Source organism: Haemorhous mexicanus, chromosome 14, assembly GCF_027477595.1.
Source record: "Haemorhous mexicanus isolate bHaeMex1 chromosome 14, bHaeMex1.pri, whole genome shotgun sequence".
Taxonomy (NCBI): domain Eukaryota; kingdom Metazoa; phylum Chordata; class Aves; order Passeriformes; family Fringillidae; genus Haemorhous; species Haemorhous mexicanus.
The window spans coordinates 5,128,709-5,232,052 of NC_082354.1; the positions used below are offsets into that span (position 1 = coordinate 5,128,709).

Here is a 103,344-nt window from a genome sequence, read left to right on the forward strand (position 1 = left end):
CCATCCCAGGAACCTGCTTTCAGCTTTGGGGGCTCCAAACTGGCAGTTTTGCCCCTTTTGATGGGAATCTTGCAGCTACTTTCCCCAGCCCCGTGACCCTGGAGGGCAGTGGCATTCTGGTGGGGACACCCGGGGGTCCCCATGGCCTCAGGGCTGTGGCAGGTGCAGCCTGGTCCCTTGGGTGCCCCACACCCCGCGGGTGCCACGGTTCCCATGGGTGGCCCTGGTCCCCTGCAGCTGTGGAGGCAGCAGAGGGCCGAGGGAGCCTGCAGAGGGCAACCGGCCCCTTCCCGGCAGGCACAGGGGACAAAGCCCTGCTGTGTCCCTCAATGCCCCTCTGTGTGCCAGGGCCTGCCTGTCCCTGGGCTCGGGGACACTGCTGGGCTGCGGCAGGCTAGGACCAGGGCGGGCCACGGGCCACCCGCCGGGGACCCTGCCCCTTCCCCACCAAGCCAAAAATGCCCCTCTTGGCTTGCCCACAGGTGGGCTGGGAGGGAAGCACCACTTGGGCATCCGTGCCAGGGTGTTGTGGTGGCCAAGTGCACCCCAGAGCAGTGGGGCACAGCTCCTGGTCCCACAGCACCCCTCCCTGCCTCAGTTTCCCACTGCAGAGGGGCTGCCTGCTGTTCTCAGGCAGATGTGGAATGGGAGGGGACAACAGAGCAGGGGGAGCCTCTGCTACCACTGTGGCAACTCCCTCAGCTCCTAAGGTGGCACCCAGGTGGCCTGGCAGTGATGTCACCTGGCCATGATGGCCTTGAAATGGCCACGGGAAGGTGACAGACTTGCAACACCCCTTTGGAAATAGCCAGAACCCCTCCAGCACTGCAAACCAGCAGAGCCCTGCCTGCATCCCAGGGAGGCCCAGAGGCACCCCCAACCACCAGGAGGAAAAAGTATTGCATCAAAAGTCCTCCATAAATAAAACATATAAAATGCAGCATAACAGGAAAATAAAATACGACATGGGGCAAAAACATACCAGCCCCTCTTTTTGTTTCCACAGAAATTCCAGGCTTGCTGGCTTTGCCATTTCTGAACACTCTGGAGGGAAGTGGGAATTTTACCTCACTGGGCACAAGGTGAGCAGCTAAGAGGGACTGTGGTTCCTGCAGAAAGTGACGTAAAATTCTTGGCTATTGGGCACTTTTAGTCAGCAGGTGGATGACAAGGTGTGATGGAAACCCCATGGCCCTGTCATTAGTGGCAGTGGGACCAGCCCACCACCTCCTGGCAGTGCTCCACGGATGCTCCAGAGCAGGACTGCAGGACAGGGAAAGGGGAGAAATCCCCCCCTTGGATTTCTAAAGCTTGAGGGAGAAGAAAATGTGCAGGAAAGTGTTTGGAGTTGCCTTTCCCGTGGCAGGATGGAGGTTACCCTGCCCCACGAGCTGTGTGGGCACCCCCAGCCCACCCCAGGCACTGCCCCATGCCTGCCCTTCAGGGGCAGAGCCCCGGGGGCACCTGTGGCCACGGGGATGTTGGAAAGCCCTTTCTGCATCCCTGTCCCTTTGCACTTCAGCTAGAAAGCTTGGGACAGCCTCTGCTGCAAACCCAGCCGTGCACTTCTGCATGCCCTCAGCAACCCTGCAGCTCAGCCCCTCCTGGATGAGCCCCCAGGGGAGCTGCAGGGAGCCTGCCAGCCCTCATCAAAGCTCTCCTGTTGGCTCATCCCTGCCAGAGAAATCACTGCTGCTTCCCAGGTGGGGAACACGCCAGGCTGGTAAAAATAAACATGCTTATAAATCAATATGGATCACCTTGCAATTTGTTCTGGCCCTTGGGCAGTGACCAATTGCATCCAAAGCCCCGGGAAATGAAGGGCTTGGCCAGGAGCCCGCCCTAACAGAGCCTGGGGCTGCCACACTGCCCCTTGTGAGGTGTGCTGGGGGCTGGCAGGGCAGGGCTTGGAGGGGGTTTTCCTTCCCCAGCACCCCCAATCTTCACTGAGATGCTGCAAAGGGCTGCAACAAAGCAAAGGCTTTGGATGGGCACACACCCATCCCTAAATACACTCTCCATACAATTCCAGGAAAGGACTCCCTGGAATTTTTGTGGGTTTTTCTCTTGACAGCTGCAGCTCAGACTCAGAGTTCCCCTGGGCCCTGGGGCAGGGGGGACAAGCAGGGGACATCAATGGCAAAGGGACAGTCACACAGGCACCGCTGGTTCATGCCACTCCATTCCTTTAGGGCAAAGCAGTGGGATGGAAAAGCAAGCAGGAGCATGTGGGGCAAGGGACCAGAGCATCCTCCCTGTCCCTGTCTGAGTGCAGCCACAATCACCACAGGCTGTCACTGTGGTGATTGTCACTGTCACTGTCACTGTCCCATCACTCTGGTGGCACAGGACAGCCTCCTGCCTGTCCTCCCCTCCCCCAGCACACGCTGGGCAGGCAGGCAGCCCTCCCTGGGGTGAGGCCAGCTGGGAGAAGGGGGTTTCCTGCAGTTCCAGGGAGGATTTGATTTGTATTCCCTGCTAATTAATTTCTTTGCTCACAGCCCCACCGGGGCTGCACTCCCTGCACTCCTCATTTCTGCACTCCCCTGGGCATGGGGCTGGGCTTTCAAAGATGCTCAGCGGCCAAAATCAGCGTGTGCTGACCCTGCAAAGCCCAGGCAGCCCCTCCAGTGTGCTCCCCAAGATGCAGGCACAGCCCTGGGTACACCCAAGAGGCGGCAGCAGCAGCAGCAGCACGTGCAGTGCCCTTATCCATTATACATCTGCCAGCAGGAGAAGCCCCAGCCCGTCCTGTCACAGCTGAGAACCTTGCTGCTATTTTTAGCCACTCGCTTCCCTGCTCAGGATGAATTTCTTGTCATCTGCTGCTGATTTTAACTCTGCTCTTCTGCCACCTCCCTGCCCCGCCTCGCCCATTGTGGTGGTGTTCGCAGGGGTCCCAGGATGAGGGAAGAGATGAGAATCTTGACTCTGTGTTTCAGAAGGCTGATTTGTTATTTTATGATATATATTATATTAAAAGAAAATTATATACTAAAACTATGCTAAAGAATAGAAGAAAGGATTTCATCAGAAGGCTTGAAAGGAATAGAAAAGAATGATAATAAAATCTTGTGACTGACCAGAGAGTCCAAGACAGCCGGACTGTGATTGGCCATTAATTAAAAACAACCACATGAGACCAATCCAGGATGCACCTGTTGCATTCCACAGCAGCAGATAATTATTGTTCACATTTCATTTCTGAGGCCTCTCAGCTTCTCAGGAGAAAAAATCCTAGCAAAAGGATTTTTCACAAAATGTGTCCATGACAGCCCACCAGCAGGGTGAAACCCCCGGCCGGGAGCCTGAGCAGGGGAATCTTCCTGCCCTGCAAACCCTCCTGATTCCCCAGGTGCTGTAGGAATGTGCCCCTTGTTGGCAGAGTGACCAAATTATCTTTTGTCTCTTTGCAAAGGAAAAAAGCCCAGAAGTTTCTCTCTTCAATTAGATAAAAATACACTTTATAGGACCTTAGGGACTTCATCTCAAACTTAAGGATAGCCAATTGGACAGAAGCCAAAAATCCCGTAAGCAATTCACCAGAAAAAGAAGAGAACAAAGGAAGTAATCACTTTTGTGAGGTGTTTTACCAGGAGCAAAAACCTAGCTCAGTTTTTCTCTGTTAAGACTTTATTATTTTGCCTTTTTGTTGAATCTTTTCTGTTTCCAACACTACCACAGAAGCTATCCTGCTGATTTTAAGCCATTTGAGGTGCCTGAGTTATCTCAAGTGTGATATATGTGAAAAACGCCAATCACTTGGTTTTAAAATTTTAAAAGTTTAATAGTAATAAAATGGTTATTAAAATAGCAATATAATTAGAGTAACAAAAATTTTGGACAATTGGGATTAGGACAATATGAGACAACAGAAACAAAGTGTTACAGACAGTCTGGGTACCTCTTTCTGGGCAAAATAAGCCTGAAAAAGGACCCACGTTAACAGAGGATTAACCCTTAAAAGCAACAGCCTGTTGTATATTCATACACCTCATACATGGTGCATCAATTCCATTCAAACACAGGATTCTGTCTGGTCAGTGTCAGCTCCTTCCTCTGAATCCTGACGGCTCTTCTGGGCTGAGCGAGGCAGGAAGAAGTTCGTTTCTGCTGATAATGGGGCAGTAAATTCTCTTTCTCTGAAAGATTTAGGTGTCCTGTGGCTGCTTTCTGGTGTGAGTACCTCATTCCTCTCTTTAAAGAAATATCCCACACACATAGTTCCTATTTTAGTTACAAAACTACAATTACCATATTGTTAAAATGTTAATACAGCACTACTAATCAATACAGCAAACCACACATAGTAAATATCTGTGTAGAGCCACATAATATGCACTTTTCACCTATAGGGCTCCAGGACCTTGCTCAAGGAGATCATTATATCAGGGTGTTCCCGACGGAACCAGGAGGTGACACTGCCCGTGGGCAGGCTGTGCTGTGCCGGCTGCAGCACCGTCTGTCCGTCTGTCCATCCCTCCCTCGGAGCCAGCCCCGCTCCCGCTGCCCGCCCTGGCTGTCCTCACCGTCCTGTCGGCATTCCCGGCTCGCTGCGAGGCTGCGAAATGTGCTAATAAAAATTACATTAAAAAAGGAAGGAGCTGGTAGAGGCTGTCAGAGGACAGGGGAGGCGTGCTGAAGGACAGACAGACAGGTCAGTGCTGCAGGATGAGGAGAGGAGAGGAGAGGAGAGGAGAGGAGAGGAGAGGAGAGGAGAGGAGAGGAGAGGAGAGGAGAGGAGAGGAGAGGAGAGGAGAGGAGAGGAGAGGAGAGGAGAGGAGAGGAGAGGAGAGGAGAGGAGAGGAGAGGAGAGGAGAGGAGAGGAGAGGAGAGGAGAGGAGAGGAGAGGAGAGGAGAGGAGAGGAGAGGAGAGGAGAGGAGAGGAGAGGAGAGGAGAGGAGAGGAGAGGAGAGGAGAGGAGAGGAGAGGAGAGGAGAGGAGAGGAGAGGAGAGGAGAGGAGAGGAGAGGAGAGGAGAGGAGAGGAGAGGAGAGGAGAGGAGAGGAGAGGAGAGGAGAGGAGAGGAGAGGAGAGGAGAGGAGAGGAGAGGAGAGGAGAGGAGAGGAGAGGAGAGGAGAGGAGAGGAGAGGAGAGGAGAGGAGAGGAGAGGAGAGGAGAGGAGAGGAGAGGAGAGGAGAGGAGAGGAGAGGAGAGGAGAGGAGAGGAGAGGAGAGGAGAGGAGAGGAGAGGAGAGGAGAGGAGAGGAGAGGAGAGGAGAGGAGAGGAGAGGAGAGGAGAGGAGAGGAGAGGAGAGGAGAGGAGAGGAGAGGAGAGGAGAGGAGAGGAGAGGAGAGGAGAGGAGAGGAGAGGAGAGGAGAGGAGAGGAGAGGAGAGGAGAGGAGAGGAGAGGAGAGGAGAGGAGAGGAGAGGAGAGGAGAGGAGAGGAGAGGAGAGGAGAGGAGAGGAGAGGAGAGGAGAGGAGAGGAGAGGAGAGGAGAGGAGAGGAGAGGAGAGGAGAGGAGAGGAGAGGAGAGGAGAGGAGAGGAGAGGAGAGGAGAGGAGAGGAGAGGAGAGGAGAGGAGAGGAGAGGAGAGGAGAGGAGAGGAGAGGAGAGGAGAGGAGAGGAGAGGAGAGGAGAGGAGAGGAGAGGAGAGGAGAGGAGAGGAGAGGAGAGGAGAGGAGAGGAGAGGAGAGGAGAGGAGAGGAGAGGAGAGGAGAGGAGAGGAGAGGAGAGGAGAGGAGAGGAGAGGAGAGGAGAGGAGAGGAGAGGAGAGGAGAGGAGAGGAGAGGAGAGGAGAGGAGAGGAGAGGAGAGGAGAGGAGAGGAGAGGAGAGGAGAGGAGAGGAGAGGAGAGGAGAGGAGAGGAGAGGAGAGGAGAGGAGAGGGAGAGGAGAGGCCAAATCCCTTGTGAGGCTCAGCAAGGGCTGGGCACAGGGTGGGACCCTGCACCCTGAGCCCCCCAGGGATGCTCTGGAGCTCTCAGGACCCTCCCCATCAAGCAGGGTTGCAGGCAGTGCAAGAAAGCCCTGCTGGATAACCCGGGGACAGAGCCCTCCCAGCTGGCACCAGCACCCCCTCCTGCCTGTCCAGGCTTTACTGGGACCACAGGAGCACCAGGAGGTGCTGCCAGCAGGGATGGCACTGGGATGAGCTCACCTCCCATGCAGTCACCCTTCAGAGAAACTGAGCAGGTGTCTGCCCTTTGGTTTTGGCGTCTCTGGCTGATGCTCCCCTCTGCAGGAGCCTGACTTTTTAAACCTACCCAGTTTTTAAGTTTGGAAGAGCTTGTCCAGCCTGTGACCAGCAGCTCCCAGCCATGCTCAGGGCAGGGTGCCTGCCACCCCAGAGGTGACACCTGCAGGAGCCTCCCTGCTGTCCCCACAGCTCTCACAGGCTGTGTCACCCAGGTGAGTGCCAGTGTTGAGGCTGTGTTTGTGCCTGGGGGATCAGCTGCTGGCAGCAGAAGCCAGGGTACACCCAGGAGGTGCCAGCAGTGGCAGGTGCAGTGCCCAGGGCCCAGCTGATGGCAGGACAGCCCAGGCACTGGAAAGCTTCCTGGCTGCTCACTGCTCCTTTTATCCACCAGAGAGCCCTGCTATTTACTGCAGAAACTGGGGGTAATACAGTGGTACAAGCAACTTCCTTAGTCTGGTTTCTAATTTCAAAAGAAACTCCCACAAAGCTTCTCACTCGGTGCATGAGTCCCTCAGATTAATTTCAGGTTGGTGGAGAAGGTGATTTCTTTTCCCCTGGCTCCTTTTCCAGCAGATTTGCCTTTCACATCCACTGCCTTTCTCCTTGATTTTCTCCCTACTGGAGGGTAAACAGATGCCTCACTCTGATGTTTTCCAGGCTGTTCATTACTCTCTCACTCTGCCATTCGTGGGGTCATATTCTTGAACTGTTCTCATTTACTTTTCAGAAAATCCTGGAAGGGAAAGACAAATGTCATCCTGCCTCCTTGGAGGGGGTGGGAGATGAGAACAGCAAACACAGCCCAGGATTGCTCTGTCCCTGTGAGGCTGCAGTGGGCTCTGCAGAGGGAGGGTGCAGGCAATGCCAGCGCCAGCCTCAGGTCTGGGGTGTCCCCATTTATTTCTTGCTGCCCAGGGGACCCATTTGAAAAGGCTCAGGTGATTTCATGTGCTCCCAAACAGCCAAGGAGGTGTTGCTTTGTCCCACAAGGGCCCCCAGGAGGCCCACTGGTGCTAAGGGAGTGCTGGGTCCATCAGAACAGCCCTTGAGCAGTGGGGGTGTGCCTGCAGTGTTCACTCTTGGATTCCTGCACACAGAGATCCTGTCCCTGCCCTTGCCCCAGAGCCCAGGAAGAGGTTTCTCATGTCCCCACACCTGCCAGGGCGGTGTCCCTCTCAGGGACCAGGGGACAGGTCTGGCCCAGCCACTCTGAGCCCCCTCCTCGGGCTGGCAGGATGCCCAGCAGGTGCCAGCTGCAGCAGGGCTCTCCTGAGGGATGAGCAAGGGGGCACTGGGAGGTGATGGCTGGGCTGGACAGCAGAAGGACAGCAGTGACAGCCCCCAGGGTGGCATTGCTGTCACAGCTCCGTGGGCCTGAGCCAGAGAGCACAGCCAAGGGTAGGACCAGGAGGTGGCTCTGGGAGGTGCAGACATTCCCCAGCTGGCACCACTGCCTGTGCCCAGGGCTGCATGCACAGGCAGCTCTCAGGGAGTGGGCTGGGGACAGCAGCCACAAACCCTCCTGTGCCCACCCCAGCTGGGAACAACCCCTGGACACCACACAGGTTCTTGGGGGCTCATCTGTGGCTCCAGGCATTACCACTCCTGAGGTGATTCCCTGTGCAGCCCTCCCGTGCCAGCAGCTGCACAGGGATCCCCTGGGCATGGCGAGCTGGTGACATGGGGACACAGGAGGGGCTCTGCCAAGATGCCACTTGCAGCAGGGACCCCAGGACAGACAGCCCAGAGCCCATGGCAGAGGGAGGCAGAGGGACAGGGTGGGGATGGCAGGAGGCTCCTCATGGCACCATCCTCTGCAGCCACACGACCAACACCCAGCAGGCTGTCCCCTCCCAGCCATGGCTTCCCTGGCACAGTGACATCACCCAGCTCTGTGGGATGCAGGTGCCACCGTGGCAGCCCTGCACACTGACTCCCACAGTCCATATTCCCCCTGGGAGCAGCTGCCTGACCTGCTGCTGTTTTATCTTTCAGCAGTGGGAGGATTTGTATCTGAATAAATCCTCAATCTCCACCACAGAGGTCATGCTGGGGGTGGAGGGGAGCACCAGAGGCACAAGGCACAGGGCCTGGTTATTCTTTCTTATTCTTCCTTATTCTTCCTTATTCTTCCTTATTCTTCCTTATTCTTCCTTATTCTTCCTTATTCTTCCTTATTCTTTCTTATTCTCTCTTATTCTTCCTTATTCTTTCTTATTCTTCCTTATTCTTTCTTATTCTTCCTTCCCTGCACTTGCCACCTGATGTGTAATATTCCATTTTCCAAACTTGTCCCTCCTGGGGGTCTCTAGTTGAAGGCAAACCCAAAAGCAGTCCCATCCAGTGAGGTGGGGCAGGCAGCCTGCAGGGAATGGCACCCAGCACAAGCCCGTGCTCTGCTCCTGGTGATCTCCTCCTGCTCTCCTGCTTGGAGACTGCTGGGGCTGAGGGCAGGGGAGCTGTGGAAGGCAGAACAGTGAACAGAGCTCATCAAACCCCAGCGCTCCTGCTGCAGGGAGAGATGTGCATCACCATGGCAACCGTGGCCAAGCATGCACAGAGCTGGGCACCCCAAATGGGGAGGGGGCTGGGGGCCACGCTGGCCCTGTCCCCACTGCCCCAGTGCCACCCTCAGCCCAGCCTTGCTGAGGCACTGGTCTGGCACAGCAGCTCCTCCTTCCCCTGCTCGGGCAGGGCAGAGCTGCAGTGCCTGAGGGGAAGGCAGAGGTCAGGGCTGAGGGTCCTGCAGTGTCAGAGTCCCATGGATTTTCTCCAGAGACATTGGAAGTGCTGGAGGCAGCCAGAGCAGGGTCAGGCCAGCACCCTGGGGAAGCGAGGTGTCCTCTGGGGGTTTTGGGATCTCTGCCAGGCTTCACTGCTGTCCCAAAGAGTCTTGCTTGACACTTATCTAAATTAAATCTCCCTGTTCATCCTGCTGGCTTGCCAAGGTCACAGGATCAGGCAGTGCCATTGCTCCAGCCTCCCCTCTGCCTGCAGCTCCCTCCTCTCTTGCTCTGTCTGCAAACACAACCCACAGGGTCCCCCCAGAGCAGCTGGAGCTGGGTCCAGTGTCTCAGTTCACCTTGCAATCCTCTCTGGGTCACCCTGCCCTGCTTGGTGAGGCACTGGGCCCTGCTGGCACTGCCACATAAACACCAAGCCCCCACTGGGGTCCCCAGGGCCACCTGTCCCCTCCTCCTACACCACGGTGCCACCTTCCTTTAGGAGCAGCCCCAAACATCCCTGCAGCCTGTGACCTCCCAGGCCACAGCAGCACCAGGGCCAGAGACACGAGGTCTGCAGCCCATGGATGGGCAAAGGAAAGTCTGCACCATCCAGTCCATGTCCTCAGGCCAGCGTGGCACTCACTTGGCTGGATGTGATGGGTGGGATGTACACAAAATAATTCCTTGAGAACCTGCCACAAAATACCAGAAATATGTCAGATGAGGATAAGCACCTGTTGATGAGGGGATGGTTTTGAAGAACAAGCACTGGACTCTCCTTTCTTTGATGGCTTTCAGAACAGCTGAAAGGCCTCCAGCCTGCAGGGAAGGGGCTCAGGGTTCCAGGGTGCTCTGAGTGATCTGCCTGGAAGGGCACAGAGGGGCAGGACTGAGCTGCTCCCCATGGCCAGGGGGGCACTGGGTGGGATGGGGCTGGCCCAGCTGGATCCTGCCACGCTGGGATTGCATCCAAGCTTCACAGAGGCTCCTCAGCCCTGCCCCCTCCAGCCACCCAGCCTGGTGTCCCAAACCCAGCAGCTCGGACACTCAGGGACAGGGAAGTGCCCTCTCAGCCCAGTGATGTCCCCCCACAGCTGTATGGAGGGTCTGAGGACACGTTTCCTTAGCCCATGCAGCAGCCCCACAACCACAGTGATGGGCTGAGTCCTCAGGCCTCACCTCACTGCACCTCGTTGGGAAAATGAGCCCAGTTACAGCATCCCACCCCTGAGGAGCCCCCAGAGGAGCCCAAGGGACCCTCTGGGATCAGCAGAGAAGCCAGTGCTGGCCTGAAGCACAGCTCAGAGCGCTCACTGAGGATGCTCTGTCCCCACACAGCATTTTGGGGACTGATGGATGAGCAGCTGCATCTGGCACAGCTCTGGAGAGAGGTGCCAGGTCACTTGGAGCGAGAGGAGAGGTGACCTCTGTGCCTGGCTGCTCACAGAGCTGGAGGGGCAGCCCTGGGACTGCTGGCAGGGCCAGCCCAGCTGGATGGTGCAGCTGCCCTTGGCCAGTCCCCCAGCACAGAGCATCCCTTCCCAGGCTGCACGCACTGCCCACCCCAGCACCAGCAGCAGGGGTATTTTTAGCCTGGAAAAGTGCCACAAAATCATAGAGCAACATTTGCTGGAGTTGGGACCAGTGTCTCAGTTCACCTTGCAATCCTCTCTGGGTCACCCTGCCCTGCTTGGTGAGGCACTGGGCCCTGCTGGCACTGCCACATAAACACCAAGCCCCCACTGGGGTCCCCAGGGCCACCTGTCCCCTCCTCCTACACCACGGTGCCACCTTCCTTTAGGAGCAGCCCCAAACATCCCCACTACCTGTGACCTTCCAGGCCACAGAGAGGGACATCCTGCCCTGTCCCTCTGCTGGCTACACCTGAACCCAGAGCCTGTTTGTGCTGCTAAGGAACAGGGGCATGTTTGGGCTCTGGTGCCCGTGGGGCCCAGTCCCTCCACCAAAACACCACTACAGCTGCTCATCCCTTCACTGGTTGTTGCAACGAGATGATTTTTGCTCCTGCTGGGAAAGGAAAGCACCCACAGCCTATTACACAGCTTCTGCAGGGAAAGGCAGGGAGCACACTGGAAAAGCAGTGACATTACATGAGAGCACAGTGTCCAAGCTGGGCTCACACCAGGCAGCCGTGGGGAGCTGCAGGCTGGCAGCACTGCACAGCCACCCACCAGGATGTGTTTTCTCCAGCATTAATTTCACACCCCATTAAATGCCTCAAAATGTTTGCTTTGGGGGAGTGTGCCTGAGTGTCCCCCCAGGGTGGAGGGGATGTTCTCTCCCCCGGTGCAGGCACGTGGGGTTTTCCTGTTTGTTTTGCTGCTTTCCTCAGAAACAGTGATGAGACTGTGCCTGCTGTCCCTACTTTCACTTGTCAGAGGATTAAAAAAGGGAAAGGAGAGCTGACATGGCCCTAAACTGAAGGCAACAGAGAACCTGAATCTTTCACAAGGACTGCTTTGCTCCCTAGGGCTCATTAAGCATTTAAGCAGTTGGTCCAGAGAATGCACAGCAGCCCTGGCACGCTGGCAGAGCCCTCTGCACGCAGCAGCTCTTATTTCACACCTTGCTTTCTGCAAAAGAAAACCCCAGTCCTGGGAAAAAAGTGACAGGGAGATGTCCAGAGGTGGCTGGGCTGGCTGGGAGCCTTGGGAGAGGGGGAGGAAATTGGGAGAGAATGAGGAGACAGGATGGAGGTGCCTGTGATGTGGTGCGTTCTAATTACAGCAAGCACAGCCTCCCAGAGCATCAGACTCTGTGCCTGATGAATTGCAGGGCTCCTACCCTGTCCAGCCCTTCACTGGGGCTGGGGCTGAAGGGTGCAGAGCAAGCAATGCCCCCAAACCAGGAGCTGCCTCTAAGCTGCTCCCAAGCCCTGCCCAGAGCGACTGACCCTCCAAGCCTGCTGGAGGTCTGCTGGAGCAGGGTCCTCAAAGCCCACCACAAACCTGTGCCCACCTGAAGCTTCTGTCCCTCCTGATGCTTCAGATCTTCCCGGCTCCAGGGCAAAGGCAAATCTGTGCTCACTCCAAAGGAGGGACCAAGGATGAGTGGGAAGCAGCAGGATGACTTTGTAGTCCTACATGAAGAGCAAAGTGCCCTCCTTTGCCTGCTGTCCTTCCTCTCCCCTCAGCCCCCAACACAAATAGCACAGAGCTGGTCTTGATCCTGAGACTGAGCTTAAGCACCTGAACCTTTTTTCTCTGGAAAAAAGCCCAAACCTGTTTTCAAGGGGTTGAATGACTCACCCCCACCTTGTAATGGTGTTGTCTGCAAATACACCTCAGGGTTTCATTTATCAGACAGGATTCAATCTATAGATGTGGCAATGCAGGGCTGAGCAGCAGAGAGGGGCTGGGGCAGTGTGGATTGGCACAGCCCTTCTCCAGGCTCTGGAGCCAGGCAGATTTGAGGCAGGGAAGGGCCTCAAAGAAGCAGTTTGATGTGAACTCTGAGACAGTGGAGGGAAAGGATAAAAAGATACCCCACTTTTCTGCCCACCTGAGCAAGCCCAGTCTCTGCTGCCCGCCTGTCTCCTGTCAGCAGAGCCTGGCACAGTGACAGGGACAGCTTTGGGGCAGGGACAGGGGATCCCCCTGGGGGCTGCACCAGCCTGGCAGCCACTGGATCACAGTGGGGTCTTTGCCCCCTGCCAGCCTTGCTGCCTCTGGGGAGAGCAGCCCCAGGGCAGCCTGGTGGTGGATGCCTGGAGCCCAACGCTGACAGCTCCCTGCTGGCTGGAGTCCTGACTGTTTGCAGAAAAACCACCTCATGCTTTGATTCGAGGGACATGGGGCATAAGCCTATCCTTGTCACTCCCAAAAATGCCCTGCTCAGGATGAGGCACCATCCTGGGATCCCCTGGGCACTCTCTGTTTGTGCAGCTCCCGCTCCATCCCCCGACCCAGGCAGCAGCGAATCAGCACTGCCTGCGCCCTCCTGATGGGATGCTCGCTGCCTTCATTTGCTCAGAGCTTGTTTTCAGCACTCCTCGCGGTGCTGGCTGTCTGCAGAGCTGCAAGGCGGGCAGGAGGGCTGTGGCTGCAGCGTCCCCCACCGTGCTGCCCACCAGGGAGCCACGTTGGCCTCACCAGCCTCTCCAAGAGCCTTGTTAGCGCGGCCCTAGCGCCCTGCTGACCACAGCATGTGCACCCATGGCTTGGAGCTGCTTACCTTGAGCTCCCATGCTCGTGGCATCCTGACACGCTGGCCCCACAGCCGCTCTGACCATCCTCAGCTGCTGCAGGGACACCGTGCCTGTGCCTCAGTTTCCCCAGAGAGCAGAGAGGGCGCACTGGCTGCCCTCCTCCCGACTGTGTCAGGTCTGTTTAGCTGGACGGTGCCTGGAGAGGAGCTGTCACACAGTGTGTGTTTGCTCTGCTCCCTGGGGCTCCCCGCTGCGCCCTGCCCCTCCCGGCACCGCGGCACCGCAAACATTAATGGCAACGGTAATCAGAGGAGACTTCTCGCAGCTCCTGGTGCTGCTCAGTGGGGATGAGGACCCCTGCACACCACCTCGGGCCAAGTGCCCACTGGCCACCAGCCCCCTGTGCCCTGTGCTGGACCAGCACCCCGGGCCAGCTTCACACAGCTCTCACCCACACTGCCCTCCCTCAGCAAAGCCTTTGGAGCTCTCCAGGTCCTGGGCAGCCCCTCGCTTGCCCTGGGGAGAGCAGGCACAGGGGGCACCGTGCTCTCCTTCCCCGCTGAGATCCTCCTCTGTGGACCCCTGCAGCAATGGCTTTGAACAGCAGCTCCCAGCCATTACCAGGCTGCAATTAATACAAATAAATGAGATGAGCCAGCCACAGCAGAGTGAACAGAAACCTGACTGACATATCTGCCAGGAATCATTTATTCTGCGCTTTTATCTTTTTTAAATACTATTTACTTCCTTGCAAATTAATCACAGATTGCCTCGGACCAGAGGCGACTCTGCGGCTTGGCCGGGTGGCCTCAGGGGACAGGGCAAAGGCAGCCGAGCAGCCCGAGTCCCAGCCCAGGCTCTGGTTAACAGGCTGATCCCCTCCCTCTGCCTTGGTTTCCCTCTCCCTGGCAGGCGCTGCAGCTCCCGCATCACGCAGACATGACTGTCGGTCTTGTGTTCTCCAAGGAGCTCACCCAGGACAGTCCCGTCCATCCGCGGAGCCTCTGGGAAAGGCAAGCGCAGGCTCCCAGCAGGAGGGACCCGAGCTGCGGCCCCAAGGCCAGGCAGAAGGGTTTAGGAGCCCGGCGTTCCCCAGGCGCTCCCCCCCATCCGACGGGCCGTTCCTCCGGGACATCCCTCAGCCCCTGCACAGCCCTCGGTCCCCGCACATCCCTCAGCCCCGCACGTCCTCTGATCCCGGGACGGTTCTCGTCCTCCGAGCGTCCCTCGCGCATCCATCGGCGCTGCCACATTCCTCAACCCCGGCGCATCCCGAGACCCAGCCAGCACCGACCCCGGTGCCCCCCGAGACCCCCCCAGACCCCGCAGGGGCCGCTCCCTCCCCGCGCCCAGGAGCCCCTACGGGGGACGCGGGCTCCGGGCCGGCCCGGGCCGGGGCAGAAGGCCCCGAGGGGACGGGGAGGAGGCGGGCACGGGGACGGAGCCCCCCACCGCCGCGCCCGCCTCCTCCCCGCCGCGGCGGGCGAAGCTCCGCCCGGCTCCCGGGGCCCGCAGCCGGCCGGCGCCCACCCCGCAGCGGGCGCCCGGACTATGAGGAGCGGGACTGGGCGGGGGGCGGCGGCAGCGGCGGCGGCAGCGGCCCCGGTGCGGCGGGAGCGGGAGCGGGGACGCCGCCGCCGCCGGCCGGGTCATGCCCGTGCGCCCGGGGCGGCGGGGCTGCGGGCTGCGGCGGGATGGGCGCGCTCCGGGCCGGTGCCCTCGCCTTCCTTCTCCTCCTCCTCCTCGGCTGCCTCCTGCCCCGGCGCGGCCCGCTCAGGTGAGCGCACGGCGCGGGTGCTCGGTGCTGCGCGGGGCTGCGGGACCGCTGCTCTCCGAACTGCTCCCCTGGCCACCGGACCCCATCCCCCGGGAGCCGCGATTCCCCTCCGGCACCCGGGCATCACCCCCTCTCGGAGACAGATCTCTTCTGCGGGACCTGGGCATCCCCCTTCAGACCCAGACGAGTCCCGGATCCTTATCCCGACCCCCAATCCGGACCTGTCTCCGCGGCCTGATGCCCCGGACAGAACGCTCCCAGCTCCTTTCTGGACCTCCCGCAAATCTGGCCTCGCTCCCCATTCCCCAGGACCCTGACCCAGCACCCCGGGGACCCAGCAGCCTTCCCCCTCCTGTCCCCCACTGCACACAGCCAGACCCTGCCTGTCCCCAGCAGCCCCCCAGGGTTCCCCGGGCCAGCAGGAGAATCTTGCCACCATGAGAGAAAGGGCGATAGCCCAGGCAGCTCCTTCCCTGGTGCTGCAAAGCCCCTGACATGTCCAGATCCTCTCCTGGCTCATGGTGTCGGGGGAAGGAGATCTCAGGACGGACCCTGACGCAGACCCTGGGTCGCTCGGGACAGTGGGTGGGTGCCCCAGGTCCTGTGGGTGCGGGAACAACTCTTGGCCCACTTGCGTGGAAGATCTAAAGCCCCCAGGTCCCTTTTTCCATCTCTGTCCACCTTGGGTGTTATCTGGGACAAGGTGGGATGCAGGGGAGAGGGGATCAGGAAGGGAGGGGTGGGGGGCTGCAGGACTCCAGTCCCCCTCCCAGCACTCTGCCAGTATGGCTGGAGCGGCATGGAGGGATTTGCAACATTTATGGCAGGGAGGGGTAAACCAGAATTGCTTCACGTGCAGAAACTGCTTGTCTCAGGGCAGCGTTTTTAGGCAGACATCAGCGTTTTCAGCCCTGCCATCCACTGGCTCCACAGAGGTGCTGAGCTCCAGGGCCCTGCGGTGCCCAGCCCGGGGTCGGGGCAGAGCCCCCAGGGCAGACAGTGCTCACGGCAGGGGCTGTGCCCGAGGGCTACATTCCCCTGCCAGGGCTGCCGTGGGAAGTGGCTGCACTCTGGGCATTTTGGCATCCCCCACGCAGGTCTGAGCATCCCCGGGGCTGCAGATCTGCTGTGGCTCTGTTATCTGAGCCTCTTCAAGGAGCAACCGGCCAAGGGAACCCGGGAGCCTCCCTCCCACGTGCTCCATGGGAGAACCCTCACTGTCCTCTCCTGCTGAGGAGGACACGGTTCGGAGCTGTGTGGTAGGCAGAAGCTTTACTTAACTCCTTGTTAGCCTGGCCTCTTGCAGCCCTCCTCCCAAAGGCACCACACCTTGCTCGTGCAGCTCCTGGTGGGGAATTTCTCCCAGCCTTTTGCTCTTGATCAGGACGAATCTCAGGTACTCTCTGCTGCCCTTCTCGAATTAAAAGAAAACCTGCCCCACTGGAACATTTTGGTTCTGGCCATTTCTAGCTGGTAAGGTGCACATAAACCCCTCTAGGATGAATCTCACCCCTTTGAAAAGAGGTAGGAAGAAGGACCTCAGGGTTCCCAGCATCATTCTCTCCTTGTAGTGCTTGGGCTGTAGCTCCAAGCAGGAGTGAGATCCACCTGGGCACAGACCTGGTGGAGTTATAAGGCATCACACAGCAGCACCAGCATCATGCTCAAAGCTCCCTTTGTGTCCAGAGATCTCTGGCTAATTCCTCTCCATCACAGCCACATGCCTGGCAATGTGGTGAGTGAACATCTCTCGCATTGTTCCTTGAAATTATCATTATAGACTGACGGGAGAAGAGAAGCTGGCAGGCTAAGATGCATTCACAAAAATATCCCCTCCAGAGTCAGTTTAAATAAATCTCCATCGTCATTCAGAGCGCTGTGTGGGAGAGCACATCACCATGGCTGGTGTGGAGGTGGGCTTTGCTGCTCCTCTCCTGCCACATCTCCCTGGCCCCTGGCAGGCTGTCAGAACCCAGCTGGACAGTCCTCACTCAGGCAGGGCCATTGTGTCCCCAGCCCCCACAGGCCGTGAGTCCCTGACAGGCACTGGGTGATTGTTTGCTCAGCAACTCAAGCTGGAGCTGTAGGTGGAACCTGAGAAGGAGCTTCCCTGCTTTCCCCTCCAGCACTGGTTGTGCCCTGTCCCCACCACAGCCCTAGAGCCAGGAGACACTGGCCCCAACCCCATGCCAAGGCACGTGGTGGAGCAGGGACAGGCAAAATGTGGGCATGTGGCACTCAGGCTGTTTCAGGTGAGGGGAAAAGCCACCAGGGTCCCAGCAGAAGGAAGGGATCCCCCCACCATGCTGACCAGGCACTGGAGTGGATGCAGCACAGGCACAGCCGCCTGCCCTGGCAGCTGAGTGTCCCCAGGGGAGGCTAAAATGTGCCTGCAGACCCCTGGTGCCAGCAGGCGGCAGCTTTAACCTCCTCCCCTGCCCCACAGGCTGGTCTCAGGGCGGGAGGAGATTAAAGCTGGTTCCCGAAACCCACCCCAGCCCATGTCACCCTCTGATTTCCTGGACAAGCTCATGGGACGAACCTCAGGGTATGACGCCCGCATTCGGCCCAACTTCAAAGGTAAGAGGGAAGAAGTGAGGGCTCCAAACCTGGCAGATCCATGCTTAGGGCTGCCCAGACCCAGGGGCTTTGGGGCAGGAGCCTGACCCACATCCCTGTCCCAACACCCTGCCCAGAGTCCCGGCTGCTCCTGCCAGCCCTGTGTGCTCGATTTGCCTGGCAGCACGGGCGTGCTGGGGTCACCCCCAACCCCGGGGGTGGCCCCAGCAGGAGGGGACGCCTGTATGCCTTCAGGCATGCAGCCAGAGCCGGTGTCCCCGCGTGTGCCCGCACGTGTCTCAGCAGCCGGCGGCAAGAGGAGGCTCACGCTGTTTTCCAGGTCCGCCTGTCAACGTGACGTGCAACATCTTCATCAACAGCTTTGGCTCTGTCACCGAGACCACCATGGTGAGGGTTTGGCCAGCCTCTCCCAGTGCCTCGGGGCTGGCAGTGGCTGTGCTGGGGAGCGTGTGGGTCCCAGTGCCCATGGCTGTGCTTACAGGGGCTCCTGCGACTCCTTCTCTGGAGCCATCCCTGGCAGTGCAGTGGGGACAGGCAAAGCCATAGCACATGGCTGTGGCTTTGCTGGGGTCAGCTAACACAAGCTTGGCTATGTGGGTCACATTCCCTGTGCCTGAGCTGGAAGAAAGAGCCCCCAAGAGGGTCACAGTGGGGCAGATGGATGTTAGCCCCTGCCATCCTGAACCTCCTTGGGTGCCTGAGGAACACCTCAGAGGAAGTCCCAGGGCAAAAAAAATTCCAATTTGTGCTTCTGCAAAAGCTTTAATACTATCAACAGGCCTGCAGAGCCATGTGCAGAATGCTGCAGGCAGCAGTCACTGGTCTTCTACCTCCTCCTCCTTCTCTCAGCTGCTGTGGCCTTGGCTTTTTAATTTCCCCTGGCTCCCAACAGCATGGGAAGGCTCCGGAGCTGCCCCTGCTCCCTGCTTTATTAGCGGCAGGCACGCAGCAACAGCAGGGTTGAGCCTCAATGGAAGCAGCCCCTTCTACCTCCTCCCCCCTCCTCCGCCTCCTCCTCCTCCCTGGGCACCACGGGGTGCTCTCACTGACGAGGTGCTCCCTGTCCCAGGACTACCGGGTGAACGTGTTCCTGCGGCAGCAGTGGAACGACCCCCGCCTGGCTTACCGGGAGTACCCTGATGACTCCCTCGACCTCGACCCCTCCATGCTCGACTCCATCTGGAAACCAGACCTGTTCTTTGCCAACGAGAAAGGGGCCAATTTCCACGAGGTCACCACCGACAACAAGCTCCTGCGCATCTTCAAGAATGGCAACGTGCTCTACAGCATTAGGTAGAACCTTCCCCTCTGGTGCAGTGCCTGCATGGGGAGGGAAAGCTTTCCTCTTGCCTTCTGTGTGGCAACTTTTCCCCACTGACTGCCCCAGCTCCAACAACTCCCTCCTTTCCTCTGCCTCCTCAGGCTGACGCTGATCCTGTCCTGCCCCATGGACCTCAAGAACTTCCCCATGGACATCCAGACATGCACCATGCAGCTGGAGAGTTGTGAGTACCTCGGGTAGTTCAAGCTGTGCTTCATTTCCTTCTTCCCATCCCATCCCCTCCCATTCCATGCCATCCCAAAAGCTGGCAGCTCACTTTTTCTGAGGGACATGAGCAGGAAAAAGCAGTTGTTCAGGGTGGGGTTGAACAGGGTACATGTCCCCATCCCATGGCTCCCTACATCCCCTCCAGTTGGATACACCATGAACGACCTCATCTTCGAGTGGCTGGAGGAGCAGGAGGCCGTGCAGGTGGCAGAGGGCTTGACACTCCCACAGTTCATCCTCAGGGATGAGAAGGACCTGGGCTACTGCACCAAGTACTACAACACAGGTGAGCACCCCAGGGACCTGCTGCCACCCCCTCCCATGGCCCAGGGGTCCCTCTCGCCCACTGGGGCCCTCTTTCCCTGCAGGCAAGTTCACCTGCATCGAGGTGAAGTTCCACCTGGAGAGGCAGATGGGTTACTACCTGATCCAGATGTACATCCCCAGCCTACTCATTGTCATCCTCTCCTGGGTCTCCTTCTGGATCAACATGGATGCGGCACCGGCCCGGGTGGGCTTGGGCATCACCACGGTGCTCACCATGACCACGCAGAGCGCCGGCTCCCGCGCCTCCCTGCCCAAGGTCAGTGCTGCCTGCCTGCTGGGCAGCACCCCAGGGGCAGGGGCAGCCTTTCCCTGGGCATGCCTTGGCTTTGGAGCCTCATCAGCTGGGGCACCACACGTGCTGAGGGGAAACGCTGGCTGCTCTAGCCCGTGTGCCCAAGCTGAGAGGGCTCCCAGCTTCCTGGCAGCGGGATGAAGCTGGCAGTGGGGGGGACGAGCCAGGTGGGGGGCAGTGGGTCCCTGAGCCCCCTGTCACCCTGGCAGGTGTCCTATGTGAAGGCCATTGACATCTGGATGGCCGTGTGCCTGCTCTTCGTCTTCGCCGCCTTGCTGGAGTACGCAGCCGTCAACTTTGTCTCGCGCCAGCACAAGGAGTTCATGCGCCTGCGCCGCCGCCAGCGACGGCAGAGGATGGTGAGTCCCCCCCTCTCGTGACATCTGCTCGTCCTCAGCCCCTGAGGGGACACCCCAGGGCTGCAGGGACAGTCTCTCAGCAGCCCCCAGGGCAGGGCAGTGTTCCATAGCCGCAGATGGCTCCTCTGGCACCCCAGGGACCCACGGGCACTGCAGAACACTGCTCAGCACCCATGGGTGCTTCAGGCCCTGCTTAGGGTGCTGTCCTTCTCCTGCTGGGACATCCTCAGGCTCTGCTTCCTCTAAAAATGCAGAAAAATAAACAGTGAGGATGGGGGAAACCAGCCTTTCCCCTTGCTTGCAGCCCCAAAGCTGGGCTCCTTAGCTGTGACAGGGACTCACTGCTGTGTCAGGGAGGGACCTGGTGGCACCCAGGGACAGGTCTGGGCTGCAGATGGGAGCACAGAAGGATCTGGAGAGGCAGAATCTCTCACTCATGGATATAATCCTCCCCTCTGTCAGCCCAGCAACACAGGCATCAGGCCTGCAAGAAGCTTGGGGTCAGCATGTGGCTGCCCCACTCTCATTTTAAAGAGTCTGTGAGGCACCAGATCTCCATGGAAGACACGAGTACACACACACACACACACACAAACACACACACACCACACAGGCTCACAGCATCCCATACAACCAAATCCCTTCGGCATGTGCTGAAGACAGTTCCCAGTGCCAGGGCACACTGGGGGGGCTCGTTCCCCCACCACACAGAGCCCCGATCTCCCCCCACCCCCATCCTGGCACCCAGAGCCGCTGCCCCGGGTCACCCGCTGTCCTGTTTCTGTTTGGTGCGCACTGCTGGATGCCACAAGGGCCTGAGCAGCAGCACGGCCAGCCTGGAGTCCCCGCGGCAGCCGAGCAGCCGGCACAGCAGCGAGCACACCTACGCGACGCTCTCGCAGCTCTCCAGCTCCCGGGTAAAGCACGACCCTGCGGCAGCCCCCCGTGCTTCCCCAGCCAGCCTCACCCTCCCCTCCCCAAAGGAGCCCTCAGGAGCAGCCCTGGGGGGCAGCAAGGGCCTGTGGAAGAAGCAGGCTAGTGATTTGCACAGAGTGTGTGCCCGTAGGGTGTGGCTGCCGATGCCTGGGCTCAGAAGTGTTGAGAGAGGGATGGGAATGGAGCAGATTTCCCTGTGGACACCCCCACTCCATGCCTTGGGTTCCCCTTTAGTACAGCAGCACCGGCACAGTCCCCTTTGCTGAGGCTGAGTGATGCTGAGGCTGACTGATGGCTGCTCCTGGGCTCCCCAGCCATGCCCACACCTCTGGCAGGGTGAGGGCTCTGCCTCCCTGCAGGCAGGTTCGAGGCACTCCCAGCCGCCTGCAGTCACTCCTGCACAGGCAGCTGCTCAGGGCACACGAGCACCTTGCAGCTTGAGGCATAGGGAGAAGTGTGGGGCAGGGCAAGTTCCCAGAATGTTGGGGAGATGCAGGGAATCAACCACAGCTCCAGGGAGGAGATCAGGCCTGGTCACCCCCACCTCCTCTACACCATCATCAGCCCTTGGATGCCAGGAGAGGCATCTTTGCGCCCTGCCTTTCATAGATGACTCCTGGAGAGCAACACCCACCTAGGGCAGGGAGGGAGAGGCTCTGTCCAACCCAAGGACCAAAGTGCCGCTGCCCTGAGGTGGAGGCTGCAGAGCACCCCGGGGTGCTGCTGGCACAGCACTGGATGCAGCCAGGAGCACCCCGGGGTGCTGCTCAGTCAGAGATGGGAGCAGAGCCCTGCTACACACAGCTCCTGTGCCTGAGAAAGCAAAGCCCGGGTTTCACAGCCTGAGGGCAAATCCCTCCCACAGACCACCCAAATCCAGGCTCAGGAACCCTGGGCTGGGGGAGCAACTGCTGGTCCCCAGAGCACACAAAGCACCCAGGTCCCCCCATCCAGAGGGGCTGCAGGCACTCAGCCTGAGGCAGGGAAATAAAACTGTACTGCAAATGAGAACTAACCTCAGCAATCTGAGCCACTGCTGCTCTTCCCACTGTAAAATCTTGCTTAGCCTGTGGATTGCTGAGTTAAATAAAGATGCCAGGGTACAAACTCTCTGCATGAGAGCCCCCGTGCCAGCCGAGTGCCTGCAGGGGCTGACCTCAGCAACCAGCCCCTGTGTCCTGGAGGGCAGTGCCAGCCAGAGATGGTGTCCCAGACACCAAGTGAGGCACTGACCTGCAGCAGGCTTTGGAAGAAAGGACCCACCACAGCCAGATACAACACCAACAAAGGCAGAGGGGAACTGAGCTGAGCCACAGAGACCAAATGAGTCCAGGGGCTCAGCAAAAAGCCAGATGTGCAGCCTGTGCTTGCACATGCCCGTCCCTCATCACATCTCTGCACACATAACCCTCTCCAAGGCTAAAACAAGGCAAGTGGCTCACAGTGCACAGCTGTCGATGGGGAGGAGGACAGGCACTGCTGGCCAGCCCCTGAGGCACCCAATCAGTGCCCTGAACAATGGCACTGGGCTGCGGCCAGCCACTCTCACGGCAGTTTTGCAGCCTTGATCATGAACATGCAACTCCGTGGGCACGTCGCCCCCTCTGCAGCCCTCTGCCAGCAAGAGGAGAGAGAGGGTGAACAAGGGCAGAGAGACCAGCAAGGAGTCCAGCTCTCTCAGCCTCCCTCCTGTGCTGCCCCAGGCAATCTCTGCCAAGCAGCCATGGGGAGAAATGAGAGCTTGGGTTCTTGGAGGGACCGGGGTGCCCTGCAAGTCCTGGTGGTAGCCAGGTTCCTGCATCCCTGCCCTGCTCTGCCCCAGCAAGCTGCCTGTCCCCTCCTATTCACCATCACAGTCACACTTCCACCCCACAGCAAGCACAGCACACTCACAGCAGTGCCTGCACACCTCAGCTCCCTGCACCAAATGCACCCTGCACCCCTACGTGCCCCCTTCCACCAGTTCACCTCCCATCCCTCTGGCTGCCGGAGCTGGGAGGAAGCTGGGGGGATGTGTCGGGCTGCCAGGGTCGGGCTGCCTTTGGATGCACCCTGAACACATGCTGGACGAGAAGGCAGGGGCTCGCTGCTCAGCCCTACGCTGTGCACAGACAGCACTGCCAGCTCTGCCTGCATGGCTGTGCTGTGTGACAGAGCGCCCAGCCTGGCACGGGCACCCAGCACCCAGCACCCAGCACCCAGCACCCAGCACCAGGGGCGTGCAGGACGCGCAGCTTCACCCCGCAGCACCAGCACCGCCGTGCCCTGTCTGACGGCCTTTCCCTCGGCAGGAGGAAGAGCTCAGCCGCGAGAGCCGCTTCTACCTGCGAGGCTACGGGCTGGGCCCCTGCCTGCAGCCCAGGGAGGCGGCTGGGGAGGGCCCCGGAGCGTTCAGCCCCCCGGGAGCCGCGGCCGTGCTGCGGGAGGGAGAGAGCCTCCGCAGGCGCTACATCGACCGCGCCAAGCGCATCGACACCGTCTCCCGAGCCGTCTTCCCCTTCACCTTCCTGCTCTTCAATATCTTCTACTGGGTGGTTTACAAAGTGCTGCGCTCAGAGGACATCCACCTGGTGCCCTGAGGCTGGAAAAGTACGACTGCCTCTTGGTGTCACCCCCACACAGCGTGCCCAGGTGCCACAAGCTCAGCCAGAACTACATTTCCCTCTGTCCCGGAGCGGTGGCACAGCTGGGCCTCAGAGCCTGGACATGTGGCAGCCCCGTGCCGCACTGGATCCCGTGGCACAAAGGGGGGATCAACAATCACAGGTCCCCATGGTCAGCTGGAGAGAGGGACCCCTCCTGCCTCCTGCATGGTGTCACCCCAGGTACCCCAGGGATGCTGTGCTGTCAGGGCACAGGGAAACAACTACTCCCCAGGAATGCTGTGCTGCTGGGGGAAGCCCTGGGTATCCAGGGGCACAGGAGAGCCTCGGGTACTTTGGCACAGCCAGTGGCCAGAAAACAAGACCTTCCAGAAAAATACCCTCTCCCTTCTCCACACCTACCATTGTTAGGCTGCTGCTTCTCCAGCCTGCATCACTGAGCTGTGGGCCCCGAGCAGCCAGGGATCAGGCTGCAGTTCTCTCCTCTGGCCTGGAGCTTGCAGGAAAGAGCAGGCAGCACCCCTGCCTGCACCTGGACTGTACAGGATGCTGGCTATGGCCCCGTAGTGCCTTGTCCAGCAATGGACAGGGCCCCTGCAGCCCCAGCCAGCTCCAATGCACAGCAAAGCACAGGCTGGGGATGCTGCCCTCCCTGCAGAGCTCAGAATTGCCTGTGGTGCCCAGGGCTGCAGGCAGGATTGAGGCAGGGACAGTGGGCAGGAGGCTCTGTTTGCTCCAAGGAAAGGCCAGCCCTGAGGCAGGCAGCAGGCAAGCTCAGTCCTGCTGAAGGGGGCCAGATGGCCACTGCAGTTGCAGATGGGAGTCACTTGGCACTGGGGAGGTGGCACTGCATTATCAGCAGGGTAGGGCCCACAGCCCGTCCTCCAAGGGAGATCTTTCGGGATGAAAGCAGTGGGGAAAGCTTGCCCAGTCCTTTTGGAGGAGCAGAGTGAGTGGTGGCATACCTAGACTGCTGAATTCCCACGGTGCAGAAGAGAGATGGAAGTGAAAATTGCCCCATTCCTCAGCCAGGCATCCAGGTGCAGCATCCCCTGGGCAAGTTCATCCCTAATGCTCCTCCACTGGAGAGGAGAGCAACTGGAACCCCAACCTCAGCAAGGCTTCCAGCCCTCCAGACCTGGATACCCTCCATGCTTTGCAGGAAATAAAAGCAGCAGGTGATGCTGAAGTCCTCCAGAGAGGAGTGTGGTGATGCTCGCCTTTCCCTCTGCCCTCAGTCAGCCTGGTTGCAGCCCAGCAGGCCCCACAGCCATGGGTGCAGGAGAGGGCCCAGAGTCTTCCAGGCTGGGCAAGATGGAAATAGGATTCATCCCTTTCCTTCAGGGCTGTGGTGGCCCCACGACACTGTGAGTGCTCTAGTGACCCATCTGCCATGGCAGAATGGACCCTGCAGGGCAGGGGGACACGGGCAGGAGGCCAGCACTGCCTTCTGAAACCAGACCCAGGCAGACCCCCCTACCATGATCCCTGGCCTGGCTCCTCAGGCACCACTCATCCCCCTCTTCCTCGCAGGACTGACTGGCAGCATTATCCTCTGAGCTCCCTGAGCCCCACAGAGTGCTCAGCCACATGCACCCATTCCATAGATGGGGCAAGCAGAGAACTGGCCCCAGGCCACCCCATGAGGGGACTGAGGGACCCACAAGGACAGGCTGAGCCAGCTCCATCCCACTGCCAGCCCTGTGCATGCCTCCCCTGCCATGGGGCTCCCCGTGGGGCCCCACCATGTGTCCAGGCCAGACTTGCTTTTGGGGAGGCCCCATTTGGAGGCACCCTCAGCTCCCCCAGCACCCGAGGCAGTGCCAAACAGGGAGGTACCAGTGTCTGAGCAGCACCCACAGGCACTGGGTGGCCACGCCAACCTCCTGCAGTGGTGGGTTTTTAAACAGCAGCGATCTTCCTACGCAAATAAAGCTTTCTGGGATTTTGGGCGCTGTGTGCTGGGGATTTGTCACTGCCAAGAACACTGCAGCCAGCTCCCACTCACAGCGTGGGGAGGGGACAAGGGCATGATGCCCTGTGGGGACAGGAGCCCTGACCCACCATTATACCCATATAGATGTCATTACCTCTCCACGGGTGATTTTTCTGCCATAACTGATGGCTGTCACATTTAACTCCCACGTGGGAGATGCCAGGAGGGCTGGGCAGGAGCCCCCTGCAAGCTCTCAGCCCCAAACCTCAGCACTTTCTGTCCCCACTCAGCTCTGTGGGGTGCTCCCCACAGTCACCCCGGCCCTTTTCACTCACCCAGGCTTGGCCAGGGGACAGCACCCAAGATGAGGCAGAGCTGGGGGGGTTCCAGCTCTGCAGTGGAGCTCAGACACCTGAGCATGTGCAGCATCCCCAGGGCAAACCTCCCTGCGTGGCCCCTCAGCCCCTTCACTCTGGCTGGCTGGGCAGGAGCCAAGCTTACAGAGCTGCCAGCTGTCCTGGGGGGCTTACGCCAGCCCTGCAGTGCCAGCCGGGGCCGGGGCTTTTGTCCCCAGCTGGTGCAGGGGTGGGCAGAGCCCGCAGCTGAGGGCTGAGCGCCCGAGCAAACATCAATCTCCCTCTGTGCTCCCGGCCAAGTTTCACAGAGCAGCTCTGTTGGTACCTCGCAGCCCCATCGCCCGCCCAGCCCCACCGAGGGCCTTCTGGGGCAGGGAGGAGAGAAAGCAAGCTGCACCCACGCTGCTTGGGGCTGGGGTTGTTCTTTAGGTGGGACAAATGAAGCTTCCCCAGGGTCTTGTTGCTGTCCCCACCCCAAACTGAGAGGATGCAGCCAAGGGGAGAGCTGTGAGGTATTTCATACCAGTACAGTGTCCCCAGTTCCTTCACTCCCTGCTCTGGAGTCAGGACATCACGTCTGGGCACTCAGTGTCTGTTTGGAGACAAACACTGCAGTCAGCCCTGAGCCATTCAGCTTCAGGAACCAGCACATCACAAAAGAAAAGAAAAATGTAAAAACCCAACATATCCCTCCCAAGCCAAAGCCCCCAGGTCCCAGGCACCGCTCGAGCAAGGGGAGCTCATTTCTGGCATCACACTTGGAAAGGCATAAGGGTAGCACCACCCCATGGCTCGGCAGGGATTTGTGGTTCAGTGTCCCTGGGGGCAGTTTCAGAGTTGGGAGCAGCACTCAGGCCCTGCTCTTGGTACTCCCAGCAGCCCAGTTTGAACTGGGATTCACTGGGACACCCTCACAGCTGCAGGGCTGCCACTGCCCAGTGGGTCCTTCACATCTTGGGGATAGGGGTGCTAAGCTCCATGTCCTGTCACAGCATGGTCAGGGACCAGCTCAGGTGGCTCAGCCCCTCAGCAAGCCCACAGTCTTTGGACAGAATCAGTTTATTATTTCCTGTTCAAGGCTGTGCATTGGTGGGTGCATCCCAGCCACCACAGACAGCAGCTGTGGGCACAGGACCAACAGCCACGGCCAAGTTAATTGCTGGTTTTAAAGGAAGTTAATGAAGTTAACACCAGGTTAATGGAACTCCCAGACAGCAAAATGAGCATCACCAGCACTGGCAGCTTCCCAGCTCCTGCTTGCAGCAGGGCCAGGAGCACACACAGCATGGGAATAGCACAGCCCCTTGCCAGCCCCAGGGGCTCCTTGGGGGGCCATGTGGGGCCAAGGAAATGTGCCTTTGGCTGGGCACTGTAGTGACATGCCAGCCTGGCCCCTGCCCCAGCAACCACAGAGGGCCTGACCCTGCTGGCACTGAGCTCTGCTGCTGTCCCTGGCAGCATCAGGGTGTCAAACCTTCCCTTCTTCCCCCTGTCCCTCACCAGGCCTCTGCCCCTTTCCACAGCCTGGAGCTCCTGTGGGGCAACTCCAAGTGCCAGAGGTTCAGCAAAGCATCCTGTGCACACAAAGCAGTGCCTGCAGGACAGCCTGTCCCACACTGATCCCAGCCCCAAGGCCAGGGCAGTGCAATGCCACAGGAACAGGTGACAGCTCTTCTGGGGCTCTGAACAACTTTGCACATGGCCTGAGCACAGAATTCTTTTAAAGAAAATAGCAAGCTCCAGAAGTCAGCCAGGCAGCTCTGAGCAGGCCAGGGCTGCCCCTTTACAAGTGGGAAAATGGACACAAGAGAAAAGCAGCAGGAGCTGGACTGGCATTGTGCCCTGCTGGGATCGGCCATGCCACAGGCACAGGGCCCTAACAGGACCTCCATGGGGACAGGAGCTTGCTGGCACAGGGCCCTAACAGGACCTCCATGGGGACAGGAGCCTGCCAGCATAGGTGCAGGGTGCTCTGCCAGTGTGGCTGTGTGAGCACCCCAGCTCTGAGCACAGCCCTGCAAGAGCTGTCCCCACAACAGAGCTGTCCCCCCTGCCACTCAAGCTGTGGCATCACACCACAGCCTGTCACCTCCACCTGCTCTGAGAGGCTGCACCATGGCCCTGCCAAACCCCACACCACCACAGCCACATCCACCCCACAGCATGACTTGGGACCAGCCTGCCCCACTATGGGGACACCAGCCAGTACATTCAGCCCACACAGCACCCCAGAGCTCCCCATCCCAAGGGGTGTGGGGGTGCCAGATACTCCTGGGGACAGGCAGGACACCTGGGAAGCAACAGTGAGGGAGTGCTGGAGCACAGAGACAAGCAGGGATCAGCCCTGCAGCATCCAATGCTCTGGCAGTACAGGATACCTGCCCAGCCCTGGAGTATCATTTAGCACAAGAGAAAACAAAGCCATGAGGTTTTCCAGCCTCCAGAGTGTCTTGTTTTGCCTGACTTTGAGAAATCTCTGCGCTTCAGCTCCCAGAGGGACAGGGGGAGGACCCCAGCACTGAAACAAGGAGTGATTATCAGCCCACGGGCTCTGAGGAGCTTTTGTTCCCTGGCTGTGGCAGAGCAGGGATGGGAGGACACCTAGCGAGATGCCTCGGTGGCACCCTGAGCCCTGATGGCCACAGTCCTGCTGTGCTTCCATCCTGCCCCTCCTTCTGCCCTGGTGGGGCCCACAAGAGCTCCAGGGGGGCTCTAGGGCTGGTCCAGCCCTGGGGAGAGGCACAGGGGAGAATGGGTCCTCACATCCCATTTCCCATGGCTGCCTTGGCAGCAGGAGCCTCCAGGTCTCCTAAATGGGCCACACGTGCTACCAAGGCTGCTCACGGCTGTGTTGCTCCTGCAAAAACAGGGATTAAGTCCAGGGCTCAGCTCAGAGATGCTGGCTGGCACACAGGTGCCCTTTACAGCTCTCCAGGTCCTGCAGACACCAGCACTGCCCTTTTCCAGAGGTTCTCATCTCAACTCAGTCACTTGTAACTGGTGCAAATGGAGTGATGCCCAGTGGCCATGACTTATTCTTCTAGTTGAACTTGTTGAAGAGAGACCAAAATCTTTGAGTGCAAAGATCTGGATGGGTCCAAGCATCCCAAGCAGAGACAGGCTGGATCCAACACCACAGAGTCAACATACACAGGCAGAGAGGCAGCAAACAGCCTCCACACTCTGGATCGGACTGAATCTGTCAGACGAGCACAGGGAGAGGTGCTCGGGAGGAGGGCTCATTCAGGAGCTTCTCACACAGCTTTTGAGGCAGAGCTGAAAGCCCAGGGCCAAAACTAAGTCCTGAGCCCATGGGGTACAATCCTCTCTTCCCCAGGACCCTGTGCTGACAAACAGAACACACACAGACCCACACCCAGCACTCACAGCAGCCCCCAGCCCCTCAGGCAGCCCCAGCACTGCTGAGCACACACAATCACTGAGGTTTGCAAAAGATCTCCGAGATTGAGTCTAATCTGTGTAAACCAGAGCATGGCACCGCTTGTCATGTCCAGTCTTTGAATACTTCCAGGGACCCTGACTCCACTTTGCTGGGCAGCCCATTCCTATGTCTAATCACCCTTTCTGTGAAGAAATTACTCCTGATGCGCACCCTGAACCTCCCCTGGCCCAGCCTGAGATCCTGTCCCTGTGATCCCGCCCCTGTTCCCCGGGAGCAGAGCCTGACCCCGCCGGCTCCACCCTCCTGCAGGGAGTTGTGCAGAGCCATAAGGACCCCCCTGAGCCTCCTCTTCTCCAGGCTGAGCCCCCACACCTCCCTCAGCCTCTCCTCATGGGATTTGTGCTCCAGACCCTTCCCCAGCTTTATTCCTTCAGCAGCTCCACGTCCTTCCTGGGCTGAGGGCCCAGAGCTGGACACAGGACTCGAGGTGTGGCCTCAGCAGTGCCCAGCACAGGGGGACAACCACTGCTCTGGTCCTGCTGGCCACTCTCTTGCTGTACCGGCCAGGTGCCACTGCTCTCTCGGCCAGCTGGGCACGCTGCACACGGACGGTGCCGTCCCGGGCGCGGCTCCCCCGGCAGCTCCCGGCAGCGCCGGCACAGCCCGACCCAGCCCCGCCGCCATGGGCCCCTCCACATCTGTCACGTGACACTGCCTCACGTGACCCGCAGCAGGGGGCGTACCGATGCGCGCCTTACTGCCTGGGATTGGCGGAGGGGCGGGCGGTGCCGCGCGGCGATTGGCTCCACGGTCAGCCCTGCCCGCCGACACCCCGAGGATTGGACATGCGGGCTGTCAATCAGCGGCAGTCCCGCGGCGCGGCGGGACGATGGCGGCCGTGCGGTGGATGCTGCGCTGGGTCGCGGCGGCGGTAGCCGCGGTGGCGGCGGCGCTGGCGCTGGACAACGGCCTGGCCCGGACACCGCCCATGGGCTGGCTGCACTGGGAGCGCTTCCTCTGCGCCACCGACTGCGCGGCCGAGCCGCGCCGCTGCGTCAGGTACGGCCGCGGGGCACGGGGAGCCCGGGGCAGCGCAGTCACGGACAGCCAGCCCGGTGCTCCGGCAGCCGCTGTGCCTTCCCAGGTAGCGGGCAGCCGGCCCGGTGCTCCGGCAGCCGCTGTGCCTTCCCAGGTAGCGGGCAGCCGGCCCGGTGCTCCGGCAGCCGCTGTGCCTTCCCCGCGCTCCCCCGGGTGCCCCTGCCCGCCCAGCCCCGCGGCTGTGCCGCTGGTACACAGCAGACGTTCTCCGCTTTCTTTCCCGGTGGTGCGCCCTGGCCGTGGCCAGCGAGCAGCTGTTCGTGGAGATGGCTGACAGGATGGCTGCCGAGGGCTGGAGGGACGCTGGCTACGAGTTCATCTGCATCGACGACTGCTGGATGGCCCCGACGCGGGACAAGCAGGGCAGGCTGCAGGCGGACCCCAAGCGGTTCCCCGGTGGGATCCGCAAGCTGGCCGACTACGTGAGTGCCACCACGGCACGGTGGTGACCCAGCCTGGGAGCAGGGGAGGGCAGGACGGCTGGGTGGATATTGCTGCTGAGATAAAGCCCTACCTGCCACAGTGGGGTTTTGCTTCCCTTGCTGCCCCAAATCTTCTTCCTCCTGCCTTGTGGCTGCCCCATCCCAGGGTCTTTTTCTGTCTGCAGGTCCACTCCAAGGGTCTGAAGCTGGGAATCTACAGCGATGTTGGGAGCAAGACGTGTGCTGGCTTTCCTGGCAGCTACAACCACTATGACCTGGATGCCCAGACATTTGCTTCCTGGGGTGTGGACCTGCTCAAGTTTGATGGCTGCAACTCTGAGTCACTGGAGCTGCTAGCAGAAGGTAGGCACGGGCTCAAGGCAGCTATTCTCATGGGGGGGAACATTCTGCAGGCAGCAGCAATTCTAGGCCCAGCATCAGGCTCCAGGGACTCACTTTTCCCTGAGCATAGTCATTTAAGGGACTTGCTTACAAAAGCATATCTGAGGCTCTGTTCTCAAGGCCAGGGTGTTGAGTGTTGCTGTGTTAAGTGTTTTTACCTGCTCAGTCTCCTGGAGCTGTCCTTCAAGCACAGCTCAGAGCCTGGATCAGGCTGAGCACAGACACATCAGCTGTGTGCTCTGGGGGTGGCTGTGCTCCCTCAGCTGTTAACTCAGCACAGGCTTTGCCCTTCTACAGGGCCTGTACTGCAGAGCCCAGAGCACTTCACACACTTAACCCTTAATCCCTTTGGTGGGGCCTTGTCAATGTGAATCAGCCTGAAGCTAGAACAGATTGTGTCAGGCATGAAAGGAGCAGTTAGGAGGGCTTTTAACAGATAAAAATGAAGGGAATTATGGCATAAAAATCTACTGGGTTTTTCCTCTTAAAGCACACCAGTGTAAATACCACTTCAGAAGTGATTTGCACAAAGGCTGGTGAGCCAGCAGCTAAAAGCTCAGCAGCTCCCTGTGCTGAGGGGACTTGGCTACAGCTTCTTTTGAAGCACAGGCAAATTCCCAGTGCCACAGGAGTAGATTTATGGGAAGAACACTTTAACTTAGAAAGCTTTTTTCTCTTGACTGTGCTCTCTGGCTGCTGGCACAGTCAGCACCACCACGTTTGGCAGCAGGAGACCTGCACTAAGTCCTGTCTCTGCCTGGCAGGGACAACCTGTCCAAGTGACAATGCCATCCAAGCCAGACGGTGGGGCATATGCCAACTGCCACAGACAGGAGCACAGCTCAGCACCCAGAGTGACAGCTGAGCTGAGAGCTCCTGCTGGATCATATGTGTAACCCAGATACAATCCAGTTGTACTGAAGCAGTTCCAGAGGAGATAACAGACTTTTCATTCCCTCTCTGCCAATTGGAAGCGACTTAACAGGGCTGTTTGGGGACAAGGACAGGAAAAACTCGAGCTTTTGCATTCCTGCCCAGTCCATATGGCGCAAGGGCCTCATGAGAACCTACTCCTACATCACCCAGCAAAGCTGCGCTGCCTGATACATACTGACTTGTGTTTCCTGGGTATCTAGAGGGAAAATGCCATACAGGAAGGCTTTTAACCTCTTCCCCTGGCTATATGTACAAAGGGATCAGCAGTCTTGGAGCAACAGCCTGCCCAAGCAAAGCCCCTGTCCTTGGGAGGCAGGTGACCAGCTGCAGACTTTAGATTCCCCTGTTCTCCCTGTGGTGTCTCAACCACAAAAATGTGTTCAATCATAATTTTGCAAGAGTTGAACTGAAACCTGAGCCTGTGACATTGGCTTAGTTCTGCTCTGTGACCAGGGAGGTTGTGTAACCTCTGTCTGTGCTCTTCCTCTAGGATACAGGCGCATGTCTCTGGCCCTGAACAAGACTGGAAGGAGCATTGTGTACTCCTGTGAGTGGCCTTTCTACTTGAGGCCTGTGCAGCAGGTAAGAAGTGCCTCCCAAGGTTTATCCTGGGGCTCAAGTGGGAAGAAGAGAAAAACATTTAACATTGCAAAACAGCATCCTGAGAAACTTGCTGCTCTCTGTTCTGACAGAGAACAAGGCTGTAAAACAGAAGAAAAAACCTTTCTTCCAGAGCGCTGAAGCATTCCTGAACCATTGCTCTGCTGAAACAGATTCAGTAGGATTCTGCAGCATGAAGGCACAGCCCAGATGGAGCGTGCCAAAAAAACCACAGCATCCATCTGCTTCCTCTCTCCAAGGAGCCAAACAGCAAACCATTGGCAATGCAGACACACAGCCTAGCAGATAGCTCAGGGTAATTCCTCCTGGACACAGAGTGCTGCAGGCTCAACCTTACAGACAGCTCTGGGGACCACGAGAGAGGCTTTGTGACATCTTCCTCTTTGTTCAGTGACAAATTTCTGCCAGCCAGGGTCTGTGATTGACATGTTGCCCTCCACCCACAGCTGGAATTAAATTCATTACTCATGAAAGGGTGTAAACCCAAGAAATAGCAATAATTACTGGGATATTACAGTTTAATCCCACTGGCCTTGTCACACCTTCAGTAAAATTGGGAAGGAATTTTGTAACAGAGCTGGTGGTCACAACTGTTCTCCTGAGGGGAACAATAGTGTTGTCTAGAACATGTCAGAGTGGAGTTACTGGGCACACAGCATTCAAGGGAATCAACATGCACTACATCATTCAGATAGCTGGTGATGGAAGGTGTTACCCTGGTTCTCCCCCAGGCTACCTTTGGTCCAGTCTAGCCTTGTTGACACTCCTGCTGTACAGCCAGGTGCTCTGTCTAATCACACTCATTGTTCTGGCAGCCCAATTACACAGAGATCAAACAGTACTGCAATCACTGGAGGAACTTCTATGATGTCTATGACTCCTGGAGCAGCATCAAGAGTATCTTAGACTGGACAGCACTTCACCAGGACACCATTGTGAAGATAGCTGGGCCAGGGGGCTGGAATGATCCTGACATGGCAAGTACAGCAACACCCACCCCACTTGAAGCATCAGCAGAAAAACCTTCCCTCAGCTGTGAGCTAAGAATGGGAAGGGAGAGAACTGGGGGAGAAACACTGAGGGGAAGAGCTCTGATGGGACCCTGGGATCAGGATCTTGGTAAGAAAGTCCAGGGTAGAAAGGGAAAGAGAACTGCAGCTATGCATAGTACCAAGGATGCACCATCTTTGTGTGATGCAGCCTCCACAAGCAGTACCAGCTCAGGACACAGGTGTAGCATTGGGGAACAGTCCCCAAGGTGCTGAGGTCCCACCACAGTGAAAACCCCTTGCTGCCAGCACTGCACTAATCTGAATCCAAAAGCATTCTCAAACACTGCCTAGCCACTTAAAGAGCTCTCTTCACTTCCACCAGGGACTCATCCTAAACTGCCATGCAGTCATGCCTTGCTTTTCCCAACCGGCTGGTCCTGCTCCTGGCCCTCAGCCTATCTAGCCAGGCTCCAAAGAGAGGTCCCACCCTGTGATTTCCTGGTACTGGTGGCCCAGTTAGTGTTACCAGGCACTTTTTGTTTGCTTGTCATAGCTGGTGATTGGAAACTTTGGGCTGAGCTGGGACCAGTCGGTGACTCAGATGGCCATGTGGGCCATTATGGCCGCTCCCCTGTTCATGTCCAACGACCTGCGGCACATCAGTCCTGAAGCCAAGTGGCTGCTCCAGAACAAAGAGGTGATTGCCATCAACCAGGACCCACTGGGCAAGCAGGGATACCAGCTTTCCAAGGTACAGCAGGAGGGGGGCATGGGAGGGATAGCTCAAGGTTTGGGAATGGGAGCCCATTTGTTCCTGAAGCCTGCTGGAACAGACAGGCATGAAGATCACCACTTCAGCCTCCCACAGCCTAAGCCCTGGGTTTGTTTTCTCCTTGGCAGGACAAGAACTTTCAGCTGTGGGAGCGGCCCCTGTCTGACCGAGCCTACGCTGTGGCAGTGCTGAACCAGCAGGAGATTGGAGGACCCCAGAAATTCACCTTCTCCCTCACTTTACTTGGCAATGGGCTGGCCTGCAACCCGGCCTGCTCCATCCGACAGGTGCTGCCAGCCAGCAGGGACTGTGGTGTGTACAGCTGGATCTCCTCCCTGAGCGTGGAGGTGAACCCCACAGGCACCGTGCTGCTCAAAGTCCTGCCACTATAGGCAGCACAAAGACAATCTTTTCCGAAGCCTTAGGCTCTGTCTGAACTTGTGGCAGGAAATTCATCTCCTTCTTCCAAGCAGGTGCCTTTCTTTTCAGACATTCATTATCTGAACCTTCAGCCGAATGTGACAAATTGCCATCACTCCATCATCAAGAGGTGACAGAGAAAGGGTGAACAGCAGAGCAGGGCCCCTTTCCCTGGCATCTCACCCAACTCCTCCTCCTCCATAGGGGCTGGAAGGGCTCCAGCAGGGCGGCAGCTCCTGTTTACACCCACTGCCACTACCGAGCAAGGAAAGGCAAGGGATGCACAGGCAGCATCTTACAGCTGCACTTGAGCATTTTAGGGACAATAGGGAAACACACCTTGGCCACCTTGCTCTCTTTTCCAGACCAGGACACACAGTCCAAGAAAAGCTGCTCCCACCTCCACTTAAAGAAACCAAACACTTGACTCAGAGCATGGACATGCACTTCCATCTTCTGACAACTCAGGGACTGACATGAACCGTTGCACTTCTAGGCAACTTTCTTGACAGCTGCTATCAGGCCTTAGGACTCAAGTTTTTGAGGGTTTCCTCTCACTCCAGGAATCTCCCACCAGTGGTTGTCACTTCCCTTTAGATGACAACTCCCTCTCCACCCTTCATATGGCCACTGGAGTCCCCTTTCTCCATGAATCCTGCATCCCAAAATCCCCGAGTGCTCACTTCCCACTGCTGGCAGCAGCCTTTAGGTTGAATAACATGGGCTCTCCTAGACAGGAGAGGGATAATCACTAAAGCAACCATCATGTTCAAGTATTTTATCTTCTGATTACAATACAATCAGGATTTTTTTATTTGTTCTTCTGTGATTAAGCACTTTGATTAAAATCCCTTTAAAAAGCTATGCTTTTTCTTACTTTCAGTGTACAAGAGTACAGTGTGGTATCTGAAATTAAATAATGGTTTAGAAAACAGGCCAGTTTGTTCCAGTCATGTAAGTTTTTGTGAAATTTGTCACTAGAAACAGCACTCAATAAAACTGATCTAATACATACAGTCTACCCCACAGGCGAAAGCCACTGCTGCCTACACAAATCTGAAAATGCCATCACATCAGCCAATATTTAATAAGCAAAACCACAGATTCCCTTACAGTTCAGTAACTGAGTGCTCTCAATCATGATGAAGATGTGAAGAGGCATCTCTCCATCCTCCAGCTCCATTTCTACCACAAGAAGTTGCCCATAAGGGTGAACTCTGCATTGCATTCCCAGCACCTGCTAACAGCAGACTTCCTACTCACAGAAACATTCCTCTCTAAGGGGAAGCTGTCCTGGAGGCTGTCCCCACAATCTACCACACTCTGCTTGTTGCCCATTTGAAACTTCACTGCTGTGCTTGGCCTTCTTTTTTCAAGGAAAATGCTAAGAGAAGCCAACAGCAGTTGGCACAGGGGAAGGCAGCTGTTGCCTGTTACACCATGTGCCAGGACCAACCACAGCCATGGAGCTGTCCCTCACCTCTCTGACCTGCCACAGCTAATGGTACCTGCCTAATGGTGCAGGTATCAAACCCACTGGCTGCTCCAAGGCCTTTGCTCCTCAGGGCAGTACAGCTGTTTGTAAAAAGGGGCCTACAGGCAAGTGCAGGGGCTGTTCAGGAGAGTTCATAAACGAGCCTGCACCATGTTCATGCACAGAAGTCACTGGCACCCGTTACAGAATACCTCTTGGAAACATAGTTAAGAGATTCCAGCTACTGGAAGGAATTTTAGAAAACCCAGGTTAAAAACTGGTCTGTTAAATGGTTCTGCCAAGCAACACCACCCTGCTGAGCTGATGTACTCACAGCTCCCACCCCAAGAGAAAACACATTAAGAAAAGCAAGGGATCGATCTAATTACTTTAATACGGTCCATAACGATGAGCAGGACGATGCTCAGAACTGGATCACCTGGCCCTGTGAGAAGCAAGAAACAAGAGTGAGTTTATTCACCACTGAGTATTGCCCCCCTTTATCAGCCACTCACAGAATACAAACTCACCTTTCTCTTCTTGTCTCCTCCCAGCTCGAAGTGCTTGCACCTCTTAATTGCCAGCATCCTCTTGGACCTGCAGTTGGGCTCCACACACTCCAACCTCAGCACAATCTTCTTGGTGGTCTTGGCCTGGGAGGAGGAGCAGGGTGTTTCAATGAACCACACATCCCCAAGCAGACAAACTTTAAGGGAGAACTTGTTCCCTGCACTCCTGAACATTCAGTTTGTTCCCAAAGCATAGAGAGTACAAACACAGTTAGGCTTCCTCCACTGAAAGGGCAGCACTTTAAGGATCAGCACAGGAGTGAAGTGGATAGATATTTTCACAAAAAGGGCACTGGTAAAAGCATTCAGTGGGGCAGGGCTGTTTCCTGCAGGTATGAGCCATGCTGGAGAAATCTGTTCCACTGAACAGAGCAAGAAACTCACACTTTTAGTGTGGAAGCAGAGACCAGCAGTGCTCAGCAGAAATCCAGAAGAAAATTGGGCAAAAGAAACACCTGGAAGTAACACAACTGGCAAATTTTCTCTGGAAGGAGCAGTGACACAACAAGCTAAGTGCAGACCTGCAGCTACTCAGAAGTTGGATGAAACCTGAAAGACTGCAGAGGGAAGAATCCAAAGCTGGGAGGTTGCTGTAGCAGCTGGACAGGGCTGTAACCACCAACTAAAATCCTCAGCCAACCATCCATACAATGCTGACTGGGAAAAAACAGAAATGAAAATTGCAATGTACAGGTAGAGAGTGCCAGCAATGCAGATGCTTGGTGAACCCTGCTTCCAAAGGCATTTTCTGTGAGGTCTCCCCACTTCCAGGCACAAAGTCAACTTGAAAACCCACTGCCTCATTTTTTCTTCTTGCTGGAAGGCTTCCTGTACACCTCCAGCAGGACACCAGGGCTTCCCAGCAACAATCCAAGCAGCTCTATGAGCATAACTAAATAATTCACACCAAGTAACAAACCCACCCACTGGGGTTTGCTTCTCTGCTCTAAATACACTAAGTAAGCAGACAGCTCCTTTCCCTTTGCCAAGACCTTCCCCTTGGGCAAGCAGTGAAGGAAACATTCCTTTCACTGCAAATATCCCTCCCAGAAAACCCCACTCCCTTGCAGCATCAAAGCTGAGAACCTGCTCTGCCAACACAGCCCAAGTCACCCTGCAAACGAGGAGCATCTCCATGAGACAGCACAGCAAGGAGATGAGCAGTGTTCTTGATAGGACCTTGCAAGGGAGATGGAGGAATTTTTACAAGAGCACAGAGTGACAGGGCAGTGGGAAATGGCTTCACACTGACAGAGATTTAGATTAGAGACTAGGAAGAAATTCCTCCCTGCAAGGGTGGGGTGGCCCTTGCACAGGTTTCCCAGAGAAGCTGTGGCTGTCCCTGGATCCCTGGCAGTGTCCAAGGCCAGGCTGGATGGGGCTTGGAGCAGCCTGGGATAGTGGAAGGTGGCCCTGCCCATCGCAGGGGGCTGGAAAACGATGGTCCCTTCCAACCCAAGGCATTCTGTGATGATGAGGAGACACCTGCACTGCCAGCACAGCACTGCCCTAAAACAGCCAGAACAGAGCACTGAGGAACCCTCCCTCAGCTGGGCACGGGCTGCCAAGAAAGTTCCTGTTCCTGAGGAGCAAACTCACTCACCTTTTTACGGAAGATGGGCTTTGTCTGGCCCCCATATCCGCTCTGCTTCCGATCGTAGCGCCTTTTTCCTGCAGGAAAATGCCCAGGTCAGCCAACAACCAAGGAGGTGCTCCAAACACAACTGGCACTGCCTACATCCCAGCACAACTCAGCCTGTCCCTGCACTGCCCAGCAGAACCAGTGCCACGGCTCTTGTGTTGTCCCCAAAAGTGGAACCTTCCCCTCACTGTGCACTCTCAGGACACACAACGTCAAGGCACTGATTTATTCAGAGTTCTGTGCAAAGGGTGATTCATGGTAAATCCTCAAAGCCAGCACACAAAGGGCCAGAGATATTTATACAGTCCTGTTCAGGTGATATTTGCATAATTAATCCACATCGGTACGGGTGGAGCTACCACTAAATTCACTTTCATCTCGACTTGAAGGCCCAGCACATTTTAAACTCACAGCAGGGCTCTCCCTCGGCTGACCAGCCTGGGCTCCAGTTGCACTTTCACAGCCAGCCAAGTTCACCCAGAGCACATTCTCTAATTAGTTAAGTAGTTCTATACAGCCATCGGAAACTGCTTTATCTTTTTTTTTTTTTAGTTCTCTTTATTGTACAGCACACCCTTTAGGCCAAGCTGTCCTCCCCAGCTATACAAAAGTTGCCAATCTACATCACCCATGCAGGGCACACGACACCCGGACCGCACGCAGCTCCCCTGGGCCGCGCCCCGGAGCGAGCCCGTGCTCACCCTGCGCGTAGAGCGAGTCCTTCCCCTTCTTGTACTGCGTGACCTTGTGCGGCTGGTGCTTCCCGCACTTCTTGCAGTAGGTCCGACGGGTTTTCGGCACGTTCACCTGGAGAAGAAGGAGAGAAGCGGTCACGGCCGCTGCGCATACGCCACATCCCGCTCCGAAGGCCCCGCTCCCGTCCTTCCCCTTCCCTCGGGCCCTGCGCTGCCATCCAGGGATGGGGAAGCCCCCGCGCTGGCCTGGCCGCCCAGCACGCACCCATGGCAGCGGAGGGAGCCCGGCCCCGGGGCGGATGCCGGCGGATGGAGCCCGGCCCAGCCCCAGCACTCACCATTTTGGCGGCGGCGGCCCGGAGAGAAGGCGCTGACCGGAAGCGGAAGTGAATGTGAGCTGGGGACCATAGAGAGGAGCGTGCAGGGGCGCACAGGGCACGGCGCCCCCTGGCAGCCATGGGAGGGAGGGTGGGTCTGGGAGGGGGGCTGTGAGGGGTGGAGAACCGTGGGGTCTGCCAGGTGCCGGTGACATCCAGGTGTTTGAAAGACAAACTGTGTGTCAGTAGCGATCCTGGTTAAGGTTTAGGGCTTGAAATGTTTCAGTGATCTCAGACGTGGGTTGAAGTTAACAAGGTTTGGGAAGAAGGATTTACCATTACAAAGCATGCATAATTTAGAAGCACAAGAATGATTGGCAGAACTCTCAAGACAAGGATGTAAGTAGAAGAGCTAACTCAGCAACTGTGCTGAATCAGCTCTGAGCGGATAAGAGAGATTCCAGATCACACCACCAACTCACCGACCACCAACCCAAATGAAGGGGAAAACTGAACATGTGGCCTAATTTACAGAGGAATTGAGGGAATCATTTAACGCTATAAAACAGAATACGAATGAATTATGTAATTTGTAGTCAATGGAGATTAATGTTTTCATTTGCTAAAACGTTTAAACAGTGATAAGTTTTGATAGTTGCTCTGCTGGCTTTGTGAATTTGCCACCAAAACCTCTTTCCACACAGAACTCTAAATAAAAATACCTCTGATTTGTGTGGGGATCAGTCCCATCAGGTGAAAGAACCTTTTCTGGGGCAACACAGGGGTGGTCAGCCAACTCATCCAACACCTGGCAGTGCCCAGAGCCCGGGGCAGGCTCCTGGCCTGGCGACCCCACGGCAATGGCCCAGCTGACTGCAGGAGGAAACACAAACGCTGCCTTTGAGTCACAAAACGAAAAAAGGGGAACCGAAAGGGTGGGGTTGGCCAGCCCCGTCCTTCCTCCCTGCGCACCCTGCCGTCTCTCCTGGTCCCTGCCGCCACAGCCTCCCCGAGCGGCCGGGTGGGCGCGGCGGGCCCGGCTGGCCGGAGCGGCGGCGGGACGGGACGGGACGGGCGGTGAGTGAGGGGCCCCGGGAGCCACGGCCGGGCAGCGCTGCCTCGGGGCTCCTGGGCACCGGCGGGGCTCTGCTGATGTGGCTGAAGGACAGCCGGGGTGGCGGGAGGCTCCATGTGGCTTGTGCCGGTGGCCTCACACCTCTGCTGGGCTCCGTGAGGGCAGGAGAGCCGTGCTGGGCACAGGGCACACGGGGAGGGTGAGCCCAGCGGGGAGGGCTCTGCCTGGTCCCACAGCCTGGCCAGTTCCAAGCAGGTGGCGTCTGACCCTGTCACCTGGCCGTGGCTGTGGGGTGCAGGGAGGTGGAGAGGGTGCCAGGGGCTGCAGGCTATGCGGCTGTGCTGGAGCAGAGAGTCACAGCAGTGCGAGGGTGCCAGGGCTGCCAAGAGCAGGGTTGGGGTTCTGCCGGTGTCTTTGGCCATTCCTCACCCGCGCTTTTTGCAGTGGGCACTGCTGGCATGCAGCTCTGGCTTTGCTCATGAGTCTCTCCCATGCAGGAGGTTTCTCCCTCTGTCTCTCTAACCCGTGGTTTTTGACACCCTCAGGGCTCGACCTGAAACATGAGAGCTGTGAAGTTTGTCACTCACAGACACTCTGTCACCCCTCTCTCTTGTCCCTGCCAGCTCCACATCAGAGCTAGGCTGTGCAGGAGGGGTGGCCCCGGGACCATGGTGGGACACAGTGTGCAGTGGCATGAGGCCAGCAGTGTGTGCCAGGCCTGGTGGTGGTCACAGAGCACGCTGGGCAGAGGTGTGAGCATGGCAGGAAGTCACACTGGCTGGAGGGGGGGACACAGGACATGCCTCCACACACCCACTCGTCACTGCTGTCACAGCACAGCAGTGATGGCTGTGGGGCTGAGCCCTGTGGGGCGCGCACAGGGACACAGCGGGTCTGGTAGCAGTGCTGGGGACATGGAGGCTGTGCCACGATTGGGCACAACAGCCCTCTGAGACACTCGTTGTCTTTTCCCCTCTGGCAGTTCCATCCAGAGGACACAGTGAGGACGTGCCACCTGCCTGGTACTGCTGGCCATGACCCCGCTGCTGTGACTCCAGGTAAAGCTCCAGGGAGTCGGCACTGCAGTTGGGATGGGCTGGAGCCCAGGGCCCCTCTGCTCAGCCCTGCGTCTGTGCCAGGGAGGGCAGTGGGAGCCCTCCTGCTTTTGGGATGCAGGATCAGCAGCCACACTTGATAAGTAAGGAAAATGAGGTGGTTCTGGGGTCACTCCAGACTCATCCACCACGCTGCCAGCAGTCTGGGGGTCAGGGCGGCCACACCAGCCATCTGCAGGGACCCCAGATCCCTCCTCCTGAGGCCTCAGTCAGCACACTGCTGTTTTTTTCCGAAAGACTCTGATGACTAATTTTTAAGTTGGGCTTTTTTTGACCACCCAAACAAGCTGGAAAGGTCTGAGCCATAAAAGCCACAAGGAGGGAAGAGGGAAGCCTGGGAGAGGGAATCCTGCTTGTCCCCAGCCTCTCTGGGGACTGTGGGGCAGGGTCAGTACTGCAGTAGCAGGGGCTGTGCTGAGAGGGTCCAGGCATTGCCAGCAGATGAGAGGACACCTCTGCTCCTTGTCCCCAAGCTGGGGCTAGCCCTGCAGAGAGGCACAGTGTATGGGACTGGGTCCTGGCATCTTTGTTGCCCACCTGACCGTGTTGTGAGTGAGCCAATGCCCATCTCCTGTGAGGGGAGACTGGATGGAATACTCAGCTGGGGAATGAGGGGCTGTACCCCTGTCTCCGGCCCACCTCTGAGCCTCCCCCTGAGGAGATGGGCTGTGGGGAGCAGGGGAGAAAAACAGCTTCTCCCAGGTTACTTTCCATAGCTGTGCTTATAGGAGGAAAAAAGGGGAACAAGGTGAGGGTGAAGGGGAAGCAGGGACTGTAGGTGGTCAGGCAGGAGACAGGAGCTGGGCTCCAGGGGCTCACAGCTCAGCAGGGGCTCCACACAGCTCACTCATCAGCTCCCCAGACTGCAGTCAGGTGCCGGTCACAGCCCACAGCTCCAGCCACGTGGCTCTGGGGGGGTGCTGGGCCCGCCTGAGGGTCACAGTTCCTGGGCACAGCATGGAGGGATGGGGTGAGATGCACGGGCTGCTCCAAGAGATGCGCCAGGGCTATTTCTAGTCCCTAAAGGCTGGGCAGCAGTGGGAGGCAAGGCTCTCATGAGCAAGGCTCTCATGAGCCCTTTCCTGCACTGCCCTTCCCTGGAGATGTTCAGGGGAACTTTGCTGATGGCTGGGAGAGGATTTAACCCCTCTGCCTGCTGGCTGGAGGCAGCCCTTCAAGCCTGGCCACTGACAAGTGCGGCTCAGAGGGGAGGAAGGGGAGTTGAGCTCCACAGAGGGGAAGGATGACTCCGTGCTCTTGGCAGCACTGTGACTTTTCAGGGCCAGGACCTACCCACAGCTTTTTAGGGACTGGTCTCCCGTGACCAATCCTTGCACGCTGCCAAGTCAGCACGTCCCCAGCACGAAGAGCCTGCGGTGGGGCAGGAGGAAACAGCCCACACAGGCTCACATGCACAGAGCCTGAGGGGAGGAGCTCCTGCGGGGTGTCACAGCTGGCTCCGTGCTCCTCCCTGGGGCTCTAAGCTTCCCCCCTTTCTCTCTTTCTCCAGCTCTCTGTCCATCTTGCATATCCTGGGGGCCTCTTCAGCAGGAGAAGGAGCCATTCGGGTGGTGGCTTGCCCTGCAGGCTGGTGTGGGAGAGGTCCCTTCACAAACAACCCACACTGACCTGCCCTCACCCCTCTGTGGCTGCTTCCCCCTGCCTGGGGGGTCCCAGCACCCCTGTCTGCCCTTGGGGCAAGGGGGAGAGTGCACTGAGTGAGGCCCAGCAGGTTTTGGGCTGAGCAAACGCCATGTCAGCATTGTCTTCCCCACAGCAAGCCGGTGAGCACAGCACGGGGGAGACCAGGGGTTGACATGGCCAGCGTCATCCTGGAGAGCATCTTCTTGAAGCGCTCGCAGCAGAAGAAGAAAACATCTCCCCTCAACTTCAAGAAGCGCCTTTTCCTGCTGACAGAGAGCAAGCTGTCCTACTACGAGTATGACTTTGAGCGGGGGGTGAGTCTGCAGCCACAGGGGCTGCACCATGCCAGTGTCCAGGGGTCACCAGCTGTCCCTTGCCAGCGCATAGCCCAGGGGGTGGTTGACAGGGAGAGGGGCTGGTTTGAGTCTCTCCAGGTCTCCACCTGGTGACCATTTGAACCAAGACTGTCTCTTGCAGCGCCGGGGCAGTAAGAAGGGCTCTGTGGACATTGAGAAGATCACCTGTGTGGAGACAGTGGCACCTGAAAACAACCCTCCCCCTGAGCGACAGGTCCCGGTGAGGAGGGTCCCTGGGGTGGTGGCAGTGGGGGACAGCCCTGCTTGGTGTGGGGGGCTCTGTCCACACCATACCAGGGGTCTAGCTTGATCAGAGCAGGAGGATGCCAAAAGCTGTGGGCCTGCTTCAGAGAAGATGCCAGCAGCTGAGCAACAGGATGGCAGCATCCATCTCTGCCTCTCTCTTGCAGAGGAAAGGGGAGGATTACAACAACATGGAGCAGATCTCAATCATCGAACGGTTCCCCTACCCTTTCCAGGTGAGTTTTCACTGCACCCTCTTTGCTGGTCCACTCTGCCTGGTGGCAGATTCTGAGGGGAGGAACCCACAGGGGCCTGGGGTCAAACATGGCATCACTGCCCCGGTGCCAGGTGTCACTCAGCTGCTTGGAGACAGCCAGGTAAGCCTCTTTGAGCCCCGAGCCAGCTCTGTTTAAGATGGAAGCCCGCTTCTGAGCTCTGTCCTGCCCCTTTCAGTCCCCTGGCTGATGGCGGAGGGATGCTGGCTGCACACTCAGCCCCCAGCCCAGCTGCCTGCCCTGCTGGCACCCTCTGCACCCCCGGCACACCGAAAGTCAGAGAAGGAAGTGGAAAGTCTCGGGGGAGGGGGCTTATTTTTAACCTCTTTGTCACGGTCCAGCGAGCACTGTACAGGGCCAGCCGACACCGGCAGGGCTGGCTCGGGGTGGCCACAAGGCTCGGCTCCGCCCGTGCCTGCCGTGAGAGCCCTGCCCGCGGTACTGAGGTGAATGTTCCTGCAGGTGGTCTATGACGAGGGGCCCCTCTACATCTTCTCCCCGACGGAGGAGCTGCGCAAGCGCTGGATCCATCAGCTGAAGAGCGGTGAGTGCGGGGGCTCTGCAGCTCCCTTGGGAAGCCAACACAGGCACAGCTGTGCCTGTGCCTGACCCACAGTGCAGGCTCCAGGGCTGCCTGGGTCTTGGTTACCTGTCCCATGTCTGAGGAAGAGCGAGCTGCTCCTGCCTGGGGCAGGTGGATGCTGTCACCCTCTGCAGCACCACAGCTACCTTGGCTGAGGCTCCTTGCCTTCTCACAAACCTGCTCCAAAGCAGCTCAAACAGGCTCAGAAATCATTGAGGGCAAGAGGAAATAGCAGATGTGGCCATACAGCTGTGCTGCCTTGGCATGTGAGGGTTGGGTGCCTAGTGCTTTAGGAAGCATGGACCACAAGCCTCTGGGAGCCAGGGAGTATCTTCCCCAAACCACTTCAAGCCTTCCTCAGTGATGCTGAGCTAATGATCAGAGCTGGGTGGGTGCTCCCTCCTCAAGCTGGAAGTGTGTTGCAGCAGCACTGTGGCAAGGGGCTCCGACCACCCAAAGTCGGCTGGAGCTGTATGTGCCTCCTGGCACATGTGTGTGTGTGTGTTTCTGTGGCTTTGTGCTGTCAGGGTGGGATTAGCTGCTTGAGTTGACACGGGGAAGTTGGCTCGAGCGAGGCGGAAGAGGGGCAGGCTGATAACGAGGAAGTCGGTTATCTCACAAGAGCCCCAGCAGAGCAGCCAGTCCTCTCCCCACTTCCCTGCTGAGGGAGGAGGGCTGCTCTGTCAGCTCAAGCCAGTGTAGAATCCACAGGGAAAGGAGAGAAAATGCTGCCATTTTGCTGACAGGATGTCCTCCTCTTACTCCACCTGAGAACAGGCTCTCTGCACCCTGTGCAGCTGCTGGGCCAGCCCCAGGCTGTTGGCAGTGTTTAGGCACATCCAGTTGTCCTTCTAATTTGGGGAGGAGTGTGAGGAAGCTGGTCAGCCTGCTTGGCAAGGGAATATTATCCCTGCCAGGGAAGTCTCTGAGCAGGCACAGGGTGGTGGCAGTGCCCTCCTCTTCCCATGGAAAAGCCAGGCACAGCACTGGCCTCCCACCCCACTTCTGGGAAAAAAAGGGCTCGAAAGAGCTGTGATCCATGGGCCAGAGCAGCCTTGGATATTTTTGCTGGAAGGAGGGCCAGGTCCTTCTGTGACTGACTCCAAGCATGCTCATGCCCCTTTGCAGAGCTGCTCAAAAGCTTAAATCAGATCTGAGAGCCAAGCCTGGCCCTTCCCTGTGGCACAGGGATTTCATGGCCACAGCACTGAAACAAGAGTGGTAAGAAACCTGAACATCAGGGCTCAGGGGACTGCAGCCCAGCTGAGAGGAAATGACTTAATGCAGCTGACCACTTGCATTGAGGGAGCAGAGAGCTCTTGCAACAGGCTGGGGACACAGCCCTGGGTCACACACACCTTCCCTCCTCTGCCACAGTGATTCGGTACAACAGTGACCTGGTCCAGAAGTACCACCCCTGCTTCTGGATCGACGGCCAGTACCTGTGCTGCTCCCAGACAGCCAAGAACGCCATGGGCTGCCAGATTCTGGAGAGCAGGAATGGCAGTAAGACACCAGGCACCCTCCCACTGCCTTGTCCCCCTGCCCTGGGGACCACTGCACAAAGAGCCAGGGATCTTTTCTCACCTTGGCCCCTTCTCTGTTCTGAAGGTTTAAAAGTCGGGCGGTCGCATCGCAAGACAAAGAAGCCCCTTCCCCCAACTCCTGAGGAGGACCAGGTAAAGGCCAACGTCAGGGTTTGCTGCTCCAAAGTGTTGGAGAAAAGATCTACCTGGAAAAAGCCAACATGTTCAATGGCTGCTAAGAGATGTACAGGCTGGGACTCTGTTCTGGGGGAGGGAGCTCAAGATGGTGACCTAAGGGAGAAGGAGCTTGAAGCAGGGGATGGAGCCCAAAGGCCTATAGGGAAGTCAAATGATCTCAACCCTGAGGTTTCCCAGAGAGATTAAATCCCTGATGTAGGCTGGAGGAGTCACAGGTTAAGCCAAAAGGTAAAGAGAAAACACCTTTTTGTAGAGATGGGGAAAAATGTTTTGATAAAAAGTCCAGGGAGAAGAAATGGGTGTTCTGGTAGAGATACACGTGGGAGCTGAGACAAACACTGCACTGACCTTGCCTGAGACCACTGCCCTCCCAGGCCTGGGAAGGGTCTCACGTGGTGTGTGTGCCAGCCTGACCATGTCCCACGCTCTCCCTCTCCCTGTGGGAAGATGGTGATGAAGCCTCTGCCTCCCGAGCCAGCCCCCAGCACAGCAGGGGAGATGAAGAAGGTGGTGGCCCTCTACAACTATGAGCCAATGAATGCCCAGGACCTGCAGCTGCACAAGGGCGAGGAGTACTTCATCCTGGAGGAGAGCCACCTGCCCTGGTGGAAAGCCCTTGACAAGAACGGGTGAGAGCTCCCACTGCCCATGGCCGTGGCTCTGCAACGTTGCCCTGCCCTGGTGCTCAGGCACTGGTGGGCAAACACACCCATTGGGCACCCCTCGGGTGAGGACAGGCTGTCTGCCCACCTGTGGGCTGCCCTGGGGAGGAGGGGGAGGAGGCTGAAACCAGCTGTGGTGTCAGCCCTTCCCAGATGGGCTTGCACCAAAGTTTTTGAGCCCATTTCTACTCAGCCTCCTGAGACAGGAATATCCTTTCCCCTTGGCCTCCTCCATCAGAGTGTGACCAGCCCTTTTCTCCTGCAGGAGGGAAGGATACATCCCCAGCAACTACGTCACTGAAACCAGAAATTCCCTGGAGATCTTTGAGTAAGAGAGGGCACAGGCACCTGGCGAGTTGCACTTGGTTGGAAACATTTTCCATTTGGTTGTTACCCTACACAGCCCGTGAGCCCAGCCTGGCTGGGTCATTATTCTCCCTCTTCCACATCCTCTGACAGCTTCCAGCCCCTGGCAGCCATCCCTGCCCTGCTCTCTGCACTGCCTGTCCTGGCTGGGCTAGGGTCAGCCTGGGCTGGGGACAGAGGTGGCTGTGGAGATCTCCCTGATGGCTGTGTCCCTGTTCCAGGTGGTACTCAAAGAATATCACTCGGAGCCAAGCAGAGCAACTGCTGAAACAGGAGGTAAGTGTTGCCTCCCGAGGCTGGGTCTACACAGCAGCCCTCCATGGGCTGTTCTCACATTGTGTCCAGCATGGGACCAACCCTGGCTTTTCTGGGAGAGGAGTGTTGCCCCAACAGCCCCAGGAACCTTCCCTATCCCAGTGTGAGCTCCTCCAGGCAGCCACTTCAGGAGATTGCCTCCCATGCAGGGACTGGAAATAGGATTCCTCTGACTCACTGCATACTTTCCAGCCATGCTGTGATCTTCACTTACTTCAAGTTTTGCCTGTTACAGTCACACACAGTCCCCACAAACACCCAGTGCCCTTTCCCCTTTCTGTTTTAGGGTAAGGAAGGGGGCTTCATTGTTCGAGATTCCACCAGCAAGACTGGGAAATACACTGTCTCCGTCTATGCCAAGTCCTCTGTGTAAGTGGCTCTAAGAACAGCTTGCTCCTCCCTCAGAGGGCCCCTCCAGGCACCCCTCACCCTCTGCCTCTCCTCCCCATGGCACTGACCTCATGTTCTCCCTCTCCAGAGACCCCCAAGGCACGATCCGCCACTATGTCGTCTGCTGCACCCCCCAGAATCAGTATTACCTGGCAGAAAAACACCTCTTCAACAGCATCCCAGAGCTCATCACCTACCACCAGCACAACTCTGCAGGTCAGTGTTCTGGAGACAGAGTGAAGCCAGCAGTATTTGCTCTGGCACCATGGCATCCCCACCTTCCTGTGCCAAAGGCAGGAGTTGTGTTCCCTGCTGGAATGTAGCAGGTAAGCCTAGAGTGGCAATCTCTGCTGCTGTGTTTCAGGGCTCATATCCAGACTCAAGTACCCTGTGTCTCAGCACAAGAAAAATGCTCCTTCCACAGCTGGCCTTGGTTATGGTAAGCCAGCCTGGGCTACCTCATGGTTCCCTGGTTAAAGGGTTTGTTTCTGCTGGCAGCAGCCTTCCCAGGCTGGGATCCTGGCTGTCCCATGGCTCATAGCCTTCTCAGGAACCACTTCCCAACTGCCCTCTGGTGACAGTATTGACCAAAAGGCTCTACAAGCTACCTTGCTTCCATTCCCTGGAGTTAAAGGTCTCAGATGTTGTGGATTTTGTGGATGATTTTTCAGGCCACAAATGCTTGTGAGCTTTCCTTGGGCTTGCTAGATCGGATGACTGGGAGCACTGTGCACGGAGGTCACCTGACCCACATTACACTCACACTCTTGTCCTAGGCTCCTGGGAGATTGACCCCAAGGATCTGACCTTCCTGAAGGAACTGGGCACAGGGCAGTTTGGCGTTGTGAAGTACGGGAAATGGAGAGGCCAGTACAACGTTGCCATCAAGATGATCAGGGAGGGCTCCATGTCAGAGGACGAGTTTATTGACGAAGCCAAAGTCATGATGTAAGTGGTGAGCACCACACAGGGCAGTGCTGGATGCTCCTTGGCAGAATGGCAGCCCTCCTGGGAGGTGTGGAGGGACAGTCTTGGGCAGTCCCATACTCTGAAAAATGCATCCAAGATCCCACTGATTTTGTGCTGATTCCTCTGCGAGGTTTTCCACTGTCAGCTGGGCCAGAAGCACCTTCCCCTTCCAAACTCTCCTTATTCCTTTGCTCCCTGGCTTTCTAGATGCTCAGAATTGCCTTTGTCCCCAACACAGGAACCTGTCTCACGAGAAGCTGGTGCAGCTCTATGGGGTCTGCACTAAGCAGCGTCCCATCTTCATCATCACCGAGTACATGGCCAATGGCTGCCTCCTGAACTTCCTGAGGGAAACACGGCAGCGCTTCCAGCCTGCCCAGCTGCTGGAGATGTGCAAGGATGTCTGTGAAGCTATGGAGTACCTGGAATCTAAGCAGTTCCTGCACAGAGACCTGGTAGGGCTTTGGCTGCTTTATTCAGGCAAAATCCCACCAGGGAAGTCACCCCTGCATAGATAAATAGGATGTTTGGAGGCCTCAGTTGCTCTCTGCTGAGGGCTTTCTAGTTTGCCCCAGTCCAGGTGAACTTGCAGGACAAAGTGAGGTGAAGTGGTCAGTGGGGGGGGATGAGATGAAGTTCACCTGCTACAGGGGGATGGGAGAGACAAGAGCAGGTAGAAGTAACTGCCTCCACCTCTCCATTCACAGGCTGCTCGAAACTGTCTGGTGAATGACCAAGGAATTGTGAAAGTGTCAGATTTTGGTCTTTCCAGGTCTGGTAGATGTGTCTGTGTCACTTTCCTGTCTCAGTACCCCACGTCCTCCTTCCACAAATTCTACACTTTAGTCTTTGTCCCCACCACCCTCCACCTCTGCTTTATCGTTCTCTTCCCATTTCATCTGCTGGCTCAGCCTTCTGCCTCTCCACTTCCCACCATCCCTTTCTTACTTTCCCTGGCCCTTTCCCCCCTTCTCTGTATTTTCTTTCCCACCCCCAAGTCTTCTGGCTGCAGCTTTCTTTCCACATCCCCTTTTTGCTGTGCTTCCATGTCAGCAAATCTCTTCTGCAATCCTGGCTAACACATCTACTGCTGAAACCCATGCAGAGCTGCAGCCTCTGGTCATTCTGGTCTCTGCCCATTCCTTTTGAGCTTGGTCAGTTGTGTGGAGGAGGGAAATGTGAAATCCAGGTGAGGCACCCTGATCCATTTTCCTGCTGCAGGTATGTGCTAGATGATGAGTACACAAGCTCCATGGGGTCCAAGTTTCCAGTGCGGTGGTCTCCTCCTGAAGTGCTGCTGTACAGCAAGTTCAGCAGCAAGTCTGACGTCTGGTCCTTTGGTAAGGGCACAGCATTGGTGATTTGGAGGTTGGGAATTCCTCTGCAAACCAGCTGCAGGCACAGGTGCTCCAATGCCATGAGCTCTCCGTGCTGTTCCCTCCAACAGGCGTCCTGATGTGGGAAGTTTACTCCCTGGGAAAGATGCCTTATGAGAGGTTTAACAACAGTGAGACAACCGAGCACGTCATCCAAGGCCTGCGCCTGTACCGGCCGCAGGCGGCCTCAGAGCGGGTCTATGCCATCATGTACAGCTGCTGGCACGAGGTGAGTGGCTTCCACCCCTGGTGACACCTCCGGCCACCCTGGTGGGGCTCCCCAGCGCATGGCTGGGGCAGACATAGGCTCCAGCCAGGCTCCCCTCTCGCCCCACAGAAGCCTGAAGAGCGCCCCACCTTCACCGTGCTGCTGAGCAGCATCCTGGACATGGCTGACGAGGAGTGCTGACCACAGGCACTGCCCGCTGACCCTGCCCAGCTCTGCCACTGCCCAGCGGGACACACCCGCACACCAGCTGGCACAGTCCTCATGGACACGGCACGGGCGTGCAGGAGCCTGGGGGACCCCCACGGCTGCACCCACAGCTCCATCACATGCTCAGAGCTTCATCACATCCCTGGAGCTCCATCACACGCTCAGAGCTCCATCACCACCCCAGAACTCCATCAGTGCCTTAGAGCTCCACCGTGTGCTCAGAAGTCCATCACCACCTTAGAACTCCACCGCGTGCTCAGAAGTCCATCACCACCTTAGAACTCCATCACATCTCCAGAACTCCATCAGTGCCTTGGAGCTCCATCACGTGCTCAGAGCTCCATCACCACCCTAGAACTCCATCACATCCCCAGAACTCCATCAGCGCCTTGGAGCTCCATGACGTGCTCTGAGCTCCATCACACCCCTGGAGCTCCATCACCTGGAGCTCCATCACCTGGAGCTCCATCACCACCCTAGAACTCCATCACATCCCCAGAACTCCATCAGCGCCTTGGAGCTCCATCACCGCCCCGGAGCTCCATCGCGTCCCCGGAGCCCCATCACACCCCGCTCCGCTCCGGTCCCGGACAATAAAACGGTTCCATGGCCTCCCCGGCTGCGGCCGCTCCGCCCCGCCGGCAGGGGGCGCGCGGCGGGCGGGCGCGCAGGCGCGTCGCGGGCGGAAAGGGCGGGCGCGGCACCGGCGGCACGTGAAGGTCGCGGCGCGGCGGCACCGGGAGGGACCGGGGGGACACCGGGAGCGCCATGGACCCGCCGTCCGCCGCCGGGCTGGGCGGGGCCGACCCCCAGCTCCAGCGCTTCATCGAGGTGGAGACGCAGAAACAGCGCTTTCAGCAGCTGGTGCACCAGATGACCGAGCTCTGCTGGGTACGGGCGGCGGGCAGGGCCGCCGGCTCCGGTGACCCGGTCGCGATGGTGGGGCAAGGCGGGCTGGGAGGCCGCGCAGACCTTTGTCCCCGGGGGGAGGAGGCTGATGGGGACAAAATGGAGCCGCCGTGGGAGCAGCCCCAGCTCCGGTGAGCACAGAGCGGGAGGGGACGGCTCTCGGGGAGCGGCGGGGCGGGCAGAGCCGCGCGTAGGGAGCGGTCGGATGCTCCCGAGGTGGGGTGAGGGTCCTGAGAGGATCGGGGTCCCGAGGTGGCGGGAGCGTGTCCGAGGGCGGGAGATGCCCAGAGGCACGGTCCCGGTGCGGGGTGGGGAGGGTCGGGCTGCGGTGCCCCGGGACCAACGGGACCCCGCTGTGTGCAGGAGAAGTGCATGGACAAGCCGGGCCCCAAGCTGGACAGTCGGGCTGAGACGTGCTTCGTGAACTGCGTGGAGCGCTTCATCGACACGAGCCAGTTCATCCTGAACCGGCTGGAGCAGACGCAGAAGTCCAAGTCGGCCTTCTCGGAGAGCCTGTCCGACTGAGCCGGACCCAGCCCCCGCCAGGCCAGGCCCTCGCCCATGCCCACTCCTGGTCACTCCGCTGCCCCAAGGAGCCAGGATCAGCTCGGGGGGTTAGGATTTGATTACATGCCAGTCTCGGGGAAGTCGCAGCCAGATGAGAGCCCACAACAGACACAAGGACGCTGCACGTCGGGGTGATGTGCTGCTCCCGGCCCTGCGGGCCAGTGGCCACCTTTGTGCCGGCACCGCGGTGCCACGCAGGGAGCGTTTGGAACGTGCCCCTCGGCCGAGCAGGGGGTGCTGATGCTCGTTTCACGGATGCTCCCAGCCCTGATGGGAAGCTCGGCTCTGGGTGAGGCCAGCCCGCCTTAAGCAGTGCTGCACAAAGCAGCCCTCCTGGGCACATCCTCAGCCACCCCAGGCATGCTGGCTGCGCTGCGCAGGCTGGGACAGGCACCCTGAGCCAGAAGAATGTGTTGGGAACAGTGATCATCCCAGGCAGTGCCACTGCTGGAAAATACTTCCAGGCTTCCATAGGTAAATCGTTCATATGGCCAAGTGACCAATTTTCACACTGCAGCACAACTCTGTCGATGCTGACTTGCTCCATTAACTGCTTTCCCTGGGTAAATGTAATAAATATTAACTGGGTCAATTTTTAATATGAGATTCTCCTTTTTTCAGAAAAATCGCTACTGAGAATGGAAAATCTGGCCTTCTTGTCACTCCCTCTCCTTCCCAGTTATCCTATTTATGGCAAAATTAGTAGGAAGGAGACAAAACTGTCTTCTGGCTAGAAGGCCTTTTCTGAATTCTAACTGTTGCTCAATTAATTTGGTCTCATGAATCAGACTTGTTTCTGGGAGAGGCTGTGGCCTTTCCTCTTCTTCCCCAAAAGGTTAACAGCTCCTGCTGTCCTGGAGAATAGTTTCTTTAGGGAGGCTAAATGGAGGGAATAACTAACCAGCTGCTTTATAACCTCGTGCACCTTCACCTGTGGAGGTCACTGGCAGGAGGCCTGTGGGTGTGTCTGGACCTCTGCCCCCAGGACACAAACAGGAGCTTCAAAGTGGAAAAACGACCAACTACTGCTCAGCTCTCTGGGAAGGCAGCAGCATTTCAGCAGTGCTTATATGCTGCAGGGCTCTGGGAAGCCTGGAGTGACCCTGACAGTGGTCTGGAGCTCTACACAGGAGCCTGGTAAAGCAGTTCTGCACACAACCCACTGCAGGGGCTGCTGGACAGAGTGTGTGAGCTCCCAGCGTGGGTGGCTTGTAGCCAGCAGCCTTCCTGGGAACAAACTCAGGACGTGTTCAGCAGCTGTGCAGATATAAACCCATGTCAGCGAGGACACAGCTGTCTAGTTATCTGTCAGAAACTTACCTCAATAGCTAAGGACTAGGTTCCCACAGTAGGTGATTCCCTTTCCTGTCCTAACTTGAGTTTCTCTGGAGCATTCACAGAGTTCTTCCTACCCCTGTGATCCTCCATGCCTTTCAGTGTTCGCCCAGCTCTTGGTATAAATGTATCACTCAGCACTTGGTAACTGAACAGATCAGTTTTTAAGAGAACACAGGAAGCTTCATCAACCTGCACAGCAGACATTGCACAAAGAGGTTGGTCCCTCTGTAAGAGCCACAGCAGCTTGTGGCAGCACCGCTGAAGTTTCCCAGTTTGGGCTGTATTCTGTTTTTGGATGTGAATCTGTAAATAAATTCTAGCAGAGTGAGCAAAACCAAGTACTTGACAGAGGAATTTTTGCATTAATACTCTCTGAATGTCACCTTCAAAGCCAGACATCCATCTTCTCTCTGTGCCACCTTAGCACCATGTTAGATCATTCTGTAACTGTTAATTCTGGGTTTAAAAAACAGTGTGAGCCTCCCCAGATGTGTGATCTGCCACGGAGTCAGGGTTAGCACTGTGTTAGTGCTGCAGGCTTCTCTCTGCACAGCTGAGCTCTGAGTCCTGATGAGGGCAAATTAATTCTTCACAAAAGAAGAGTGAAGAAGCACAGGATGCCAGGAATGGGGCAGTTCTCAGGGCTCCTGTCTGTACCACAGGAGGCTGCTGGCCCTGTCAGCCTTCTGTCAGTGTGGTGGTGCCTGGGGCAGGCAGAGGGTAACTCACAGCGCCTGCTCCTGCAGCAGCACCTTCAGCCTTGGCAGTGGGAGCAGGAAGCCAGCAGTTCAGATGCTTCCTCACCTGCTTTCACTTCTCTTCCTCCTCCTCTGCACTCTGAGAGCCCTTGTCCTCCAAGGGCAGCAGAGGCTGGTGCTGACAGGACTGATGTCTGTCTGCACTGCTCCAGGGCGGGTGAGGGTCTGCCCTGGCTGGCTGCAGGAAGAGGGGCAGGAGGCTGGGGGTGAAGGGCATGTCCCTGAAGGCGTGCAGGAGGAAGATGCCAGACACGATGGTGAGGAAGCCGCTGATGGAGCCGATGATTTTTTCCAGCACCAGGTGCTGCCACTCCTTGAAGAGGATGGCTGAGCACGTCATGACTGCTGTGGTGAACAGCACGTAGTAAATGGGTGTGACCACAGAGGTGTTGAAAATGTCCAGGGCTTTGTTCAGATAGTTGATCTGGATGCTGATGCAGATCACCAGGCACACCAGGAGCACCCAGCCCAGGGGTTCCTTCAGGACTGGCTTCCCAGAGAACAATTCTTTCAGGGCAATCCCCAGGCCTTTGACGCAGGATACGGACAGTGAGCCGATGGCAGAGCAGACCAAAACATAAACCAGGACGTTGCTCTGTCCATAACGGGGTCCAGCCACAAAGATGAGCAGAAGGGAGCTCACCAGGACACACGCAGCAAATACAAGGAATCCTTGGGGAAAGAAGAATTCAAGAACTTCCATCAGAACACAGCAGCACCAGTGAAAGATATGACTGAATAGCAAGTAGAGATGGAGGATAGGCAGGAAATTGCCCCATCAGCCTTTCTGGCCTCCATCTGAGGGGAACAGGGTTGGAAAGCCTGAGCAAAGCTGCAGAGACAACAACAGCTCATTACAGTGTGATCACAAGTCAGGCTGTTGGGGATACAGTCTGCTGGGAGTGGCAGGGGCACTGCCAGGCTCCACAGCACTAACAGAGCTGGGGGGCTGTTGACCAATCCAGCAGGAGGCCCAGGAAGGTGACAGAAGGCTTGGGAAGCTGTGGCTGAACTCTGCAGACTGGTGGGATAAAAAGGAAAGTGCCACATCACAGGAATGCCCTGGCAGTGCAACCCCTAATAAGCAGCAACATCTGCCTGTTCCTCTGCTTTGCTCCTCTCCTTATGCTGCCTTCCTCCATCTCTTTCGGCTTATTCTGCCATTTGTGCTATTGCCTACATCATATCCTTGTGACTTGATTCATCCTCTAACATAAATACCAGGACTACCTGATCTTGGGCACAACTCCTTGAATTCTTTTGCCTTGAGTTCTTCTGCCTGAATTTCCTCCTCTGTCTTCTCTCAGCCACACCACTACCACCCTTATGTACAGGAATTCCCTCTGCAACTCCTGGCACTGCCAAAGGCCAATCCCTTCTGCTGACAGCTGCACTTCATCTCCTTGCATCTATACATCACAGACAGTAAAAAAACAGCCCACCTGGTAACTAGTAATGATTCCAGTGGGGTGTGCAGAACAAGAAACAGCTCAATTACCATTTAGTTCAGTCTTTTCCCATCTATCCAAGTTGTGTCCCACCTTCTACTGTCATTAGCCTGAAGTCAACAGAAATCCTTTTATTTTAGTACCTGGATCTTTCAGCTTCTCTGCCATTGACTCCAGGCTGGAAACCTCTTCTTCCTGTGGAGCATGGATCACCATCACAGTGGAGCCCAGGATACTCAGGATGCAGCCAATCTTCCCATGAACATTCAGCTGCTCATTCAGGAAGATGGAAGATAGAACTGCACTGAAAAAAAAAAAAATCAAAACCAATTAGGACAAGAAATGGATACCTGAAGGAAGAGAGCAGAGAAACTGCTTTCATCACTAAAGTAGGTGAAGTGAGGATGTTTCTGAGGCTGCTTACCTAACAAGGACACTCAGAGCACCCAGTGGAGTTACCAGTGTTGCAGGGGCAAAGGCATAAGCGGCAAAATTTGCAGCTTCTCCAACTCCCACTGCAAGAGAAACTACTGTGAGCATCAAAATGGGAGCAATTCATCATAATACAAGTTTGAGTGCAGTCAGAAAAGCCTCAGCTTCCTCCTAAGCATGCTGTTTCTCTGAGGTATGTTGAGCAAGCAGGGAAGAACAGCACCAGCAAGAAGAAGCAGAAGGCCCACACAGGTTCTCTTGGGAAGAGAAGGCTCAGTGTTATGCACAGTGATCCTTTGTCACATGTGCCTCTACAGTGAGTAGCAACCACAGCAAAGTATTTCCATAATTTCCACAAAGCTGAAAGGCATCTGTCCTTTTCCTGGAACAGCTTTTTAAAGGGTAAATCAGTTACAGTTGGTTCTTGACATTGAAAAGTGTAAAGTAAAGCTGCTGAAATTGCTGCACAGTGCTGGATGTGCCATTATCACTACATCCTCAGGGCAGGCCACTTCTGAAGCACTTAACCCATCCCAGCTAAACCAGTTCCTCAGCTCTTGCTTAGCACAGAAACTTGGTAATGCACGAGACTTCAGAACAGCTTAATTACAATGAGATCAACATCATCATCAGAAACTTGGATAAAACTCAAGCAGTCAAACAAAAATGGTAGTAACAAAACATGAAAGTGACTGGGAACGACCACAACCACACTCTTAAAAGGGAAGGCTCTGGAGTGACCTAACTGTGGCCTTCCAGTATGTGAAGGGAGCCTACAAGAGAGAGAGAGAGAGAGAGAGAAAGAGAGAGAGCCTTTTTGCAAGGGCATGTAGTGACAGGATAAGGGGGAATGGGTTGAAACTGAACGAGAGTTGGTTTAGATAAGATACCAGGACGAAATTGTTCCCTGTGCGGGTGGTGAAGCCCTGGCACAGGGTGCCCAGAGGAGCTGTGGCTGCCCCATCCCGGGAAGTGCTCAAGGCCAGGTTGGACATTAGGGCTATCCCACTAGCCTGGGATAGTGAGAGTTCCTACGGGAGGGGTTGGAACGAGATGATCTTTAAGGTCTCCAAACCATTCCGTGATCCCATGATAAGGGTGGTAACACAGTCTGAGTGCGGTACTTACTGCACAGCAGCCCTGCCCACCAAAGCCACTCTCGCAGGTACGCGTGCCCTCCTTGCCCTGAGTGCGGAGGAAACAAACGAGAAACCTCAGATGAAGCCAAACAAAACTCTGGTCACGACCCTCGGGGCCCCCAGCGGGAGCAGCCGTACCTGCCCGGCCGCGGCCGCACAGCCGGAGCAGCCCCTTCTTCTTCAGGACGAAGCTGCCACCGATGAAAGCGCTGGAGGCCAGGGCCAGCCCCAGCCCCGCGCCGAACCCGGCCCCCATGGCCAGCGGCACCGGAGCGGGGCCGGAACGGGGAGAGAGCGGAAGGGGCGGCGCGCCGGGCTCGGCTTCCGCGGGGCGGGACCGGAGCGGGGCTGGGGGCGGTCGGGCAGCCGGCCTGGGCCGGGGGCTCCGTGCGGGAGCCTTCCTGGGCGCCGTGACCGTGTGTTTGTGGCGGAGCTGGGGAGGCGGCATGAGCAAGGGCAAGGACGATGCTCCGCACGAGCTCGAGAGCCAGTTCGTGCTGCGGCTGCCCCCGGTAAGAGCTCGCTCCGTCCGTCCCCAGCGGGCTGCCCCGGGCCCAGCCCGGCTGGCCGGCCAGCACCGGCTGCCCCAGGCGGTAACCAGGCGGTGGGGAAGCTGCGGCTCTGGGCTGTGGAAGCAGGCTGGGTGCTTTGGGGCCTGGGTCGTCCCTTCCCAGCCTTTTGAACGGGTTGTCCACGGCCTTCCCTAGAGAGGTGCTCCTGGCCCTGGGAGCAGGAGGCTCAGAGACAACCGAGAGGGTTTGGGATGACCTTTCTGTAAAGGTTTGACAAGTACTGGCTCATTATTTGCAGTGGCTATGCGTGCCCTTGTTGCTGTTTGTTATGTGCATAAAGCTGAGACTCTTTTTCTGGTGCCCGGCGACTGGATGATAAAATAAAGCACAATTTCCACCTCACCATGAGGAAGAACTTTCCATTGAGAGTGACAGGACACTGAAACAGCTGGGCAGGGAGGCTGTGGAGTCTCCTTCTCTGGAGACATCTCAAACCCGCCCGGATGTGTCTGTGTATCACCTTGGGTGGCCATGCCTTGGCAGGGGGGTTGGACTGGATGATCTCTTCTTCCACCCCCAGTTATTCTGGGATTCTGTGAGACTGTGTCCTGCTGGGAACACAAGGGCTTGGTGAGTAGAGCTCCACAGTGCTGTGGAGCTCTGGCAGGTGTCTCTGTCAGGGACCTCACACCACTGTCACAGCCAGGGGTGTGGAGAGCACTGGGAATAGCAGAGCCACGTTAACATGGTGTTGGGAGGAGGGTCTTGCAGTTGCTGTCCAGCATGTGGATGGCCGGTGTTTAAAGCTGGGTAGGTTGGGCAGAAGCGTTCAGTAACTCTTGAAGGAAGCACACCAGCTCCTGAAGCATTCCCTTCTCAGGAATATGCCTCGACTGTGCGGCGAGCAGTCCAGTCTGGGAATGTCAACCTGAAGGACAGGCTCACCATTGAGCTGCACGGTGAGTGAGCAGCTCCAGGGCATGGTGAGCATCTGCTCTGGGCACCTCTGCCGGTCCACAGCTGAAGCTGTGCCACCTGCACGTGCTGTCCTGTGAAGTTCCTGCTGCCCAGGGCTGTATTTCCCGGGGTGGCTGTTGAGGCACAGCACTGACCTGCCCCCTGGTTCTCCCCAGCGGACGGGCGCCATGGGATTGTCCGTGTGGACCGGGTGCCACTGGCAGCCAAGCTGGTGGATCTGCCCTGCATCATCGAGAGCTTAAAAACCATTGACAAGAAAACCTTCTACAAGACAGCAGATATTTGCCAGGTATGAGCTGTCCTTCTTGCCTGCACCAACAGCTTAAGTCATTGCTCCCCCTCCAGGAAAACCCCTGTACACTTTGGCAACTGGACACCCATTAAAACATGCCCAATTCCTGTGTCTCACAGCATTAGCAGTTTAAAATTCCCCATTCCACTCGGTGTTTAGAAACCTCATTCCTGAAGTGTGAAATGTGATTGTCCTTGTGACAGCTTAACTGCTGCTGTGTCCAGCTGAGCTAGGGTGCAGCTGTGTCTCCCACACCCCGTGCCCCTGAATCCCCTTGGCTGACAACGTGCAGTGGACAGTCACTGTTCCTTCACATCCTTGTACTCACGTGGGGATTCCAGATGCTTGTTTGCACTGTGGATGGTGATCTGTACCCACCTTTGGAAGAGCAAACAGTGACCACTGACCCCAAGGCAAACAAGAAGAAGGACAAGGACAGAGAGAAGAAATTCATATGGAACCATGGCAGTGAGTAGAGGCTGTGCCAAGCCCCTCCACCCCGGTACCCCACATCTGAGCTGGGGGCTCACACCTGCCAGGTACTGGCGGTGCTGCTGCTCCTCTCCACGCCTCTCTCTGTTGCAGAAGGGATCTTCTCCCTTCTGATACGTGCTTCTCTCACTGGGCCATCTGCCTGACACATGAAATCTGTTCCCTCTGTCACAGTCACTCTTCCCCTGAAAAATGTACGGAAGCGGCGATTCCGGAAGACAGCTAAGAAGAAGGTGAGTTGCTTCTCACCCAGATGCAGATGAAATACCCAAGGGCTAGGAGGGCAGAGACATTAGAGCTGTAACTGTGATTGGTCCAGAAGTGCTGTGTTTTCTAACATCTGTTCACTTTTCCTTGCCTGAGATGAGGGTGAGGGTAGGTTAGTAGATTTAAACACTTCTTTGGGTGCTTCCTCTGTATTTTCCAAGATGCTCCTGAGGGGAAAGTCCTCTGTGCAGAGTACTGCTGGACCTCATTCCTGTGGCTGCCTTGCCACACCACAACTCTTCCTGCTCATAGAGAAGAAAGGAAGAGAGACTCAGATGGAAATGAGGCTTCACTCATTCCTGCTTTTCCAGCTTAAATCTTTCTGCACGGCCCATTCCCTTCCCCAAATAGTACCACTGTCACTTCAGCTGGGGGAGTGACAACAGATGGAGCTCAGAGACTGTCTCTGTGCATATGCACAAGCCAGGCAAGGTGCTGGGGAGATGCAGCACCCTGAGGCTGGGAAGACTTGTTCTTCTCTCCTTTGCAGTTTCTGAGAACAGGGTTGAGTGTGATTTTGCATGACATTTGGGAAGCAAATTACTTGAGACATTCTTGTAGCCCACAGGAGAGATTTGATATCACTGCAGTAAAATTCCTGACTAATTTAAAAGTGAAAAATGAAGCCTTCTTTTGAGTGGGATGGAAAGGATTTGAGTTCACTTGAGTTCATTTGAGTTGACCGTCAACACCTCAAGGACTTTGTGCATAGACACAGAAAGTTAGGAAACACATAGTATAAACAGAAAAGTGAGAGCACTCAACCTGCCAAGGTACAAAAAAGATGGATTGTTTTTGGGAGGGTGCATAAATTACTTCACAATTAAATATGAGCAAACTGAGCAGAAAGATAAGAAAGCCTTGAAACAGTGCTCTATGCAGAGGTGGAGCCTTGTAGTTGGCCAGCACCAGCAGCATGCACAAAGCATTTAACAGTGTCTCTGTTCTCTTTCCCCTCTCTGGCCCAGTATATTGAGTCTCCTGATGTGGAAAAAGAGGTGAAGCGTCTCCTGAGCACCGATGCTGAGGCTGTCAGTGTCCGTATCCTTGCAGTGGGGAAAAAGGCTCAGGAGTAGGACAAGGACATGTGTGTGACCTGGGGGTTCTGGAAAGAGCAAGTTGAGCTTTGCCTGGGTGTGGGACACTGGGACATAAACACACGAGAGGCACTGAAGTTTTGGAGCTTCATCTTTGCCTTGTTCAAAGTTAATTGTTTCCTAAAGGTGACCTTTCTTGTGGACTGTGCTGTCGTAGTGAGAAGGAACTGAAATAGTAGAGGTCATTAGAAAAGAGGTCTGGAATGTTTCATTCTGGGGGTCCAGAGGTACAAGGCCAGACTGGTTGGAGTGGCAGTGATCTGCCATTTTTAGCCTCTTCCAACATCTTCCAAGTTCCTCTTTTTCCCTTGACTCACTTGTTCCTGTTGTCAGGCTGGGAAGTCATTGCAGAAGATGAAACTAAAGAAGTGGACAACCACGGTTCACTTACCAGCCTGGACATCTCCTCTCCAGGGATGTCGGGGCATAAGCAAGGCCATGGCTCCTCAGGTGCAGTGGGGAAGGCTGTTTTATTTCTAGGTGTGGTCCCTGGCAGGCAAAGGGCACTGGCAGCTCATCAGCTGTGTTTTAACTTTTTTGCCCCCAACTAGAACACGATGAACTGCGGGAGATATTTAATGATATCAGCAGCAGCAGCGAGGATGAAGATGAGAGGGATCATCATGATGATGAAGATCTGAACATCATGGACACTGAGGAGGACTTGGAGAGACAGCTGCAGGACAAGCTGAATGAGTCTGATGGGCAGCAGCAGGAGAATGAGGGGTCCAACCAGATCGGTGAGTGGCCAGCAGAGCATGGCAGAATTGTTGGGATGCCAGGCAGGCTGTGCTTCCCAGCTCTGCTGCTGCTCTGGGTCTGAGCTCACTCTCCTTTTCAGCCATGGGCATCCAGAAACAGATTGACAACCTGAAAAGTAAACTCCAGGAAACTCAAGACAGGAGGAAGCGCCAGGAAGATCTCATCATGAAAGTGGAGAACCTTGCCCTCAAGGTGAGAACGGTCTCTTCAAACCTTCTTAACACTGGCTGGCCATTAGATCCAGCAGGCTGATTTGGAGAAGCCAGGAGCCTTTGCCTGCTGGGTTAAAAATAGCTGTGGTGTGGCTGTACACACTCCAGCATTTCCCTGCGGAGGCAAAGTAACCTGTGAAACTGGAGGAGACAAGGGGGTGGTTGTCACTGCACCATGTGACGTGTGGCAGCAGCATCCATTCTGCTGAGAGCACACTGGTAGCTGTGGTCTCCATGTTTGTGTCTGCAGACCCGTCTCCAGGCCGTGCTGGATGAGTTCAAGCAGCAAGAAGAGCGAGAGAAGCAGCAGGTGAGGAAACTCCCACAGTGGAGTGGGAGGTACTGGGGCACAGCACTGCTCTAGGCTGGGCCTGACAGAGTTCCCCAAGATTCTAGCACAGCAGCTGCTGTGAACTCCAGGTTACAGGTCAGGTGGGGTTGTACCTCATCTGTAGTGCTTGGAGCTTCCCAAGGAGATACAAGGAGTGGGGTTGACTGCAGCCTTCTCTCTGGAGGAGCCAAACCATGCCCAGTCAGCAGTCCAGAGCTCTCAGGATTGCTGCCTGGGGTGAAACACAACACACAAACCTGTTAGCACCCCTGTACAAGGAAGGCAGTGGCTGAAGGGTTATAGCAGATTTCCTGCCTAGGCAGCTCTGTTCCAGCCCAGTACCAAGGCAGGAGGTTCTCACTCTCAGATCCCTGTGGGCAGTGCCAGTCCTGTCCCCAAGGAGCACAAGCACAGCTCCAGGCAACACACAGGGAGAGCAGCCACTGCTGTGGGTAGAAGATGTGCAAGAACACCAAAATGCTGGGGCTGCCTGGGGTCCCAGATGTGCCTTACTGTAACCTCTCTCTCTCTTCCCAGATGGCATCCCTGCAGGAGCAGCTGGAGTCCCTCATGGAGAAGTGAGCACTGGGCCTGGGTCTTTGTGAGCAGGGCTGGAAGTGGTGGTCACCTGCCACACTGAAGCCCTTGCTTTAGTCACACACTTCTGCTGCCACATGTGCTGCTGGGCAGTGGTACAGGGTCCATATCCAGAGCTGATGTCACATCCACTGTGCTGGCTTTGGCTGGTGGAGCTAAAGAATTGTACTATGCCTGTGAGAGCAGCCAAAACAACAGATTTACTGTCAATAGTCAGCATTGGCCTCCCCAGGACAGCACAGTGCTGGTCTGCATCTTATTGAATCTCGGGTTTGATGGGCTGTGGCCTGGTAAGAGTTTGTTCTTGTGTTTGAGGAGTACTTATATCTGCAAACCAAACTCAATAAAGTTTCCTTTTCAACCCTGGTCTGCTCCTTTGTGGTCTCCCAACCCCACAGCCCCTGGCACGGAGCCATGCCTGGGCACCTTTCGTGGGGCACTGCTGGGCTCCTTCCCTAAAGTGCTCTTTGTGGAGCTGGGTCAAAAGTGCTGGCACTTGGTGGGAGGAACAAGGCCCTCCTGATCAGGGAGTTCCTGTAATTCCTCACAGACTATGCAGGCAAATCCCAGATTAACCTGACAGGGTGGGAAGAGGATTAGAAGGGCGGTTACAGAAAGCAACAGAGGACACCGGGGGCTTCAGCAAGTGTGTGCTAGGAGGGGACACCCCTCTCACAACCCACGGGCAGGGGAAGAAGGCTCTGCCCCAGCACAGAAAGGAAAAGGGTAGCAGGAGCCCTGGAAGATGATGTGTATGTCCAGATAATCAAGAAAGAGACACCTAAGGAAGACGTGGAGCTCTAGAAGGATCAGAGTGTGCTGGGGTGAGTGTGATCTGTGAGCAGCCATGGAAGAAACCTACCTGCTGAATGTGGAAGGGGTCAAAAAGAAGATTCTGCATGGAGGCCAAGGGGAGCTGCCAAAGTTGCAGGATGGGAGCAAGGTAAGTGGTCTGGGTTGTTCCTCCAGAGCCCTGGGAGAGGGAGTGGGTCTGACATCCCTGCCCATTATGGTTCACAAGCCCAGCTCCAGGTCTGGGAAGGTGAGCCCTCACAACAGGGGTGCAGGAGGGGCTGGTTTGGGCACAGGCAGCCACATTTCTCACAGTGACAGCTGGCAGTGCCCACGGCCTCCCCTTGCACTGGGCCTGGGACCCCTCTACCCCCTGGCACCCTTGGAGCTCAGCAGCCCCAGTGGGTTACTGAAATCGGCCTTTCCTGCCATGTGCCATCCAGGAGTGAGATGTGCCAATGGATTGTTCCTGGGAGATTCCAGCCTCTGATCACTGTGGGTTCCACCAGGTCCTGGAGCACACTGAGAGCTCTCTCTGCACGGGGCTGTAAAGGGGGATCCAAAGGGAGCAGTGAGCTGCAGCATGGATGGATGTTAAGACATTTGGCCATCTGCTTGCAGTCTCAAGTGGGCAAGAGGCACAGTCTCCTGCTGTGGAGGGAGAGCTGCCAGTCGGATCGGCACAGTGCTGGGAGCAGGCTTGACCCCACAGCTGAGGTCAGGGTGGCTGCCAAGGGGGTTTCACCACTGGGCTCTCTCTGGGCCAGTTCACCTTCCACTTCCAGACGCTGAAGGATGACTTTGAGCGGACGGTGATCGATGACAGCCGGGAGGCTGGCATGCCCATGGAGATCATCGTGGGCAAGATGTTCAAGCTGGAGATCTGGGAGACGCTGCTCAGCTCCATGAGGATTGGGGAGGTGGCAGAGTTCTGGTGCGACGCCATTGTGAGTGAGGGGCCCAGAGATGCCCACTTTCCTCCTTCCTGCAGAGCCAGGACACAGACCCACACATCCCAGAGATGCTCTGTCCTTCTCTGGTACAAACACAGTGTGTCACTTGGCCTCAGCACCGGGGGGCTGCCCCAGACAAAGGGGGGCAGACCCCCAGGGCTGAGCAGGGCGCTCCCTCCTTGCAGCACACAGGCATGTACGCCCTGGTCTCCAGGGGCATGCGGAGGATCGCAGAGGGACGGGACCCCCTGGAGGGCCAGAAGCACCGCTGTGGCATGGGCAACATGTTTGACTACCACAGCACAGGCTACGAGGACCTGGACGAGCTGCAGCGGACGCCACAGCCTCTCATCTTCATCATGGAGCTGTTCCGGGTAAGGGGATGGCGGGAATGGCTGCCAGAGCGGGAACAGTGGGGACAGGCTGCTCAGTTCCTCCTGCTTGGGCAGGTGGAGGACCCCTCAGCGTACAAACGTGACACCTGGGCCATGAGCAAGGAGGAGAAGCTGGCAGCAGTGCCCGTGCTGCACAGCGAGGGCAACCGGCTGGTCCTGCGCAGGGAGTTCGCAGAGGCGGCTGCCAAGTACCAGGAGGCTGTCATCTGCCTCAGGAACCTGCAGGCCAAGGTGAGCAGCACCAACACCTCCCCATCCCTGCCTGGGTCACATCTCAAAGTGTGCCCTGGGTGCCTGGGAGGGGATGGACACAGCCTTGAGCTGCCCTGGGTTGCTCGTGGGGCAGGAGAAGCCATGGGAGGAGGGCTGGCTGAAGCTGGAGAGCCTGGTCACGCCGCTGGTGCTCAACTACTGCCAGTGCCAGCTGGAGCTCGGCGAGTACTACGAGGTGCTGGAGCACACCACGGAGCTTCTCCAGAAGCACAACGGTACCTGTGTCCTGCATCCCACCCCTGCTGCGCCCATGGCTCCCAGGGACTCCATGCTCTGAATCCCCCAGTCGTGACAATGCTGTGTCCCTCTGCCTGTGACGGCAGCTGTGTCATCTGGATCCCTATGTCCCAGTCTGCCCCCACCCATCACCACCCTTCCCATGATGATCCCTGCACTCCCTGTGCACAGCTCAGGCCTCCCTGCCCTCCCTACAGGTGTGCCCACCCCACACCCTATATGTGCTTGACATCCCCTGGTCCCCAGGCTCTCCAGCTCCCATGGCTGGTGGCCCTGAGCTGCAGGACACCCACTGAGGGCTCTTCTCTCCTGGCAGACAATGCCAAGGCCTATTTCAAGCGGGCAAAGGCCCACGCTGCTGTCTGGAACGAGAGGGAGGCGCGGGAGGACTTCCAGCGCGTGGCTCACCTCGACCCCTCCATGGCGGCCGCCGTGAAGAAGGAGCTGAAGCAGCTGGGGGAGAGGATGAGGAAGAAGCACGTGGAGGATCGGAAGCGCTACCAGGGCCTCTTCCAGTCAGGCCAGGGTCTGAAGGGCCGGGAGAGCAGGGAGGTGGGTGATGGGGCACCTCAGGGGGAGGCTGGGGTCCGAGAGAGCCCTGGGCAGGGGGAGCAGAGTGCTGAGACCAAGGTAACAGAACAGCCCAGGGCTCCCCAGGCAGAAGAAGGGACCCCCAGGGCTGGGAGTGAAGGGGCAGCACCAGGAGGAGAAGAAGCCCGGGGAGAGCCTGTGGGAGAAGAGGTGGAAGGGAGGGATCAGACAGCAGTGGGGAAAGAAGAAAACCTGGGCACCTTCAGGGCAAAGCCAGAGAGCCTGGGAACAGAGGAGGGAGAAGAGAAAGAGGAGGAGAGGGAAGAGGAAGAAGAGAGGAAAGAGAAAGAGGAGAGCAAAGAGGAAAAGGTAGAGAGGGGGGCAGAGGAAGAAGATGGAAAATTAGAGGAGGAGAAGGAGGAGGTAGACAAGGAAAAAAAGGAAGACAAAGTGGAGGGGGAAGAGAAGATGGAGAGGAGAGCAGAGAAAGAAGATGAGAAATTAAAAGAGGGTGAAGAAGTAGAGAAGGAAGAAGAGAACAAAGAAACAGAGAGGGAAGAGGAGGCAGTAGTGAAAGGGAAGGACAAAGAGAAAGAGTGTCTACCAGCAAAAATGGAACAGCCTGAAGCAGGACAATGTGGGACAACAGGGGAGATGAAGGCAGCAGGGCTACTGCAGGGGTTGGAGCAAGGAGCCAGCAGAGCAGAGGGAGCTGGCCCAGGCAGTGAGAGCCAGGCTCAGCCAAAGAGAGCCCCACATCTGGGGGCTCCCAGCGAGGGGCTGGGACCAGCTGAGGGGGCCCCAGGGCTGGAGGATAAAACATCTGGGGAGGCTCTGGAAGAGATGAGCTGCAGGGTGCAGGGAGCAGGCAGTGGACAAGAAAATGCTGGGAAAGGCAACATCCCCCCAGAGAGCTTCACCCCTGGGAAAGGTGAGGAGCTGGGTGGAGGGGCAGAAGCACCCCCGTGTCCCTTAGCAGCCAGAGCAGGGGGTGCTGCACCCCTGAAGCAGTGCAGCAAAGAGCAGGGCAGTGACCAGCCCTGAGCAGGGTCAGCTCCCCTGCCTGGGGAACAGCTGCCAGGCCACTGACAAAGAGGCACAGCACGGGCAGCAGGGCTCCTGTGCCCGGAGGGGGAGCCCCGGGGCTGGGGACCGGCCCAGCAGTGACACGGGGACAATGCTGTCCTCACCCTGCACCGCCGGGCACAGCCCTGCCAGACTCACCGGCTCCAGCGCCTTTCAGCTGGGTGCCACCGAGCTCTGCTGGCTGAGAAATAAAAGCTCTTCCCTGGCACCGCGGGCTGGATTCATTCCTGAGCGTGAGCAGCTTCCCTGAGCACGTCCCACAGCTCTGCCTTGCCCCGAGCCCGTGGCACAGGGATGGGGCAGGTTGTGCTGCTCTCAGGGGGTGGTCAAGGAGGCTGCATGTCATCCCCCTTAAGCTCCTGGATCTCTCCTGTGTGAGTGAGTGCCCCCAAATTTCCCTGCAGTGGCACCGTGTCAGGCCTTTCCCAGCGCTGCCAGCCCTGCCAGGCAGGGTGAGAGCCCAAAAATTGTCTGTCCTGGGCAGGTTCCACCATCAGCCAAGTCTGGGCAGGCAAGAGCCCGAGAGTCCCTGGCCCTGCCCTGAGCTATTCTTCTCTGAATCCCTTAGTGTGCCACAAAGGCACAGCAAACACGGGCAGCACTTGGGGCACCCAGACACCTCTGGGCTCTGAAAACTTCATGGAGCTCCAGGGAGAAAGGAGGGAGAGGACTGCCTTGTCCACCCAGCATCCCACTGCTGTCTGCCTCCTGCCTGGGGCTGAAGGGTCTCCTCCAGCCAAAGCTCCTGGGGCAATGAGGGACTGTCCCCACAGAGCCCCTGTCCCACCCCTCAGCAGCCACATGGGCTGGACAGACCTTGTTGGAAGAGGATGAAGATGGTGGCCGGGGGACACGTCTGTGTCTGGGGATCCTGGGGCTCTGCTCACAGCTTCTGCTCTGCCTCCAGGGGTGGGGACAGCCAGGGGGACAGTGCAGGCTGTGTCCCAGCAGCCCTGCAGGAGCAGTGCCAGCACGGCACAGCCACGGGGCTGGCTCAGCCCGGACACACGGAGAGAAGAAGCCAGAGCACTGATCCAGGCATCAGTATAAATACAAATTTATTCTCTTTCCAGAGCAAAGATGCCACAAAGCAGTGAGGACAGCAGCACCACAGTACATGGTTACCAGAGCATTAGCCAGCCTGCTCCCCTCCCTGACACATCCTGGCTCCCAAACACAGCCCAAGCACCAACCTGGCCACCTCTGCTCCCCACAGCTGGCACTGGGGCCAGCAGCTCTGTCCTCATCCTGCCCTTTTTCCTCTTCCAGTGCCCCCCAAGGCTGGATACTCCTGAGCACACCCTCAGGCCAAGCCTCACTCTGCTGCTCCCCACGCTGCTCCCATCCTGCCCCTGGGATAACAGAGGGGTCCAGCTGGGTCTCACAGGCTGGCCCGGGGTCCCTCTCACCCACAGCCTGACACAGCGTGCCCAAAGCCCCCTAATGCCACCACACTGCCCTCCTGCCACTCAGGGGACAGCAAGGACAGCCACCCACGCTGCTGCCAGCAGACACTGGAGCACTCCATGCTGCATAGCCCTGGCTGTAAGGCTCACACCTTGTCCTGGGGTGGGCACTGCTCCTCACCTCTGCCAGCAGCCCAGAGCCAAGCCCACAGCCCTGCTCAAAACCTCCCCGGACAGTTCAGCACCGTGTCCTGTCCCAGGCAGCAACACCAGCCCTGGCTGTGTCCTTGCAAGCCCTGTTAAATGGGATGTTCCACCCCAGTGAGCAGCCCTGCCCTGCCCCGAGGGCTCAAACCTCTCATCTCTCCACACCCTGTGGCTCCAGAGCACCGGGGCCATGTCAGCCCCACTCTGGGCTCCCCTGCAGCACCTGACTCTGCCTCTCTCTCGACATAACACAGCACAAGCCAGCCAGCCCGAGGGACCCCTGGGCGCCAGCACCCCCGAGCTGCCCTGCCAGCTGGCACAGCAGCCTCCCTGCACTGCCCCATGGCACCTGCCCCCAACGAGGGCCTCCAGCCCCTGGGGACAGCCAGAAGGTGCCCTGCCTGTCCCACTGCCCACACCAAGGTGGCCCCAGGGCTGGAGTATGGCTGGAGAAACCCTCCCTGCAGGAGCTCCCAGGCATGGAGCTGGGTCTGTGCAGGACTCTGCCATGGCAAAGGCACAGATCCCCAGGACACCAGGCAGAGTGAAGTGCCTGCTGTGGGTGCAGCCCTCACTGAGCTCCCCCACTGCAGCCCTGCAAGGCAACACCAGCAGCAGGGAAGGTGCTGACTCCCCTGGGAGCTGGAGCTGGTCTGAAAGTGAAGGGCAGCTACACTTAAGGTATCAGAGTTTAATAGAGTGAGTCCATGAGAGTATTTAAGTACAGTATATATATATAATATATAGAAATATATGCAAATTAAACAATAAGGCTCTGTTATAAAGACCCTCTCAATATAAGGCTACTAGCTGGGCTGAAGCTCTAACATGGACTCAATCCCTACTCCATAAACCTCACAGACTCTCTCCTGGTGGTATGTGCCTGCCTGGCTGCAGAGCCTTGGGGGGCAGAGTTCAAACCATAAGGCTGCAAGCTGGTCACTGTTATAAAGAGTTATTTTAAAAATTGTGTGGCTCCAGGAGTGTTTTGGTGCCCACAGACCTGGAGGCTCCTGGTCAGGGATGAATAGTGGGATGCTGAGCTCTGCATCCCCTGTGGGTGCCAGGGGAGACTGGCAGTTTTCATGGCTTCAGTTCTTTCTTCTGAACCACCCCACCCAGGCTTGGACACTATGGCCAGTGACCAAACCAGCCTCCTGGGGAGCCCACAGTCCCACTCCTGCATGACCTATGTTCCCCTGAGATCTTCTGGAGCTGGCAAGCATCCTGCACCACCAGCTCGGAGGGAGTCTGTGTGAGGTCTGCTGCAGCACAGGGAGCATGGCAGGTAGAGAGGGGAGGAAAGCAGCCAGGTAGCTGGTTAGGAAAAGCCTCTGGCTCACAGGAGGTGTTAGATAAGGGAGGTCATACCTGAAAGAGAAATAGACAGGTCAGGAAAATAGGACCCTGGTTAGATGGGGGCTGTTGAAGAGCCAGGAGGATCCTGCTCAGGGATGGCAGAAAATGGGCAAGAGTCTGCATGGGCAGACCACCACCTCATGTTAGAGCTGGCACCAAGTAATGGCTCCCTCTGGCAGCCTGAGCAAGAGACCAAGTGCTGCCCCTGCACTGGAGCATAGAGAGAAGGAGCAGAATGACCAACACCAAAACCCACTGAGTGAGTGGAGTGCCATCCACACACACATCCCCCAGTCTCCATCCCTGCTGGGAAGAGCCATCCACGAGCAGCCAGGAGAGCCTGCACCATTGCTTCCATCTCACCAGGCTACTGGGGCCTCGACCTCTCCTGCAGAGGGGTCTGACAGGGATGAAGGCAGGAGGGGGCTCAAAGCTGTCACTGCAGGTGGTGCTGGCAGGTCTGGCCATCCTCACGGTGGGGTGCAGGTCCTGAGCAGGGCAGGAGGCTGCCCTGCAGCTCATCACAAGGATCTGTTTGGTCTGTGCTCTTGGCAGCTCTCATGGCCTCTCCTTGCAGGTGTGAAGCCTCCTCCTCCTCCTCCTCCTCCATTCCCAGGCCACGCACCCATCCCAGCAGCACTGCAGCAGCAAAACTCTTGGCTGAAGCACTGCAGGTCATCAGCTGTTGCAGGGAAGCTGGGACTGGGGCAGGGCTCTGTGGGGAAAGCCTCCCCTGAGGGAGCAGTAAGAAGAGAGAGAGGAGGATTTCCCTCAAGTACCTCGGGAGCTGGGGAAGGCGCTCCGCAGCTTCTCCATGATGTCTTCCAGGCACATGCTGACCTCCTGGGTTTTGGCTTCCACCTCATCTGCAGTGGCAAGGAGGGCAGGGGGGTAGGAAAAGGCTCTCTGGACACACACCTGGCTGCCAGCATCTCTGCAGGAGGGCAGGTGCAGGCAGCTTCCTGCAGCGTAGGAACAAGGGAGCAGGGCCAGGAGCTCAGCCCAAGCCCAAAGCTCACCTGCAGTTTCAGTGTCAGGGGTGTTGTGCTCTTTCTCCTTTGCCTGGCTGCCTTCTGACTGATGTGGAGATGAAGCCAAAGAGGAGGCTGCTGAACCATTGCCTTCTGACTCTGCTGGAGGCTGCAGTGAGAAGAGTTGCTGTGAGAAGGCTCTCATGACCCTCTGTCCCTGGCTTCCCCTTCTCTGCCCATCCCCTTTGTGCCACTGTCCCAGCTCTGCTGTGGCAAAGCCCACCCCATCCTGGCTCTGAGCACACCTGCAGCAGCAGCTCCCTCAGCCTGTGCAGCTGGGACTCCAGCTGCTTGTTGTGGTCCTCCAGGATCTGCATCCGTGTCTCCAGGCGGCTCTTGTGCTGCCGGAGGATCCGTGCTTCTGCCAGCAGCTCCTCGTTCCGTGGGTCTTGCACGGACTCAGGAGAGCCTGAGGCCAAGGTTGGAGACTCCACTGCCTCATCATGCTGCCATTTCAAACGCCTCAGCTCTCCCTGGAGGATCCTGCAGGACAGCCCAGGTCAGCATCCCCTCAGTCCTGCCTGGAAACCCCCGGGAGCTGCACACTCAGACAAAGCTTTGCTGTTTGTGAAGCTTAAGGGTCAGGATGCTGCACTGCAGAGTGGCCTGTCTGTGGTTCTACCCCACACAGGGGGTTCACAGACGTGCAACCACTTCCCAAGAGGCTGAAAACAAGGGCAGGGAAAGCCTCACCCCCTCCTGAGCTGGTGTGCCCTGCCTAGAGCCTCACCCTGGTCCTCAGCAGCAGTACCACTGTTCATGAGGGGCTCAGGGACAAGAAAGAGTGCCCTGGGCTCACTTCAACCTGTTTGGGGTTCAGGAGGGAACAGGTTCTGTGGATGTAGGAAGGGATGCTTTGGGGAACAGAGTCATCTCCCTTCCTTGGAGAGCACACCCTCACTGAGTTATAGTGCTCAGCTCAGCCACCCTCCAAAGCTGCCCTCTCAGCACCTGCCATCCCCAGCTCCAGACCCAGCAGCATCCCCAGCCTCCACCCTGGGCCCCACAGGGCTTCTCCAGTCCCTCCCCCCTCTCAGGCCATGAGCTCCACGTTCAGAGCTGCCCATGTCCATACCTGTTTTCATCCTCCAGGTGGGCCAGGACTCTCTCCAGCTCTCCCTTGTCATCCATGCTGAGGCCTGCTGGACCCTGCTGGCTGCCCCCAGGCTCTCTGTCCGTGATGGGGCTGGAATGGCGCAGCAGGTACTGGTCCTCATCCCTGTTCCAGCAGGGGGAGAAACACCTCGTCAGGAAAATCAGGGGATTTGTGTGCCCTTGGGGAAGGACAGCATGGAGGGAGGCATTTCACAGGGGAGCTCCTGGCTGCTCCAGGCCTAGAGCTCAGAAGGGGCTCAGCATCCCTGATGTTTGGTGTTGGGGGATTGTGGTGTTTGTGAGGGTCTCCAGGATGAGGTGAGAGAGGATGTTCTCAGAAGGATGATTATTATATTATATTATATTATATTATATTATATTATATTATATTATATCATCAAATAGTATATATCAAATAGTATCTATCATATCATTTCATATCATATTATATTATAATATTATATTATGGCTATACTAAAACTATACCAAAGAAATAGAGAAAAGAATACATCAGAGGGCTTAGCAAGAATGACAATGAAAGCTCATGACTAACACCTCAGAGGCTGACACACCTAGACCATGATTAGTCATTGATTAAAAACAATTCACATGTTTAGATAAACAATCTCCAAACCACATCCCAAAGCAACAAAACATAAAAAATAATTGAGGCTTCTCTTCCTAGGGGAAGAAATCCTAGCAAAGAGATTTTTCAGAAAAGATCACAGTAACAGGGGTGCCCAAGAGCCTCTCACTCAATGGGACTGGGAAGGAAAGCATTTCTGTTCTCTGGCTAGGCATGGATAGAGCCACAGGAGCCCTGACCCATCAGGAGGGGAGGAGAAGGGAAAGGAGAACTCACAGGCTGTCATCAGGGGACAGGCTATCACTGAAGAAGGAACAGTTCTGGCTTTCCATCTCTGCAAGCCTGGAGGGAAGAGAAAAAGGTTGAGATATGGTCAGAGATGCCTTAAATGTCTGCTCAGCTGCTTGCAGCAGGCCCTGCAAGACCCCTCTGTGCAGGGTCTCCCACCTGGCCTGCACCAGTCTGTCCTTCTGCACAGGCTCTGGAGAGTTTTGCCTTTTTAAAAACCAAAACACACTGCTGCTCTGGGTGTAAGGCTCTAGAATAAAGAGCTGCTACTGTGCAATTGGCTCAGCCTCCTCTCTCATAAGCAAAGGAAAGGGATGTAAGAATTCCAGCTCCAGCCTAGCAGCTGAGCTACAAGGACAGGCTCCCTGTACCCCCTGGGTTCCCTCAGCCAGGGCAGAGGCACCACAAACCACAGGGCAGCAGCAGTGGGAAGCTGGCAAACAGCTCTGGTGAGGACACAGAGCAGAACAACTGAGGGATGTGCTGCTGAGAGCCCATCCAGCAGCTCATCCTGGGCAGAGCAGGACAGCACATGGAGCCTGCTGCATTCTGCTGTCAAATGCATGCTCTCTGCTGCCAATTTACACAGCCCCAGCCACGTCCCAGCCAGGTTTGCCTGGCTGTGCTGGGGCAGGTGGAGGGGTCTGTGACCATCTGTGTGCCCCAAAGCCCCCCCACACCCACCAGGGCCATGCTAGGACAGCAGAGCCCAGAGGGGGTACCTGCTGGCAAAGTGCTCGATCCTGGAGTGTGTGTCAGCGTGTGGTAACATCGGGGAGGAGGCTGGGCTGCAAGAGATGCACACTGGTCAGCAGGCTTGGCACAGACTGATCCCTCCTGGCTGAGAGCAGCCAGGGACGGGCTGGACAGAGAGACTGAAATTCTGAAATCTCTGTTCCTTCAAGAACAAGGCGGCCTTTCACCCCCAGAGCAAGTGCTCCTCCAGCCCTCCCCCAGGAGCCCTGTCTGAGCTGAGATGCTCTTTCCACCCACAGAAGCCATGCCTTATTCTGGGCCCCAAGACATAAGCCAGGGCCCAGGCAACTCACGTCTCAGAGCAGTCAGCCTCGAGCACAGACTGCACGGGCAGGTAGCCTCTCTGTGGGTGCTTGCTGAAGTACTGCTTGGACCTAAACTTGTTCTTCAGAGTCGTGGCAAAGTCTCTCATGTTCTCACTGGATGTGGTCTGCAGAGACACAAATGTGACACGGGTGCCTGTTTAATGAAAAGGGGGGGACCACAGCTCAGCACCCACAATAAGATATCACCCCAGGCTGGGCATGAGCTCCATGGGGGAAGAGGCAGATAAAACTGAGGAAGCAAGGAGGGCACACAGCAGCTCTGTGAGCCCATCATGGGGCCTGGCACAGGCCAAGCTGGCCACTGGGGCCATGCATCCTGCTCACCACGAGCCCCAGAACAGGGACACAGACAGCCTCCAGCATACAGAGGGTTCAAAACTACACAAGGGATCCACCTATGGGGCTGCACCAGCCTAAAGGTCACAAGGCTGCTGCCATCATGGGCCCTGCTGTGTGCCAGGGCCCTGCCAGCCCAGCCCAGCTCCTTACTGGGGTGTAGTACTCCATGATGGGGTAGTGCAGCTTGTTGCCCTTGCTGGCTCGCCCCGTGAGGAAGCAGGTCTGGCAGATATCCACATTGAACTGCTTCAGGCTCCGATACCTGGAGAGGTCAAGAGGCCATAGGGAAGCACTGGAAGTCATCAAAACACGTGTTTAAAGCCCAAGAAGAGGTCAGTGGGAGGGGACAGAGGTGGCCTGTGTTGCTCTAACACCCCAGTGAACCCACAGTGCTGATGGCTGAGGTCCCCAGGAAAGCACTCTGCTCCTTCCCCTTAGCTGGCACCTGCTCTGCCCTGCCAGGAACACTGCTGGCTGCAGAGCTCCAGGCTCCCCCAAGAGCACAGAGCAGCTCGGCTCTGTCCTGCAGGACAGCACACACTGCCCTTGGGGCCAGGGTCCCGTTTCACAGCCCTTACCTGAACCCCTTGATGGGGCACTGCCGGCAGACAGAGCACTTGGTCTGGTGCTTCACCTGCTCGGCCATGGTCACCCGGTGCAGCACCGCCAGCCACACCATGGACTGTGGCTCCAGGTTGGCCCACTCCAGGAACTGGGACACCTCAATGGCAGACTTCCCATTGCTCTGGGGAGGGAGAGCAAGGGGCTGCTCAGAGCTGGGACCTGGCTGCCACGGGGTGCAGGTCCCCTGCCACGTCAGGAGCCTGTCCCCAGCGCAGACGGGGCCAGGGCCATCACCCCGCACTCACAAAGCGAAAGCAGCTGCGGATGCTGGGCTCCACGTTGCTGCCCCCAAACGCTGCCACCTCCCCCAGCTGGCGAGGGACCTGGATGGCCTCGTGGAGCAGGACTCCCAGGTGCCGCTGGTCACACAGGCCCCCGGCGTTGGCCACTTGGCTGAAGAGATCTGCGGGCACACAGACACAGCTGACAGCCCAGCAGGCACGGGGAGCAGGGTGTGGGGCACACCAGGGACCCCACTGCCCACCCCCAGCACAGACACACGGCTGGCAGCCCAGCAGCATCCAGGCACGGGGAGCAGGGCACACCAGGACCCCACTGCCCACCCCCAGCACAGACACACGGCTGGCAGCCCAGCAGCATCCAGGCACGGGGAGCAGGGCACACCAGGACCCCACTACCCACCCCCAGCACAGAGCTCAAATAGGAGGAAAAACCTGAGCTATGATTAAATAACTTTTACCGGTGTCCTTACAGCTCCTAATAACCAGTTTAGTGTCTTCCTCAGACAGGGGTTACGTACATCATCTATTAAACAGCACCAGCCAGCCTGTCCTCTATGAATCAGCCTAAATCCTTCTTTTACCCCCTTGGTGCTCCCTGTGCTACACAAGGTTCCCCTCCACAATATTCCATGGTTAAAATGCAGTGAGGAAAGCAATTTGCCTGAAACCTGCTTCCCCCCAGCTATGCATCCCCTGGTATTTTCCTTCTGGAAAGCATTGGATAACTTTCCTGTGTGCCTTCTCTGCACTGCTCCTCACAGTGCCATGCAAGCAAGATCACTGCAGTACCAGTCTACAAAAACACCTCCTAATTTCAGTGGCATAGGCCTAGGGAGGGAGGGAGAGGTGATGATGCAAGCAGCTTAGTCACTGCAGGAAAGCTGTGACTTTGCTCTTCCTGGGCAAAGAAGGTCTGAGTCAGGAAACAAAACCACTCCTGTTTTCCCAAGGTGAATTCACAGCAGGTTCTAGGGGAGGCAGACAAGGGACTCACACTGGAACTTCTCCTTGACCTCTGTCCCGCACAGACACGCGATGCCCGTCTTGAAGGAGAGAGCCCTCATCTTCCCACTGCGGCCACTGCAGGACAAGAGATTGCACAGGTTGGCACACGCTCCAGAGTGGGTTCTTTTGGCAGGGGGGGTCATCAAGCAAGCACACACCAGGCAGCCTCCCTCACTGGCCTCCAGAACCTTTTTGCAGCACTGCCAGCTGGAAGAGCAGCACGGGGGTGTTGTATTTCCTCGTGGCAGGGAGGAATGATGCATCTGACTCCATGTGCTCAGAAGGCTAATTTATTATTTTATGATACTATATTGTATTAAAGAATACTATACTGTACTAAAGAATACAGAAAGGATACTCAGAGAATGCTAAAAAGATAATAATGAAAACTTGTGACTCTTCCCAGAGTCGTGACACAGCTTGGCCCTGATTGGCCAATGAGTGAAAACAACTCCCAGCAGAATGCAATGGAAAAATCACCTGTGGGTAAACAATCTCCAAACACTTTCCAAAGGAGCAAAACACAGGAGAAGCAAATGAGATAATTATTCTTTTTTCTCTGAGGCTCCTCAGCTTCCCAGGAGAAAAATCTTGAGCAAAGGAATTTTTCAGAGACTGTAAATGCCACACGGGAGTTTCCTCCCAGGCCTGGCAGCCCCACAGCTCGGGGGACAGGAGGGAGAGGTACCTGTCAAAGACGTTCAGCAGCCAGTTGAGGCTCATGTCCACGCAGAGGGGCACGTTGACCAGGATGCCGCGCTCCTCCTCCAGGCGCTCGTAGAGCGCGGTCAGGCAGTGGATCACCTCCACCACGTCCATCGCCCGCTCGCTGGGCTGCAGGTCGTGCTCGTTGAAGATTTCCAAAGCCGTGCCCAAGGTGACCATGTCCACTGCACAGAGAGCACAGAGGGATCAGAGGGAAAGAGGGGAAATGAGAGAGGTGAGAAGCAAGAGGAGAAGGATGCAGTCCTGCCCTAACCTGGGGCAGTGTTAGTCCCACTGTGTTGGGAAAGATGGTGGAAAGGATGGGTGCAGCTCCTAGAATTTCTCTCCTGCCTGTAAACTTCTCCCAAAATACCACATTTCCACCTTGAGCCACCATTCTCTGTGACCCCTCTTCCTCATTTCTGTGTCCAGCCATGGCCATGAAAATGCTACCCAAGGAAAGCTCTGTGCAGAGCCCAGTGCTGGCCTCTCTGCACGGGCCAGGTCCCTGTGGGGAGGTGAGGGGGCACAGACCACACAGACCCTACAAGCAACTGCCCAGAGATGGATCAGTCCTGTCTCCAGCTCTGACAGGTGAGGGAATTAAGGCACAAACCCAAAACAGGGCTAGGACAGTGTGAGCTGCCCTGCTTTCAGATTTCTATGGCTGCAGGTTGTACGTGCTACTGGGTTAGCAACCAGCAATACTTCTTTCCTGAAAGTCTTTCCATCTTTGAGACATTTTTTTATTCACAGTACCCAGAGGACTGTGTGCCTTTTCCACACTGTAACTTTACTCTGTGGATAAATCCTCCCTTCTCCTGTCAAAGCTGCTACACTTGCACTGGGAAGCCCCAGTTTCCATGCCAGGGAGTATCACTCCTGCCCACCCTCGTGTCCACACTGCCCACGACTGCATATGGCTCTGATCTATCCCTCACTGCCTCTTTCCTACACAGCCACTCCACCAAACTTCTCGTGATGGGAAAGCTGCCTTGGCAATCTCCTTGCCCTTTTCTCAAGCATGTCTTGAATAAAGAGCACTTATCCAAGTCACTTCTGGAGTGGAAAGAAGGCAACCGTGCAGCACGTGAGACGCAAAACCAGAGATGCACAAGCAGCACACAGGAGAGTTCTCCTTTGCTTTTCATCCTTGTTTCCTCTCCACACTTTACCTGCTGCTGCATGGACACCTTAGCAGGGTGGCAAAAGCTTTCTTCCATTTGCATTACATCATCCCTGAATGGCTCTGGGTACAGGACAGCCTGATCACCACAGTGTTATGAAAATACTCCACAGCCAGGGTTTGACTCCCTTGAGAACCCAAACTCCTCTTCCCCTGACTCACTGTCTCCTTCCAGCCCTTTCACAGGATGTCAAGGAGCTCTGCCTGGGCCCCACTGCTGCCTGGCTGTACCTCCTCCCCTTCATGAACAATTAATTCAGGAGAAGGATTTCCCTCAGCCTGCTGCTGCTTAATTTTGACAGAGCCTTAGGTGAGAGGCTTTTTCAAAAGCTCTGAGCAGCCAAGGATGCTGCATCTATCAGATTCCCACCTGCCTGCTTGCCAGTTCCACCATAACTCCTCAGCAGTTTCCAGGGAGCAGCTACCTCTTGGAGAGATGTTTGAACTCCTGCTGTATCATATTCACCTGGCTATGAATCCTCCAGTTTTCACCAAGAGTGCAGAAGCCAGGTTTATTGGCTCCCTTCCTCCTCTTTAAGCAGTGAAACCCTCTCTGTCCTTGCCAGCGAGCCTGGTTTCATCTCTCAGTTACATCCACTCCTTCTCCATACCCCTTTGGAGCTGCTTGGTGAGCTCCTGCCTGATCCTACAGCTTTGTAACCCTGAGCTGGACCACCCTGTTCTCACATCCCTTTGGACAACACCTGCCCTTGGGTCATCTCCACCCGAGCTGTAAGAAAGGCACTGACACAGACTGGTGCATTTGCTCAGCTTCCCCAGCTGATCTTCCAGGTTTCTCGCCTCAGCTACCCATCCCCTGGCGCCTCCTGCCTTTGATGTGCTGATAAAAGCTTGTGTTAGTTTAAGCCTTCGCTGAGGGAGAGGCAGCAGGAGGGGAGCCCTTCCCACACTCACATCTCAGGGCTTTCTGCACCCGCCGCAGCTTCATGGCCGTCCGGTACGCCGAGAACTTGATGTTGTTCAAATCCGCTGCAGCGACACAGAAAACAAGAATAAAACCACAGCACAACACCCTCCTCGCCAGGGCAGGAAGCAGCAGTTGCAGCTCTCAGACCCCAGCAGAGCACGTGCAGGACAGTGAGGAGCAGAGCGTGGCAGGGGTCACACCCCACTGCTTTGGGGGACCCTGTGGCACAGAGGGGAGCAGGTGGCCTGGGGGGATCTCACATGCACCCCACGCTGCAGAAAGGCAAGAACTGCTCAAAGGGTTCTGGGACAGCCTCCTTACCCAGCGTCTGGTACAACTCTGTCATCTTTGGGTGGTCCCAGCACGTCGTCTGGGCCTGGTGGCTGGAAGCAAAACAGATGGAGACCAAGAGTCACTGTGGTAACCAGAAGCTGCAGTGTGAGACTAAAAAAAGGACCTGGCCAGCACTGGGAGCATTTCGGTGTCTGCAGACACTACTGCATGCCCCTGAGCACACTTCCCAGCCACAGCAGCATGAAGGATGCCAACAGCAGGATATCCCCACTTGCTGCCAGCCCCCCTCTCCTTCCAGCTGGGGCTTCCCTTCATCTTGGGCACCCCAGCAGGCAGGGAAAGCCTGGATCTGCCAGGCTGCAGAAGCCCTACTTCACTGGAGGTGAGTTCTCCCTCCAGTCTGTCCCCCTCTCCTAATTGCCCAATTCCTGATCCCTCCAGGCCAGGGAAGGCCTCGGGCTGTGTCTGGGAACACACTCACTTGATGTAGTATGGCACTTTGTTGGGGGAAATGGCTCGCTCCCAGGGGACCTGGACAGAGGCTGCAAGGAGAGAAACACGTGTCAGATCAACACCAAGTGCTCCTCTAAGCTGCTGCTGTTTCTAATGCCAGCCCTGGCACAGCAGGACTGTGCCAACAGGTGGGTCCCTCTGAAAAGGCTGCATCCTCCCAAATCACCAGCTGGAGGTGGTGGTGCAGGCAAGGGGATGCTGCCTATAAAAAAGGCTCAAGAGGTCTTGTTAGAGACATCTTGCCTCTTGAGCCAGGGGCTTTGTATCTGGCTGAGCTCAGAACTCAGTAAGAGACATTTCCTGATGCTTTTGATGATGCCCAAGGCAACCTTGTGGTGACCAGTGGGCAGGGCTCATAGCAGATGGGAATTGGGCACACAGACACAGCACTGCCTCTTATGACCAGGCTCAGACACCCAAAGCATCTGTTGTTCCTGTTTTTCCTGCTCTGTGTGCCAGCTGCAGTATCTTGGGAAGATGAGGATCCATCCCATACCAGCTGCCTGCCACCCTGTGTTATACAGAGGACGGAAGCCATGGCATGACTCTCAGTTATTTTGTGTATCAATTTTTCACAGGTAGTGTATCAATTCCAGCAGCTGGAAAAGTCATTCTTCCTTTCAGGTAGGAGTCTGCAGTCTGCAGAGAAGCACAGGCCAGTGAATCCCACTGACATCCAGAGACTCTGCAGGGCTCAGCATTTCCAAGGACAGACCCCAGGCTCTGGAGCACAACTTGCTGCCCAGCCTTGGCAGGCCTGAGAGCTGTCAGCCAACAGCCCTGATCTGTAAAAACAGCATCCCTCTGCCTCGCCCCATGAATGAAAACTTCCTGAAAAGGCACATTTTTAGCCTCCAAATAACTAACACAGGATAGGAGGGACTGCCTTTTCCTGCCATCTGTTGTCTTGCTCTGAGGCTGACAGTCCCAGTGTCCCCTGGGAGCTGCTGCTGCTGAGAGTGTCACAGCTCTGTGCTCTGAAGGGAAACCACACTCATGTCCCACAAGGTGAGACAGCACAATGCCAGCAGGAGATGTCTCCTGCTTTGGTCCCACAAGGTGAGACCCATGCCAGCTTTGGAGATGCCTCCTGCTTCGGCTCCCGTGCACCGGGCACCAGCCCAGGCAATTTTCCAGCCTCATGCAGGGCTCTGGGCTCAGCAACAGGAAGGACTTTTCACCCTGTTTTCCTGTGCCACAGCCCAGGCTGCTCTGCAGAGGCAGCCTCGTGGCAGAAGCCAGGGGACCACTCACGTACAGGAGAGGAAGTGCTGGGAGCCTGGCCCGAAGTCCCGGTGGGCATCTTGGAGCTGCTTCAGGCGTTCGTTTATGGAGGCCTGGAGAATTGAAAAATAATTCACTGCCAGCCCAACAGGCATTTTGGATTGATGACCCATTCAGGAAGGCTTGTGGATGGACTCAGACATGCCCCAGCACACAGATGCCCTTCCTTTCTCTCCTGTCTTGGTGTTTGTGTCCTCCTCCAGCCTGCTAAACCCTCTGCACCTCCTCCTGCTGGGGCAGCACAGCCACATCTCCAGCTCACCTGCATCCACACTCTCACAGACATCAAAGCAGTCACAGCTGGTACTGACCCCCTCCAACACCACATCCTGATTCCTCCTTTGCTCCTCACACTGCCTTTTCCTCACCAAGATCTCTGCAGAGTTACCAGACTCTTTCCTCACACTGAACCAACGCTCTTCTCTTCCAGGAGCACCAGCTACAACATCCTGCTGTGCCAAACCTTATTTCATCATCCTTGAAGGATGTCAGCAGTGACAGCCCTTCCCAGCACCCTCCTGGCCATGGTTTATTTGCAGTGCTTGCTCCTGACTCCCTCCCACCTGCAGCTGTTTCCAGCGGGTGTTGATCTGCTCCAGGGTGCGGGAATTCTCCATGCACAGGTGGACATCTGAGATGGCGAGCTGGTGTGCAAGATCATTGACCACCTTCACCCCATCCTTCATGGGGGAGAGCTCCTCTTTGAACAGCTGGAGTCCAGAGGGGATGGGGACACAGGCACAGAGCAGGGGGAAGAAGGAAAAGAAGCAGGTGAGTAGCCAGGACTTCGATCTGATTCCTTTGCTACAAGCTAGGGAAGGTGGGCTAGTGACTGCCAAGCCAGTGCTGACTAACCCTCCCACGGGGTACCTTAGCAGGGGAAAAAACACCCAACCAAGCTAACTAGGCTGCAGATTACTCCTGATAAATGAAATGGGGGGCTGCAGATTACTCCTGATAGATGAAATGGGGACAATGACTCAACTATGCTGAGCCACTGTACCTGTGTAAGGTCTGTGCCATGACAAGATGCTCAGGACACTGCTGGCCAAAACCCCCTTCACAAAGCAGGGGGGCTGTGGGAAGGAGGCCTTGGCCCTGAGATCCCAGGTAATGAGGCTGCCTTGGACTGAGCAGTCCATGGGAGCAGCTCTGTCCTCCTGGGAGGCAGCATTTCATCACCTCCCTGGCCAAGGCTGGAGCCTGCCCAGAGCCTGAAGTACCTTGGTGGACTGGATGTGCTCGGGCAAGGAGTCGATGAAGAGGTCCCCGATGGGTTCCCAGGTCCCCCGCACGCTCTCAGCCTGGTCCAGGGTGGTGCTGAGCTCTTCCATGGCCCCTTTGATCTCCAGCAGCTGCTCCAGGGTGCGCTCAATGTGGCGGTGCTGGTCCACGCAGCGGGCTGTGAGCTTCTCCCAGAGCTCGCTGGCCACGTTGGCCTGCTTCCATACAAAGCGGCTGATGTTCTGGATCCGGTGCCGGGGAGACACATCTGGGAGGGCAGAGCAGGGCAGCAACAGGGAGCAGAAATGAGAGCCCAGCCCAGGGGAGAGAGGGGCAAGAGGCAGAGGGAGTACAGGGAAATTGGAGATAAAATAATCTAGGGAAAACTGATAAAAGGGAAGGAAAGCAAGTTATAATAGTATCCATCTCTGCACCAGCTCATCTAGGTATCCAGCCTCTCCAGCCTCACAGGCTGTGCTGCCTTTTAAAAAGCTACCCCAGAGCACATCTGGTGCTGCCTCATGAGGTGCTCCCATCAAGGACTGCACCTGGAGCCTCTGCCTTTTCCTGGGATAGCAACACTGCTCTGTGCCAGTCTGACCCTTGGCCAAAGGACTGGGCACCGTGCTGTGGGGCAGAGCACTGGGGTGTTGCTCTGTGCCACAGCAGCCACCTCCACTCCACCCTCTCTGTGCCAGCCCAGGAGGAGCTGTGAGACCAGAGAACAAAAAGGGGGCAGCTCCACAGACCTTTGCTTTCCAAAGTTGGTTCTTCTAATTCCTCAAATGGGTGCTGGGAAAGGAAAGCCTGTGCTGACTCCAGGACAGAGTAAATGTATGGCCCCCGAGACTTCACTTCTTCCATGAAAGCCTGGAGAGTAGAGCACAGAGATGAGACAGCAGGCTGAGCCAGAAAACTGTGCCCTGGCTGCCCCCTTGCCAAATGCTGCAGTGATTTATTCACCCCAAGGCCCAAACCTCCCTGGAGGCACAGAGAGAAGTCAGTGTTAAGAGAAATATTTTTGCAGTCCAGGGAAGGAATGACCACCTGTCAGAAGGTGGCTCCTGCAGAGGTTTGGCCTGCAGCTTTGCTGGAGTGGGGAGGCAGAACAGCAAGGCCAGAATGGTGTGTTGAGCCAGGGCTGCACAAGAGGAGCTGTTTTATTTATGGTGCTTTCAGGGGCACTTGGAGATGCTCTTCACTCATGCAGTGAGAGCATGGCCACGCTAACAATCCTTCCAGCAGCTGCTCAGCAACAGGTCCAGCTGCTGCAGGAGCAAGAGAGGAACAGCAGGAGGCCCCAAAGCAGAACATCTGCCAGGGAAGACTTCAGAGGCACACTGGTCTAGTATGTCCTCTCCTCCCCTCCACTGCAGCTCCCACACCAGTGCTGTCTGCTGGATGGGCTGTCTGTGCACCAGGGAAGCTCCAGCAAGGATCAGGGAGAGCAGCAGTAAACACCTTAATTTTGTTTTCAGGTAAAAACAGCTAAAGCCCAACAGCCACTGGCAGTGAGAAGAAAATGCTGTGAACTTGGGAGTAGGAGACTCTGATCTGCCTGGGTGTACCCCAGTTTCAGGTATGAATGAGAACATGCTCCTGCAGGCATCACTCATGTCCCAGCCACATGACTGCCCCTAGACCAGCCTTCTCAGGCTCCAGGATCCCAAAAGCAGAGGCCAGGGAGAGGCAGGACCTAGGGAAGCCGCTACAAAGGACAGGCTTCACCACCAGCTGCAGGTGACTCGGGGCTGTAATGGGTTTGCTGTCTAAAACCAGCTGGGCTCTGCCTTTTCTCAGAGCAGAGATGGAGACCCTCAGGGACTGGCTGTGGCACGGCAGTGACACAGGCAGGGCTGTGCACAGCCCTCAGGGCAGGAGCAGGGCAGGAGCAGAACGCACCGCGTGTGTCTCCTTCTCCTGCTGCACCAGGAGAACATCACCCCGCAGGGGCAGCTGGGCCGACAGCTCCTCATCCTTCTGCCCCAGCCAGTCAATGATCTCCTGCAGAGGCACCTGCAGCTTCCCACTGTGGTCAGAGAAGGCCTCCAGCCGAGCCCTGGCAGGAGAGCAAGGACAGTGAGACGACAGACAGACAGACAGGAGAGGAGCAGGTTTCCTGAGGAGGGGAAGCACAGCACCATGGCTGGGTGCTGACCCCCAGGACCTCCTCAGGGACTGGCAGCACACCTTAGCATGGGCTGGGCAGGACCCCCAGGCAGCAGAGAGCCTACACGGCCAGGTGGGGGGAGGCACGGAGGCACTGGGACAAGGAACTGGAGCCATTCCTCACCCTGGAGCCCAGAGTAGAGGACAGACATTCTGTGCTTGCCTGTGGGTCAGAACTGCTCTGGCTAGCAAGGGGGGCTTGGAATGGCATTTACATGTCTGGGCAGCTTCCAGGAGCCTTGGATTAAGGCAGGAGACAATTAGCACGCCCCAGTTAAGCTCTCTGTCGTGCTGGAGCTGCAAACTCTGACAGTCTGGAAGGCATGATCCTCTCATGCAGTGGAGAGGGCTCCCAGCGAAGGGATGGGCACAGAGGAGGTGCAGGCAAAGCCATGGGGCAAAAAGAGACAGCTGCAGAGGTGGCAGAGGATAGAGAGAGCAGCAGAAAGCAAGAAGGAGGGAAGGAGGGGAGGGAGGAGAGCATGGGATGGGTAGAAATGGAGGAGATGCTTTCCAGCAAAGGGAGATTCAAAAGCCTGTGGACCAGCGGGGGAGCTGAGCCAAGGTCACTGTGAATTCATGTGGCTCATCAAGCAAAAAAGTTCAAAAAGCTCCTGACAGTCACAAGCAGCAGGCAAGGCTGGAAGGCCAGGCCAGCCTGGGGCTTGCTGCAGGCAGGACTCTTACCGAAGGCTGTGGGATTTTTTTTTGATCTCGTTCCAGCAAAGATTCATCTCCAGAGGGGCCTGGGGCCCGGCAGCACTGCTGGGAGCCCGGGGGGTTACACACGAGGGTCCTGCACCATCCTGTGAGGCTTCAACCTGGGCAGAAACAGAACCACACCGCATCCAGAGACTGCTGCCTGGGGCTTTTGGAACTTGCCTGGAGACACCCACCCAACTCTGCCCTAACCCTGACTAGATTTTGACTCTCAAGGGGGCTGCCCTGTTCCTTAAGTGGTCCCTTAGCAGCCCCCAGGAAACTCCTGGCTGTCTCTGCAAAAAGGATGCAGTGCCAGCTCCAGCAGCACTCAGAGCAAAGGCTGAAGGGAAGGTTTGCTGCACATCTCCTTTCTCCTCAGCTATCCAGCAATGAGCTGATCTTGCTGAGAGCTGTTAAACCAGAGCTGGTCCTTATGTGTCACAGTGCCTGCAGGGCTAATGATGATTTTTCCCATGTTCCACAGAGCTGCTGTGCTTCGAGAGGAGGCTGATCCTGCTGTTCCTAGGGACCAAGGGGATCTGCCAACATCCTTTATGCCATCCCCAGTGCTGGCACTTGCCACCTGCTCCTCTACAGAGGCTCCAGGATATTCCCTGCCTGCATGGCAAATCTGAGAAGCCACTTCTCCTCCACAGATGCTGCTTCTCCTCCGCAGCTCTCCAGAATGAGCAGCCGTGGGAAGGGTGCTGCAAAAGGCCATGGAGAGAAGACAGCAAATGCTAACCCAGCCAGGCAAGGGAAGCACATCCAGCTGGAAAAACTGGGTTCTGATCCCTGGACAGCAAATCCTTGTTGGAATCCTCTCCTGAGCCTTTAGCACTGTATCATGCCCCAGCTCACAACACACTCTGCTGCACGTGCTGGTGACAGCAACACACAGCATCAAAAGCCCCTCACACAGGACTCAGTGAGTGAGAGGAGATTTTCTCTCCAAAAAACACAGTTTGTTAAGCAAAAACACATGGACACTTTCCCATAAGTGATACATCAATGAGCTGTGTTGGAGAAATGGCAGCATTTCGATCGAGTGCTGCTTTGATATTAGAGCTCGCTTGAGATAATTATCCCCAGGTGCTTAATCAACCATAATTAAATGTGTTAGTACTTTCTAAACAGCATACAACAGGCCAGATAAGGGCAGCTGCCTTGGGGGAAAAGCAGCAGCTCTTGCAAGGGGAATGTGTACATACTTGTCACTTGTGCTGTCCAAGGGCTCATGGAGGTGTCTGGAGAAGCGATGCAGCCAAGCCATGGGAAACAACAGGCAGGAGAAAACAACCAGACAAGGAATTTGGCTGCACAGCTAAAAATACCCCCTCCACACCAGTTCTCAGAGAAAAATCAAATGATCGCCAAGACTGGTGCTAAGTTTGATTCATCTAAAAACATCCAACAGGCTGTTCTCTGCCTCCCCATCCTGCCACTCCAGAAACACCAAGAAAACAGAGAAAACCATCACCCACAGAGTTCACAGGATTCTTGGGGCCACGGATAATGATCCACTGAAGCTAAAACTGCTGCTTGCACATAGAAAAACCAGTACTCTGCATGTGCAGGTGCTCATGGCACTGAAGTAGGCAGTCCCAGGGCACTGCCAGGGAACTCTCCAGCCCTCCCCTCTATCCCAGGGGATTCCAAAGGAAGGGATCAGCTCTACCTGGGAGCACCACCAGCACAGCTCTGCAGATAATCCAGCCCTCCCAGCCTCATTTCATAAGTTAAAAGCCCACCACGCCTGCAGCTCCCAAGCCTTGGAGATAATCACGTAGCAGTGACCAAGCAGAGAGCAGGTGCTGAACACCTGCTTCCCTCGGACAAACCCCCTGCAAGCGAGCAGAGGGAGAAATAAATGCTTTCCCTCTGAGCATCCCCTCAGCATCCCTTCCCCAGAGCCCTGGCAGCGGCAGTGCGGACCCTCGCCCCCCTCCCCCCTGGAGCAGGTTTATTTTGGGACTCACGCAGGCTGTGGCAAGGGCCCCTCGCTGTGCTCAGCCCCGGATCCGCCCGGAGCTCCGCCGGAGGAGCGGGCATCGCTCCCGCCCGCGGCTGCCGCGGCAGCGCCCGGCAGGAGCGGGCAGGCTCCGGGAGCGCGGCAGAGCTGGGCACTGACCCCCCAGGAATGCGCAGGGGGCGGCAGCCATCACAGCCAGCCTCAATCCCAGCTTTGTCCAGCGGCATTCCAGCAGCCTCCAACCTGCCTTAACCCCTCCGAGCACAAGGAGGGCAGGGATGTGCCCGCTGGGGACAGCCCCAGGTGGGACAGCCGCTGGAAAAGCCGTCCCTGCCAGGGCAGGGCAAAGGGGATGCGCTGGGACGACCGGCAGAGACCTTGGCTCCGGTGCTGGAGCACACACAGAGCACACAGGAGTGTTTGCCAGGACAGGGATTTATCCAGGAAATCATCCCATCGAGCCTCGGTGGCCCAGAAGGTAAACAGGGTCTTGAGATCTAATCCCAAAAAAGTCAAAGATGCCCTTGCTGTCCCCCACGTGTCCCAGCACGGGGTTGGGTACCAGCAGATGTTCATGCCAGCCTGGACCAAATGCAAATAGTTTCTTTTTGCCAAAAAGCTCTGGGCTGGCTTCTTGTGTCCCCCACAGTCCTGACGCCCAGAATTTTTATCGTGCTCTCTTCCACCTACAGCGAGGGAAAGAAAAGCTCCCAGTATCTCTCCCTCTCTCCCCTGACGGGTGCTGACCCTCGCTCTGGGACCTGCCAGCTCCTCTCCTCTGCACCCCTCAGGTCCCACAGATGGGAGAGCAGCTCCCAGACTGGAGGAGGGGGCTTCAGTGAGGCCACAGCTGAGGATGGGCTGTCTGCAGCCTGCTCAGAGCTTCCAGCGCCGGCAAGGACAGCAGAGGGAGGCTGTTTCCTAGGCACCAACAGCAGCCCCTTCCAAGGGGGAGCTGTCTTTAACACTGCTCCTGCTCCCACTCCCTTCCTCTCTCCCCGCAAATCCCACAGGGCTCCAATCCCCTCACAGAGGCTTGGACTGCTCAGGCAGGTCAGGAAGGCTTTTCCCTGCTCATCCTGTTCCATCCCTCTCCCTCCTCACTTCGTTTGCCAGGCTGTTTATCAACCACCACTGGCCCCTAGCACCATTGTAGCAGCCACCCTGGGGCCAAGACACCCTGACTCAGTCACCCTGCCTCATTCTTGCATGCTGGAGCCTCTCCAGAGGCAGCTCTGCCTTCCTCCTGCAGATCCCAGCTCCCTGAGGCAAACAGGTCCAGGCTGATGGTCAGCCAGAATAGGGAGAAACCTCAGGTTCAGCCTTGCTTCTCACGCTTGAAGCATGACAAAAAAAGGAAAAGGCAGAGCTGGGACCTCATTTGTCCAGGGGAGAACACTGCCAGTGCCCAAGGGAACCTCTGGCACTGTCCAGACTGGTGAGAGGCACCTGGGGACCAACAGCTACAGGCAAAGAGGGATCCACAGCCTGGCAGAGCCCAGGCAGCCTCTCCCCACACCAGAGGTGCTAAACCACCTCATGACAGCTCAGTGCAGAGCAGAGGCAGCTTTGCAGACAGTTGTCAGCACACCTTTCTGTCCTTTAATCTGCTCTGCCGTTTACCCAGGGGTCCCCAGAGACCTTCCTGCCCCTCTGGTGAGGAGCCTGGCCTGGGGCTCAGAGACCCTGGGGGAAGGAGGAGGGAGACCAAGACCTGTCCCTCAAGATAATTAGATTAGGAAGAGGCCAGATTCCTCCTCTGCCTTACAGCATCAATACAACCCACCAGGGGTTTAATTCCAAGCTCTCCTCTGCAACCAGGAAGAGCAGAAAACCTACATTTTCACCAAAAGCTGACATTCTTCCAAGTTTCCAGGACAAAAAAAAGCCCAACCAAATACATGAGAGCTGTTTACAGTAACCTCTCATTCTTTATTGTGAAAGAGGCTCCAAGTCCAGCTCTGCAGGTCTTCTCTCTCCCCCTGCTTTGGGGAACACTGCAGCAGGAGTGCTAGAGCAGAGCACACGCTCTCCTCCTTAAGTGATGGGGGCTGGAGCTGGCAGCCTTCCCTTCCCCAGGAGCAGAAGGCCTGGTTTGCCCCCCAGAAAGCTGCAAGCTGTGCACAAAGCTGCCACAGAAGGGCTCCCGGGGCAGCTCTTACCTGAGAGAGCGGGCGGGCAGGGCTGCGCTGCGCCTGGGCCGGGAGGGGCCACTCAGGACACGGAGGGAGGACATGGAGCCATTCCTGCATCACCAGGGGCTGCATCAGAGCTGATGGTCACGGGCATGGAGCACCTGAAAAGCAGCAGCAGAGTCCCTGGGTCAGCTTGTACCTCCTCACAGAGCTGAGCCCTTCCCAGCTGCCAGCAGCGCTGCCACCGTGAGAGCTGGAGACTCAAGGAAGTGTTTTTAAATTTAATGCACTTTTACTAGTGTTACAATCTAGTTTCATCTAAGCATCCAACTCCTCCTTTCCACCTGGTTATGCAATTTGCTGGACTGATATACTGTTAGTGAGTCCCACAGACTATACTGCATTTTAGAAAGGGTTGGGTTTCTTGGACTGTGCAAGGTGCCCATGGTTTAAAGAAAGGGAGAGAGGATTTCACTAGCATGGCCATTGTTCTAGTTTTGGTTGAGATAACATTCACTTTCTTCCTAGCAGGTGGCACAGTATGGCTTTTAATCCAGAGCAACTTATGTTTAGACAGAACAGACATTTCCCCATAACAGACAACATTTTCAAACATATTTTTTTCCTTTTATATTCAGAAGGCAAATTGCCTAGAGCCCCAGCTTCATGTATCTCATACTGTGAGCTAGCTTTTTATGAGTTTTTGCTCATTATGAGCTATAAAATTCCCTTCATTATCCCCATTTTTTGAACTGCATGACCTGTAAAGCCAGTTAGCAGTGGCCCCTTGACTATTCCATAGATCAGAAATGAGACCTCTGGTCACAATGCTGCTGGGTTTTGTTGTTTGGACTCTAAATGAGCTAAAATAGGGATTCATTTCATTGCCAGCACCATCTCAGCTTTACAGAAAGCCATGAGAAATAAAGCTCAGAGAAAACTTGGCGACTGCTTTCCTACTTTTACAAGGTAAAAATCACCTGCTCCAGCAGACAGAGCTCATGTCTGCATGGAGATGAGGCTGCTTCCAGGGCAATGAGTGATGCTGATGGAAGAAGGCTGCTGGCTCCTTCACACCCAGCTCAGCTGGACAGCTGGGGGAACCCTCCTGCTTGGCCCTGGCAGGGCAGGAGCAGGCAGCACATCCTGCACTGACAGCAGCCACACTGCACAGCTGAGGAGAAATCCCCCCGGCCCTGTGCACGCTGCCCATCCCTGGCACTTTCACAGCCCTCACTGCCCTGCCTGAGCCTCCACTGCCTCTCTGCCCTCAATTACACACATTAAGAGATTATCCTATGATTTTTTTTTTAATCTCTTAGTGATTTTTACAGCTATAATGCTCTCCCTTTCCAGCAGAACAGCCTGTGCTGAGCTCTCCAGCAGGCTGACAGTCCAAGGTCTCGTCCTCTCCCTCTCCTGCCCATTAGCACCAATGAATGCTGCAGGCTGTGCATCCCTGCTCCTTTCCCCATGCAGGCAGGGGATTATGAGGGGAATATGAGACTCACATTAATCATTATAAATTCCAGGGTCTTCAAAGCCCTCCAGCTTCTTGGTGCAAATTCACCACACCCAACCCCGAGGGTACAGAAGATTTCTGACAGAAGGTAACACCAACTCCTTTTCCTCCAGTGCTTGTGCCATTCGGGCTCTGTTCCTCTAAATGACACTCAATGTAGCCAAGATACAATTCTCAGGGCGTGGAAAGCTATTTTTCCTCAAAGCCTCTGACAGAGGAATGCCACTGAGCTCTTCCCCAGGATGGGAAATCCATGGCTTTTGCAGTGATGTTCTGTGATGCCTCACTGTAGCTGCCATCCTGAGACCTGGGTTTTTCTGTGGCACAGTGCAGTGAAACTGCAGTGGTGGTGGCTGGCCAGAGTTCAGCCAGCCCTCCAGCAGCACACACACCTGGGCTCTCTGCTCCTAGCCCTCCCAGCACAGCCTGGCCCCTGACAGTTCCTGCCACCAGCACAGAGAACAGAGCAGTATTGACAGGTCAGGAGCTCTGCTCTGACTGCATTTTGCTGAGTGAGATGTGCATGCACAGGGCAGGTGCAGCTCTGAGACAGGGGTGGGTAACCCTGCTCCTGCAGGTATCCACGTGTAGGACCTGGAGGGTGCCCACGCTCCCTGCCAGCATCATGGAAATAAGGACAGCCATTGCTGCACCTCCTGAGGGCTGGCTCCTTGAACTCCTCCAGGGATGGCAAAGCCCATCAGGACACAGATGGCACAGGGAGCTAAAGCCTGTCCAAGGCAGCAGTCACAGGAGAAGCTGAGTGCCAAGCAAAGGGCACTACCCAGCCGTGTCCTGTGCAACACCCTGCTGCCATGAACACTAGAGCAGGGTGCAGGGCAGAGCCTCAGTGCCCTTTGGCACTCTGCAACAGCAAAGACAAAGCCCAGAGGCAGAGAAGCCAGATAGTGTGGAAGTGAGTGAGCTGCACAGCAGCCAGCACAAAGGAGCACATTCAGGGGAGAGAGAGACAACCAGACGGAGAGGCACGTCTGCAGGCAAGCCAGCAGCTCCATGTGACCCCCTGCCAAATTCCCTGCTATTGCTGGAACCAAGCAAGGAGAAATGCTCTTGGATCTGCTCTGCTTCTCTGCTGAGGCACACAAAACAGCTCCAGTTCTGGCACTCCTACTTCAGTGCTTCTGTGCAGCTCTGGGGCTGGGCACTGCAGCATGTGGAGCAGATTTTGGGGATGCTTCCTGGCTAAACTCCTACTGCCTGATGCCTACTCCTGTCAAGAGCCAAACCTGTGATCCACTTTGCCTCTCCCACACCACCATTCACCCTCTGCACTCTGCTTTAGGTTGGTGCTGGAGACCCAGCATCAACTGCCAAGGTTCAACACCATACAAACCAGACTGAAGTGCAGACAACAAAAACTATCACCCCACAGCCCACTCCAAACCCTTCATTGAAAAGGAGTTGAGATGTTCTCCTTTGGAGGACTCGAGGAACAACTTGGTCAGGCTGTTCAAACAGATATCAAGTGAGCTTGGTCCCCTGGGCACATTTCTGTGCAAGGAGAACCAACATCAAGGCTCAGGTGAGAATTCCCACAGGTGGGCACTGCAAGAAGCAGCTGCAGAGTCACCATGGAGCAGGGACTGGGGCACTGCACTCACACGGTGGAGACAGCAGGGAGGGAAACCTCTTCCACTGGTGTCTCTCAGCTGTCTGTGCTGGAGGTCCCACTCCAGGCACAAAGGTGGCCAGATCAGTCCTCAGAGGCACCACTACAACCTCCTTACCTGGTGCTGTTTTGCATCCTCCCCCATGAAAAGCACCCAACACTTGTCCCTGCTCTCAGACCACCCTAAGAAATGAAGCAGTTCATGTTCCACAGTGCTCTGTTAGAGCTTCCAAACACTTCAGTACCCAAACCACTACCACAGCTGAAACCCTGATTGTTGTGATCCTCTAGTTGAAAAATGAGAAAGCCAAAAATCTGGATGTTACTTTTCAACAGTTGAATGCTTGGGCATTAAAGATAATAAAACCAAAATAATTGCCTTTTTTTCTCTTCCTGCATGAGCTGTACTGTTACAAATTCAGCACTGGAGAGCCTGTCCCACTCCCTTCTTTCCAGGCAGTCTGACAAAGGCAGCTGGAATAGCCTTTGCTCAACCAGTTCTGCTTCAGCTCTGTCACACAACCCACTGCACCACGCAGGGATCTCTGTGCTCTCTCTGCTTTCCAGACCTGCTGCAGCAGCATCCCTGGCTGCCTGGAGAGGCTGTCCCAGCTCCTGCAGCACCTCTTCTCCATCCCAGCCAAAAGGAAGGTGACAGCTTCCCACCAGTGCACATGGTGCACAGAATTCTCCAATTTCGCTGCATTTGTTTAAAATCCTCCTGAGAGAAACCCATATCCAAACTCTCCCAAACACTGAGGGAATTCACACTGCAGCTGACCTTCCTAAAGCCAAACCCCAGGATTAGAAACCTGTCCCAGGCAGTAGAGTATCATGTCAGAAGTTGAATTTCCAGCTCTCTACCACATATAACAGCAGCAAACACAGCATATAGGTCAAGAGGTCTCAATCACACGGTTTATGCCTTGAATTCCTAATTTCCTCCTGAAGTTTCTTCCCTGAAACTTTCCACTTCAGATCTTGGCCTATAAGGAAAAAACTTTGGGAACATCTTGAGGCAAGGCAGCTCAGCTCAGCCTTTATCCCACGAGGAGAGTGGAAATACAAACATGTTCCCTGCTGCTGGAAATGTTAATGACTTTGTTGTTGTTTAGCTTACTGTACAGAGAAGTAATAACATTTTCACTCAGCATGTTCAGTGTCCTTTCAGGGGAAAGGTGGGAGGCTTGTGGATATTTCAGAGTTCAGCTCCCATGTAGATGCTAACAAAGGCAGCATTCCCAGGCTGACAGACAGCAGGACTCCCTCAACAGCTTAACAACACATCCTGTTTCAGCAAAAAATTATTTTCTGCTCTTGTAAGTAAATAATTTAAGCCTGAGATCACAGGCCAGACGACCTACTTCCCAAGACCCCACTGGCCAAGGTTTGGTGAGAGAAAAGCAACCTTTGTCCCAGAGGGATCAACATAAAAACAACACAGTTCCCTCTCAGAGCACGGGCCCTTCATCTCCATCCCCTTACAAACCCAGAATAGATACCCAAACACACTCCCACAAAAATCATCCCAACATTCTCCTGGTTGTTATGTGCTCCCATGTACCCTGAAAGGGGACTGTCAGCAATCTTCCACACGTGGGAGCATTTCCAACCCCATCATCTGAGGGCTAAAAATCCCAGAGGCCAAAGCTGGGCTTCACACTGCACTTCCACCAAAGAACCAGGTCCCCTTTATTAATTAAAATGAAGGGTGCTTCAATTAAGCACCTGTCCATGAGAAGTAACACAAAACCTTGGCTGTATCTGGGAGTGAGCAAGCAGCAGAAGATGTGTTATTCACTGAGGGTGGGTCAAGTGGGGACTCTCACATCTAATGAGCTCCTTTCTGAAACTGCCACTTGGACTTGGAGCTCATAACCAAAATGTTATTTTAATTCAATGGATAAACAGGTGCCACACATCTTAATAAGGAAGCAGCATCCCTTCCCCTGGCTCGCTCACTCTCCATTTTCCTAAGCAACAGAATCTACACTCACACAGTCTCACACTGAAAAATTTCACCAGTTGGCTTTGCACTAGGAAACTGTGGTGATGATGATGTCCCCACCTCACCAGGTGAGTGTGGGTGTGTGCCCACAACATGGTCATGCAAAACTGACTACCCCTCTCTCAGCTCAAAAATAACTTAGGGAATTTTTTTAAGGAAGATTGAAAAACCTAAATTTCTTTTGCATGCCGTTTCAGACTCCTAGCTGGGTTTTAAGTTGCTCCCTCTAAAGCTCACTTTTCCTAGGAGCTCTTCCCATCTCTTAGCAGCTCAAAGTACTGAAATAATGACTCGAGCAGGCAGAGGAGCCAGCTGTGAGCCCACAGCCCTGCTGTGCTGGACACAGAGAAGCTGCTGCCTGCTAGACCTGACAGACAGAAGGAGCAGGAGAAGAGCAAGCAGCAACCTCCCAAAAGGGACAGCAGAACAGGGGGGAGATCACTCGCTTAATGACTGAAAGAAGGTTGTACCAAGCATAAAAATTGAACATTCCTTCAGAAACGTGGCTCCTGGAGCCCTGAAACTGCCAATTTAAACCAGTAAAAACCTCAAGCCTTGCCTTTGCCTTTCTCCTCTAAGCACCTGAGCCTTCCCTTCCCTGCTGCTGGAAGCAGCAAACAAGTTTTGCTGCATTGTGAAAAGCACATCACCCATTTGCCACGCTGTGTAAGTGATCAACAGCAGTGGGAAGAGCACACCCACAGTCAGTTCTGATGGCCAAGGCAAAGCTGCTGACTCCTGGCTGCCTTGGCACTTGGTTTCTCATTCTCACTGTAAAGCTGGCACCTGCTAAACTGAATACTCTGCCTCACCCCCAAGGTCGTTTTTATAATAAACTCCCTGCCAAAGCACCAGGCTCTCTGGCCTTCTGAGGCCATGAATTTTATGACCAGGCTGTGTGCCCCATGGAGTCACATTTCCTTTCCCTACTTGAGATGTGTCAGAGTGACCTTATTCTTATGCAAAGGGAAACAGCAAAGGCAAATGGGATGGAGCAATTTTGGCTCAATTCTGAAAAGATTGGTTTCATCTTCATACACCTGTGAAAATGAGAGTTTTTTGAAGACTGAGTTCTTTCTGGTCAGTATGTCTTATTTCATGAGACTTATAATTCCTCTGTTATGCTTTTATCAGACATCCAGGCTAAAGTGGAAGCCTTGAATGTACTTCTCAAAACATGATTATATTCAGAAATCACCATATGTCTCCAGAACTCAGGACTTTTGTTTGAACCCATTCATTTAATCCCTTCTCTGTCTCACTTTGTTTGGTTTTGCAAAGAGCCACTCCAACCTGAGCAGCCCCATTCACAGTTACAGCCCTGGCCAGTTTTAGAGAGCAGCATTGATCTGCCTCAGGCATTAATCCAGAGACAGGATCCTCATCCCACCTCAGCTCCTTCAGCTGACAGAGGACCTGAACACAGCAGCACATCACAGCAACACTCCAGCACTTCCCCTCCCAGCACTCCAGGCACCCACATTCCTGCACACTGTTGCAAAAGGAGACTGTGGTCCCGTTCCTTTCCAGAGGTGCCACCACATCCCTGCTGCCAACAGAAGCCTGCCTGGACAGCTCCCACAGCAGCAGGGAAAGAGCTTTCAGCACAGGGAGGGTGTGAGATGGCACCAGAGCCACGGTGGGCACAGGAGCCACACGTGAGTGCCAGGAGAACGGAAACCCCCCAGAACAGCTGAACCTGGTGGCTGGGACCTCACACAGCTTCCTCAACAAGGGCACTGTGCTCAGGCAGGAAGGGCCATTAATGAGAATAACCAAACAAGAACTCCCACAGGTGTAAGATAGAGAGGTGAGCAGCAGCAGGAGAGGTGTGAGGGACCTTGGACTAGGGCACAAGGAAAACAAACTGACCAAAAACTGACTAGACTCTTTTTTCAGCACTAAAACTCAAAATACAAACAAACATTGGTTTCTCCCAGAGAAAGTGTGGCATTTAAGGGTGTGGGAATAATTGCCCCAGACCCCTGTCACTGCAATGGGCAATCTCAGCTCTGAAACCCCACAAATACAATGCTGGCACTTCCACCAGTGCACCTCCACAGCTGTGATGCTGTGCTGGAGGGAAGGCTGAAGGAAACAGGCTGGACTGGGCACCTGTAATAGTCTGTGGCACTAAATCTTGAGAAACCACAGCCCAGGCTGTCCTGTCTGGCAGGGAGAGGGAGGCAGAGTGCTGAGCCCTGGGGAGCAGGAAAGGTCCTGAGCATCCTGCAGGCAATCCTGCAGTCGGTCAGGACTGCCTGCATCCAGGGGAAGGTCAGTGGTGGCAATACAAACCCTTGAGAGGGGAGGAGGAGGAAGGATGAGCGAAAGGAGCTGGGGAGAAGCTGGGGGAGGGGAGGGCGGACACATAAAGGAGCAAGGCTGGACCGTGTAAGGTACTGAATGGAAAGGGCAGAGCTGGGACTGTGGGCTGATCCTTGCTCACTACGTGAGCAGTATTCGGGTGCCCTGATCCTGCCAGGAAGATGCTAGAAGGCCACCACGCACCCTGCCCGGAGCAGCCCTTCAGCCCGGGTAAACACCTCCAGGGTAAATAAACCTTCACTGTGCAAAGCATCGCAGCCGGGCACACCGGGCTGCTGGAGACTGCCGCTCGCCTCGGGAATCCGCATCCCCAGCCGGTCCCTGGCCTCTCCCTCGTGGAAATGCTCTTGGCCACCTCTCTCGCTCTCACCCCGACACCCTTCTTTTCTTCTCCCCAAGTTTCCTCGCCCGCACAAGCAGGGGCAGCGCTGCCGCCAAGGGACACGCACACCCCCAAAGAGCGCATCGCCCAGCCTAAACCATCCGTCCAAATTCCCCCGGTTCCCAGCCCAGGCAGGACGCGAGCGGGACACGAGCGCTGCCGTGGCCTACCTTGCGAGCGCGCCGGCTCCGAGCGGCGGGGGCAGCGGGCAGCGGGGCTGCCTGTGAATCAGCACAGGAGCCCCGGTGGCAGGGCTGCATGCTGAGCCTCAGCACCGCTGCCTCTCCTCCTCCACCGCCCCGGCTGCTGTGTTGCTATGCGATCACATCCCCGCCACCAGCGGCTCGCCCAGCTCCAGAGAGATCCCCTCGGCTCGGCAGAAGGCGGCGGGGGGCAAGGACGAGCCCCCCGAGCGGCCGGCCCTCCGGAGAGCGATGCCGGGGAGGGGAGGGGGAAGAGCGGGGATGCAAAGACGGGCACGCACGGGAGGAGGAGACAAAATACACATGGAAAGGGGGAAAGAAAAGGGAGGAGGGGAGATGTACAAACACGCTGGAAGCGCCGTGGTCTGACCTCTGGGGACCTGACACGGGCTGCTGGGCTCAGGCACGCTTCCCTCTGCTCGCCGACGTCTCCCACCGCCTCTCGGGGCTCGCCGCTCTCATTTTAGGTTAGATATGGCCACGCGTGTGCTGGAAAATGCCAGACACATTCGCCTCCTTCCTTACCCAAATTGTGCTCATCTGACACAAGATTTTTTTATAATTTAAGAACAGCCCGTTTTAAAATTAAAGTTAAGGAGCAAAAATGGGATTATCACTTAATTTCGGATGTGCTTCCTGTTCTTAGAATAGAAAAATAAGTAAAGGAAGGAGGCATTTCTCCAGGCTGGGGAGATCTTTTAAATGTCAGGGTATCTTGTCTCAGCTCACAAGAAGCAGGAGGATTTGAGCTGATTTGAGCTGCTAGCTTGGATGAGGACACAAACAGACACAGAGTTGGGATTTTGGTCCATAGATAACAGTTTACAGTTCTTCAGATCATTCCACCCAAGGATTTCAAACTGCTCAAGCCACCAAGTGATGTTATTTTCATATAACACAGAAAGAAACAGAATTAAATTACTTGGTGAGAAAGAGGATTCAAATGTAATCCCAGCTCTCTGTTTTAAGCACTAGACTGTCTCAGCCTCTCCATAGGAAAATTAAAAGTCAGAAAATACAATCTTCCTGGTCCTTGTCAGAACAGTCTTTAATGAGTCTTAGCCCATTTTTCCCCAGAGCTGACAGACTAAATATGTTATTTTTCTGCTCACACAGTTATGTTATCCAGAAATATCAGCGCTGTTTGTAAACATTTTCCACTTCTATCCATTTATTCCCCATCTCAGGTGTATTCCAAAATGCAGGTTCACTCAGAACCAGCACTGCAACAGCTTCACAACTCCACTATATTCCTGAAAAAAAAATCACTCCTGGTCAAGCCAGCAATGGAAATAACAAACTCTCTGCAGCACCACAGGGCTTCCTGTGGGGTTAAGGACAATGTGCTGCACAGAGGGACGGTGCCCAGCCCACCCCAGGGCTGTGCCCAGCAGGGTGGGGAGCCCACGACCACCTTTCAGCCAGTTTGGGCACCTTACAGAGCAAAACCTTAATGCCACACCATGGGGATGCAAACAGAGCAAAAGCTTTCCTAGGTCAGCAATTTAAACACGGAGAAGGTTTAAAACTCAAAATATAGTTGATCTTATGTAAAATATGTTTGAGAGAGTCCTCAAGAAACCAGTGAGCTCCTTGGGATGGTACCAGCTGGAACCTGCAGCAGGTGAGTGGCTGACCCTGAGGAAGTTCTCCCTTCATCCCAGATGGGTGCACCAGGAGTCAGGAGCAGAGCACAGTGAGGCACAGAGAACTCCTGTAACCACACTGAAAGGAGATTTTTAAATAGCAACCTCCTTGGTTCCAAAAGGAGCAACACTGAATACTTGGAGTACCAACCCAAGAATACTTATCCACACCTTCTGCTCTTAAAAGCTTCTTCAATAGCTCCTGCTTCCACAACAGCTGTACTGATGCAATAAAATCTCTCCTGGAAAGCTGTATTTAGACCAAAAAAAAACAGATATGGATCAGAAGACAAAAATGAGCAGAGACTCTGCTGGGCTATTTTTGTCCACACACACAAATAAGAAATCTTGGGTTAAATAAGGAGAGGGGGGGGGAAATAACAGCAGAGTCTGGAAGGGCTGTCCAGGCAACTCCAAAGACACCATTCTCCAGAGAGACATGGCCAAATCCGATGGCAGCATGTGTCTGTCACCAGCAGCAGCTGTAAAGGACATGACAACATGGATAAACATATCAAGCCAATTTACACATGCACACTAGACAGACATCAGCACAGAGATATGAACAGACAGCATGAACCACAATAACAAGGTGCTTTCCTGTACAAGCATCCTAAATTATTGATTGTTTAAATGCAGTAGAGAAAAAAAAAATCTCTTGTGTCAGTTTAGTTTAAATTATGAGGCAAACCAGAATCTCTGCTGGGAGAGTTGCTTCCAGGGCTGGGAACATCTTCCCAAGTCCTCCAATACTTTCTGTTTTAAGGATAAAATTAGGGCAAGGAGAGGAGGAATTCAGAACTCAAGGGGAACGAGGGAGACCAGCTCGGATGTGTCATCATCACAGTTTTCACATAAGCACTACAACTTTTTTCAGTGTATGGGAAGGTTTCTGAGATGAGAGGCTAAATTTGGTGTACTTTGAGTTCTGAAGAGAACTTAAGCCAAAAAAAATCTCCCAAGGAGCTCCAAGAGCTGAGCTTCCAGAAGATACAGTGGTACTTACTTTATGTATTCCCCTAATGAAACATTTCAGACATTTTCTGTTTTGTGAAACAACAAATATGTACCTTGTTAGGAAAACTAACAATGTCCACCCTCCCAACAGGGACATCTCAACATGCACAGTGCTAAATACAGTGTACTATCATACAATAGGTAAAAATTGGGACAGGTTTTATAAGGCTTGAACATGAAATTGACATATAGGGAGACACACAGACAGTATTTTTAGTTTGAAAGTTTTAAAAGCTAGAAATAAGGGCTGTGTTTGCTGTCAGCCTAAATTCTGTATTACATTCTCCAGACACAAAGCCATTATTATTTATCACTTGTAAGCTGGAATATCCATAACAATAATTATTCTTGCATTACCAACCAAACAAAAAACATTACCTAAAACTCTGGCATTCACATTTTCAACATAAAACTTCAGGGTTCAATATAATTAAAGGCTATTACTTTTACATTTTTCTTCCCATAAGTTCCCACCAATTAACTTTATCTTCTAAAACAGTCCTTGTCACAGGGAATTGGTTCCCAAAATGTACTCCTTTGAAACATCACCTCTCCTGAAAGGGAAAGTTCATCTCTCTGGTACAGAAGAGAAAGTATTGTTACCATCCTTTGGAAACTTTGGTACATTCTTTCCCTTTCAGAGTAAAGCTCAAATTTATCCCAATTAAAGTGGTTTAGAGAGAGATGCTTTGGCCAGGAACAGAATGTAGACTTATCCTTGTTAAAAGGAGAATACAGGCAGACACCAAGAAGAGCACTTTCCCTAGAGCCATACACCCACAGTCCTTGTGGATCCATCTGCTGAAGAAGAGTTTAGTGAGAGGCTTGTGAGCCTGGACAAGGTCCCTTATGGCTTGAAAAAATCCAGTTTCTCCCCAAGAGCCTACAAATCCCTGTTTTCCTGAGACACAGGGCTCCCTCACCCAAGTCTTCTCCTGATTAAAGGATCAGACAGCACTGTGTTCTCTCACAGCTGCCCACAGCCAAAGAGCTGTAGCTCTGCTTTGATTCAGGATCATTGATCTCGGTGGTTGTGCTGTTCCTACCTGGGAAGGGGAAGCCAGAGGAACAGGTCTTGCACAAAGGGACAGACCTGCCCATCAATTCCAGTACATTAGACAGGCCAGCAGGTTGGGAGCAGAGCACAAAGAGCCTCCCTCCAACAAGAAGGAACAAAACTAGAATTAGGGCCCTAAGAAAATAATTTAGTTTACTGGATATTGTAACATCCTGGGGGGCTTTTTTTCTTGTTTTGTTTAAATAACTGATATAAAATAAATAACTGTACCACTTTTGCTAGCATCAATAAGCACAAAGACCTTCCCAGAGCAGATTCTACCCTGCTGAAAGCATTTAGAAAAACAGCAGGGTACTTTCTAAACACATGGCACCTGGGGTGAGGGAGAAGAATGGGCAGAGAACTGATGCAAGCCATGCACTCAGAAACAAAATTAATCCCCCTTTTCATTGTTCCCACACAGGCCTTGAAACAATCCCCCCAAAAGAGAAATAGAGACTATAAGGGAGGAAGGAAATCTTTTCAGAGCAGCAAGTGCCAAAAGAAAGAGGAGTGGGTATCAAAAGATTGTAAAAGAATTTGGGGGAAGAGATGGAGAAAAAAAATGAAAGGAGAAAATGGTAGAAAAGAAGCAAAAGCATGCATGAGAGGAGGGTAAGGCAGACAAGGCAGATTTCAGGGGCTGTTTTGTTCTTCAAAAGCTGTCAACACGTTTCAATGTGCTTTCCATCCCCCTCCTGCTTTACTGGGCCGTGCACTCAAAGGAGCAGGAAAGCAATCACACAGGAGCTGCTGAAGATTCACTTGGTCACAGAACAGAGGTGCCCTGAGAGAAAGGAAACTGCTTAGTGATCCATGCACAACAAACCATGATGGGGATGGTACAGGCCCAGAGACTCGAGAGAGGGCTGGCAGGAAACCTGCAGAGAGCAGCCTCTTCCTGCAGGGATCACACTGGCAGCAGACACTGGAGCAGAGCACAGGGATACAGCTGCACATAAAAATATATATTCACAGCAGAAGCTTATCCCTGCATCCTTGAAAGGAAGAGCCCCAAGGATTTGGGCAGAGAGTAAAATTTTTCAAAGTATCTGTTGCAATTTGCAGCCTAAACCCAGTGCCTGAAGCTCAGCCACATTACAGTGACTTAAATATCCCATGAGTGAGGCTGTGCTGGAACAGCCCATCCTGTGTCACGTTTCTGGCAGGTACCATTCTGCCTGATGCATGTTCACTCATTCAACTGCAGAATGGGATCACGCCTCAGCCTACAGATTTCTGAACACTGTCAAGGTTAAAATGGTATTTAGAGCCTGTGTAGGTACCTGCAGCTTTTTTTCTTTTTTTTTAAATCAACTGTTTTGGTTTCTACATTTGTGCAAGAGCAAGCCTGGAGATTAAAGCCTTTATTAAAAAAATCTTACCCTCTGTTATGCAGACTTTTTACTCCTACGAGACAGGAAGCTGAGAGGCAGAGAGGCATCCTCACAAGGTACACATACACCTTGCAGGATGTTATTTGTGTGCTTCAACACCTCCCTTGCCAACTATAATTACTTGGATAGGTCTAACAGCTACATACAGTTCTCTCAGGAATCTTGTGCCCAAAACCACATCTCCAAATGCTAAGGACATAAAAGGCATCCTTGGTCAAAAGCAAGGTTTGGTGGTATCCAGCCTTCTTCAGAACATAATTGTTGCTTCCATTTTAAAAAGCAGAGCTGTAATGAGGGAAACCCATTGGTACAACATAAATCATCTTTCCTGGAAGAAAATAC

At 55.7% G+C, this 103,344-nt stretch overlaps 9 protein-coding genes across 20 annotated transcripts; 6 read left to right on the top strand and 3 right to left on the bottom strand.

Moving 5' to 3' along the window:
• The first annotated feature begins 14,725 nt into the window (after window positions 1-14,725).
• On the top strand, window positions 14,726-23,430 carry LOC132333730 (glycine receptor subunit alpha-4). Of its 2 annotated transcripts, XM_059859114.1 has the most exons (10): window positions 14,726-14,808; window positions 17,255-17,388; window positions 17,708-17,775; window positions 18,458-18,681; window positions 18,811-18,893; window positions 19,083-19,223; window positions 19,306-19,520; window positions 19,766-19,915; window positions 20,728-20,832; window positions 23,143-23,430. In XM_059859114.1, exons 1-10 carry the CDS (start codon window positions 14,726-14,728, stop codon window positions 23,428-23,430), a joined length of 1,491 nt encoding a protein of 496 aa, XP_059715097.1. The 2 variants fall into 2 exon arrangements, with proteins under 2 accessions (XP_059715097.1, XP_059715098.1); XM_059859115.1 differs by lacking the exons at window positions 14,726-14,808; window positions 20,728-20,832 and having other exon boundaries at window positions 17,295-17,388.
• Window positions 23,431-30,023: 6,593 nt separating this feature from the next.
• On the top strand, window positions 30,024-35,824 carry GLA (galactosidase alpha). 2 transcript variants are annotated; one of them, XM_059859495.1, is made up of 7 exons: window positions 30,024-30,208; window positions 30,495-30,669; window positions 30,855-31,032; window positions 32,498-32,589; window positions 33,444-33,605; window positions 34,174-34,371; window positions 34,521-35,824. In XM_059859495.1, exons 1-7 carry the CDS (start codon window positions 30,039-30,041, stop codon window positions 34,782-34,784), a joined length of 1,239 nt encoding a protein of 412 aa, XP_059715478.1. In that variant the 5' UTR covers window positions 30,024-30,038; the 3' UTR covers window positions 34,785-35,824. The 2 variants fall into 2 exon arrangements, with proteins under 2 accessions (XP_059715478.1, XP_059715479.1); XM_059859496.1 differs by lacking the exon at window positions 34,174-34,371.
• Window positions 35,825-36,662: 838 nt separating this feature from the next.
• RPL36A (ribosomal protein L36a) lies at window positions 36,663-39,668 on the bottom strand. The gene is made up of 5 exons (XM_059859498.1): window positions 39,531-39,668; window positions 39,199-39,304; window positions 38,459-38,526; window positions 36,817-36,939; window positions 36,663-36,731 (listed from the first exon to the last, which is right to left on the bottom strand). Exons 1-5 carry the CDS (start codon window positions 39,648-39,650, stop codon window positions 36,711-36,713), a joined length of 438 nt encoding a protein of 145 aa, XP_059715481.1. The 5' UTR covers window positions 39,651-39,668; the 3' UTR covers window positions 36,663-36,710.
• Window positions 39,669-40,459: 791 nt separating this feature from the next.
• BTK (Bruton tyrosine kinase) lies at window positions 40,460-51,650 on the top strand. Of its 7 annotated transcripts, none has more exons than XM_059859488.1 (20): window positions 40,460-40,586; window positions 41,567-41,642; window positions 43,210-43,657; window positions 43,821-43,919; window positions 44,110-44,178; window positions 44,680-44,761; window positions 46,178-46,306; window positions 46,412-46,479; window positions 46,972-47,153; window positions 47,452-47,514; window positions 47,774-47,828; window positions 48,154-48,236; window positions 48,346-48,473; window positions 48,622-48,696; window positions 49,034-49,205; window positions 49,465-49,681; window positions 49,934-49,998; window positions 50,448-50,566; window positions 50,674-50,831; window positions 50,940-51,650. In XM_059859488.1, exons 3-20 carry the CDS (start codon window positions 43,517-43,519, stop codon window positions 51,009-51,011), a joined length of 1,977 nt encoding a protein of 658 aa, XP_059715471.1. In that variant the 5' UTR covers window positions 40,460-40,586; window positions 41,567-41,642; window positions 43,210-43,516; the 3' UTR covers window positions 51,012-51,650. The 7 variants fall into 7 exon arrangements, with proteins under 7 accessions (XP_059715471.1, XP_059715474.1, XP_059715470.1 ...); XM_059859491.1 differs by having other exon boundaries at window positions 43,477-43,657; window positions 50,920-51,650; XM_059859487.1 differs by having other exon boundaries at window positions 43,477-43,657.
• A 69-nt stretch (window positions 51,651-51,719) lies between these two features.
• TIMM8A (translocase of inner mitochondrial membrane 8A) lies at window positions 51,720-53,113 on the top strand. The gene is made up of 2 exons (XM_059859499.1): window positions 51,720-51,929; window positions 52,311-53,113. Exons 1-2 carry the CDS (start codon window positions 51,807-51,809, stop codon window positions 52,470-52,472), a joined length of 285 nt encoding a protein of 94 aa, XP_059715482.1. The 5' UTR covers window positions 51,720-51,806; the 3' UTR covers window positions 52,473-53,113.
• An 877-nt stretch (window positions 53,114-53,990) lies between these two features.
• Window positions 53,991-57,924, bottom strand: LOC132333921 (magnesium transporter NIPA2-like). The gene is made up of 5 exons (XM_059859497.1): window positions 57,768-57,924; window positions 57,619-57,675; window positions 56,483-56,573; window positions 56,202-56,362; window positions 53,991-55,282 (listed from the first exon to the last, which is right to left on the bottom strand). The coding sequence occupies exons 1-5, from the start codon at window positions 57,883-57,885 to the stop codon at window positions 54,663-54,665; spliced, it is 1,047 nt and encodes a 348-aa protein (XP_059715480.1). The 5' UTR covers window positions 57,886-57,924; the 3' UTR covers window positions 53,991-54,662.
• A 33-nt stretch (window positions 57,925-57,957) lies between these two features.
• Window positions 57,958-63,530, top strand: TAF7L (TATA-box binding protein associated factor 7 like). Its single transcript, XM_059859500.1, has 11 exons — window positions 57,958-58,141; window positions 59,022-59,100; window positions 59,275-59,408; window positions 59,753-59,879; window positions 60,078-60,136; window positions 61,139-61,211; window positions 61,601-61,717; window positions 61,819-62,007; window positions 62,109-62,221; window positions 62,492-62,551; window positions 63,110-63,530. Exons 1-11 carry the CDS (start codon window positions 58,076-58,078, stop codon window positions 63,152-63,154), a joined length of 1,062 nt encoding a protein of 353 aa, XP_059715483.1. The 5' UTR covers window positions 57,958-58,075; the 3' UTR covers window positions 63,155-63,530.
• Window positions 63,531-64,016: 486 nt separating this feature from the next.
• LOC132334015 (aryl-hydrocarbon-interacting protein-like 1) lies at window positions 64,017-67,980 on the top strand. The gene is made up of 7 exons (XM_059859687.1): window positions 64,017-64,112; window positions 64,729-64,908; window positions 65,100-65,288; window positions 65,364-65,540; window positions 65,656-65,797; window positions 66,136-66,371; window positions 67,921-67,980. The coding sequence occupies exons 1-7, from the start codon at window positions 64,017-64,019 to the stop codon at window positions 67,978-67,980; spliced, it is 1,080 nt and encodes a 359-aa protein (XP_059715670.1).
• Window positions 67,981-68,477: 497 nt separating this feature from the next.
• DRP2 (dystrophin related protein 2) lies at window positions 68,478-98,003 on the bottom strand. 4 transcript variants are annotated; one of them, XM_059859240.1, is made up of 24 exons: window positions 97,853-98,003; window positions 89,840-89,973; window positions 85,691-85,824; window positions 84,737-84,893; window positions 83,584-83,704; window positions 82,834-83,102; window positions 82,174-82,320; window positions 81,585-81,663; window positions 80,295-80,355; window positions 79,841-79,902; window positions 79,507-79,581; window positions 77,389-77,590; window positions 76,690-76,775; window positions 75,699-75,856; window positions 75,408-75,574; window positions 74,980-75,091; window positions 74,458-74,594; window positions 74,131-74,196; window positions 73,397-73,462; window positions 72,515-72,658; window positions 71,685-71,922; window positions 71,428-71,548; window positions 71,188-71,274; window positions 68,478-71,047 (listed from the first exon to the last, which is right to left on the bottom strand). In XM_059859240.1, the coding sequence occupies exons 2-24, from the start codon at window positions 89,942-89,944 to the stop codon at window positions 70,845-70,847; spliced, it is 2,997 nt and encodes a 998-aa protein (XP_059715223.1). In that variant the 5' UTR covers window positions 89,945-89,973; window positions 97,853-98,003; the 3' UTR covers window positions 68,478-70,844. The 4 variants fall into 4 exon arrangements, with proteins under 4 accessions (XP_059715223.1, XP_059715224.1, XP_059715227.1 ...); XM_059859241.1 differs by having other exon boundaries at window positions 68,478-70,420; window positions 97,853-98,002; XM_059859244.1 differs by lacking the exons at window positions 89,840-89,973; window positions 97,853-98,003 and adding exons at window positions 86,917-86,952; window positions 87,685-87,815.
• Between the last annotated feature and the right edge of the window lie 5,341 nt (window positions 98,004-103,344).

Coding starts and splice junctions, on each gene's coding strand:
- LOC132333730 (XM_059859114.1), top strand. CDS start 14,726: ATGGGCGCGCTCCGGGCCGGTGCCCTCGCCTTCCTTCTCCTCCTCCTC. Junction 14,809..17,254: donor CCCCGGCGCGGCCCGCTCAG/GTGAGCGCACGG, acceptor CCTGCCCCACAG/GCTGGTCTCAGGGCGGGAGG. Junction 18,682..18,810: donor AACGTGCTCTACAGCATTAG/GTAGAACCTTCC, acceptor CTGCCTCCTCAG/GCTGACGCTGATCCTGTCCT.
- GLA (XM_059859495.1), top strand. CDS start 30,039: ATGGCGGCCGTGCGGTGGATGCTGCGCTGGGTCGCGGCGGCGGTAGCC. Junction 30,209..30,494: donor GAGCCGCGCCGCTGCGTCAG/GTACGGCCGCGG, acceptor GGCCGTGGCCAG/CGAGCAGCTGTTCGTGGAGA. Junction 31,033..32,497: donor ACTGGAGCTGCTAGCAGAAG/GTAGGCACGGGC, acceptor CTCTTCCTCTAG/GATACAGGCGCATGTCTCTG.
- RPL36A (XM_059859498.1), bottom strand. CDS start 39,650: ATGGCTGCCAGGGGGCGCCGTGCCCTGTGCGCCCCTGCACGCTCCTCT. Junction 36,940..38,458: donor AGCCCATCTTCCGTAAAAAG/GTGAGTGAGTTT, acceptor TCCTCCTCCCAG/GCCAAGACCACCAAGAAGAT. Junction 36,732..36,816: donor GAGGAGACAAGAAGAGAAAG/GTGAGTTTGTAT, acceptor TGCTTCTCACAG/GGCCAGGTGATCCAGTTCTG.
- BTK (XM_059859488.1), top strand. CDS start 43,517: ATGGCCAGCGTCATCCTGGAGAGCATCTTCTTGAAGCGCTCGCAGCAG. Junction 46,307..46,411: donor TCTGGAGAGCAGGAATGGCA/GTAAGACACCAG, acceptor TCTGTTCTGAAG/GTTTAAAAGTCGGGCGGTCG. Junction 46,480..46,971: donor CAACTCCTGAGGAGGACCAG/GTAAAGGCCAAC, acceptor CCCTGTGGGAAG/ATGGTGATGAAGCCTCTGCC.
- TIMM8A (XM_059859499.1), top strand. CDS start 51,807: ATGGACCCGCCGTCCGCCGCCGGGCTGGGCGGGGCCGACCCCCAGCTC. Junction 51,930..52,310: donor AGATGACCGAGCTCTGCTGG/GTACGGGCGGCG, acceptor CGCTGTGTGCAG/GAGAAGTGCATGGACAAGCC.
- LOC132333921 (XM_059859497.1), bottom strand. CDS start 57,885: ATGGGGGCCGGGTTCGGCGCGGGGCTGGGGCTGGCCCTGGCCTCCAGC. Junction 57,676..57,767: donor GTGCGGCCGCGGCCGGGCAG/GTACGGCTGCTC, acceptor CTCCGCACTCAG/GGCAAGGAGGGCACGCGTAC. Junction 56,363..56,482: donor GCTCTGAGTGTCCTTGTTAG/GTAAGCAGCCTC, acceptor TTTTTTTTTCAG/TGCAGTTCTATCTTCCATCT.
- TAF7L (XM_059859500.1), top strand. CDS start 58,076: ATGAGCAAGGGCAAGGACGATGCTCCGCACGAGCTCGAGAGCCAGTTC. Junction 59,101..59,274: donor GCTCACCATTGAGCTGCACG/GTGAGTGAGCAG, acceptor GGTTCTCCCCAG/CGGACGGGCGCCATGGGATT. Junction 61,718..61,818: donor GCAAGGCCATGGCTCCTCAG/GTGCAGTGGGGA, acceptor GCCCCCAACTAG/AACACGATGAACTGCGGGAG.
- LOC132334015 (XM_059859687.1), top strand. CDS start 64,017: ATGGAAGAAACCTACCTGCTGAATGTGGAAGGGGTCAAAAAGAAGATT. Junction 64,113..64,728: donor AGTTGCAGGATGGGAGCAAG/GTAAGTGGTCTG, acceptor TCTCTGGGCCAG/TTCACCTTCCACTTCCAGAC. Junction 65,541..65,655: donor TCAGGAACCTGCAGGCCAAG/GTGAGCAGCACC, acceptor CTCGTGGGGCAG/GAGAAGCCATGGGAGGAGGG.
- DRP2 (XM_059859240.1), bottom strand. CDS start 89,944: ATGCAGCCCCTGGTGATGCAGGAATGGCTCCATGTCCTCCCTCCGTGT. Junction 81,664..82,173: donor CCCGCTGGAAACAGCTGCAG/GTGGGAGGGAGT, acceptor TCAATTCTCCAG/GCCTCCATAAACGAACGCCT. Junction 71,048..71,187: donor CGCCTTCCCCAGCTCCCGAG/GTACTTGAGGGA, acceptor TTGCTGCTGCAG/TGCTGCTGGGATGGGTGCGT.